We start from the raw sequence: 144,179 nt of genomic DNA, 5'->3' as shown, positions 1-144,179 counted from the left end.
CTCACAATATAACTCAGATGGCGTTATAACACAACTGGAACAAAACAAACGGATCGAGCACTACAAATGCAATCTCATGCATTACAACCTATTCAGGAACCGTTAGAGTCCTGAATATTCACCAAACATATGCAGTCCACAGTTCTTGAAGCGTAACTTGAATGCTTCTCCTCCAGGAAACACTCACGCAAACTCCAGCGCTGATCGTCGTTGTTCTCTTCCGTCGTTGGCCCCAAATGTTTCTCTTTCAGGAAACACGTAACTTTTCACTGCTCATACGGCGTCATCACTCGATTCTTCCAGATCGGCGACTAACTGACTGCACTTCATCGTAAAACACGTCTTCTTTGGCCAACGGAACCACACTCCACATAACTTCACCATCTCCGGACCGACTGACTGCTCCTCACCAACTTCCCATCAGTGCACGCTTATACCTCCTCGCTACCGGGTTCCAGTAGCTTTGGGTGTTTCCTTTATCGTGCACCACAACCAAAACTAGGGAAAGGGCGAGATTCTTCTCGTTGGTTCCACTCGCGGTGGCGTCACTCAGTGTCGCACCATCTCTCCTTTCTAGATGTTTCCAGACTTTGCCGGGCGTTTGATCCGAGACCCTTGTTCAACGGTGGCTGTTTCGAGGGGGGAGGAGGTGGCGACGTGCCGGCGTCTTTTGATACTTGTTTTTTTTTTTTTTTTTTTTTTTTTTTTTTTTTTTTTGCACACGCTTGTTTCGCAAACAGCTGGTTAATTCCCGCTGTCTTCTGAAAGCGGCCATGCGCGCGCCTTATTAACACGCTCGTTTGTGACAGCAGTACTCTAGCGGTTTTGCACAAGAAGGCGGCAACAGACTGATGCGCAGCATGTTTTGTGTTGCCCCCTAATAAAAGCGTGCAGTACGCTTACAACGGTGCTACGCTTGCAGTATTATATGCGCACGTTTGATGAGACAGTCAGTGCAGCGAGGTTTCTTGGCGCCCACGCCTCACTACTGAAGGTGGCCCCACTCGAGGTGGCAGTGAACGGCAGTGCAGCATGCTTTTTTTGTCGCCTGTTAAAAGCATGCAGTACACTTGATGCTACAGCAATCGTCTGGCCGAGCAGATAGCTGAAGGCGCTTATTGTGACTTTTTCCTGACAAAGAATCCCACTGACCTACAGGAAACTCTGGGGAAGCTTGAAAAGCTAAAAATAAGCAGACCCACAAAGCTCCAAAGCAGTAATCTGCTAAGTCATACCACTGATCTTAAGCAAAGGCCTACTGCTATGTAACTACAATTCTTGTTCAATCACAATTTCTTTTTTTCAAATGTTTATGAAGTGAACCTAGTTTGCAGAACCTTTTTTAAGTTATTTCATATATTGTTTGTTACTCGGGCTAGATAGGTCATGTCGTATGGAAAAAGGTAGTTTAGCTCATAGCTGCGATAATCTGTTAAAAAATCTTTCTCTGAATGCTGTTTCAGTGTTATATGTATTCTGAGCCGATCAAAATATGTACTTGTCCCCCCAAGTTGCTACAAATTTGTTTGTTCAAGCTCCTAAAATGACATATTGAATGCTGCTGCTCCAAATCAAGGTTCTTCTGCTCCAAAATTGAAATTTTGCGGCTTGAAAAACTCAGTTCAATTTCAGCTGTCCCACCCGTGCTTATGGTTTCTCTCTGTTATGAGATATCAGTCTTTGTGTGCTGCCTGTGCACTTGACATTGCATCTTCACCATACATGCAGGCTGAAGGATTACTGTGAGCGCCTCCTGTTTACCGCTCCACTTGAATATGGCCGTCAAGCAGAGGAACTTACCTGGCGCAAGGTTTACTACGATGTTGTGCAACACTACAAGGCTACAAAGGTACTGCCTCCCCCTTGGCTGTGATGTATAATCGCCAGTATGAGATGCATTAGCACAAGCATACACATGTTCTCCTGTTGTGAAGCATGCATGCCTCAAGAGGTCAGAAATCATTGCCCTCTAATTTTATTTAGCTGCATTAGCAACTTACTCGATCACTCGAGGTGAAATTTCACTGTCAGTGTCGACTTTGCTGGAATGGTGTGTGTGTGTTGTTCTTACGTTGTACTGTTAAAAGTCAATATAACGAAACCCGGTTTTACAAAGTTCCCATTCTAACGAAGGAACTTCCATTCCCTGGCTATTACCCGTAGGGTTCAATGTTGTCATCACCCCGAATTAGCAAAAACTTGGTACCACCAAAATCAATTTAACGAAGTTTTTTTCCTGTAATAAGTTAGTAAAAAAAGTGGCACAGGCACTTTGGGGAACACGCCGAAAACATTGTGAGTAGTCCAAAGACCATTTGCAGAAGCTAAGCTTTCCTGTCACTGTCATTGCTTTGCCGTGTTGGTATGTTTTGTTTGACAGTGACAGTGAATGGCATTTCTGTGGTGTTGAAGTGCAGAAAGTACGTAGTGAAGTGTGGGGGTGTGAAATGCTCTAGTGGTGATGTCATGCTTATTGCTTATAGGCTACCACAGAGGAGGATTCTGTGGCCGAGTTGCGAGCCCACTTGCATTCTGGCTTGGGCCACTACCACCACCTGTTGCTGAGGCTTCAGGCCGAAGCACAACTCAACCTGGAGACAAATGTGGACGTGCCACTAATTTGGGAGTACGAAGGCCTTAACAGAGGTGAGCTGATAATTCTTTAATAGGATGATGAATTGGGTGAGCTGATAAGGGTTCATTTTAACGTAAAGCGCAAATAGATGGATGGAGCAAGAAAACAGGACAAGCGCTTACTAACAGCTAAAAGGTTTACAGTCATATCTCGCTTTAGCGAACCTCAGATTAATGATTTCGCCAGATTAATGACTATTTTGATAATCCCCCTCCAAATGTCCATGGGTTAATGTAAAAATATTTCACTACTACGAATTTCCGAATACCGAATATTTCAGAATAACGTATCGAATTTTATCACCCTTGTATCTCAGCAACACTTCAAAATAACCAATTGGGAATTTAAAAAGTTACTCACGGCAGTGTAAACAATGCCCAGCTCCATAGTGCCACTATTATCATCATCAGAATACCCGCTTATTTCTATATGCGCCTGCCCTATTCTAAATGTGCGATAGCCGTATCACCATCGCCTGTTCTTCTTTTCCGCATCAGGCTTCACCTCATTGCCTTTGATTCATCAAGCAGCTTTGTCTGCATGCTTGTTGCATGGCTGTTATGCTCGCCTTTAGCTTGGTGGTTGTACGTTCACAATGAGCTCCAGAAGCAGCATGAAAGGAATGCGGCTACAGTGCAAAATGTGATGCGAGTGACGTATGGGATGAAGTCGCTGAAGACTCCCCGTGCGTGCTTCACTAACATTCGAACGTTCGTCGTTTCAGTGCAACAACGAAGTATGCACATCGGCTGAGCTGACGACCGATAAGATCCATACAAGTAATTTGTAGTGGTAAGGAAACGGCGACAAGGACGACGACGACATTGAAACAGTGCGCGTGAACCAACGCGAAGAATTGGTATCTTGCGCTGATGTTTCGAAGTGCATAAAAAGGATGCGCACTTTGAAGAGTTCATCTTGCAGCAGTTCAGCTACACCCATCAGGCAAAGATGACTCTCTTTTTCAAATAAACGTGCACTCGTTTTGTTAGAGAATAATACGATCGTGGATGTATACCCAGCAAAGGTAGGTGACTCATTCAGTTGCACTTACGAGTTTAGCACGAATTTTTTATTTTTCGCTACAACGATTTTTTTTTTTAATAATAAACCATTTTTTTAGCGGTCCCTTGAGATTCATTGTTTCGAGATTTGATCGTATTGAAAAAAAAACAGCTTTTACATGAAACTTTGCAGAAATGCACGTGTCAGTCTACCATCTTGCTGTTAGCTACTCACTTGACATGCGAAATTCTGCGAAATTTCATATATAACACCTTTTTTTTTCCAATAAACCTTTCAATTGTTAGTAAGCGCTCGTCCTGTTTTCTTGCTCCGTACGTGTCTATTTGCACTTTACGTTATAAGTCACAGTTCTCGTTTCTTAGCTAAAATACAGCATACGAGCCTGTAGAGAACTTAGCTGGATTCGCAGATCTGAAATGCACAGATCTTTACAAACTTGCCTCTCGCCTATATCGAGGAGTTTGCCTATATCAACGTGACATTTATGTGTGCATTTCCTACATAGAGAGAAACACGGTAACCTGTAACACCTGCGGCAAAAGAATTCATATACCCACACACATACATATTGTAGATGATAAACGATTCTGCATCACACTCTTACTAGCGTTCAGCAAAGCAACAAAAGAGGTGAGTTTGGTGTTTACATTTATAATTGTGTTTCAGTATGTTTTCCACATAGTCAAAAGTTATCTTTTGTTCTTCAGTTCCATGCACATCAGAAACATAATGGGAACAACTATCTATGTGTGGATTACCGAGGTAGCTAAGCACTTCTCATGCAGAAAGTTTTGACACAACCACATTAATGATTACACAGCTTCCTAATGCTAGTATGCATGCCCTCCTCAAGTGTGCCAATTCTTGTCATTTATGGACTGTTGTTAAAATATAATTTGTACATAACTGCTGTTCACATTGTCATGGTAATTATCACTGAACTTTTTTCTTGTAATGCCTGTGCTGGTCACTGTCTTGTACACTTTTGACTCTGCAGATTTATAATTAATCAATTCATTTGCTTCTAAATAAGTTTTGTACTGCAAGACATTTAAATTCCGTGACATGAGTGGATTTCATTTAACAAGGTGGGTGCTGCACGTATTTACGAGCTCTTTGTGTACAGGTACACGCTGGTCCCAGAAACGTCCAGCCGAAGATGGATCCCCTCCACTACCGGTGGAGAACGTGCTCTGGGCTAGACAGGCTGCCCATCGGTTTCTTATTGCATTGGGTGATATAGGTGAGTGCAATCAGGGTGTGGTAACAGTCTATTCACATGGTATACAGTTGAACCCTCATATATTGAACCCACATAAACAAATTATTGTGTATATCAAGCAGTTGGAAAATCGCCTTGAAAATATTTTCAATATATAAAATATTTTATATATCACATTACCTATATATAGAACTATTTTGTAATCCCCTTCAGATTCGACATATCAGGGTTTGACTGTATAGTAAAGCCAGCCATCTTTGAAATTTGCCATGTATCTAAACAAAGATTAGTAATTCACCAGTTACTTTTACAGCAAGCTGTTCATTCTCATATAAGTGAAACATAGGCCTCCTTGTGGATTTAGCCTTCATTGTATGCTTACTAATTTTATGTGTTACATGCATACTCAGTGTTTGAAAGTGCAAAGGCCCCCTTGCCAGGTTTGGGCCTTGCAAACAAACAAGTGGAATCAGTAGATCACACAGCGGCAGTTAAGTCTGCAAAGCAGAAGGGCTACGTCGTACGAAAACAGTTCAAATTTAAAACAAAGTCATGCAGCCTTTCCTTCGAGGGCACTCCACCTTGAGCAAGAATAGAAGTCGCACACACAAATGCCCTGTGCAATAAGCGCTGCTTGCAATGTTACCGAACATGGCACGTGATTGCGTGGTCATCCAACGCAACATGTGTAATGCCACCGCTGGAAATGCACCATGTATAAAAATAAGAACAGAAGAGAAAAGAAATAGGAGGCGGGGCTCATCACATGAACATCTTGTTACCCCTTGGCCATTTTTACTACATAGCCAACTGTTGTAGGTGGGAGAAGACTGCAAATAAACTCCACTTGCAAAGACACTTGCAGGCAATCTTCACTGCTTCGGCAGTGAAGCTTGCCTACTGACAGCATGTTAATGGGACTATATTCAAATCTTATAACTCATCCATTGACAAACTGATTTGATAAATTCTTTCAATAAAATGCTACCTAGACCATATAACAAAAGTTTGCACTGGACCATTTAAGATAGGGCAGAGCACTTGCAAGATTCAGCACCACCAACCTTGACATTAGGTTCAGAATATTTCCCTGGCTTCAATTCTGACAATAGTGCCAGACTAATGCTAGCGTTGTTACAAGTTGGCTTCTGTGAACATGATCAATCGCAGATAAACTTGATTAGGGTTGTGGCCGATACTGACACCGATGGTTCACTTCACTGCTTGCAGCACGCTACCTGATTGAGCTTGAGGACCGCGAGCATGGTCACTGGGCTGCGTTGTCTGCCCGCTACTACTGGCAGGCCCTGTCACTGGACCCTGGGTCTGGCATGCCTCACAACCAGCTGGGCACCCTGGCCGCCGGCGACACTTGCAAAGCTGCCTACCACTTCCTGCGATGGTCAGTGCTCTCTCTCACACACATACACATTCATATGATCAAAGAGATGACCTAGTGAGTCACTAGATAGATAGATTTAGCCCTGCTGCATCTGCTCTGCAGTGTAAAGTGTGTTGAAAGCCTTCTTAGACCTTTTTCCTGCTGTTGAAGATTGCACTGTCAATCAGTCGCATATTGCAAGTAGACTTCTCAAGACAAGAGGCCATTTTGGCAGTGACCTAGTGCTCAGTGAAGATTCCTGCAATAGAAATTTCTATCATCCCCAATGACGTCGCATGTAGACCATTCTAGCTGCTGACTTTGATCTTAGTATTCCAGATCTCTGCTTCATTCTTTGAATAGGATGCCTGAGCAACAGAAAATCAAGTTCTTACATCATGTTTATACCCGTAGTTGTGCAAAGAAAATTTGATAAACAATACAATCATTGGAGTATTTACATTGCACTTCCCTTGAACCACTTCCCACATCCATCACATGGCTTCCAGGTCACACCTAACTTCTGTTAGGTCACTTCCTGCCTTCAGCTCATCCCCATTTTCCACTTCTGGTTCTAAGCACCTCTTGTTAACAGCTTACGCTTAATAATAATTGTTGGGGTTTCACCTACCAAAACCACAATTTTGCCGCAGTGTCTTGCTTGGAAGACAATACCTTGCATATGGAGTTTCCAGTGACCACCTAACAGGTGGTCGGAAACAACCAGCTTTAGGTGATCTAACCTCACACCCTATCTCAATGGCTGTGGTGTCGGGCTGCTGAGCATGAGGTCACAGGCTCAATTCTGAGCCACAGCAGCCGTATGCAAAAATGCCCATTTAATATGATGGTTAATGGGCGCATTAACCTCTTGTGTGATTAGTCTGATGTCTTCCTTTGCATTGTCTCTTGTAGCACATTGTGCATTTTTGGAGCAACAAACCACGCATGTTAATTACTGTTTTAAGCTTCTACACTTCTGCAGGCGGTTTAAATGTTTTCTCAGACAAAAAAGAAATTATATCAATCTGCACTTTGCGAAAAGATTTTGCCGTAGCGTTCAACGTGGAGTTAGTCAAATCCCGCTACAACGAAATTGACGGGACGCGCGAAAAAGTTCGTTGTCATGGAATTTCGTAGCAACGAAATTGCATGTATAGACCACAAAAAGGAAGATCTGCTGATTGTGACTCGTCCTTTGGTCCCCACAAGCGCATGCATTGTCTTTTGCATTGAACTCTCGCTTACTCAGACATACTTGACCACACACCGAGTGAATGTATTTTCACACGTATAACACACACAAAATACAGTGAAATCTCGGTATAACGAACTTCAGGGGACCGCGGAAAAATGTTCGTGATTCTGAAAGGTCGTTATAGTGAAAGCCCAAAAGTTTACCATAGCAATAGAATTTTAGTAGCGCAAATGTCCTACCTTTGCAATGGTACGTCCTTGGACTCTTTTCTCACAACAATGCACACGTGAACGTCAGACAAGGCACGTTTATTTGAAATAGTCCGTGATCGTTTTTTGACGGGTGCAGCACAAACTCTGCATCACGAACGATTCTAGACCGTCCGCATTTTTATGCGCCGCTTCGGTCGCTGTGCCGCTTTTTTCTATGAATAAGCAGAGTTTCCTCAAGTACCGTATTTATTCGAAAATAGGTCGGGCACGAATATAGGTCGACCCCTACTATAGCACTCTACGAGAAATAAAAAAAAATATTCGAAAATAGGTCGACCCATGTTTTTTTTTTTTTTTAGAAACAGGAAAATTGAAACATAGCACACCTTTATTTACAATTAACTTAGCGCCCTAGTCGCTGCCGGGAGTGTCATGTTCGTCAGATGTGCAAGGAAGGTTGTCGGATTCTTCGCAGGCATCCTCGGCATCCCAAATGACGTCGACTTTGCGGCCATCGATTGCGTTGGAAATGCAGCACTTTTTAAAGCCAGTCACGATCTTCGGGTGCTACCGTGACATCGTCCATGTCATCGCTGCAATCCTTTATCTTTAAGAATCGTGGCGATCGTCGACCGCACCACTCCACGTTTAGCCTCGACGGCTTGTTTCTTCCCGTCTTCTATTTCACGAAGAATGTCTACTTTCTCACTCAAAGAAAACTGCTTCCGCTTCTTCGCCGTAGGAGGAGTTGTTGAGCTCGGGGCAACACGAACGCCGGGACGCACTTCCAATACAGTAAAATACGCAGAAGACTGATACAGGTGACAGCACGAACAACTGATAAAGCAAGCAAGTAAAACGTGATGCAGGAAAAAAGAAAAGCGGTGGCTATTTGTACTTTTTTTTTTCTTCTCCCGCACCGTCTCAGGTTTTCCGAGCCCATGTTCCCCGGCACTCCGCTTACAAAACCTGATGCGTCGTCACCTCCGCAACGGAGGGTAAACAAAAAAAAGAGTTCTCCTCCCGCGCCATCTCAGGTTTTTGCGGGAGGGCGTCCGCTCTTCGCGCTGCGTCGTCTGCTAGCTTACAGCTCCGACTGCCATGACCGATACACTGAAATCTAGGAACCCTCGCATTTCGGGATATAAGTTCATAGTACTGAGGTGTTTAAGATGACACGGGAATTAAATAACGATCATTATTCTGAAATGTTCGTTATTCCGAAGTTCGTAGTAGTGAAATATTTTTACATTGAAACTATAAGCAGTCAGCACGGGATTTCTTAAAAGTTCATTAATCTTAAATGTTCGTTAATGTGGTGTTCGTTGTAATGAGGTTTGACTGTATACAGAAAGTTTAAAGTGAGTGAAACTCGGGGTGCGGGTTATACGAGAGTTTTGGTGCGCAAGTTGGCTTCACGGCACGGCTTCACGGTAATGCAAGGAAGGTGGCTTTGCGTCAATACGCAAGTATCTTTTTTCAATCTCCCATGGTTTGTAGTGGGGGTGGCGGTTATGTGCAGGGGCAGGTTATACATGAGCAAATACGATATTCAGGCTATCCTCGAAGCGGGCCGAGTGCGCAGCACCGCGAACGACCGTGCCAAAGTTCGCTAGAGGCCGACTGGAAGCGAAGTGCCGAAGCTCCACACTACCACAGTCATAAGCGAACGAAAGGAAAACCGAAACGCTTTGCGCCATTATACGGTTTTATTGCCTTTAATCTTTCTTCCGATGTGTTAGCTGTGTACTTCGAAGCTTATTCAATATCGATGATCATGACGATAGCGACCGCGGTTATCTGCGCAGCGGTTGCAGCATACGGTAGTTCCGTTTTCAATCTGTGTGCGTTGGCTGCGCGTGTGCCTTCAGAACTGCGTCATTGCTATCTGTGATCGCGTCTACTGCAGTTTCGACCGCAGCATTGCAACATTGCGACCGCAGCAGTCGGTTCATGTACGTTGGATGCGCACATACTTTCATGGTCGCCCAGATCGCGTCGACACAACCGCATTTGTGTTCGCAGCGTTTACGGCAGATTATAGTTGCACTTGGAGTAGGAGCGCGCTGGCCGTGCGTGTGCCTTCAAAACGCCATAGATTTAATTCACAATCGCATGGCTTGTGACGACGCGCAGTAATTTTGTTTTGAGCGCTACATCAAAAACATGGTGGGAGTTCTTGAAGAACGATTCTTCCGCGGCCCGCATGCGCATCAAACCCGCCGGCAGCATCATAGCAGATGGACGATCTGTCACCGAGCATCTCATTGGCGGAAAATTTACCGGTATATGTGTGTGGTGCATGTCTCCGATGAAGATGCGGGTCTTGTGATGCGGCCGCACGGCTCTGGCAACAAGAAATGGTCGAGTTGCTAGGGGAATTTCGCGGCAATCCTAGGCAAGCTCCTTTTCCTTATGTGGTAGCAGTCGCGAAAACTTCGTTCAAGCAGAAATACCCAGAAAAAATATTCGTATTGACGAGACATTTTTAGTGTTGTTTTCGATGGGCGGCTGATGGAGAATCGAAAATCATTCGTTGTGGCAGAAATTTCGTTGTAGCGATATTCGTTCTAGCGGGATTCTACTGTAGTGCTTTTGCACTAGCATTATAGGAAGCAGCCATGCTCTGTTGTGCAGCTTGCAGAGTAGCCAGCCATTTGAAGGGGCACAAGGGAACCTTTTGCGCCTGCTGGACAAGAACAGCAGCGAGCATTCTCCCGTGGGTCAACTGAGAGACAGGTGAGCTGACCTCGTGCTTCATCCATACCTGCCAACTCTCCCGATTGCACGGGCACAACCATAAGCCTCCCGAAGAACATTCCTAACCCTACAGCGAGAAGAAAATTATAATAACAAAGAACTACTGTTCTAAAATTTTCTGTCCCATGTACTGTGTCCTGTGTACAGAGCACATTATGATACACATGTGCACATGGCTTATAATTACAAGTAGCAGTGTGATCAATGACATCTCAAATATGTCCTTGCAAGCATTCAGAACTCTCTATGAGGTTGCCGTGGCCCTGAGAAATGATACATAAAAACGCATGCCAGTTTTCTTTGGTTGAAGAACATGTACCGGCGCATCGTCTGTGCTCTCCTTGTACTACATTTGCGTCTCCTCGCAAAGCACATGACTCAGCAACACAGGGCTTTGCTTTGCTGTTGCTAAATTGACAATGCAGTACAAAAATTACACAATGCATTTGATGTTGGTCTGGTGTGATCATCGGCTCTGAGCCTTGCAATAAGTGCCTCCCCAATATCATAGCATGATCAGACGCAGTAATCTGATCAGACATTGCTCTTTGCTCTCCGTACACAATTCCAATTATCCTTCTCATTGTCTTTGCTGACCAAGGTCATTTTTCAGCTAGTAGATCGTTTTGTTAAAAGTATAGCTTAGCCTGCCATAATAGGCAAGTTTCTTTTTGTTGTTTTTTAGCAGTTTTTCTGATCCTACGTGTACGTGCCGGGTGTTCTGTAGAGCAATTGGTGCGAAGCGTGGTGAGCAAGCGCACTTATTACAAAAGAAGGCCTTCTTGAACATGATTTTTGGTTATGGTCATGGTAGCTATTGTAAGAATTCTGACCTGCAACTTGTCGGAATTCTCAGTACTTAATTTCTCCTGCAAAGAAATATTACCCACTTAACGCTCGTGTCCCCACGTCTGGGTCAGTTTCTTTAGAAAATAGTATTGCCCGGCTTCACATCTTAATTTTGATGCAGGTGCCAGCCATCAGCACTCTTTACAAGCAGCTACCTGCGATTGTGCGAGCAGTTCTACACATCTAGTGACACCAGGTTGGTATTACAATAAGTACTATAGGTACTGTAATGGTACAGTACTGCTGTTGTCATTACTGTGAAATAGTTTATAGTACAGCATAGACCGCTTATAACTTAAGTCGCCGGAGTCTCGAATATCCGCACTATAAGCAGTACCGCACTATAACCAAAACAACATTTTTGAAAGGTTGCACAAGTGCAAAACATGACCAACGGGTAGGCGCGCGATTCCGACTATCGAGGCATGCAACTGGGACGTAAGTTAGCGTCCACGGACCTGCGGTGCCAACATAATGCGCCGTCATGGGAAGTCACCGCGGTAGCACACTGCGCGTGCGCCATGTCGAAAACGGTGGCGACCACAAACCACCACTCGAGTGTTTCACATGCACGCCCGCGTTTTCGTTAAAGATGTAAGTCACCCTTTCTAAATGCAACAACTGCAAAATGTTTCATTGACTCGACACCAAACCGCAACTTCTGTAGTCCGCGGCCGCCGACATGGCAGCTAGCGCTCATTAGGCCTAGCGTGCGCGTTGCAACTTGGCATGCCGCCGCGAGAAGCTTGCCCTAGGCAACACAGAGATCGGGCATAGAAGAGATCGCACTCGCGAGCTAAACCGAGGGCATCACGCGTGAAACGCAGTTTCGCTTCGCGGTTGGGAGAACAGCCGCGGCAACTATCCTGAAGAAGTCTCTCAAGCTTGTAAGTCCGCCTCTTGGTGGCAAAGGCGAAAGCTCAATCGCGTCTCAAAGCATTGTTACTTGCGGGGTAATCGAGGTTGCACGCGCAATATCTGCGCTCTACGACGAAGCAACTATTTTCCCAACGGAGACAAATAGCGGTAACGCGCTCTTGATGCGGACGCGGGCGCCCGTACGTAGCGAAGCGCGCATGTCAAGGGGGCAAAGGCTTCTCCGTCGGCCACGCAACCGCTCCCCCTCCTACCACGCACCCGAGCCGGGCTGCTGTCCCCCATCGCCATACCTTTTTTTTTTTTCCTCTCCCGCTCCTTGTTCGTTCGTTCCGCGTCCGCTCCTCCTTCTTAACGCTGTCGCCGCTCTCTCCCCCGCCGGCGCATCTCCGCTGAGAAGCACGCTCGCTCCCTCGCATCTCTGAGAACGTTCCGGCAGCCGCATTATAACCGGTCTTTCATCTCGGGGACTGCACAATAAGCGGTATGCGTATACATGGAGTTCTATGGGAGGGTAAACGGGAGTCAGAACAAAAAGCATTATAGCCAGTACTGCACTGTAAGCGGTTACGTTATAAGTGGTCTGAGCTGTACTGTATTAGCTCACTGCCTGGTATGGTGACAGTGGTTGGAGTGCAAACCTTTTTTCTATTCAGTGGCCTGCAGAGCCTGTGCGAGGAGTGCTTGTCACAGCTGACTGCTGTCTTGGAGCAGCCCGAGGAAGAGGCAGAGTTGGTCTTCCAGGCAGCCGCCATGGCCATCATCTGCACCGACAAGCTGCATAAGTCAGGTAAGGGCCGTCCCGATTCTTGCCTTTCACATCTTATGCCATGCTTATAGGAAAAATGTTTGATGGGATACCTCTCCATGCCTGATTGCATTGCTACAGAATAGTTATTGCTTTTGAAAAAGAGAGTTGGCCTACCACGTTTGTTAAGACGATAACGTAACATTGCACAGGCTGTTTACTCAAAGCAAACTACAGTCGATCCCGGATATATCGAACTCGAAGGGGACCGCGAAATAGTTCGATATATAGATAATTTGAAATACAAAATATGCGCATTTAAGGCTTTAATTAAAGCACGGTAGGCCTTCACACAGTTTTTGGAAATCGTAAATTGCGTGGCAGCAGCGTCTTCTGAGCTGTTCTAAGACCGCCTGTGTTTGCATTGTAGGGGTCTGGGCCAGCCGCCGTGCAGAACCCTTCAGAGACGAGGACGAGACACTGAGCAACATGTCTTTATCATTCCAAGACTCGTGCTCAGTGGCTGGTCAACGGCCACTGAGCCCAAGCGTGTCTGTGTCCATCATTCTTTTCTACCGTCGGCGCGCTCACGGCTGCCACTCCCATAACATATAAATGTTACACGCACAGACGCCACAGTTACAAAGATATTGTAACGCTCCTACATAAGGTGCACTTAAAGCACGCCTACTGTCGCGAGCTGCACGCAGGGACAACAGCGCCTTCTGAGCAGCTGAACGATAATCTATTTCCGCAGTTAGCACTTAGTATTTACAATTCGCGCTTTAACGTGGCATACAGTGGTTCTCTATACCTGCTATTTTGTATTTAGTTGCTTTCATACTCACAGACTACTTACTATCTTACTAATTAACCGTTATTATTAAGCATCACACCACCGCGTTAAAGCAAATGCCACAAGCGTGCCCCCATGTCAAGCTTATCTAGTAACGTTGGTCAAGTACAACATCCACAAATTTACCAGTGACATGACTCCCACAAAATAAAAAAGTCACAGTTTCGCCACAAGGGCAAAGCAATGAATGCGATAGCAAGAAAAGCGGCCCGTGATGGACGCGCTGCTACGCTGCATAAACATCTGCCCCCCGGCAGCAACTATACTCGCGGACAAATAGCGAAGGCTACAGAGCCACAATGCACGTATCCTACCGCTAATGAATGTAGTCCCACAATCGCATCCGTATTTTCTGCACGATATATATAAAATACTCCTTCAACTTCGGGCTGTCCAGAGGGCGGAGGGCCACGGTCTATCAGTCCCTACGTGGAAGCGGCCCGCGACTGCTACGGATTCTCCCTAAAAGGGGGCGTTACAACGCAGTTCCTCAGGACTTGAATAAAGTTCCCTGTCTGTCTGTCTGTCTGTCTGTCTTCATTTTCTACATGTAGCTTTTTGAGACGGAATGCAGCTCACACAAGCAAGATATTTGTATTTCTTTTACTTTATACGTTGTCACTTTGCGTTTTTGCATGCGTGAAAAAGTCGCGCCTTTTACCCGTACCTTAGGCGCTCAGCAGCGTTTGCGTCAAAATGCAACGCTAGCCATCACTTTCCACGGCATTACGAGACGCGCGCCAAACCAGACTACTTCACGTAGCAGTACATGTGCAGACGCTCTGCCCTCATAGCTTTCCCTTCATTGCCACGAAAAGTTATCCGCGAATATACCGCACAAGCAGACAGCGGAAGGGCAAGGTTTTCCCTGCACAAATATTAGAAGAAGCGAGCGAGCTGGCCGACGATCTTTAAATGCGCCCGTTGCGCTCCTCGCACCATCTCGCTAGTAATGAAAAACGCTTATAAGCGCCTGCCGTCTCAGAGTCCTGCCAGCGGTAAAGGGTGTGTATATAACGCTTGCCGTTAGCTACCTGAAGGATTTTCGCTTTGTGGCGTAGTGGTTAGCGCCACGCGTTGCGGACCGAGAGGTCGCTGGTTTGATTCCGCGCTTCGGAAGCAATTTTCTGAATTATTTTTCTTTGGGACTTTTATATATATATATATGTACATATACATATACGGTGCATGACGGCGGCGACGGGGATGGCAAAAACCAGCCGAGACTGTCCATATAATTGCTGTCGCAATAAAAAGTTAATGCACTTGCATGTCTCCCTTGTGAACGTCCATGTGTACTTGGCACTCGCCTTGCACAGATGACGCAGTACGAATATTTAAAAAATATGTATTACACTCCTCCTCAATGAAACAGCTGTTCTTAAGAAAATGGTGGTTTGTTTGAATTGCTAGTATACTATATTCACAGCAGTAGACAGGTTGGCTTGTTCACAATTCAGAATTTTACATACATAACACAGAAACACGAGGACTATAGCAAATAGGTGCAAAACTGGAAAAACTGTCATATGTGCGCTCCCTCATCCACCTGCACATTGTTGAAGTTCACTTATACAACATGCACCTTCAGTTATGCTACAATTGATGAAATATCACCCAACCTATGTTAGAACACAGTGATGACTTGTTGCCTAACTGCCTGTCACCTATTTCTCTTCCACAATTTGTTTTAATGTGTAAATCATCTGTTCTACTTGTTTGGTAATAAAACAGAGGCCGTTACATTGAGCGAGCAGTGTTTTACCAATTTGTATTGCATGCAGAAGTTCATTTCTTCCATTTGCATGCACGACAAATAGTCATACCTCAACTGACACAAGAAACAGTGTTTTCACTATTTTTTTGGAATCAAAACAGTAGCAGTTCTCATTTCAGTGTAAGCATATGTATATTTTCATTTTTGTGCACATAACCTGCACCTAATACTGAACACATGGAACAACATATACAGTACAACCCAAGCACTATATATAATTCACAGCAGTAAAGCAACATGAAAGTACTGTGTAAAACCTCCTCATAATGCCTATTGACATGTGCACTTCACAGTGCCAGTATCTAAGCACAATCCAAAGAAATGGGATGCACAAGGAACTTGGTGTCAGCCTACACATGAAGGCAACTAAATTAGTACAATAAGACTAGCTTTACTTTTGAGAAATATGCAACCATGCAGATAGGCATCTTCTAGTTTTTTTTTTATTTCATTAGTTTGCACTATGGCATCAAAACATGTCACACATGATCATACAGTTGAGTTTCCTGCAGAAAAGTCTAAAATTGATTGTAGATCCACTTACCACAATTTATAAAAGCATTCAGCAATGCCCACAAAATGACAACGCTGCCTTCATATATGGCTGCACATATATTTTCTCACAGATATCTGAAAAGTAACGTAAATTTCTCAAATTATGCTTGGGAACTTGTCGGCACTATCACATGACTACAGTGTACCAATACTTCTATTATGCATCATTAGTACATATATGTTTACAATATATCCATGCCAGCTAGTGCCATCTGCAACTTAAAGTTCTTCATCTTTAATTCCTCACTTCATGGCTTATGCATAATTACCACATTGAAAATTAAGCCCAGCATTATGGCTGCAAGGTCAACTTGAAATTAGGCAATCACGTGCCCAAAATTAAAAATTTCCTATTAATAGCCGCTGATGGCTTGGCACATTGGATCCTAGGACTTGATATGTCATGAGGTTGAATAAAATTTGACCACACACTTATAGAGGCTGTAAAGCAGTCAGGACTTAAGTTCATAGTTAAAGAAAGCGGGAAAACAAAACCACAACACACATAGAAATTGAGAGGACAGGACGACGCGGTACTAGCAACTTAAGTTTAACACGTGCTTGGCTTTTTAAATGCGAATGCATTTCTTAGTCGGGGGTTGTCCTGCGTCCTTGGCCGGCGTGCGCACAGGTGTTATCTCTCTGCGCGCGCTCCTCCTCGCCCCTAGCAACAGCTGCGCCGCGCCTAGCCACCGGAGCAGGTGGTGAGCGGCGGAGGGTAAGGGAGAGGAGGAGCGCGCGGGCGTGTGATGGCGCTCGCATCGCGGAGCAGCGGCGGGTAAGGGAGAGGAGGAGTGTATCCGGTGAGGGCGCTTGCATCACGGAGCTCGCTCAGCGGAGAGAGAGCTCGGGCGCTCCTCTTCTCCGCATTCGGACCTATATATATCATGCAGGGAGCGCGCGCTTTGGTGTCTTGATAGCGATGGAAGTCGGTAAAGTCGAATCTCTCGCGGCAACGATACCACTAGGATGAAGTGTAACACAATGCAACTCGAGCATTACGCCTCTACGTGCACACTCTCGTCTCTCTTCATTAATTAATCGCACACTCATCGGGTGCACCCAAATGCATTCGCATTTCCTCACGATCCCCTTCGGGGAGGTGCGGCTTTTTTAGACATGTTTTTACTCTTTCTGCGACTGCGTGATTCTTTAATTTTGTGATTTTTTTATACTGTGTGTGTATATCTTTCTGTGGTTTGCATTAAACTTCAGTTGCTAGTGGCGCATCATCCTGTGCCTTTCATTCTCATTTCTCTATGCTGTGGGGGTTTTTTTCCGCACTTTCTTTAACTATGAATACATGTCAACTCGCCCAACTGCCTATTTTAGGATAAAGTTTGCTGAATAAAGCCGTTTCCACTAAGTGTCACTTTTAACAATGCGAAATTTTCAAATGCACGAAGGTAAAAAAATGCGAAACAACACCAGAAGTGTTACTCTTGTCCTGTGTACCACCATTCGGGTAGATTTCAATGTCAGTCAAGTTAGCATTATAGTGTAAAGGGGTGTGAATATTAGTGAGGTTCACTTTGTATTTAAACACGTTGGACACTAGATTCTTGATAAACCACAGCTGCTCTGTTTAGGACTGAATATCGGGTGACTTGGTATTGATTCATGGCAAAAATTAACAGCGTACTTGTAATAAGGACAAAAGAAGACCTGGACACACTACCAGCATTTTCACCTTGTCAAAAATTGTGTCAACAGTGAGAATACTGTGTACAGATCATAAACACTATGGCAACATAATTCAAAACAAAATAACGAGAGGGAAGAAACAAGGTGATTCAGCAAGGTGGTTCAACTGACTTATATCAATGTGATTAAAATAACCTTGCACAACCTATACATCTCCTAAAGGCTATAAATATGCATATGTAACCCTGGCAAGTTCCAGTGCTGATATGTGACTAATGAAGTGACAATACCATAAAATGCATGTTCTTCACAACACGCACTGTCACTTAGCGGATGTCTATCACATCATATGGCTATAATTATGTTTCATCATATGATCATAATTATGCGACGATTATGCCACATGTCAATACACACAAATTGACATCGAGACGGAGGATGAAAACAAGCAAATCAAGCATGAAAACAGCATAGCATAAACAGAATACAAATTTGGCCTCAATGCACATTTCATCACATGACAGCGTGATAATAGCGGCTGTTTTTTTGCTTTAGTGTATACTCCTTGAAAGCACTCTGCTTCATTTATGCTTTATCACAAGGAGGGAAGTTATGTTGTACAAACATCTTTTTTCAAGGCGCACTCACGCATCCATTGGCTGGCCGTGCGAAACATGTGCTATATTCAGAGGAGTTTCTAAAGACGCATTACACATTGTCACTATGTGAGCTTAGTTACTTTTCTTTGTTTATTTTCGACTTTTCATTGCACTTTTCGCATGCCGCAATGTGCACAACGACACCTACAGCTGCCTGAGCGACGATAAGGACGCGCGAACAGAGGAAACATAAGTATTATGTTTTATTTCATGCCTTGAGGCAGGCCGCCTTGGCCACTTCGTTATCTAAAAGCGTATACTGAGTGTACATGCCGTGCCAATCGGCCACATCGAGGGCTTGCCGGCTTTTCCTTTTAGTTTAATTTTGATTTGACGGAAAAATGACATAAACATACCTGCCAAGTCTCCCGGATTACCCGGGAGGCTCCCGGATTTTGGACGTTTCTCCCGGTTGTACGGGTCATAGGAAAATCTCCCGGAAATCCAGTTTTGCCCCGTGCGTCCAGTGCATTGCGCGCCCCGTGCGTCACGGTGACGCGAGGTGGGACGTTTCGCGTACAGATGCGCTACATACAATTTAAAAATTGATCCTAAATGTGTTATAGGTTATATCAGCCGTTAATATTTCGTAGATGATGCGTTTGTGTACACACAAGTCTATCCCACAAGTTATCTCGCCTTCAAAAGTTTGTGTCACTACTGCTTTAAGTGGAGATCGAGCCCAGCACTTAGAAGGGTAGCCGTTACCGATGTCTGTCGAGATAGCCTGGTCGCTAGCGCTTGCGACCGTCCCCGTCTCAACGGCGCCCCTTATGGTCCCTTGCCCGACGAAATAACTGGTAAGCAAGCGACGACAGGCCTCGCACGCGGAGCGATGTTATCGCATGTGCCCTTCGCGCAACGGTGACGGCCGGGTCGTTTCATCTCTGCTGCAAACGCGTTCGTCCCTAGCGCTAGCGCGCATTTACTCGCATGTGAAACAGACGATGCGTAAGCGATGTTATCGGTTTGGACTCTGTACAGATCAGCGGCGACCGCAAAATCCCGCTGACAGTGTCCACGTGATAGCTATCGCAGTAACCCCCCCCCCCACTCCCAGATTCCGTTTCTCCAAACTTGGTAGGTATGCATAAACAAAGTCACGAAGCGAAGTAACAACAGTATCAATGGGAAGTATCAATATCAATGCGACATAAGCAAAGGAACGACAGTGTCAATGCAAATAGATGCGTCAGTGCTTAGACCCCAGACGTGATACACCTTTGCGCCGCGCAGCAAGAAGCAGCCGACCGGAAGTATTAGTTGCCAGCAGCAGCCATCAACACCGCCAAGTTACGAGGAAAGGAAACCACACAACATTGAAGCGAGGTGACGTAATGCACTGGGCGGGGCACCTCGAGTGGGGCACCTCGAACGGCACTGCCCTCTCCTCCGGAATGAAGCGGGTTGAGAGGGAATGCGCCAGGTAAATGTAGCGATCGCCATATCTCCGGTCCTACTGTAGCTCTTCGAAAAATTCTTTTGGCTGTATATTTCTGGGAAGGGTCCGACTCATTCCAGGGTGTTTTCCACGCCAAGCATGAGGGGTGGTTCATGACCCTTTTAAGCAGAATTTACGGCAGGTACCAAACATATCCACGAGAGCCTGGGTGCACACCAAAGTGCCTGATAAGTGTACTGGGAGGCATTAACCCTTTGAGGGTTTTCGCCTTACATGTACGGCATCATCTAACAAGCACCAAAGGGTTTTCATTGTACATGTGCAGCATAGCCTGTATGTGTAAAACACGCGCCTTTTTCGATAATTGCTCTTGCTTGGCATGTGCTGCCATGCTTCGGGAATACGTGGAATTTTTTTCATGCGCCGATGTCTCTCCGTTGTTGTTATTTTGCTTTGCAAATCAGCGCGCCTGCGGTGCAGCTGGTTCAAAAATGCTCGCCTTTTTCGATCATTTCTCTTGCTTGGAATGTGCTGCCACGCTTCGGGAATACGTGGAACTTTTTTCATGTGCCGATGGCTCTCCGTTGGTTTTTTTTGCTTTTCGAGGCAGCGCAGCAGCTTTCACTTGCACATCAGAATGCGTGCATGCAGTGCGGCTGGTTTCGGTTTCGTCCTTCGGGTGGTTATCGCTTCTTGTGCCAGCAAAGGTGATGGCTGTCTGGTTTCTAATCTCTCAAAGGGTGACCACTTGTGACTGTCTCGTTTGTTGTTCCTTGGCGCGCGAATACATGTGTTTCCAAATGCGCTAAATTGCACAAACGACGCTGCCGTGGTTGCGTCTCCTGTTTTGGGGAGCACAAACATTTTTTACCGGAAAAGTGCACTGGTGCGCTTATTTTTGTATGTCTGTGAGATATGCTTAATACAATGCATAATTCTTATTTATAAAAAATTGTATAAGTGTTTTTTTAGGATTTTGCTTGATGCTACGAATAAACCATGTGCATGTAACAACAAAAATGATTCTTTTTTTGTCACTTTACGGTCATGCAAAAGAAGTTTAGATAACTTTTTTCTTAAATAGAACCGTGTGAAGAATTGATTTCAGCAATAAAAAAGTACACATTTTTGGACTGCATTTAGCGAAGAAATTTGACCCTCAAAGGGTTAAAGCTGTTTTGGACGTGGCTATGGCGATTTGAGCAGTTGAGCGGAATCAAAAAGCAAGAATTCATTCTATCGGACAATTTCGCGGTCTCTATGGAGTCCGAAAAATCGGATGTTGACTGTAGTTATTGTAGCTGTGTTCACACCATCTGTTGTTTATATACTATAAATACAACATATGATGCTAACAACGTTGCAGCCACTCACAGCTCCACTATAAAAGGGTGATACCCCTGTCACACGGGCACCCGTGAATTCGTCTAACTCCCTCGTCTTTTCCTCGAGGGAGATGGGGTTCATGTCACACGGTCACCACTTTGCTCGGGAAGTTAAATGGAGCTTTTGGTGGAAGGAGTTCGGTAATGACCATTTCGGCTCGATGGAGTACTCTCGTTCCCCGCCAGCTACTGCTACGCTGAAAACCGCACTAGCAAAATCGTCCTAATAAGCTCAATTATAATTTTAAAAACTATGCTCTTTTTTTGCGTAGCATTTCACGCCTCATAGTGTAAGTTCTAGTTGTATTCTTTCGGACATCAGCGCATGTACTCTCCACACCAACGCCTCGCCAAGCCGCCGCTGTGAAGCGTCGCGCCATATTTGTTTCTGCACGTGTGAGGCACCTGCACAAGCACTGTGACAGCAATGGTGATTCCGAGCAGTTCATCAACACACAAAAACACGTTTTTGTTGCTTTAAAGGCGACTGCACAGGCAAAAAATCGGACGTTTCGACGAGCGCAGCAGCGCTGTTTCTGCCCCATGCGGCAACCGTCGAAGGCTTGCACCGAGCCGTGTAGCACGGCCCCAACTCCATTCTGGTTAAGCTCCATTAAGGAGTTCAATGTGGAACGAAGGTAAACGGAGTTTGGTGGTGGCCGTGTGACAGGGGTATGAGGCTTGGAAGTTCACTTGATACCTTGAATAAAATTTCCATAGTTATGTAATTTCCATATTTATGTAACTTCCACGTGGCCACCAGCTGAGATTGCACTAAATAATAATAAATGATATGTGCTGTTAAGGCAGAAAGTGAATCCAAGTGCCAGAGCCCCACAATTGCTCTAAAGGGCAGCAGAAACCAAGGAAGTTTTGATATCAGTGCATGAAAAACAAGAACAATAAAGGGATGACATGCATAGCACTATGTAAGTCTTTGTTTTGTGTGTGTGTACATGCATGCACATTATGTGCTCGAAAGCAAGATGTACCAATATTGAAAGACTGGGTGGGCAAACACAGGCACTAGAGAGAAGTCAAGACGTGACTTTTCCCTTGTATCCGTGTTTGCATGCCCAGTCTTTTAACATTAATACCCACCAACTAGCTCAGTTCTCTGTTACTCTGATATGTACCAACTCACCCGAACCACCACACTTGCCAACAAGTTTGTTTTCTGTTTGCAGGGCCCCATCCTTTGAGCAGTGCTGCGGCTGCCTTCACACTGAACATGTTCTCCCATGTGACTGCGACCTGCTGCCACCTTGTGTCTCAGTGCTCCCTCACGGGACCTGAGAGACACATCATCGACCAAGGTGCTGATGAGTGCATGACACACTTGAAAAAATATGGTGGCTATAACGTAAAGCTATCCCATTCTGTTGCTGAACTGCATCTGCCAGTAGCACTTCGTAATTGGTCAAAATCTTCTGGCCAATGCATTTGTTTGTAATGGGATGCAATGAAAGCCCCGAAAATGCACCATCCCTGTGAAATGTCAAACAAGACTGCAGCTTTTTCGGAATAGCTGGACAGTGCTCTGTTCCAAACAGAATGGGAGATGGCCACATGCCAGTTGTTTTAGCACTGAGTATCCGTGGCAGGCGGTGGAAGTGCACATAGTTATATTTTGCTTGGTGTATAATAGCACTCAAGCCTTTTCTTTTATGATGTAATTTGCCATCATTTCCTATTCCCTTTCAGAATGGAGGCACTTGCTGGCTATTCCACACATTTTCAAGTTTATTCTGCATAATTTAGTATAATCTCTGCTTACTCGGCATTTTCACATCGTGGGTTTTGAGTTTTCCAGTAGCCACTTGATTGACAGGCAAAATGGGCATGGCCCAAAAATTTTTGACTAATTCGACAAAACAGGGAGGTCTCATGGTCAATTGGCTGTAAAAACAAAGGGGAATATAAGTTACATTAGCAAGGGGAGCCAATATCCTAGTCAACATTAATCAAGAGAACAAAAATTAACCTGGGTATGTAAAGTAATGAGGACGGATAAGCGATGGTCAGTTAGGGTGATGGAACAGATACTAAGAGATGGGAAGCACGGCCAATGACAGCTGAGGGTTAGGTGGGGTGACAAAATTGAGAGACTTCTATGCATAAAATGGAATTGGGGCTCATGTGGGACAGGGTGAGTTAGAGACCATTGAAAGAGGCCTAAGTCCGGCAGTGAGCGCAAGATAGGCTGACGATGTTAATTATGATGCAGCTCCATATATATTACCTCGGCATACAGTAACATTAATGCAGTGGTAAACCGAAAGTTAATTCAAGTAATTTTCAAAGAAAATATACTGTACAAATAAAAAGCAGTTTAGTTCACCTTATTTTGGACTTTGGTGCCGGTGAACCTGTACATATTAACAGGCAACTTTTTAGACCTCAAGTTAGACCTGAATGAGCCACTCATACAGGTTTAATGAACATAGAAAGTTAAAAACTATCTAATTGGATGTTTTGCAAACTACAACTGTCTAATTGGAATTTCTGGCCCAGCTTCGCTGCTTCAGAGGTCAGTTAATGAATCTTGCCCAATTAAGAAATTAAATAGTTCACAAAGAGTTGCGTGACTTACTCCATGCAATAGTCAGCTACATGCATTTGGTCTTATCGTCATAGAATGCGTCACCATATTTTAAACTTTGGCTAGAGTTAGCTGGGGCACACTGTACATCAGTAAACAGCACAACCACTCTTTTTAAGCAAAAGTGCGAGGCACTGAGAGTGGTTGCATGATTGTCAGGATGAACCCTGTGCTTTCTTGTTCTTTTTGTGTGTGTGCGCGTGTCCTTTCCTCATGACTGTGACATAATGTAAGATGACTACATGAACAAGGCCTTACAGTGGGAACCTTACATGCAGAGGTGCCTGCAGTTCCAAAACTACTGGCTGAATCTACGTTGCCACAAGACAGCTCTTTCGCTGCCATCACCAATGGTCAGGATGCTTGCCAGCAGTTTTCTTTCTCTGTAGATGTGAAGGAACTTCCTGCTCTTTCACAAACTGTTGTCACACTTCTCTGTCTAGCTGCTTTTTCTTTTTGCTATACATTTGAGCCCTATTCCACACTTCTTGATTTCATCATCTTGTTTGATCTGGTTTCATAACTTTTTTCTTACGCCGGTATTGCTTACTCTTATCATGAAAACTACCATTCATTGCCTCCTTGCCTCTTCAGTCTTTTGGCCATCATGTGCCATATAGCCCTCATAAAGATAAAAATGCTTTTAAAAATTGGGGCAGCTACGCACTAGTGGTACGAAGACTGAGGAAGCAGCGGAGCTGGTGGTGTAGCCCTCCTCCTTTCCCTCCTTCTCACACTCACTTCCCTTTCTCACCCCTTGCCATACTATATTATACAAGACTGTGCTATGCTCTACCTTCTCACCTCGTCCTTTCCCTCCTCCTCAGCCTCGCTTCCCTTTCCCACCTCGTATGATATACTATACTATACATGGCCATGCTTGCTCTCTCTTTTTTCTATATCTCTTTTTGTGTCTGTTTCTTTCTATCTCTGCCTATTTCTTTCTCTGTCTTTCTCTTTCTCTCTTTCTTCCCTTTCTTTGTCTCTATTTCTTTCTTTCTATTCCCTTCTATCTCTTTATTTCTCTCTCTCTCCGTACTCGTTCTCTCGCCTTCTATCTTTTCCGTCTTCTTTCTTTCTTTCTCTCTATTTCTTTGTCTTTCTATCTCTTTTTCACTCTCTCTCTGTATCATTCTCTTGTCCATCAGAGTTATTGCATTCCACGCCAGAAAAATTGACGCACGTGTTCTGGGAGCAGAGCAGAAGATGAAAAAGAGGACGAAGAGACCGCATGCCGGTTCATGATGATGATAGTTTTCAGGTCGTGCCACACGGCATACGAAAAGCTTAAAGGAACACTGACATCAAATTTACGCATGTCAAGATTCTTGCATCCACGAGTAGTTATCTACCCTCTAGTAGCGATTCGCGACTGAAAATGCAACTGAGGGACGAATAACTATCTGTTTTATTGATTTATATCACCGGTATCTAGCACGATTCAAAACGGCCAGCAAGCCCACCATTTCTTAGCGCTGGCAGCGCTCCCTCGCAGTCAATTCCAGACCGTGCCCCAGTTTACCACTTGTCCACAGAAAGGAGTGACGTGTTGATCAGCTGCTCAGCTAACATTTCGTCTGCTAGGCGCGCACATTCAGTCATGCCTTGTCACCAGCATAGCCGTCGTCAAAAGTATCGACTAGTGTTGAAGACGGCATTCTGGAACTTAGAATCACCGTGATATGCGACGTCGCGAATCATTTTTCGCTTCAACCCTTTGCAAAATAGCGATTCAAAAATGGACGCTGTTCCAAGCAGCAACGAGGAGGTGCCCGGGGACGCACGCCTGGGCCATACTCGCTGGTGTGTCTCAATTAGCTATATCAGAGAATTTTAGCATGCACAGCATTCCGGTATGCGCAAAGGGGTCTATGGAATATCGGCATAGCGAATGCACACCAGCGGAGAAATAGAATACGATAGGTTTCTACAATAACAATTCAGTGCTTGCCAGGTTCTTTGCGCCGCCAGATAGCCCCACCTATCCGGCCTCTCACGGTTACGGCTGCAGTAACCCGGTATTACGCTAGCGCAAGGAAGTCCACGGACGAACTAACATTCACTAATAACGCTACATACGTGTTACTTGTTAGCGATGATATTTATCTATAGTCTGCTCCACTTTGATAGCTTGTGGTCGTGTTGGCGTGTACCGTACGTGTAATGAAATGCCACGCACTTTCCGCTTTTTCCGCGCCTCGACGAGCAGGTCCGTACTACGCAGCGGTTCCCCGACATGCTGGCACGTAGTCACTCCAATTGATCGCATTCACGCTGAGGATCACACGTCAAATCAGTCGATACGACACGATGAATCGCAGACACGGATCGGGACAGCAAGGAGAGCCACTGGCTGGGAGTGAGAGCCGGTGAGAGTGTCGCCTGGCATTGACGATACAATAAATTGGCACATAAATACACTCAGATCGTCGATGTCATTGTTACTAGCGTATCGTCACTCAAGATGGTATGGTCGGAATCTATCACACCTATTACGTAGCACTAGTGTCGATGTCGCAGCATGATCAATCTTCCATTGAGCTTTCGTACGCTGTTTGCCCTCGAAATAAATTACTTCCACGCGACGGGCGCCATTCAAATTTGGCCAAGGAGACCTATGCATACCGAGCAATCAAATGAAGGGCACATTTCGTCTTTGAAATTTGATGTCAGTGCTCCTTTAACAGCTCCACTATAAAAGCATATCAATAATTATACGAGTACTAGTGACAGACTCACCTGGTCATTTCAGATGCCTGATTACCATTGACTACAGTGAAGCACGACTGTGTTTACGCCTGCTCATTAGTGGAAAACAGGTGTAAGACTGTCTTGCAACTTTACAGTATCTAAGTACCACGGCTTGCAGTGCTCTGGAATAACTATTTGGATAAGGCATTATGCTCCAGCATAAAGTGCTCGCCGCTTTCGTGTGGTCACCACGAAACCATTATGTGTCTGTCGATAGTGGCTACATGCTCCACACACACTCGTTGGCCCACCGGTCAGATTGCATCACTTTGCCCTGGAGTGATGCTCTGCTGTGTTCTTGGTGACAGTTTGATGGATGATGCCAGCATAATCTTCGTGTGGCACACATCTTACACATTGAAGAGAAGTTTTTCTTGTTGCTAGATGAGGAAAAACAAATAAAGGTGTATCAACTGCTGCATGATGAAACTACAGTTAAACCTCAATATACCGAATTTCAATTTATTTATTTATTTATTTATTTATTTATTTATTTATTTATACCTGAATTCCTGAATACCTGAATCATGAATTTACATAAATAGCTTACAAGGTAAGTCAAGAAACAACAGTTACAAAGATTAGTCTAGGCACTCGGTAGCAGATCGAAAGCGCGCTGCATCACGCATGAGTGCAGCTTTTCCCGGAAGGCCATTCCAGTCTCGGGTAGTTCAGACCAAGGACAACTGCAGAAAAGTAGTGCTGCGGGCTCGTGGTGGTATTACTGTGTTCAGATGGCCTATTCAAGGAGTACGATGAGCCAGTTAAATCAGCTGGCTGTCACGAGGTATGGAGTAAAAACACGTGTGATAGACGCATAGGTGAGAGATGTGATGACGAGAGGCAAGAGGTACTAGTTCCAGTTTAGATGCATAGGTGAGAGATGGGATGACGAGAGGCAAGAGGTACTAGTTCCAGTTTAGATTTTAGTGGCGCAACACTAGTGTGATATGAGTAAGCAGAAGGAATAAATCTAGCAGAACGGTTCTGAACAAATTCGAGAGCTGTAGTGAGATCAGATGGGTAGGGGTCAAAGATAGCACAAGTAATTTTACGTGTGACTGAGCCATGAAGACATTACGGCGAAGATAACCAAGCATTTTGTTAGCTGAATTGATAATGTGGGTTACATGATTTGTACAAGACAAATCTTTAGTCAGGTGAAGACCTAAGTACTTAAAGGGACACTAAAGGCAAATAACACTTTATGTCAGAGTGAAAGCTCAGTGTTATGACAACGTCTAAAAAGGCAATGTCGTCAACAGCAGTGCCCTACTTACCGAGAAATTAAGCTAAATGATGAGCGCCGCAAGCGGTACATTTTAGAAATGATCCCGATGACGTGAGAGAGTTTGACTACAATTAATCACTAGTAATCAAACTAGCTGCAATAAAAAAAGAACCTTCCGTGCATCAAGGGACGTAATAAAATGCTGCTTGTTCGTTTCTGTTTGATCTATGGAAAAAAGAACCTCTTTGGCGTTGCCATGGAGAAACGACGCGCGTGGTTCAAAGGTTCCGTTTTCGCCGAACTGCGCTTGGCCCGGCACCCTGCTTCGCTCACGCTGTCACGTCTCAGTGGTAGTTTTGGTATCGCGTACTGCCGCGTGCGTTTTGCGCGCTCGTGAAAGTTCGACAATGCCGCATGGATGTGATGTTGCCGGATGTCCGAATGGTGCACGCCGCCGCGCAGTAAAGGCGGGCAACGTTGGGCACGGCAACAGTGATGTGAGAAAGGCCGCTTTCAAGTGGATGTTTTGAAGTGCGCTAACGCGATGCGGACCACTAAAACGTGATTTTATTTCAAAATAAGCACTTCCTTGGCACAAAAGTAGCACTACGAGGTTTCTGGACCACTATTTCAACAATCAACATCGACTTAATATTTGCCTTTAGTGTCCCTTTAAAGGAATCGATATTAGATATAGTACAGTTATTAATCTTGTGCGTGAAGGGTATGTAATTAGGTTGACGATGGAATGAAATGTGCACGGTATTACTGGTATTCAGCGACATGAGCCATGTAGCACACCAGTCTTGAATACAAAAGAGGTCTTTATGAAGAGAACAGACGTCAGAAAGTTTGTTGATAGGGCGGTACAGGACGCAGTCATCTGCAAAAAGGCAGTATTACAGAGGTTACAGTAGATGGCAGGCATGGGCGTCCTGGGGGGGGTGGGGAAGTTCAACCCCCCCCCCCCCCCGAAAATTTTCAGTTTTGCTTGCGTATATATACACGTGCACATACAAACGCACACATGCACATACATAACGTATGGCTGAAACCCCCCGAAAAAAATTTCTGGCTACGCCCCTGGCCAGACAGAACGGGGGAAACAGATGATGTGTGGTTGTTAGCATGTCCGAACTGATTTCGGTTAGACAGGAAACACTCGATAAAATGTAGTATATTACTTTTTATAAATTCATGTCCATTGAACACCACTCATTTTTAACCTTAATATAACAGGGCGTGTTTATTCATGATTTCAGTGTAACAATGTTTCAGTGCTGCTGCAAATGAAGACCATAGCAATAAATTGAAACTTCTGCTGGTTCCAGTGGTCATATGGCTGAGTTGCACGCGGTTTTCACGAACGCATTTCTCAAATCAAGCGGCATGCACTAGAGAGCAGCTACTGGAGCGAAGCATGCGTGTTTTTCAGCAGCGGCTGCAGGGGAGAGGGTAGACCTTGATGCACTCCTTCCCTTCAGCTTGGTGGAGAGAGAGTGTGCTGCTGATTTGTGGGATATGGCTGTTCTGTTGTATCGTCGCACTACTCTACCATCTCTGCACAGCATAGTTCCATATTCTGCACTGCACCTACCGTGCATCGGCACCCAATTTGGTGTTCTTGTTGTGGCCGCATGTCATGTAACAAGCATGAGCAGCCGTAGCCACAATAGCACTAAGGGTAATGAGCTCTGGCTTATCTTGCAAGCAACCACTGCGTATCTGCAGATATCAGAGAGCTCTCTCCATGATCCCAAACCCGAAAGTAGCAGTTCTGGACTCCATGTACAATAGACTAAATTGCCATTGAAAGCAATCGGAAATGAGTTTTCTCTCGTTTGAGCACTACAGCACAACTACTTGCTGACCTCCCTTCTTCTTCTTCCTGCTTGCAGGAAGAAGAAGAAGCTGCTGGCAGCTACTAGCCACATCACTACCACCTCTATCGAATTGCTTGGTTGTTCTGTGATAAAGCCAGCTTACAAGATTTGTTGAGCAAATGCATCACGATGACCAGAATTCGCGGTGTCATACCGGGTGTTACTTGATTCCTTGTACATATGCATGCACTGTCGCAAATTAGAAAATATAGCCATTATAAACAGGGTGCCGTAATTCAGGTTGTCGCCTTGCTTGCATACGATTTTATGCCGCAGCTTTTGTAGTTCTTTGTAGTGTGCCACGGTTTTCAATGTTTGCACATTCATCGAACTGAGTGGAGAGGAAGTGGTTCGTTTTTGTGAACACAATAACATAGGCGTCGTACCACTCGGGAAGGTACCCGAAGTTTCGATGACAAACTGCTGTGGCAGAATAGGCACAATAGCTTCGCTTTATTCATATTACCACGGTGCGTTGAACCTTCATTTCTTTCGCTTCTTGCATGACTTGTGGGTGTTTTGAAGAGGACTTTGCCACACTGCATCATGGCTTTGTCGCTGTATCTTAGGTTCAGCAAAATTGATTTTTTTTTTACGCTATTGAAATATTTTTTTTGTACCGCCATATTATTCTAACATTCTTCTGTCATTTTTTTTGCACTATAAATGATTCTTTGGCGACTGTGCTTTGCCTAAAAGGTCGAATTTCAATTTAGCGAAGTTTTGATATAATAAAGTAAAGTGCCAATTTTATAAATTTCGCTATATCAAGGTTTAACTCTATAGTAAAGCTGCAGAAATGGACAGTCCCCCATATGAATTGTATATGTTAATCACTGCTGATAGTTGCACTGCTTTTCCATTTAGATGACAGTGTGTGAAGCAGCTGTGAATACGATAGACTCTTGTTCAACACAATCTGAAGGGATCAGGAAAATCTGTTTCGTTTAACAGGAGTTTCATTTGCTAAGAGATGAACAGGAGTGCAGAATCAAAGTACAAAACCAATCATATCAGAAGCAGTTGTACCATTTAAGCAGCAATTCTGTTTAAAAGATTTCCGTTTTGCTGAAAGTCTACTGTATCCCGATATTACGGATATAAAAGTTCCACCATAGGGGCATTTGACATAATTGCTGATGAAACAATTTGACCTCTAGCAAGGCTCAGACATTTTGTTGCACAAGGTCTCTTCCGAGCCTCATTAGTTTCTCTGTGCGTCTGCAGGCTGGTTTCCAGGTACTGATGTGGAGGAAGAGTCTTCAAGTTTCTCTCCTCCGCTTAGCAGGTGAGTGCAAGCTCCTCCAGTCTAGACTCTCAGGCTGGCCTTGCCAGAGGGGGTCAGACCTCTCACACAAGGCTTGCTCTGCGGTCAAAATATTTCTCACTCATGTACTCTTGCTGTCTAAAATGCAGTGGCTTTACAGAAGCTAAATTTTAGGAAAACCTGTGCATATGGCCTAGAATTCTAGCCTGCACTGCAGCATTTGCTGCTGACAAGCATTTTGCGTCAGCCAGCTCCATTATGAACATTGTACAATTGCAAAATGCTTATAGGAAATGAGCAAGCAAGCATTCAGAAAAAACATTAAATTTAAGCTTTTTGAATACTAATGTTCTACTCTGCAAACAGTTTTGCCTCACTTTGTTGCACTTTTGCTCTACAGTGAGGTATTTTCACTCAGCGTGTGCAGTATTTTATGATTTTTCTTTTTTGCATAGTGCCATCAAAGAACTGCTGCATAAGTCTCATGTCCCGGAGTTTGCTGTTTCATGCTTGCTTTATTTTGCTGCAGTGATGACAATCCGCTCTTTACCGACCTGGCACGTGCAACTCTGCTGCCAACTGTGAAAATGTTCTGTGACTGGCTCATGGGACGCACCGATTTGATCGGACCTTGCACACAGGTAAGGTTTCGCGTTGTTTGTACACGCACACACACCAATTATAGTCAGGTAAGATACATTATAGTCAGAAGTTGAAGTGAAACTGCTTCAAAAGCAGCATTCACCTTGTGTGACACACGTTTTCATTGTCAATAGGCCAGAACACCTTTGTGGCAGCACTTGGCCTCCCTCTTCAACTTGGCGCTGCCATTTATCCCACCATCCTATCCTATCGGTGAGCATAGCTGAATGCTCTAGCTGCAGAATACTGCACTGGCATGTTTGCTGAAATGCTTCCATCACTTCTACAACCCTGACAGACATGACGCTACCGGACACGCCAACCATGTGCCCATTACCAGAAGACGTCTGCCTGCAGGGAACTGCAGCATTGTCTGCAGCTCACAGCAAGATCAACTGGGAGTTAAGGGTACAACACGGAGAAGAGTGCCAGGTACGGTGTGTTCAGTAGCACCAATGAATGGGGCAAGAGGCATTTATCCAGGATTCCTGGGGATGTTACCGAATTGCATGTGTGTGCATAGGTGCAGGGTGTCTACCAACCGGGAAAACTGGGAATTCTCAGGGATTTTGGATAGTCTGGAAATAGTCGGGGAAATCACAGGGAACTTGGGCTCCCATCAGGGAAAAATGCACTGTAACTTTATTGAAAGGGAGTGAAAGTCATGGTAACGCTGGCTCAAGATTTCGTGAACGCATTTTTCAAATCGTGCGGCCGCTCCGGCTGTGAGGAAAGGGCGTACCTCGATGCTCTCCCCGCCTTCGAAGCAGCGGAATGGGAGAGAACCAGGCTGATGCGTATTATGCGGGAACTGTGGCGACCATGACACATTGTATCGCGCAATGTTTAAGTGTTCTTTGACTACGCACTGTAGTTCTATATTCTGCGCTGCGAGTATTGCCACGTGTCAAGTAACGAGCATGAGTAGCCGTAGAAGCAGCAGCAGATGTAACAAGCTCTCGGTTATCTTGCAAGTGATTGCGATCGTTCAGAAAGAGCATGTCGCCGACAAGGCTGGTATCTTGCAAGCCATCCCAATCGGTGAGAAAAAAGACACCGCTGCTTGTTCCAGGATATTAGATAGCTCACCCTCTGTCATCCCGAGCTCCAAGGACATTATTTCGGACTCTGTGAGGACTACAAGAAATTTCTGGGTGAGACCAATCGTGACTAACAGGCACATTTACTGAAACTGTAAGTTCTTTTGGCATTTGTGTGGCATTCTTGTGGCACTTTCAGTGTAAAAATGAATGCTTCAGCAAATATACCTTGCTTAAAAGGTCCAATTGCATTTTAATGACGTTTTGATATAACAACATAAATTCCTGATACAGTAAAACCTTGTTAATTCAAAGTCACTAGGACTGGGAAAAATCTTCTAATTAAGCGGGTTTTCGAATTAACCAAACATGCAAAAAACATACATACAATTACTGAAAGTAATCAAAGGTGGTCGTTTGCTGTCCCTGCTAGCTTGCGGCTCCAAGGGTTATGTTTTCCAGCAATCCCCGGTGCCAATTTTGCCGCTAAACCGGCGAAACAGCAAGCCTCTCGGCTGCCAGCGCAAAAAAAAAAAAAAAAAAAAAATCGTGATCAACTGAAATGCGTGCCTGCAGAAAAGAAGACGTGCTTCACTGCAACACAGTGGTGACACGCGGGCAGCATGTCACCTGCTCCTCGCAGCATCAGCAGCGAGGAGCAGGATAGGTGACAGCTGCTAATTGCCGGAGCAACCGCCAATCAGAGGTTCGCATACATCACGAATTCCGTCAGACCGTCCTTTATTTTCCCAGAAAGAATGGGTAAATCAACACGTGCTGACGTTGCGAGAAACATGCAACATGCTGCCCGCGTGTCACTGCTGTGTTGCAGTAAAGCACGTCATTTCCACAGGCGCCCATTTCAATTGACCACGAGACTGGTTTTTTTTTTTTCGGGTTTTTTTTTTCGTTTTTTGTGCTTGCAGCTGCGAGGCTGGGATGCTTCACCTGTTACTCGTTAGCATTGCTACAGTGCATTGCCTTGTGACTCCGAACAGCCGTCGTTTCCGCGGATTAGCGGCGAAATCGGGATTGAGAATTGGCAGATGGCACTCAATGTTTTCAAATTAACCGGGCTGGTACTGACCGCCGCTTCAAATTATCTACTCAAATTTACATTTCAAAATATGGGACCGCAGAAATCCTTCAAATTAAGCGGGATTTCGAAATAACAGAGTTCGAATTAATGAGGTTTTACTGTATTACGAAGGGGTTCGTACTCCCACGCATTAGCTAGTTGATACACCACTGTGTCTCTGTGAGAGGTGTATACATATACACGCACAGACACACAGTATGAGAAGGGGGAGCATAATTTGATGTGTCCATCTCTTTCAAGGGCGCTGTTGGTAGGGCATGTATAAATCGTTGGTGCGTAATTGTTGTGGCAATGCAATAGCCTTCACAAATAGTCAGGTATTCTCCCCCACCAATGCATAAATCCTCACAACAGTAACAACGTAGCTATGCTGGTCAAACAGACTTTCTTGTTGAGACTTTGAATGCAGTGCAGCAAATTTGCATTCAGTTCTGCCACTAGTATTGTGACTATTGCTAATTGTGACATGTGTAAAAAAATGTTTGCCATGTAAGTACTACATAATGCAGACAGAGCTTTTGTTTGTTTCTAGGTACAGTTTATGCTGTACCGCTTGTTGGTGCTGGGGGAAGTAACATTGTTTATGTGAAAGCAAAGTGTGAATTCTTTGTGCAGTGCTGGTTTGCAGCAGGTAATTGTGGATTAAGATAAGCAGCACTCATTTAGTGAGCTACTAAGCTGCCCTTTATGGTGTGTCATATCCCTGTGCGCAGCTACGCCTTGTGTACCTGGTGCGCTTTGGGCAGTGGCTATCCGAGAGACCAGGATCTGGGTTGCAGTACACCCATAGCCAGTTCCAGCCCAAGGTGCCGATAATGACCAATGGGACTTCATCACCAATGTCATTAAGCAATGCAAGTGGCTTTCCTTTTTCATTGATGCACTTCTTCTACGCTTTCGGAAGGGCTGAACAGGACCATTTTGTCGAGCACCTTTTACTTAATAAAAGGAACCCCGAAACGATTTTGTACAAACATATTGAGCCAGTAAAGCAAGTCTCAAGGATAATGTGCTGACCAAATTAAGCACTGCGTCAAGTGTTTAATTTGTTACAAGGCCTTAAACAGATAGCAGCTGCTCAGCCGAACGAGTTTTCAATTTCTCAAGTTCCATTCCACTTAGAAGTGTTCCGTTATACGTAGCACCGGCGACCGATCTGATTGGATATGTCCAGTCTACGTCAACTAAAGCTCCGGTGGACAGCGAGTGTCGTCTGCCTGTGTTACAACGTGCTCCTTGTTTATCTGAGCTGCACGACAGTATTTATCTCGAGGTTTCTCTTTTAGGACACCATAATATGCCATAGCTGCGTTGTATGCTGCCAATCTAGTAATTGGTGACTTGTAAAGCTGTGACATTGTGTAAGGCATGCAAGTCAACTGACAAGCGGAGTCGCTTTAGCTCTTCAGTGCAGTGAGCGCCAGTGCAAGAAGCTATGTTCATACGTCAGTGCACGTCATGACCTTAAGCGCTTCCTTTTCTCTTTTGCTTTGGATGCATGGATCACCTTCGCTGTGATCACAGGCATGTTGTTGTAATTCTATAGTGTGTGAATGATGAAACAACTAAAACGACCCAATGTACAGTACGGTCCACTATTAAAGGGAACACTCCAATGAGCACCTTTCATTTTGCTGGCCCTCTAACAGGAAGTGGACAGGGAAACATTGCTCATGCACTGCACGAGTCTGTCAAAAAGAGGCAGAACTGTCAACCACCAGTAGTCTTATGCAAATCTATGCCACTATGTTTTGCAAGAGAGCAAAATACAAACATGCCCTACACGCAAGTGTTCCCTTTAACAGTGGACCCGTCTGTACAATAATAAATAAATGCAGCTAAACTGGATGCCTGGGCAATTTAGTAGGACATACTTGAAATTCAAGCAGTGCAAAAGGCAAAGGGCCAGTAAAAGAAGCACATGAACCTCAACGCTTACTTACAAGGTTTATTTGACACAACCTAACTTAATTGTAAATTCCCTGCCGCATGCTGCACTATAATGTTTAGCTCACGTGTTCCTCGACTGCCGATTGGCAGTAATTTCTGACCATGTTCAAGAAGTGTTGAAGGGACACTATAGGCAAATAACATTTTATGTCAAGAGTGAAAGGACAATGCTTGAGAACCTGTAAAATGTCAACATTATGCACGGAAATGCTTTAGTTGTCAAGAAGTTAAGGTAAGTGTAGTACATGATTTATGCCACCAGTAGGACGTTCTGGAACTAGAGCCCAATGACGTAGAATGTCCGCTGTACTGTACAATTAATCGCTACCGTCAAATCCCAAGCAAGCACCACTACCTGAGCAAGCACCCCCTTCCCCTTTTTGGGAGATTTGAAATATGCACCAATGATCGAGCAAGCGCCCCCTCCTCCTGGCATTTTTTTTTTTTTCAACCTTTTCTCCGCTACAGAATTCTGCAGCAGCGGTTCCTAGGAACCCAAGTTCTGAGAGCCTTTAGATATCTGCACGATTTCTTAGTACTTTTACTGTGTGGTGCCTCGGGGTTGCATTCCGAGTTGTCACAAAATGTCGGGAACATGTAAAGAACGCTTTTCTTCCCTTGTCATAACACATGAAATTTCACATGGGGATTCCTTCCTGTTCAGTAAAAACAGTAAATGCATGTGTATTCAATAAAGCATTTCATTAGAAGCACAGGTGAGCCTTCTTAGAGGCTCTTCTGTCGCCATTTTGAATTATGGTATGCAATCGAGCGAGGACCTCCCCCCAACCCCCATCCCAATCTAGTCCAACTGGGGGGGGGGGGGGGGGGGGGGGGGGCACTTGCTTGCGATTTTACGGTAGCACTCAAACTACTCATGATAGAAAGGAACATTGCAGTGCATTAGAAGGCGGAGTAAAATGCCATGTACGAGTTTCATTTTGATGTACATGGAAAAAAAAAACTTCAGGACGTTACCCTTGAGAACGACGCAAGTTCCGTTCTTGCCAGGCTTCGCTGCACTGTGCCAGCTGTCAGGCAGTAAAGGATGGGCACTGCAAAGGCTATGTCACACAGGTGTTCTCGGTGGCAGGTGATTTGATTTGGGCTAACAATATGCGAAGCACTGAAATGTGTTTGCCTCTCAAGCTAAGCATTTCCTTGGCATGAAACATGCACTACGAGGTTTTTGGAATGCTATTTCAACAATCCACGTCAACATAGTATTTGCCTTGTTGAAAAGTATTTATTGATCCGATCGGTACATAGTAAATTCTTTAAAATAGTTTTCTTTGGCGTCAATGGACCGATTACAACGCGATTACCACGCTGCAAGTCGGCTGTCATGACCTCTCTCAGATCAGAAACTCTGTGACACCTCGTTGGATGGTGGGAACACCATCGAAATTACCTTTCTGACTTTTCTTGAGGTTTGGGAACATGAAGAAGTCTGCTGGGCTCAAATCAGGGGTGATGCAGTCCTGATAATCTGAATGAGAACTTTCTGCAAGAAAATAAGGAGGGGTGTTCTAGACCCATTTGAAGAGAAGTTGGATATGTTGAACATTCGTATATCGACTCACACACAAATGTTTGACACACCATAACACTTGTTAAAATGGGTTTGGGCCATACATTCTTGTTTTCTTGCATACAGTTCTGATTCCAGATTATTTTGATATGCTGATTTACATTGTAGCTCCCTCAGACATCCAAGAATGGAGCTCGAATGTTTGATCTTTCAAATTGCAAACAAATAGACATCAACTCAACAAGTTTTATCAGTCAAGACAAAACGAACTCTTTTGTAAGTTTTCGTTCGTTTAATGCACAAATGGGAGACCCCAACACTCCTTACAGAAGGTCCACCAGAATGAGATAACCGCGTCCGTAGCACGAAATCTTTACAGAATTCCGGAGAATTGTTGTCCTTATCAATCGCTGCCTCACGCAACTTGACGTCGCTTTCTCACTGTAAGACGTGTGCTTGACCGCGCCATGACCGAACAAGCCTCCGTTCCTGACGTTCTCGCCTGCTGGAGGCATGCTCACGGTTCAGCCTCGCTCACTGTAGCTGCCGGTTGGCTGGTACGGTAGGCGTCCAAGGCGGCTACAAGGCGGAACTGCTCGTTCGCCACGTCCACGACGACCTCGAGCGCGCTTACGAAGTACTTTTGCGAGCGCCGCAGCGACTGAGGAACGAGCACGCCGAACCAGCGCAGCGGGTCGCTGGGGCTTGTGGGGCGCTGAGAAGGCGACTCCACCACCTCGGTCGAGGACTCCTCTGCCTGTCGGCGTTGGCGGACTTCGCCTTCCTTGTTTGTTGTACTTGCCGTGCTGTCTGGATGTAGCAGTTCGAAGCTCGGGTAGCGTTGGTCGGGGTCGTCGAATTTACTTCGCACCGTCCGCAGCGCTTCGACTTCGCCCATGTTGAGCTGCAAAGCGGACACGGATTTGTTGCCGGTCGAATAGCGAACGCGCGCCAGCTCGAGCAGTCCGTTCTCGATTAGCTCGTTGAAGCTCTCGCGCAGCTGTAATATCTTCTCCGTGGAACCGATTGCGTTCTCGAGCAACGTTTCGCGCTTCGAAGGATCGTTCATTTCGTCTGTTTTAGAAGTAGCGGTTTCGCCCGTTCCAGTTGTAGCAGCAGTAGCAGACGTCGATGTTGTTTCCGCCATTTTGGTCGCATAGGCCACGTGACCTCGGGCGTCGTAGCGGTTCGTACGCCGATCGACAGGTGGCGGGACGGTCGCGCCGTTCGCGCGTTTGTAGGCGTGTCGCCGGCGGCCGTCGCTTATCGTGCATTTTGAAGGCAGGTTGCGACTTTTCCTGAGGACGCTCGTCTTCCTGAGCGTTATCCACCCACATTCTGTGACGGGGTGAAGTGAATATTTGAACAAAATTATTTTAAATAAAGGGGTGAGACATTCAAATATATATACTTTTTTTTAAATTGTTAGAAAAAAAAGGCAAAGTCAGGAATACGACCGGCAGCTAATATCCAAAAAAGGATAGTAAAATTCAGCTTTGTCGTCATTCAGTCCCGCGCTACTGATTTTGTTGCCTTCATTTTATTCCCTATACTTTTTATCTTGCCGGTTTGAGCCAGTTGGACAACACAAACATCCTAGGTGGCGCCACCCCCTAGTATAAGCTTACTTGACAAGCAAATTTTGGATTATTCTGGGTTTACTCTGACGTGGATACTACTTGCCTGTGATTGTTTTGCTTTTTTTTTTTCTTCTGCAGCACAGCCTATAGAACAAACATAATATCCCAGCATCATCAGTAGTATGATACAAAGATCTCCATAACGGCTTGTGATAACAGCATAGATAGTATAAAACCTGATACCTTAATGCCTCGGCGAATATTATTACCTTTCTTTTCCTCATTTTCTGATCGCAAGCAGAAGATGAGGGAACATGTTCATTACTTTCATCAAAAGCAACTTGCAGTCTGCATCTGTAATAATAATAAGTGACAGCTTGCAAAATAGTTACTGCTCATGTGCAAGCAAGTTTGTTTTCCACACGGATAGCCTCGACCACAGACAAGCAGGCAAACTATATTTTTCCATTCACCACTAATCCCTCTCTTTCGTTCCTCCTTTCTCTCAGTACATGGGGAAGTCACAGTGAGGCGTGACATTCCTGCAGTGTGTTTTGAAAAGCCTTTGTGGTGCTCCTGCACCTTTCCTGGAATGTTGGTGGGTGAACTTGCTTAGAGCTAGAAAAGCAGTTCCACAACGAGAAGGTCTGTGTGGAAAACTTTCTCTCTGGAAAGCCAACTTGCAGGTGTTTTGAAAGTGTGCGCTATTTGCGAAGTATCAATTGTTGGGGCTTTACATGCCGAAACCGTAATATGATTTTGAGGTACTTTATAGTGGGGGACTCCAAATTATTTTCGACCTCCTGGGGTTATTTAACATGCACTTAAACCCAGTGGCGTAGGCAGAAATTTTTATGCCCTTGATCCGACATGGGGTGTGGGCAGGAAGTGTGGTCGAGTGTCACATTGACCTCTGTATCCCATGGTAGAAAACAACTTCGGGGGGCAGAGGGAGGGGGCACGGGCACGGTGGTCCACCCCCTGGCTACACCACTGCTTAAACCTAAGCACACAGGTGTTCTTTTGCATTTCACCCCCATCGAAATGCGGCCGCTGTGCCCAGCCCTCAAACTCAGCGGCACGACACCTCACATGCTAAGCTACCACTGCGGGTAGTCTGCATCTGCATGGACAGCACCTTCATTGCAGGTATGCTCTGCTAAACATAGTCGTAGAGCTATACTTTACAAGCAAATAATTGTTGCTACTCCAGGCAGTGGCCCCACAGCTGTGTTGAATCTGTCAGTAGTTCTTAAGCTTTGTGGAATAACTAACAGCGTTAGATTACAGACAGTAGAAGACACGGACGCAGCGCTGAACTCGCTACTAAATTTATTTTCGAAAAAGAAAGAACATATATAGATAACACGATGAAAATCCACCAATTAGCCCAACTCACAATCCTGCTTCAGGAAGTTATTAGTCATTCTGAAACTCCAGATTGCACTTAAATTACCGTGACCTATAATGGCAAAAGTGCAAGGAAATCTTCCATTAATGTTGGAACAGTGTGTGTCCTGCAGCGTTTGCATATGAATCATGTGTGCAAAGAAACAAGGAAGGAGAAAGCTATGCTTTTGCCACTTCTGATGGAATGCATTGAACATCCTGTTAAACATGGTGGTACCTCCAGCAAGGTGGCCACTTGTAGCAACACTGAGAGGTAAAGTGCAGTCACAGTGGGAAAGCAGAGAGTCAGCTGACCGCTTCGCATAACTGGCACAAACAAGTTGTGTACTCCACGACTGAAGTTTATGTGCACTCTGTGTGCAGGATGTCCTCGTGGTGGGTGGTGAGGGAGGAGGAGGAGGTGGTGACGAGAAGCGCAAGCGGGTGATGCGCAGCATGGCCCACCTTTGGCTGGAGCAGGAGGTGCGGGACCTGGAGGGGCAGCTGGGCCAGGCGGGCAGGCAGGCTGCACCACCGCCCTTCCTGGTGCCGCACACACAGGTGCTCTGCACACGCCTGGTTCACTTGCGACGCCTCGTGGCCTCCCGACGCTTTGTGCTTGTGGTGCCCTCACACGGTCAGTTTCATTTTTACTTTTCTCTTGTGTGTGTGTGTGTGTGTGTGTGTGTGTGTGTGTGTGTGTGTGTGTGTGTGTGTGTGTGTGTGTGTGTGTGTGTGTGTGTGTGTGTGTGTGTGTGTGTGTGTGTGTGTGTGTGCCCGCGCACTCATGCATGCACGCATGCATCATGGGGTCGGGATGTGCAAATGGCGTAATTGATGGTGATCATGCCACAAGGATGAGTCAAACATGACATCATACCTAAGGTGCACTGTGTTGCTGAGTAACGCAAACTGTGTTGCTCATTTCCTGTCTCATGCAAGTAAGAGAAGAAAAATCTGACTGCAGGTATGGCTCTCCTGCAGGACTGCTAGAAACTGTTACCTGTCCATGGCAAGTGATGTGTGAGGTGTTTCATATTTGTTTATTTCATAAACATGCTTCTATGACATAATCTGCCCATTGGGGCGGACTATTCTGATATGCAATGCTTTATATACAGAGACACTGGGAAGTATTTTTTAACGCGAAAGTGTTTTATGCCTGGGTCCACCAAGATTTTCATCCCGTATTTCCGTCACGGAAATACATGTACGCCAGCAAAATGAATGCCATACAGTGGCAAAGAAAAAAAAAACTATAAGAAAAAGTTCCGTTGACAGGAGTCGAACCCATGACCCTTGGTCTGTGACGATGGCTGACGGCCGTTTAGCCCACTGAGCTACCTCCAAACACAAAACGGAGGCTACGTGTATGTGCCTTTTATCTTTCACACTTTCCTCTTGCGGTGCTCTTGCATGGATGGATGGACGAATGCTATGAGCGTCCCCTTTATAACGGGGTGGTGACATGCGTGCCACCAGGCTCGAAAAAAAAAAAAAAAACGTGCTGTTGCTGCGACCATCCCATTCAGCACGTTTTCAATAAAAGTGTAATTTCGTTTAACACACTGCGAGGTGGTGGCTTTAGCCCTAGCCTCACTCATAGCATCCATCCATATCGAGAAATAGCTCTCTGGCGCTCGCCTGGCTGTCGCACCGCGTTCCCCGCTCACCCTGTGGGAATTAACTGCCAGGCTTCAGGGAAGACACGACGCTAGTAGCGTTTCTCTTTGCTTTTCACGACGCTCTGGAGGAGTGCATATCGAGTATCAGTGTTTATTATGTGCTTGTTAATGCCATATTTGCACGGCATTCACCATATGCAGCGTCCACTTATATGTTAAGAACTTCAGCTACCACAAGCGTTAAATCATGATCATGGGCGTTAGTCGTCGGTACGGAGATGTGCACTAGACGTCAACGTGAGCACATCCACATCAGGCGGTGCTACATCTTCCAAACAACAATAGACATTATACAAGCTCCGATATACCAATGCACTAAAGCAATCAACTACTTCTATGGCGACACGTTACACTTTCGTGTTATACCGATTCCTATGACAGAGGGATCAACCATCTTTTTTTTTTTTTGCATTTTGAACCTCTAAGTCACTTGGATACATCATTTTATATAAGAGCAAAGACTCCATGTCAGAAGCACTTTGCTGCTAGCGAAATCCAATTCTTCGAGCCCTTGTCTGCTTTCAGTGATCGCATGCCTGGACCTGCTGAAACGGGAAAGCGTTGGAGCGCGCGAGTCAATCCGTTGGCTCGAGGGGGAGCTGCGCAGAGGAAGCAGGTATGCAGCATCTGTAGCAGTGTGCTCACTACAGCCTCGCTGGGAAACTGTTAGGAAGCTGTGTTACTAGTATGTTGAAAATCCTAGCAGTGCACTTGAAAGGGAGCATGTGACACTGGCAAACCTTTGTACGTGCCTTCATTTTTTTTAATGAAACAATAATGTATTAATGGCATCAAGATCGCCAAGTGTGACCTAAAAAAGCTGACTCGGGTAGGCCTCTAAGCAAGATTAGTGTGCCAGTATCTTTCCATTGTTCTTCTAGCATATCTTTTTCTTTTATATGATTTCTTTTGCAACTTTTTTAATGCTGATGGTAGGAGCACACACAGCCCTTACACCAGCCAGTCATTAGATCTACTTTTTTGGTCTTGCCGTTACTATTTCCGAAAATTGTGATTTTTCAGTTCTGAAAGATTTCTAAATATAGCTTAGCACGTGTCTGATGTACTAATTACTGAATGAAAAATAATTTTGCAGCGCAAGATTAATTCACAATGGCTCCTTAAAGTTGTTTTGTCTATTTAGTGCCAGATTATGTTTTTCTTTGCCTCATTCTCACCATGCCTTTGTGCAGATATGTGCGTTCTCAAAAGAGCCATGAGCGCCTCTCTCTGTCTCCCATGAAGTACCCAAAACGCAAGGAGAAAGAAGCTTGGTCTGTATCCCTTGTTAGCTTCTGTTTTACTGTGCATTGCAACCACATAGAAAGTGCTTGTGAAGGCTGTAGTAGCAATACCAGTATTGTGTCTGAAAAAAATGTACCGATACTACAGCCAGCATGAGGAGAACATTTGTCATTGTTATTTTCTTCTTTTCTGTGCACTCTCTTGTCACCCAGGCACATTACTAAGTTAGGCTTCGCAGTTGTTCACCATTCAATCCTAATATAAACAATGTTCTTGGCTTTAGCTTTTTCTCAATTTTATATTACAATGATTCCCTTCTGTAACGCCTCTTAAAATTGTTTTCATGCTTTTCATAGTACATAGCGGCTATAAATACTTGGATATTGACAGCCCAGTATATAGTCAAACCCTTCTGAAGTGAAATGTTGCCTACTTCCCTGAATTTTCTGTAACTTTTATAAATTTGGTCTTGTTTTACAATTTTATAGATGTTAACAAGTTTTATAAAAAGAAATATTGTAGTGAGGGTTCTGACGGCGAAAGGGCACAGGTATGAATTTGCTACAAGGAAGTTTACTCAAACTGGTTCTTTAAGACAGCGAAATCCACAACAGTAGAGTCGATGAAAAGGCCTATAACGTAAAAATAGCCTGTGGTGATCTGCATGTGCTTTTCAGAATTTCTCATGTGTAATGATGAGTCATGTTAATAAAGTGTTTATATATCCTGCAAAAGGCATGTTCTCAGGACAAATTTTAAGGCAAAATAAGTGCTATTCCTCCTCTCACCACAACCTGTATCATGTCTGCAGGGTTTGTAATAAATCTAGGGTTCACAGGTTTATGCATGTCGTATCGTCTGAAGGGGCCGGGTGGCTTTAGGATTCTAATGCAAAGTATGAGCTCACAAGTTACATTTTTAAGCTCCTCTCTACTAGTAGTAGCAGTCTTTTTGTATTGCTAAATCTTTGCTGCAGAGCTGAATCAGCAAAAAGTTGAGAGAAGCATACAGCTCTGCATCGTGTAATAACTGCAGTAGTGTGTCTGAGAACTTACCTGTTACCCAACAGTTGTAGCAGTCCAGCACATCTGGCTTTATTCCTGCACACTAGATCAACTAACTGGTGCATGGACTGTAGTCCCATCTGCAGCTTGTGCTAAAGCTTACTTTGTCTGTGACATAAATCTGAACAACAAGCACTAATGGACAATCCTCTTCTATAGTATTCCCTAAAGTAGTCCTCTTAACATATTTGGTGGAATGAAACCCCATCAGACAACATAGTGCACAGCATAAGGAATGTTTTGCAGTGACAACTCTCTGAAGTGTGTGTGTGATTGCTGCAGGGAGCTGTTCCAAATCCTCGAGTGCTGCCACCACCTGGAGAAGCAGTGCCCCCGAGGGGGGCACCCAGCTGACCGGCCTCTCGTGACGCTACTTGTGTGTTCTGGACCACCCGGCATGGTGGGCGGCCTGCCTCCCAATGCAACTGCACTCGCCAGCTCTGCAGGCAAGCTTCGTACCACCTTATGCTGCACTAGGAGCTTATCGCTGTCGCTGTTAAAGCTAGTGGTGTTTTATGTGCTAGCCCAGAAGCCGCATAACTTCCGCCACTGCTTTTGGGTTTCTTCATTCGAAGCACGTGGTATAGTGTCAAAGTAGTTGACCACTTTGATAACAATACGAGACTGATGTATGCACATTTGGAGAACCTTGAGTAGTACATAACTTTTGCGGTTTGCTCATGTTTGCCATTGCTACGCATACCTAGGCAGCTGTGGAAGGCTTGGTGGCATTTGCCTATCGATCTCAAACTTGCATTGATCACACACCGTGTGGCATGTTGAAGGAAAATTGTTGATTTGTGCTGTAGGCACGTAAGACGCCCTCCATATGCCGAGACTCTTGCAACCTCTCAATGCAGGCATAAACATGGAGGATGTGGAAGCATTCACCACCAAGTGGCTGACAGCGAGTGTGCCTAGAACACAACCTGGCTGAGGCCTCAAGGAATGACCCCTGAGCACCTTGTTCATGGATTGACAGTGGATTCTTTGGAGGCGAGAAACGGGCCCATCGACCGATTGTGCAGGCACACCGCTTTCATTTGCAGCAAGTATGGGAATCCTGAGCAACGAGTCTTGCACCCAACAAGATCGCCGCGGTAGCTTCTGGTGAGGCATCAGCTGAGATGCTGATGAAAGGTTCGGCTGGTCACCCCATGCCTTATTCACAGCCAATTGGCTGGTGCAGCAGAAAGAAAAAGAAAAAGCCATCCCTCAGGTCATGGAAGGCTGAATACAATTCTTGTCAAAGAAGCCAGCAGTGCAATTTGGGCTGATGATTGATTTTGAATGTTTGTACTGACTTGTGCTGTAAGCTCGACACCAGTCTTGTTCTTTACAGTGTACTAGTAACCTGATTTGTGCACCTTGTGCACACAACGCACAGCGTTTAGACAAGTCATCTGCTACGGCTTTTGGTTTAGCATTAGACATACTCGAGTAAACTTACTTCATTCAGTTACATAAGCGCTTATGGTTTCACCTTCTTGTTTCTCATTAATATTGTGAAACATTTTCCTGCCTTTTTGCTTTGCATCAACTCGTTAAAGCAAACTGGTTGATAAGGAACATTATGATGCATATATGAGAGTTTAAGCTAAAACTGCGTAATGTTACTCAGAAAAACAAGATATATTGTAGCTTCTCATACATCATAGCAAGATTTTAAAAATCAGAAAGGTTTAAACTTTATGTTATTGCACTGAAACTTTTGGCGGAGCACTAAATGACAGAACAGTTATGGCAACATGTGGGCCCATGTATTTATCTTACTTGTCCCGTCATTTGGCACTCTTAGTTTATGATCATTCGGGTGGCCTGTTTGTGTTGCAGAGTTGTTGCCCATTGGATTAAATCCCAGCAGGCACTTAGCTTTATTGAATGCAAGCTGCATTTGACAGCACATCGTTGCCACATGTATTTCGAGCTGCCTAGTAACCCTGCACACTGTTTAAAAAACGTAACTTGAAAAATATTGCGTAAAAGCTTTTGTGCTAGTTAAATGCCTCATCATGTCATATGCAACATGACCGAACCTAAATGGAGCCCTGTCGTCAGCACAATGGCTGCTTTTTTTTTTTTAATTAGTTTTTCAGTTATGCAGACTGACCAGCAGAATTTCTTGGTGCCGCTGAGCCCTGCATAACTTTTTATATCAGACTATAAGTTGGGTTCTATAAGCCATTTACTGTTATTTAGTTTAATTTAGGTATGCTGTCCAACATCTGCGAAGACTCCAGATAATGTGACAGCCAGTCACTTTTTATTTTCTATGTTTACTTGTCTTGTCTAGTAGACTTTACACTGGTCGTTATTGCAGCATCTTGTTTGTTTGTGTTTTCGGATGCCAAAGTTGCATAATTGTACTTGATACCTGTCAAAAGAGACTACTTGTTGAAATCAGTGCCATTCAAAGCGCGGTATTGTTCATTTGAAATAAAAATATTTTGAGTTGTCAGCATTTGTCTCGTGCTTTATTTGAACTATAGTGGGAATAGTTCAACAGTGCAAAGTTCTTGGCTTCCCTTTGCATGCGGCCAAGAACGCGCAGGCCCTCCATCACGCTGTCAGGACCTGCCACTCGGTAACTCACCTCCTGCGACGCGTTGTCACTCGGCAGTCGGGTCTCCACGAGGCTCATGCGTGCCGTGTTGCCCATGCGCTCGCCCTCAACAAGTTCCTGTACTTTATACCTTACGTTCAATTTACCCAAACCCAACTTAACACCCTCGAAAGAGCTCTGTTAGGCCTCTACAAGGCAGCTCTCAATCTCCCTATCACTACCTCTACCACTAAGCTCTTTGCCACTGGCCTCTTCCATCCACTACGTTCTCTTCTTTCGCTCCACCACGACTCTCAGATTGCGCGTCTTTCTCTTACCCGTCAGGGCCAATGGCTATTGGACCAAGCGGGTATCCCTCACATTCCAGTTCCCGTTGCCACTTTGCCTTCTCCCGCGTGCACCCCTGCTCCCAACCTTCGTATCCTTCCTCTCCCGTCCAACATGTCCCCCGTTCTTCACGCCGGCCGTCGTCACGCGGCAGCGCAGCAACATTCCCCTCCTTTTTCTACACAGGGAATCGCCTATACGGATGCCTCGTTCGTGGCTCCTCGGGGTTCATGCGGCTACGCTATCTACCATCCACACCTTTCGACACCTGAAACCCACACCAGCGGGCCATACCTGCACCCACCCGATGTACTTTCGCTCGAGGTCCTTTCCATTGTCCATGCCTTACAATCATTTTCTTCCCTCCCTTCACTTCCCGAGTACACGATATACTCTGACTCTTACGCCGCCATCCGTAACATACAGAACCGCACATTACCCCCATACCTCCAACAGGAGGTTGAGCAAGCTGTCTATGCACTGCAACCTTCCCCTGTTTTCCTACGCTGGGTTCCTGGGCACTCGGGGATTGACGGCAATGAGCTGGCTCACCGGCTCGCCCGTGATATATTGCACCGGGCACCGTTCATCCCCTGGCCCACACCTTCGGGAGACAGTGGGAGCTCCGTCAAGAACGATGGGAAGATCTCGCTGCGCCATACTATCAAGGAGGTATACCTACAGCTCCGACTCGACAAGCGTCTTTACCCTCCTCCTCATCCATCGCTCACTCTACTAGAGGCTCGAATTCTACGGCACATCCAAATGAACTGCCTGATCACCCCCTCTCGCCTTTTTCTTTATAAATATAGATCGGACCCCTGCTGTCCCAATTGCCCATCTACATATGCAGACCTGCCACACTGCCTTTTCTACTGTCCAACTGCTCAGCAATCCAGCTCTTATCCTCCCCCTTTCCTTTCCATCACCACCTGGCTCGACTGGATCGGCGCCGAAGGGGAAGAAGAACAGCGTCGACTGATCGCGCAGGCGGTCGAAATGCTCGGCCTATGAATTTGGCTGAATAAAAGTCTATTACTACTACTTATTGCCACAAGTTTCATAAAGGGATTCGTGAATTATGTGGCAAATGCACGAATCCTTAAAACATAAGATAGCATTTCTATGCAAATAAGAGAGGGGTACCTTTACTAGTAGAAACGTGAATAATGCCCACCATTTACCAACAAAGGCCCATAAACCCGAAAAAGAGAAATGAAATGCGGTGTATCCTGCGAGATACACCTCTTCCTGGCAAACAAGGAACGAGATCAAACAGATTCATGCAGGAAACAAACACAGAAAGGACACTGCCAAGAACAAGTAAACAGTAAGCAAATGAGTAAAGATTTCTAGTAGCGTTTTTTGAATTGGTTCAGGAAGAATTGTGCTGAACAACCACAGTTCTTTTGGATTACTGCTCCAATGCCACCTACGAGTGAAAAACAGCGCTAGAAAGACGGGACAAGAAAGGACACGGGACCACGGCGCTGATTTTTTTAGCGCTGTTTTTCGCTCGTAATCGTGAACCAACCAGCCCGAATGCGTACCCTACTACAATGCCACTTAATTTCGGGAGGGGGGGGGGGGGGGGCAGGCACGTACCCTTTCTGGGTACGTGCCTGCCTCGTCGTGTTGTACTACCTCTGGGATCAGCCCACCTTCGACTGAGCGTCAACGTCAAGTGATGGCGTCATCGTATGGCGTTACATATTTTGGCGACCGTTGACGCCATAGTGACGTCACAAGCCGTTCACGCTCCACTCGCCGCTCGCTCGAAAGTCACGTGGGTTTTTGGCCATGTCCTGCGGAGGGCATGCGCCAACAGAACCACATAAAGGGACACTTAGGTGAAACAATAAATCGGTTTAAATGGATAAAATGTACTCGTTAATTTCGCCATCATGGGTTTATTTTTGAAGGAGAAAATGTCGAAGTATCAAGTTTAAATTTCGTGCCGAAATCTCCGCGCGTGACGTCATGGATTACAAAGTGTATTTTTCAAATTTGGCGTAATTGCCTCAACGATATTTCCTGAAACTTGGTATGTTAAGTCTATGGCCCCCTCAGAGGACAATGGACTTCTTTTTACTGATTAGGAACTACGTAAGATCTAGTGGACGTCGTCAAAATCTATGACGTCACGGCGTTTGGTCCGGGAATTTCGGGGGAGGGGGTTCTCATGCCCTCCCCCCCCCCCCTCTGAAATTTTTTTATGCTTTAACTTTTAGGGTGATACTGAATACTGAAATGTTTACACGCCTTTACATCGATCCAGTAGCCAAAGTGAGCCGTTCTACACTCCCCCCCCCCTTCGAAAAAAATTCCTGGGTATGGCCCTCCAACCGGGATAATATAGGAATTCAGAATAACGAGTAACAGGACACCTCACGCTACCGAAAAATGTTAGCGTATGTTACCCGTTACAGTTACGAAATGGTAACGAGTACGTTACTGCAGTACCGTAAAAAGTAACGCGTTACCGCCAACACTACGGAATAGGCACCGCAGATCTAAAAAAATACGCTTGCTGTTGCGTAATATAATAATTGTTTGGGTTTTTTGTCCCGAAACCACGGTATGATTATGGGGAACGCCGTAGTGGAGAGCTCCGGAAATCTTGACTACCTGGTGTTCTTTAATGTGCACTGACATCGCACAGTACTTGAACCTCTAGCATCTCGCCTTCTTGCTGTTGCTGTTCGCGCATGGCTTGAACGGAAGGTGGCGGGGTATTGTATTCCGAGATATACGGTACAGCTGCGGTGATGAGCTGAGGAAGGCACACCTTTTGAAAAGCACGGCGTTGATCGATATATCGAATGCTGCGGCTGACGGAGTTCGATATAGCCGCGCGACTCATGCCAGGCATGTACATTGAAATTCAACGAGATGTTTTCGCTGGGTGATATCGACAGTAATGCGCGAGATATCTCTGTTCTGTATAAATAAGCGTGCTCCACATTAATGTAGATTCCTTGCACAAAAGGATCTCGCTGTTGTCATTCCCCTAAGCAGCAGACCACCAGACAGCTTTTATGCAGCAGCAGTGTCGCTCCATCGATTCGCAATCTTATACAAACGTTGGAATTAATACACAAACTTCGACATTTACATGTGTCTAGTTACTGGCCTGCTGAGTTAAACAGTTATATTTTGAGTCAGTCTTGCCACGTGCCCGTTTACTGTAATGATTCCTTTGTTTTAATTAACATCGTGTCAGCGTCTATCTGGCTTTTTCTGTACATCATTCACTACTCTAATCTGTTTCTGTCGCTGAAGAAGGAAAATATGCCCTTATTACGTTATCGATTTTTATACGGCAACAAAATGGTTTAGAATGACGCTACGTGTATGCTATAGGCTGAAACAGGCACTTCATAAACGACCTGTTTTCATATGCGACCTGTTTATGTGCACTGAACGTATACGTTGATGGAGAAACAACGCAACTTTCTAGGTAATTTACAACTCTTACCGGCAGCAATCACAATGTGCAATCTATCGCTTCATCAGGGAGTACTGACACTATGCAAAATTGTTATTGCGCATGCGCGAGCAAGTCGTTTTCCAACGAAGTAACCTCATGATAGAAGGTATAGGCGTGCAAACACGGACACAAGAAATCAAGACAACACAAAAGCCAATTCTGCTAGTCGATCACAAACTAAGAGAACAAGTCTATTTTTCCATTCAACACTCGTCCCTGCCTTTCCTTTCTTTAGTTTTTCCCTTTCTCTTTATGATGCATGATATGCTGCCGCAGTAATTTCTGAAAAGCCTTTGTGGTGGTCGGGGGCCTTGGCTGAAATGCGGAGGGGTGAGCGCGCTTAGAGCGAGAAAAGCCAACTCGGCAAAATATGGCATTTCTTGACAGTCGGAGTGAGATCAGCGTATTTTGCCGAGCTATGAGAGCCGCTGTGCAGCCACAACGCTACAGAACTCGTAACAGCAGTCGGATATGCCAGATCACACCTGCATATCTGTGTGGCCAGCATTGAGGATACTCCTGTTTATTCTTTTTTCACATTCGGATACGTACCTTTCGCCCAGTTTTCCTTCGCTGGACCGTCTGTGCGCATGAGGCAAGGAAGGGGCTACGCCCGCGGGATCACTATTTTGAAAGGGGTCTCAGTAGGATATAACAGTTTAGCAGCCTAGCTTGCATTGACGTCACCGTGGCCGCCATATTTGTGAACAAACTGGTTGAGACGCAGAGTGAACTCTTGCTCGAACGCGCGGAGCAAAAAACGGTGACATCAGATTAGTTCCGGCGCCCCTCCAATCCTGCGTGTTCTCCCTTGGCGCAGCTGGCGAACAGAAGAAAGCGGGGGGAGGGGGGGGGGGGGAAGAGCGCAAAAGAACGCGCGGGGAGGGAACGACTGGGTGTCCTCCGCTGAAATGACACTCTAATGAGATAAAAAAAAGTCACTGTGGCCGCCATGTTTATGAACAAGCGCAGAGAGCCTGTCTGTGGCGTCACGCGTGAAAGCCATGTGTGTACTGTTTCGCGTGCCTTCTGTCTCTTTGCGAAGCATTTCTTAGCAAACCTTTGGTACCTTGAGCGTTTCTATCTATCTATCTATCTATCTATCTATCTATCTATCTATCTATCTATCTATCTATCTATCTATCTATCTATCTATCTATCTATCTATCTATCTATCTATCTATCTATCTATCTGTCTGTCTGTCTGTCTGTCTGTCTGTCTGTCTGTCTGTCTGTCTGTCTGTCTGTCTGTCTGTCTATCTATCTATCTAGTCGCCTACGTCTGGGTGCTCACATGACCGCCTCCTTAACTTCGTGTAGAACAAAATTAGCATGGGAGGGTAAGAGGATTTGACGAATATGACTGTCTGGTCATGACATGAATAACGTGAAAATCCTGTCGCGTACGTCGTCAAACCCTTTCCTTCAGACTAGTGTGACAAATACCCGTTTACCACGGGCCGTGGTGTACGGGTATGCGCCACAGGTGATTGACAGTTTATATCTACCCAAGAACGGCGAGAACAGACATTGGTAACTTAAATGCGAGAGCGTGAAGAAAAACCGACACCGTCAGCGTTGACCCTACGAATCAGTGGCGTAGCCAGGGGAGGGGGGGGGGGCACACCGGGCCCGTGGCCCCCCCCGAATTTTTTTTTTTTTGCTATTGCATACTGAGCCCAAAATGACACTTGACCACATCTGCCTGCCCGGCCCCCACTACAAATCAAGGAGGTGCCACCCCCGAAAAAAATTTCTGCCTACGCCCCTGCTACGAATGCAAAGAATAGAAATTAGGATCCCAGCAGGAATCGAACCCAAGCTTTCTGCTTGGCAATCAGGTATTCTACTACAGAACCACGCCTTGTCAACGAAGGCTCCCTGGGAGCCGCCATAAGCCTCTCTGGGCTGTTGTTAACATGCGTGACCCCCCAAAAATGCACTGCCGAGGCTGTGACGTCAGCTTTTGTACTCCCGTGCAACAGCCCAGAAAGTAAGTGAGCCTTCTCTCCGTTAAAAAGGTGTAAAGTCGGATACAACTTGAGAAGGCAGGAGAGGCCCCACCCAGACGACCGAAGCGCGGCAGCCGATCGCCTCCGCGACTAAAGAAATAGTCCCGCTCATGTACGCGCCGATGTTCTCCGAAGGCGTCCCGCTCAGGCGCCCCGGCCGTCCCGCTCATGACGTCAGACCGAGTGCGTGCCCATTGGTGCAGGCTTGTGTTCATCCGCCTTTGAGGAGGAAATGCCGCAGCCTTCTAAAATTCTACCCGACAATAGACACTGCTTCGGAAAAACAGCTGATATAGACGTAATGTCGGTGCAACGTCAATGGTGATTGTGGTCCTGGCTATCTCATTTTACAAGAAAACAATAAACACTACATATGCACTTCTACGATACAGGCGTCATATCAGGTTAGCGTCTGTGGTTCTAGTGTTGGCTCCGCTTCCTTTTCATTTCTATGATTCAGCAACCTATATTCAAGCGTTGCGCGACTCTGGAGGAATACGCTAATGAAAGTTACGGATGATATTCACATGACTGCACCATAAAGAGTACTTAGTTTCGATAATACTTACGTATGTACTCTAACGTGAGTGCTGACGTTACGTCACACCATAAGGTATACCCTTTAAACGCCAGTGTTGTCGAGGTGCCTGGCAAGCCCACGATGTGCACACAACTACTACACTTACAAAAACACGTCGATCCACCTCGTAACGCTTAGCTCAATAAAGCCATAAAATACAGCATAAAAGTACTTGCTGACTGCTTCACGTGAAGCCGATTCCCACAAAGTGTGGGATCTGCCGAATTTTTTTCTCTTTCTATAAAATGCCTGTAGGAAAGCTTGAGTTGGCAGTGAGCGTTCCGTCTTCATCGTCACTGTGTACCTTGTCCTTTGACAGTCGGTAAGCCTCGCGTTCTAAAACATGCCTGGCAAGCAATTTTTTAGCGACGACGAGAAGGATATATAATTACAAAGCTTGTTCACAAGTACACGATGATCGATTGAAAATCGGATACAGTGTCGCTGACAAGTATACTGCAAAGAAGCACCCCTTCAATGCGAGGGAAACTGGGTAATTAGGAGCGTTCCAGAATACGCGATAAGGCGTCCTCAAACAGTTATCGTGTTGCTTCGAGTCGTCTTAGGCGCATGCATAAGGAACACTGAGTTTTTGGTGTTTTGTGTGTACTACAGCTAGTGGCGTAGCCAGAAATGTTTTTCGGTGGGGCGGGGCGGGGAGGGGGGGGGGTGGTAGTGGTTAAACCTGCCTTTATGCATGTTCGTGAGTGTGCTTGTATGTATGCGTATATATATATATATATATATATATATACGTGCAAAGTTTACAAATTTCGGGGGGGGGGGGGGGGTTTGAGCCTCCCCAACCCTCCTACCCTGGCTACGCTAGTGGTGTACTATAAATAAAGCTAAAGTGTGATGTTTTTACGAGAGGGTCATAATACACGTTATTCTTGTCGGAATCTTCAATGCGAAATGGACAGCTCAAGTGGCGAGGGAGTGAACAATTTCTGGCCATAAGGTACGCATTTGGGCTGGTTGGTTCATGATTAACTGTACAAAACAGCGCTAAAAGACGGGAGGAAGAAAGGACACAAACCTCGGCGCTGTGGTGTGTACTTTCAGTGTGGGTTTAAAACTCGCGCAAATGTAACGGGCGCGACGTGTCTCCACCTGGTGCCGCCTATGTTCGGCGAACCTACACTCTACCAACTCTACCACCAACCTCTCATATGACCGGATGTTCTCTGATATGACTGTATTCGTGCGCAGCGGAGGAAAGTAAGGGTGTAAGGGGCTTGCTGAGTGAGCTTGCCAAGCTTGTTTTTTTTTTTTCTTGGTTTGGTTTCTTGGGGGGGGGGGGGGGCTGTACTGCTTCTTGTGTTCCCCATTATGTGCTTTCATGCCATCTCTCGACGTGTTCCACACGACAGTGAAGTGGAATGCGAGGCTAATACAGGGGTTCGGCCCTAACACCAGGTCCGTAGCCAGGAATTTTTTTCGGGGGGGGGGGCCCACTTGCTGAAAGCCTTGGCAATTTGGGAAAAACGCCTATTTTCATTATTTGTTTTCGATGAAACACCATGTGTCATCAAAATTCCGGGGGGGGGGGGGGGGGGGGGGGGGGGGCTGGCTACGGGCCTGCCTAACACATACCAGCGTTCCTTCGGCGTCGCGACAGCATTTCGGCTACCAGTACTTTCTCTAAGCAGGGTGTCGAGAGCTGTTTGGTGTTCAGAGTTGGTGACCGCGACGTCACGGATTAGTGAGTGGGTGTCCCTGCAGCTTGTCATCAGCAGGTGAGACCGATCCGTTCGCCTCGTCCGTGTGAGTGGGGGACATTTGTGGGGAATTCGCCTCCCGAGCTGACGTCACTGTGATTTACTATAGCCACATACGTATATGTGCATTAGCCACGCATCTTTCGGTACTTAAGAAAGAAGAGGGAATAATCCAGGGACTTTAGATCTTACCAGCGGTCGGCGCGGTCAGTAGTGTCGACGGTTCGTGCAGGCGACGGCAGCGGATTGAGCCGTGTTCCCAACAAGGGCTGCAGAAACAGCGTCTTTTCCTCACCTCAGCGGATTCCCATACTAGTTCGGCATATCTGCCTCATCGAGCTCATCGTCCTCACGACCACCCTTCGCGATCGCTGTTCCATGCAACCACCCTTGGATGTACTATGCACGGGTTCGAGAGTATTTACTTTTTATTTAACGTTTGTTGGTATTATTTGACACATCGTGCTGCACCGTGCAGCACGATGTCCAGGTATTAGGCCCAGTCCGGCTAACTGGCACGTGCCCTGTGCTATGTTCTATTGCACATAAGTCTAAATTGATATTTTTCTATCACATATCCTGATAGTTATTTCGTATTCTCTCGCGTACTGCGTGTTTTAAGCTGTTTGTGTTAGTTCATGTTGATGTTTATTGCCCATATCTCGTTGTTTTTCTGCTCATTTTTTTCTGTCGCCCTCTCGATATCCGGCATATGTATCTGGTTACTCCGCGCCACTGAAGCGGCGCATGCAACGCGACAAGCGGACGTGCGCAGAGATCTCAGGTTGGGGGAGCTGTTTACCGCCGATTCGCGTACGTGTGCTGACATAAAAGAATATAGGCTGTTGCGCGAGTTGGTATTCCATTATCAGGGAATTGCGCGAAAAAACGTGGACAGAAGGAGAAAAGAACAGCACATGCGCATACTAACAACTGAGATTTTTATTGAAAACATGCAAAATACATAAGCCAAAAAACCACGTGTGCGCGATTAAACACCATGCAGAAAGAACTCTTGTGCGCATCAAGATAACAAATCCCTGCTTGTGTAATGCTACGGAGAGCTAGGCGACACAACCGTCTCCGGCTTTGAAAATAAAATAAGCTTCAACAGGATCACGTGTCGTACGTTCTTTATGCCGCGCAAGAACCTTGGTTCCTTGGAACACCTGGCTGCAATTACAGTCACGGCAGTGTAATGACAGGTTTGTTGAAGGCATGCGGTATAGCACGCATTTGTATGTGTGCTATAACGTACGACATGTGAGCTTGTTGTTTATTTTATTTTCAAAGCCGGAGAGAGTTGCGTCGCCAAGCGCTCCGTATATATGTGCTCCGTTGGCTCGGGGATGGCGGACGGAAGACAGGAACTGACGTCACTTGCAAGTTACAGCAGCTGAGAGTGTGTGGAGATGGCGTTAGCGAGTGATTGGCTTGTGCCAGGGGCGTAGCCAGAAATTTTTTTCGGGGGGGGGGGGGGGGTTCAACCATACTTTATGTATGCTCGTGCGTGTGTTTGTATGTGTGCGTGTATATATATGCAAGCAAAATTGACAAATTTCGAAGGGGTTCGAACCTCCCCCCCCCCCCCCCCCCCCCTGTCTACACCCCTGGCGTGTGCTGCTTTCGGAAAATATATAGCAACCGTCGATAGCTACTTCAAGAAGAGCATGGGTGCATGCATGGGTGCGAAGTTGTACAGACGGAATCACACTTGTCTGGAGCGCCTAGCTGTGGACGCTGTTGTTCTCCGCAGCTGCTATACCTCACGTTAGCTACAAGGTTCCGTTCATGCTTGAATTATAGCACAAGGACCTAGCATGCAGTATGTTTATGTTAGGTATCATTACGGCGTCAGTCTTTGCATATTTCTGCAGAAAACAGCAGCTGAAGCGGCCGGCTGGACGCTCTAGACAAGTGTGATTACGTTTGCGCAGTTGGGGAGGAATCGGTCAGCGTAAACGGCCCGTCGGACGTCACCGGCAAGTGCGTCGCCCAGATGAAAAGCGTGGATTACGATGTGCGACTGGAGGTGAGCCGATCCTTTTCTTTATTAACAAAAGAAAATGTGCCTGAATATCGCTAACCGCTGCACTTTCTCTTTTATAGTTGCCAGAGAATGGCAGAAGCATTGTACACGCAATGTGTACGTGTAAAGCTAGTATAGTGGCGGTTGGTGGGGAGAGAAATTTGTCCCTCGAATTTCGAAAAAAAAATATGTTTCACCGAAAGGTCGAAGCTGTGAATGCGATAGCAACATGTAATGTTATACGAACTAAGGCTATAGCAGCTCACTCTTTTTGATTTGGTCTCGCGTAACTGTACAAAACGCTGTGTCACAAACGATCGCGTTATAAAGCGCGCGCGAGGCCGCTTTCAAACTGCTACGAGACAGAACGGCGCGAATCGCGCGCCCAAGAAGCGCGAAAGACGAAAAAACAAGCATCAAAAGACGCCGGCGCGCCGCATCCTCCTCACCCACTCGAGCCAGACGCCGTAAACACGATCGAACGCCTGGCAAGGCCTGGATCTTTCTAGAAGGAGAGGGTGACGCATCCGCGAGCGATGCCGTCGCGATTCGAACATACGAGAAAGCTCTCGCCCTTTCCCCAGGCTTAGCTGTACTGCACGCAGAAGAAACATCCCGACGCTTCTAGAAACCGGGGAAGAAGGAATAAAAGCGTGCAAACGACGAGGGCCAGTCAGTCAGTGCAGGCAGTGCAGTCAGTGAAGGGAGTCGGCAAGTCAGTCGGCCCGGTGATGGTGAAGTTACGCTAAGTGTGGCTCCGTTAGCCAAAGAAGACGTGTTTATGATGGTGTGCGGTCAATCGCTCGTGGATCTGGAAGAATCCGATGACGACGCCGTGTGAGCCGTGACAAGTCACGACGACGGTTGAGCTACGACGATCAACGCTGGAGCTGGCGTGAGTGTTTCCTTGAAGAGAAGCATTCGGTTACCGTCCAAGTATTGTGGACTGGATACGCCACTATCTATTCAGGACTTTAACGGTCATCGAATAGTTTAATGCATGTGATTGCATTGGTTGCGTGTGATCTGTTTGTTTAGCTCCCGTTGTGTAAACACCATCTGAGTTATATTGTGAAGTTGTAACTGGTACCAGCCGAGTGTGCACGTGTTTGTGTTATTTGTATTGCCTTAACTGAGAATATATTTCGTTTTCGTTTGTGTTATCGACTCTCGGCTCTGACTCGGTCTTTGGACCACAACCGGCGTTCGCTGGCGCGCCAAAGGACCAACTCTAAATTGTCCGCGCTTTCGTGGTGCGTTTTCGGAGGGCCTTGACGCCAGCCCTTAGAATCCGCCCGGCGATCGCCATCCCGATTAACGGGATTAGTGACACGCTGGTTTATTGGAATACTGCCGCTTCCCGGAGAGAAGTGGTTTTCGTGCAGTTTGTCGTATCAGTCGTCACAGCACGAAGCGCTGAGATCGCAGCGCGTATATACGAGCCGTTTGCTGATGTCTGCCGAGATAAGGCGCGCGCCAGCGCTCGCGACCGCGCCATTATAGTCAAAGTTCACAGCTATTGCTTGAGCCACGCAGCCCACACTCCCTCGGCGTCCCTTCGTGCTCCTTCAGCCAGCGGAAGACGGGTGGGGCGTTTCCTTTCTGGCTGAGAAGCAATCGACGGCCGCCCTCGCACGCGGGTTGATGTTATCGCGTGCGATGGAGATGGTCAGCTTGTTTCATCTCTAATTCAGCCGTGTTTAGGCCTCTGCAGCGCTCGCCAGCATTTACTCGTGGGCAGAACATACGATACGCGGAGCGAAGTTATCAATTTGGACTTTATACGGAACATGACGGCGACAGGGAAAATCTGTCGAGAGTGTCCATATAATTGCTATCGCAGTAAAAAAACATACAAAAACCGTGGATGCGGGCTCACCTTTTTTCTGGAGAGCTACATTGTCTCCGCTGTAAAGAGCTTGTCCGTTGGAAGAATAAAATAATCCGGCGCGTTTTCCATTGGTTTCGTTCTCGCCTTCACTGCCCTTCTTAGTGGTGATATCTCCTCGCCACTTATTTCTTCATAATGCACGCGCACAATGTCAACACTAAGCGTTGAGCCTATCAGAATTAGGGAGTTTTAGCTTGTAACGTATACTTCTTTACGTTACCGTGTTACCGGATACCGGATGGAATCTGCGCATGCGCGAACCTTTACGGAACGTAAAGGTTTACGGAACGTAAACTACTCGCTGGATAGGCTTTACGTTTACGGCCCTATCTTGCAAATCCACCTTCGTTCGTGGCTACTCGAGATATCCGCTTCGCGGAGACTCCAGCCGCCGACTCAAAATAAGCCGAAGTGCGAGCGCCACTTACGATCACCTTATTTCAGCCGGATTAGGCTAGAGCGACCTAGAATACCGAATCCGCAAACGTAAAAAGCCTAAAGACGCTGACAGGCTGGATAGGTGGCGCCATCTAGCGGGGCCAAGGTGTACCAGGCGAGAACAAAATTGTTACTGCAAGAACAACGGGCATTCTACTCCCAATGTAAATGCCTTGCAGCGGCATTATTACGAATGAGTTGCCTTTTTAACCATTTTTTCCTCTCAAGAACACTAAGCGAAAACAAACGTGTCCACGATTGTGGTTGCACGAAGCGTCACAAGATGTCGACACCATCGCCCGAGTATTGCTACACCCTTTCGCTTATACCGGGATACTGCACACGCTAAAAACCTCTCTTATGATTTTGCCGCAGCGTAATTCAATATTATGTAAATTAAATGCTCTTTAAATGCAGTCTAAATGCAGTTATCATCACCATTTAGTGGTTTGCGCAAACGTAAAGGTTTCCGTACGTACGTAAAGGTTTACGTTTGGGCAGCTAAAAAACTTTACTAAAACTCGAGTTCCGGTAAAACGGTAAACGTAATCCGGTAAAGGTAACGTAAAGAAGTATACGTTACAAGCTAAAACTCCCTATTAACGCTTGTCGGCTACACCATGGTATCTCCGCTTGCGCCGTCAAAAACGCACAAAATGGAGCGAAATCAGTTGATCGCGCACGATGGTCATGCGAGACAAGGAAGAACAGGTGAGCGAGTGCATGGCTAAGCAGGGTGGGAGACAATTCACAGCTGATATTTCTCGTATATGAACCCATCGAGAGGTATCCTGATGACGTCACGTGAATCACCGTTCTGGCGTCACGAGGTGCGCCGAAAAGACGAGAAACGCCATGGAGATAACGCGCTGTTTTTTTTTTTTTTTAATTTTGAGAGGCTGTTTTGAGGCCCTTTAAAAAGGAAAACACGGACCCAAGAGCCACAAACAACTGAAAAACCATACAGTGGCGGAAAAGAAGGTAGACACTGTGGTGTCGTCGTCTCCGGGCGCGCACGGTCCTCACTCTATACTCTTTAGCCGTACGCGCCAAACACCACCGCGGGTTCGAGCACTGGGAGCTTCATGCAGGCTGCCGCGTCCTCTTTCGTCCCGCACCCGTGTACCGTTCGAACTGCTGCGCGCGAGAACTCGGCCCGTCACCGCGAAGGGACGGCGAGCCGTCGCGCGCAGCGAGGTAGACCCTAGCGAAACTCTCCAAATTAGTGATTTATTACTGGGATTACAAAGAGATCAATAATTCGACACAGCCAATCGTACGTAACATAATTGCACAGGACACCAATTAGCTAATACAAGTTACCAAATGTGGCCGCGAATGGCACACCCACAAAACGAACAAACAAAGAAGCAAGTTTGGAGAGCCGACCTACCCTTCGGCCAGCGCTCCCGCGATCTCGCACCCCAGAGCAGAAGAAACAGAACAGACAAAGAACACTTAAAAGGAACATACGGTGCACGATCGCGAGGCGCTGCCTCGCAGGGGCGTAGCCAAGGGGGGGGGGGTGGGGGGGTTCAAATCCCCCCCCCCGAAATTTTTCAATTTTGCATGTGTATATATACACGCACACATACAAACGCACGCACGAACATACATAAAGTATGGTTGAACCCCCCCCCCCCCCCCGAAAAAAATTTCTGGCTACGCCCCTGCTGCCTCGGGACTTCGAGACCACGGAGGGTGGCGCGCGCCCGCTGAGGCCGGAGCCCCGACAAAACGACGTAACTGCCGGCCGGCGGCGAAGAACAAAGGATCGCCGCCGACCGGAGCGGCCAAAACGCGTACGCACCCTTCGAGGTCCCCAAGTGGTCTCCCCCGAACCTGGTCGCGCGGCCGCCGCTTCTAGGCGAGCGCGAGCCAGGTCCAAATCCCGCCAAAACTGGGCCAATGGGACACCGTGTTTAACCTTCGAGGGCAGGGTGGCAGCAAAGTGACGGCGATTTATGACTAGCTGCCACCCGTCCGGTCGAGAGGAGAGGGACACGAGAATTCTCCAAGGGAAAATGGCGTCGAGCAACTGGTTGCGGACGCCTGAATTCCCACAACACAAATACTTATCTGCGCATTCCCAGGCAAGAGGTGATACCTATCATTCAGGTGCGCGTTTTAGTCTACGTGAGAAATAACTGTTCACTCTCTTGACTTCCCTCTTTTGTCCGTGTTTGCACGTCCTGTCATTTTAACATGAATACCTGCCAACTATAGTCGGGTACAACTTTAGAAGACAGGAGAGGCCCCGCCCAGATGACCGAAGCACAGCAGCCAATTGCCTCCGCGATTAAAGAAATATAGTCCCGCTTCATGTTAGGCATGTTCTCCGTCGGCGGGGTTAGCGGGGTTACCGGCCGTCTGGCTCATGACGTCATCTGAAGTGCGCGCCTAATGGTGGAGGCTCGTGTTCATCCGCCTTTGAGGGGAAAATGCCGCTGCCTTCTAAAGTTGTACCCGACTATAGCTCAGTTATCTGTTAATTTAAGTTTTTCGTTGCCATTACTTCCATATTTATTTATCGATTTACTAGAGTATAAATGAACGGGAAAAGTGTACTAACGCATCGATACACATTACTTATCTATCTTATTTATCTATGCACAGATGTACTAGGTCCAAGACTGCACGAATATGGGTGTGTTCGAATACTCACTGTAGACAGCTAAGACAGCTAAGTGGACAGCGGCCACCTTAAGACCCAGTCCAATTCTCGCGTAGCCGGCAAAATAGACAGCTTCGAAAAGACGCCATCTGAGACAAATACGATGCAAGCTACTTTGCTGTCCAAACAAGATGGCGGCTCAGCGAACTGGGATAGCTCCGACACCATAGCTCCGATGTCGCCGGTATGGTCGTCTGCACACCATGCAGCAGACGCTTTTCCAGGCGCTCAATGTGAGCTGCCTTCAATTTTTGATAGATACGAACACGAAAAAAGGTAAAGAAATAACTGTTACGTTTGTTTTTCTTAGCTTTTTCTTGTCGACGCGAGGTGGCGTCACGTCGCGCAGACGCCATCCAGACGCGTTCAATTTCTCGGAGTACCGGGGCTCGATGCTTTCTTCTAAGCTGTCAGCGTAGACTGTCTACGATGCTGTCCGGAATTGGAACACAGCCTATGTCATCCACCGAGTTGGGTCACCGAGTTGGGTCGTCGACCTCATATAAGGCTGAAGGAAGCCGCAGCGTTGAGGTCAGACAATACTCGTGACACTTCTCGAGGAGAGAAAGATACGGCAATTAATGGTGAATTCCATTGGCGGATTCGGAGTGGCCGACGAACTCGGAGAGTAACTAAAGGAAATCTGCCAATGGAACACAAGCGCTCTCGCCAGAGCAAACGGTAGGGGGCGATATTCGCCGCGAGATCGGGCTACAGGTGGCAGCACCGTCGCCGCGCTAGCGTGGATAGGCGGTTGTCGGCGCGTATACAACGTGCACAACAGCGCTTCGTTGTGAGCGATGTGACCCGATTTCCGGCAAACAGAATGCGTTGACTGCAGCTTTGTGGTAATATGTGCGCTCTTCATTCCCGAATTAATGCACGAAGCGCGCCGAACGTTACAATTAGTGGTGAGAGAAGCGCATTCTGCCAACGAACGGGTTGCTCGCCTTCGGCGACAGTCGGCGTTTTCGCAATGGGTGACGTTTTGTTGTTGTTTTATTTGTACATGTTTAGCTTGTGTTCCACCTACTACGCACTGCTGTATAGCGCGACTGAATTAACTATTTACTTCTTGTTCATTTGGATGCCCCTCAACAAAAATAAAGCCCGTATTCCTGCACGATGAGTTGAAATAGCACTTTGTGCACTGCGTGCTCAAATATTCATTCGCATTTCTTATTCAGTTCTCCATGAAATGTAGGACAGTTTATAGGTTTACTGAGGAAAGCTACGTGGCTGACAGCGCTTTAGCGCTACGGAGACGTTTAACACGCACACGCTTGTTTTTATTCCAGTAACAGTACACAAAGGTAACTGTACAGCACGGAAATTTCTTCGATTGATTACTTGCACGACAGTAATGGAACAAAGATCCGCTTATTTCACGGGACCAAAGTACGTTTTTTCGTACGAATAATGTCTGCTGCCTTCCGTCAATCTAAACAACGCAACACAAACGCTCAAGATAATGTAAACAAAAAAAGATGTGGCTTCGCGTGAAATTACTACGACATAAATGTAAACTACGCCGTTTGGATTAATTTTGACCATCAGCGCTCTTTAACGTGCACCTTAATCTCAGTACACCGGTGTTTTTGTATAAACTTTGCCACGAGTTAAAATTGCGCAAGGCAACTCAGTTTTGCGATTTCTGTGTCATTTCAATTTCTGTTCTTTTTAGGGGACAATTTAAGTACCGAAGTATGAGACGTGACTTAACAAATATTTTTCTCTAGCGAGACCAGGACCGTACACAACTAAAGCTCGTCGCGTAACGTATAAACAACACCCAACCACAACGCTCAAGTACATGTGAGCCTTTTTTTACCACCGCGCCGCTAAAAGGCTATTTAATACTTCTCATCTTTAGGGCAACGCCAAGTGCACTTTGCAGTGCGCTTGAACCACTGAGCGGCACATACACTGATATGACTCTCGTGAACGGAGGGTACGACGACCACACACAGCACTCTCGACAAGTGCCCTTTCTGATGTTATTACAGTACATATACAGCCAATCAAGGCCAAATGCTTCTTTACATCGTGTTAGGCATACGTACGAGTGGTTAAAGTTGCACTAACGCAACGGAACAAACCGCCTTTTGAGGATCTGCATGACGTACGCGCACATGCAAACACAACGGGGCTAGCAGACGACGCTCGGAGCAATCCACACTAGGCGCGGTTCAGCCAGAAGCCGCTAGGCGGCGACTCCGCTCGATCTCGCGGCCAATAGCGCATATCTGCTTCGCAAGCGCCCAGCATTCCTCGCAGTTCGCGCAGTTTTCGCCGTCACGGGCGCGAGCGGAGAGAACGGTCGCGATCGGACAGCGCATTTCATAGCGCACGTGGTACGCCAAGCTCTGCGCATGGAGCAGAAAAACTGCTACCGGAAGTGCTCCGAATCTGCCAATGGGATTCACCATAACTTCCGGGAAGCTATTCTTGATATGTCCATAATCCTTTCGGCAGAGCGCATACAGTATAGTCGAAAAACGGCGAGCCGTGACGTCATCGCGCTCTTAACCACGTGGGCGCACCGAACCCGCCAGCACATTCCCAGCGTAAGAAGAAAGTCGACGAAATGTACAGCAACAGGAACTTGTCAAGTCTGAACTTGCACATAACTGTGTCCCAGATGTTTGAAAACGATGCAGGGAGTGCTTACCGACCTTCGCAGGTGCGTTAGACGGGCGACCGCATTGAACCTGATCAGCGTTCCTTCACGGCCTCAGAGATGTGCGCCCAAAAGCTGATCTCTGGAGGCCATAGAGTTTCTTACAATAATACCTAGAGGGGAATCTGGCGCTAGTGTCTATGCGGGCTCCTTGAGCCAGCGCTTCAACCACCATGGGAATGATGGGAAGTACAGGCTTCGGATCTGCTTCGGATGGATTAGGTTCTTGAGATTCGCAACGCTTGTTTGCCGAGTGTAAAACAAAGTGATATGAAGTTAATTCCAATTAAAACTTGCTTCATTCTTTTGTACGTAAAACTTATTGCAAAAAGTTTGCGTGACCGTGAGATGGAACTGAAACCTGGACAAATTCAACCACCAGGGTATGCATTGCTCTGCAATTGTGTTCCAGATTTGGCATCACCAAATAATGAATTATTTTTGTACAACATTTGAAAAGAAGCACGCTTGTTTTTCCCTCGAAAGTACGCATTATCTATTTATGGAAATAACAGTACTGTATTGAGTGAGAAACACTTAACGTATCGTCTGCTGCGATGCCAGGTGCGTCTGTTCAAGTGGTCTGCCTCCAACGCATCTCTCGTTTTGTTGTGAAGTCAAGTCAGAGGAGCGCGACGGTGCGTCTACTTAGCTTCGCCGTCATTTTGCAGCTGATTTGAACGAGTTTTGGTAAGACGCGCTTATCAAGCAAACGTGAACTCGATGCAGTTTGCTGCACTGACATGGGACGCTACATCTGTGCGCAGCGGTGAGTGCACGACGCTTTGCTAAAACTGTCAAATACAACAAAAGCTGCAGCGTCGCAGCAAACCAAGAGATCTAGCGGTCTTCAGCCTCTTTGAACAACAAAGGCGCTGCTTGGGTGCTTTGAAACGCACTCCACTACCCATGCCTCGCGAAGAACGAAACTGAAACTGTAGAAAAAGATCCGTAGACAGTTCGCTAGCTAACGCCATCCAATCCGAAGCCTGTACTTCCCATCATTCCCATGGTGGTTGAACGATCGCAGCGCCAGTTTCCTTTCTAGGGTATTGTATGAAACTCTATGCTGGAGGCCGCGTCCGTTGCGTTGAAGCGCATTCCGTCTCTCTCATTTGTGTCGAGAGTTAACGTCAGTATGACGTTGCGGAAGAAGAACCGGAAACGGGATGCGGTGCTCGCTGAACTCCAGCCACTAGGCTGTGGCCGAAATGGACAGTCCATGGATGGACATGGACACGTCGAGAAGAGCTCCCCCGGTGAAGTGATGTATTTTATGTCCCGATTCCCCGTTCGGGTTGAAAGAAAAAACTAACGGCGGCGCGCCGCAATTATTGCGCGGCGGCGGCGTGGTCACTCTCGGAACTTCGGCAGCGGCGCGAGCGGCGTGGGAAAAAACAGGCGGCGGCGCACAGGTCTAGTCATGATCCTCTTTTTTTTTTTTCTGTCCTCGCCTGTTTGGTGCTGTAGCTTGCCACGAACTAGCCCAAGTTTTCTGGTAGTTCTTATGCATTTATCATCAGTCTTCTACGACCCGCAATACGGCTTTCCTGCTATTTTTTTCTTTTCAACCAAGCACTCTCGTTCACAGCCTGCTTTTCTCGCTCTTTGTGCTTTTACCGTTCCCAGTTCCAGGGAAAGCGCGTCCCCCGAATGGCAGGTACGTTGTTCCCCATACGGGGTCAACAATGAAGCGTGACAATCCCATAGTAACTTGTAAAAAAGGCGTTTGTGTTGTTGGCGTAAGTTCACTTAAATTAGAAGTGGCAAAAGCACGACGAGCAAGAAAAGCAGTGTGTGAACCAGGGGGTAGCCAGAAATTTGTTCCGCGGGGGAGGGGGCTTCTACCATTCTTTATGTAGGTTCGTGCGTGGGTTTGTATATGTTCTATATAATTTCGTTTTGCTACGGCACAGCTCACCTTTGAGCCTGAAGTGAAGAGACAATAAAGAGTTTTAGTGCTGGGGACCCCAAGCCACCTGCGTACGCATGCTCTTGCGTTCCTTTGTACTCCCAGCCGCATCCACGGAGAATACAAAAGAGCGCAAGGGCCCGCGCGCCCCCAAGCCCGCGGGAACCCAGCAATCCAGCAATAAAACTCTCTAATAGCAAAGAATTGCTTATGCTGTTGGCTGTGCATGGTCCATTCGTTTCACCTGCACTTTGTGAACAAGTTCGTGGTGGCGCTACACTTCGGCATTCGAGCATGGTGGCCCACTTGTCACCGTCCCGTTATAAAGGGGACGCTCATAGCATCCATCCATCCATCCATCCATCCATCCATCCGTTTCACGTGCTTGGCGGCGTCGGCACCACGGTATTCGTTTCGAAAAAGTGCAGCCGTCGTGCAAGGCTAGTTCACAAATTCCCTGCGCCACTCGTAAGGTAGTGCCAACGTTTTTAGATTGGGTAGTGCCGAGTCGGTGCAGCACAAGATGGCTGGAATGGCAGCAGACGACAAAGCCGACTGCATTCGTGTCTACTTGAACAGCATCCAACAAGGGCGTCAGTGAACTTGTTGCAAACGCAGACATTCACGAATCACAACAGCCACAACTCGCGAGACAACCGACCGTAGCAGAGTGCTTGCACGACTTGCTGAAGCGTTCCCTGCGCAACGGCATCCAGACGGCACCACCATGAACCAGTTCAGGTAATGCAGGGTGAATCGAAATCCTTCTTTGCTATTGTCTCTTTCCTCCAGGCTCAAAATTGAGCTGCGCTATAGCAAAACGAAGCTATAATGCACCAACGTGCCCAATCTGCAGTAGGCCTATATGTGTGCGTAATTTGTATGTTACACTCACTTTGTGAACTCTGACATCTCCGGCGAACGCTCCCGTGGCTACTCCAATCTAGGGACTACATATACGTAGGCTGGCTCATGACAGTGGACAATATGATATACGGGGTAAAGTTGTGAATGTGCCCACAGACGTTCAGACTAGAGCACTGCACGGGCCCGGGCCGGCCCGAAAGCCCGGGCCCGGCCCGGCCCGCGGGCCGGGCCGGGCCGGGTGAAGGATTGTTGGATCGGGCCCGGGCCGGGCTCGGGCTCGTGATCGTCGGGCTCGGGTCGGGCTCGGGCCTGAGCCAGGCCCGTATTAGGCCCGGGTCTCCTACGCATCTGTATAATCACGCTCCGGACACCCGACACGTCACGTCGACGGGGATCGCTAAAGAGGCCGCCGGCTGGTTCACTTCGGCGCTCTAATAGACAGTTGTTTTGGAAGCCCTTAGTCCGGTCTCGCTTTAAGGCGTAACATTTTCAAAGATCGAAGGTGGTCACACGAAGACGACGAGACAGCCATCTCCGGGGAACAGCGAGGACGATGGCTCGCTCTCTAACGGGTGTGCCTCGCTTTGACAGATCTATGGCACTGCGGTGGCGGTGACTCGGTGAAGAAGGGTGGGACAAAGAACGTTCTTGTTTTGAACACGAAAACGTTGTGTACGTTGGGTGCAGTTGCCTGCCGAGGAGTCAACACGACAGCTTTAATTTATGTAACGCTGCCCAGCCTGGTGTATTCCTACCAGAAGCAGCTAGAGCACGTTTTTTTTTTTCATTGCATTGTGCAATAGATGAAGTTTGCAGACTTGCTACTTTTACTCAACAGCCCTAGCTCGTGTGCAATTGATGTAAAACTTAAACTACAAATGTCTGCCATGTTTTTTTTTTTTTTTCAGTTTATGGAGGTATATTTTGTATACGTTCTTTGAAATGCAAAAATAAGATTGCATGGTTTGCATAGGATTGCATAAGATTGCATGGCTGTTTCATGTACGCACTGCGTGCGTACATGAAACAGCCAGCTATTACTCCAATTATATTTTATATTGCCCTGCAATTATTTTGCAAGAGTGTTACGGGCCAGCGCCTCCTCTATTTTTCTGTGCCTGGGTGAAGGAGCGGAGCGCAATGGGAAACGACTGTCGGCGTTAGTGCGGCTTTTAGCCGCAGGGCGCCGCCACCGTAGTAGACCAGCCGTCGCGTCGTCGCTCGCGGAAACGAATGCCGTAGCTGCATTCGAAGCTGCTATATGGTTCAGTTTTCGGCTGTATTCGCGTTGTTTAAGGTATAATGAAAACTTGTAAACTGGAATCATGAAGCACTTGTCGTTCTGGACAACCAGCCCATTTCGAAGGCATGTGTCTTTCGCGGCTATTTGATCGAGACGCTCGCGCGTCGTCTGCTAGCCCGATTCCAGAGAGCGCATGCCAGTGATGCGCGGAAAATTGTTTTGTCACTGTTACGTTCGCTTGACTGAGAGTCGGTTATTCACTGTCTGAAAGTCGATTTTCGAAAGCAGCATTTGCCAAGAACTAATACTAAAAGCTTGGGCGCTTAAAGTTCCCCGATGCGTGCTACCGTCTACTGGTGTAGCACACTATACGCAAGCCATGAGTTCATGCGCTAAATAGCGTGAAATGTCACTAAGCTGCTTCCAGTGACAATGTACATAATGATTGTCGGTTGTTTCGCCGGTAGCGCATGTAGTGTCCATGGGATCAGTTTCTTCAGCTTCGGGACCTAATGTCAGCGCTGCATGCAAATGACGGCGATCGCGAGGCAGCGTTGCTACTTGTACTACATGCATTCGTTGACTGTTCAGACGCAACACGGTCACGTTTAGGGATACTTGTCATGCTTGATTCAGTTGTTACCTTGGGCTGCAAATGTGAAGGGTAGTCTGCAAAGAGTGATGCTACTGCATCCTTCATAAGCCGCCGCTTCTTATATTCTATGAAATCTTCGCGTCGTAAACGACGGCTGCATAATCTGGTTTGTTTGAAGATGTGTTAGGAGCCCAATTATCCTGCCTAATTACTGCAAGCCACCTCTACCGAACACCAGCGGCAGCTGGAATTTCATGGAACGACATCCGAACAGTGTATCAAGGCGAAAGCCTTAGATGCCTCATCAAACGCGAAAATTGACCGTCGGCGGCGTCAGCACGAGTGATGCAAAAAATAAATACGTGATGACGTCATCATATGACGTCACAGATCATAAAATTTTGTGACACCATCGTGACGTCACATTCACGTGACGTCGTCATATTACATCGTCGCTTGGTCAAAATGGGCTGATCACGGAGGCAGTGCATGCCTCCGCTGATGTGCAGAAAGCTTGAGCTGCCTCCGATCCTTGCGGCTGTGAGAAAACCACGTTAGGCGCAGAAATATCTCGGAGTGAGGCAGGGAATGTTCAATACATTGACTAGAAGAAAAAGAAGGAGATGGCTTTCGCCTTTCAGTCGTCTTAGATGAATGCATAAGGGACCCTGTGAGATTTTTTTTCTTTATCAATAAAGGGAAATAAAAAAAAGACAGTCGTGATTTCTTTCAGGTCCATTTGCAGAGTGGAACACAACAGTATGACATACTAAGTCATTGGGGCGGTTGCAATAGCCTGAAATAGAAAATAAAACGCGAATACTGTCAAACTCGAGTGCAAGTATCGAACCGGCAGCACGGCCTGACAGTCGGCCTACGGAATACTTACAGTGGGGATGGAAAGACGCGCGAACATGCGGCATCTGCATTCTTTGCTGTTTCGCATTTATCTTCAAGTGGTTATAGCCTGGATGATTGATGAGAACACGACGTCATCCATGACACAATAAAAGACCATCTAGCATCTTTTTATTGCCACTACGGTTAGAGCGTGATGAAAACAGCGCGCCGCTATGTTCGCGTTTCTTTCCATCCCCCTGTACCTGTGAAAGCCTGCAAGAAGCACAAATGCAATTAAACTCGGATGCATACACGAATTCGTGAGCTTCGTGATACGCGTGGCCGTTCAGCGTCAGATTCGCGTAGTCTACTTGCACAGCGCCACCACGCGGCAGCGGCGAGCGGACGCGGAGCGCGCGCTTGACGGCTGGAGGAGAGCGTTTGCCCAGGCACTGAAAAATAGAGGAGGCACTGTACGGGCGTAATTAACCGAAAGTATACACAGTACCAGTGAAAGTCGTGACACTGAAAGAAGTTCCCAAAACAATCTCTAGAAAATATCTTGTGTGTGGCCGGTATCTGCACAATAACCGAAGGTTAGACGGTGCCTCCTTTATGCTCAAGGCATAACTAGCTGAAACGGGTCGGGTCGGGCCGGGCCGGGCCGGGCCCAAACCTTTCGGGCCCGGGCCGGGTACGGGCCACATTTAAGAACACCGGGCCGGGCTCGGGCGGGCCGGAGCATGGCGTTTTCGGGCCGGGCCGGGCCCGGGCCGGGAAAATCGGCCCGTGCAGTGCTCTAGTTCAGACTACTATGAACTGTTTTCGAAGAGACATTTCCGACGACGTTGCAAAGAGAAACTGCTCAACCACTTTAGCTTGTACAAATTGATTTTCAAGCTTCGAAATTCTTTAGGATGCTTGTGAAGTTCCGTGAAGCTGTTTCATCAGCCTTCGCGACGTTCAGTGAAGCTGGCTCCTCAACTCCGCTCCACGCATAAGTTTCTTGATAATCCAGTATTCATTCAAAGCCCAACAAATATCAGCAACAGTGGCTTTATCCTCAAGGCTAAGGCGCGCTGCGTAGTTGTCGCCATGAAGAGTCTAGAGAGGTTCATGTTTAATAAAGCGCCATATAAAAAGAAGTGGTTTATTGAGGAGATTGGTAGCTGGCCTCGGAGGGCCGGGCATCGTTGCCCTACGTAAGGCGCCAGTCCTATCCCGTCTTCTTGTTTTTCTTCTTTTTCTTGATTTTCAGTTTGCGCCAAAAATCTAACTTGCCCAACGTAATACCGCAGTCCTTCAAATATTAATTGAAGGACCCTGGCAGACCCGCCAGGATATTATTCTTGGAAGGGGAGGGGGCACTTGCTGAAGGTTCTGACTATTTGAGAAAATCACCTATTTTAATTATTTATTTTCGGTAAAACACCCCCTACATTTCGGGGGGCGGGGGGAGGCGCCTATCCCCCCTCCCCTCCTGGCTACGGGCCTGGACCCTGGCAATATTTTGCTAAAGCATCTCATTTTCTTCGTGCCCCTATCGGCCAATGTCAGCGACACTGGGCCGTCCACTAAGTACGCTGCCTCGATGCGCGCGCGTAAAGGCATTTTGTGTACTGCGTAGAGTGCCTCGATGCGCGCGGAGGCGAACGAGCGCATCGAGGCACTCTAGTACTGCGATCTACGTAGCGCCCTCTGCCTCAGGTCAATGGACGGTGTGTGCGTGACGGTGCGTCTGTGCATGAAAGAAAACACATGTACATATCGGTAATTAAAACCAGCCTGCTGGTTTTCATTACCGTTGTGTCAAACAGAAACGAGCCCTCAAAAATTCTCTTCCTTCATTAATATGCATATGTGTATTTTTCCTGTGGCGCTTGCCCTGTGTTAGAAGGGATTAGCAACTCCTTAGTTGCCTATGGGCTGTAAAAGGACCAAGACTCGAATTCCTGCTTTTATTTTTTTTATTTTTCTGTCTTCAACCTTGTTGACTGGCTACCTCACGACATTTCTCGGAATGTCATTATATAAGCCAGCGTGAATATTAAACAGGAAGACACTCACGTAACGGCATGCAGCTGTCGGTGATCCTTTTATCGGCTTTCGGGCCTATCATCGCATTCGGTGTATGAAACTATTACAAAGCGCGCGTTGCGTACAAAGGCTAAATCACCGCATTGTTATTGCACGCACATATGTGTTGCAATAGCGATCGCCAGAGAGCCAAAAGAAAAAATGAAACGTTTCCGTCTACTTTGGCTAGTTTTATATTTTCCTCTCCTTTTGTGCATGTGTGTGGCAAGCTTAACAGGCGTGCCGCGGGCAGAAGCGGAACAAGCCCCTGTCCGCCGTTTCGCGCGCGGGGCGCGGAGAACGTGGGCGCTGCAACTCCTCCCCGGTGAACCACCGGGCCGCGGCGAAGCGAGGCGGTGGAACGGGATGAGGGGGGGGGGGGGGTGTCTTGCTTCATCTCGCGCTCACAGTTCCGACCCCGCTCCCCCCTCAACATTTCCACTGCGCCCTCCATCCCATCTATGTAGCCCCCCAACACGATCCAAGCCCCACACCACCACACAAGCAACTGCTGTTTCTTTTGTCCGCATCGAGGAAGAAAAAAAAAAATAAGACTCAACACACACTGGAGGGGGAACACGGCAGGCGTTCGCGGCCATTTCGTCGCTGATCCATTACCATCCGCACAGCCGGCAGTCCCCGCAACTACCCCACACCCCGAACCTCGCCCGCTCACATACGATCTTCCCCTGTTCGGAAATAGAGAGAGAGGGGGGGAGGGGTGCAAGCCGCACTGGTGCGCAGCATTCGTACGCCTTCCGCCCTCGCGGGAAGAACCGAAAATCTGCGCCCACTCGATGCGAAAGGAAAGGGGGAGTCAGAACGGGGCCGACAGCCAGCGGCGCAGCTCGCTTGCTTGCACAGAGCGTAGTATTTATACACTGAGCAAGCACCCCAACCTCTCGCCGCCCCGCCTGCTTGCGTACGCGCGGCGAAAATCAATTCTCAGCACGTGACAGCACACCGCCCTCTCTCATATATATATATATATATATATATATATATATATATATATATATATATATATATATATATATATATATATCGCCGAGTGTAACCTTCGATATGACACTATACGAGCGCAGCATGGCCCTTCCGATCTGACGCCGCTTCGTGCTTGGGAATGGAACGGGCACGTCGACAACTGCTGCGTCATTGGTACGGTCGGTCACGGAGCGCTAATTCAACCGATACGCAATGTAGCAGTGCGACCTTTTTTTTTTTTCTTGATGCTACTTGGTTTTATAGCTATATGCGTTATATATGACGATTCAAAGTTTTCGTGGTATGTTTTGTCGTGCTGTTTCCGAAACACGACACAAGTGCACCCATATGAAGTGGTTTGATGGCCGTTCCATTTATTAACCCACATAACAATACGTCCCACTCGATATACTATAGAGGAGCAGAAGATGCCATTGCAAGGTCCCGATCCAGCTGCTATCCGTTGATCACTTCGTGATACTTTTCGGTAGGGCGGTCCGTAATGTTAAAAAAACAAACAATAAAACTGTACAAGAGACAGAAAAAACACAACGCTGCGTTGTTGCACGCGTATCGTTTTCCTCGCTGCTTTTTCTGTTGTGATAATGATATATTTGTTTGGCTCCGCTGAACGAGGTCAACAATATAATTGCAGTGTAAGCCAGCACAACCTGAAAGGCTCCCCTCCGAAATGATGATCAAATCCCGTTATCATGTAGGCAAGATAAATAATGAGAGCGCGCCCATGTCGCTTAATCGATCGATGCCCGCATATATACATGATCGACGCAAACTCGGCGAGATGCCCGGGATTAAGTTTAACTAGTATTCGCAATCCACCACGCATTTGGGTTTAGTATCCTACATACAGCATAGTATAGTATATGTGCGTGTGTAACGGAAACGGGTAAGGGGAACGTACGCTTTAATTGACAGGACAATGAAACGGCGAAAGTGGGGGGACAAAGTATATTTCAAAGCAGACGTCTAAATTTCGCGGCCGTGCGTAGAATACTCGTTCTGCAGCTCCGGAAGTGCGCGTCTTTGTGAGGATATGACGACTCAGTCACCAGCAGAAGAGGTTCTCCACCGGGCCGCAGCACACTAGCAGAATCGCGGCAATGCAGTCACACAGGTTTAAAACGACGAGAGAGGACGAAAAGAATGAAGCGAACGGCTGTTTGCTCACGCTGAGAACGGCGATAGAGCGCCGGTGCTACGGCAAGTGCATCGAGGAGACCCTCGTGGCGGATCTCCACGGACGCCTAAAGGCAGCGACACGCGGCAAGAAAACAAAAATGCCGGGTCGCCCGCCGATGTGGCGGCGGGAAGAGGGGGCGCGTTTAATTGATCTCGTCCAGGCGCGGGAGAGGAACGCTCTCGAGTTAAACAGGCGCGGGAACAATTTCACTCCTCAGAAGCAGCAGCGGCAGCCGCAGAACAAAACGCCGCGAAGGAGAGCGAAATAATCAAGAGAGAGGCGGCACGCAGGGGCCGCCCTCTTTCCGCTTTACGAGGGATAAATAAATGCCGTCTGCGTCGCCTCCATAACACGCGACGCGGCGCTGGAAGAAGATAAAAATAAGAGGGGGGTCTCTCTCACTGTGGGGAGGCGCTCCTCCGCGGCGGCGGCGGGAGGGTTCTCGGGGCCAGGTTCTGAACATTTGTTCAACATCAACACTACACGCTCAAGTGCTCATCAAAGGCAACATCAAGCTCTGTATAATTATCTTGCTTGGGGCGCTGATCGGCGGCCTCTCTCTCCTCCGTTCGGCCGTCTCGCGCCGCCGCTCTCCGGCGGCAGCGCTGAAATGGAAATCGTATTAGCGCCGCGAGGCGGGCGCTTGCGGAGGCGGGGCGCGTCGGTGACTGCGTGACTTTGACGGCTGGCTGTCGGGCGCCGCACGGCCGCACTGCCAGGCTGCGGGAGGCGGAGCGCGTCGGTGACCGGAGACCCACGTGGGCGCTCCGCCTGCGCGCTCTGTTCCGCGACCGGAGACTCGGGGATGAGAGGGCTGCGCTTCTCCCAACGTTTTCTCGTGGAAAGCGGCTCTAAAGCGGTGCCAGCGCGGTCGAGCTGACGCCTGGGAACAGTCATGTTTGTTGATTAAGCCAATCTCTGGGCTCCGCAATCGCTCTTCGCCGTTCGGCAGACCGCGCGTTTACGAAAGCCGGCGCGCTCCCAACAACTGCGCCGACTAGGACGACCCGGGAAGTGGTGCCTCGCGGGTGAATCTCCTCAGCTTGTCCGCTGGTGCTTGTGCTGCGGGATGTGTCTTCTTCGTTGGTGTACCAGGTAGCGCAGGATACTAGCCAGTTGGATACGGCTATGGCGACGTGCCAACGGCGGGCATCGTAGCGGCGGGGGGACGCCTCTTCGGATGCGAGGCTGACCCGTCATGTACCCGGCTAGACATCCCGTGAGTTCAGCCATGCCTGTCACGGTGAGTAAGGTACACTGGCAGAATGCGCTTGCGTGCACGTGACTGGGCACAAGTTGGTTAACATTCACTAGAGAGCAGACGAGGTAGCAACACAAACAGGAATAGCCGTGATCGCGTCATCGCCTCATGTTATGTGCTTTTGTTTCGTTTCGGGAGCCACTACGTGACATGGTCATGCTGCGGCTTCCATTGAAACCCGTTTGTCTGCGAGCTGTCAATCAGTTTGCTCGCTTTGTTCTCTTAAGTGTTGTTTGCATCGGTATCTTTGAATGCACAATCCTGTCGTCGCCGATAATAACAACGGTTCCTATATGTTTTATCGTTGTGGCCGTGCAGACGGCGGGCACGAAAGAAGCCGGGGCAACACCACTGTTGTGTGACCGAAGTAGTTCACTGCTTTCAACGACCGTTGTTATTTAGGCTTAGCGAACTCGCCCAAAGTTGTTACTTGCGGTTACCGCCGATAGGTGCCGCCACATGCCAAGCCTGCGCGAGGATTGAGCGAAACCTTTCGGCGCTCCGGTTTGATCTGAATGTGCATGTCATGCTCTTGTTTACGTGCCAGCTCTTTTGCCACATCGCGAGTCTCTGTGCGCTTCGTGCACGCTTGACAGACCAGCTGTTGCCGTCATCACAAGATCCCCGCTCAAGCACTCTGTATGTACAGGTGGTTAACCAGCGAAGCTTAGCGAAGCTGAAATGTGCGGCCCCGTCAAATATGTGTTTGTCACGAGCTGGGATTTATCAGCCTTCTGTTGCAGCTTTTGATTTCTGTTTTTAAGAGAAATCAAAGAGAGGCATTTAAGATATTCGTGCTTCACACTTTGTGTTTGATGACGTTAGTTTAAACCAGGCGTCTCGAACTCACCTCAGCCAACGGGCCGCAGTCACGCAATTTAGTCCCGCAAGGGCCGTGGCAGTGAAGAAGGTAGAAGCGGTGGGGAAGACGGCGTTTTTACAGACTGCCAGCAAGCGTTGGTGCGAGGATTCCAACAACATGTCGATACCGATCTCCAAAATGACTAAAGTCTGGGCGCCGATTCTGTTTTTTGTTTCACGGTTATGTTTCAACACATGGTGACCACATGGGGTGCCTCACGAAAACAATTCCATAGACCAGTTATGCCTGTGTAGCTCACGAACATACTAAGAAAATAAATTTAAAAAATGCGCGGCGAAGACAGTCATGTGCGGCTCGCGGGCCGCGTGTTTGAGACCCCTGGCTTAAACGGTATTAACCCATATATGCCCAAACTCAGAAAAAATGACAAAACAAATATTTTTTTTCACGAAAAGTGTACTTCTGCCCTCAAAAGAAAGCACAAGTTCTTTATTTACTGCCAGGTAAACGCAACACTGTTCTTCAAGCCGTCCTGCACAGACGGGTCCACTGTTAAAGGGAACAGTTGCGTGCATGGCATTTTTGGATTTCACTCTCTTGCGAAAGCAAAGTGGCTTAGATTTACATAAGACTACTGGTGACTGACAGTTCTGACTCCTTTTGACAGACTAGTGCAGTACATGAACATTGTTTCCTTATCCACTTGCTGCCAGAGGGCCGCAAAATATGAATGGTGCTCATTCTAGTGTTCCCTTTAACAGTGGACCGTACTGTACATATAGGACACTGGGCATTAGGGGTGATATGTGCGGGTGTGGTAAGCTTTGAAACATTTCACGTGCACACCGACATTGCACTTCTTCCTCTCCATTACGTATTTCACACAAAGCACGCGTTTGCCCGGAGAAAGCGGTGGTGGTGGTGGAAAACATTTATTACACTATATACAGCGAGAGGTGTGGACGGGGTGAGCCGGATGGGCCCGCCCTTCACAATCACTTGGAGGGATCCCTAGTCCGGTATCCCTGTAGCTGCCGCGGCGGCCCGGGCTCTAGCCACCAATGCCTGTTGGGCTTGGAGGTCGGAGCAGCCGAGCAGGACAGCTTCCCAGTCCTCTCGGGTGGGGTGGGAGTGGGGTGGGTAGGCAGGATTGGAGGGGCATGCCCAAACCATGTGATAGGTTTCAGAAGACTCCTCCGCACAGCGCGGGCACGCGCCCGAGAAGGCCGAATTGAAATGTGTTAATACTGCCAGGCACAGCACAGTATTGATGAAAAGGCGGAGAAGCCAGCGCTCCTCCGCGTCGGCACGTGGCAGCATGAAAAGCAAGCAATGTCTAGGCCAATGTCTAGGCTTGCACACGTTGAGAATGAGGCATGCTTGATGTGCTGTAGGTGGCGCTAGTCATCAGCTAAAGATAGAGTCACTGGAAAATTTCAGAGTACCGCAAAGGTAGGCTGCACGCGGGCAACATTGAGCGGCGGCGGCCATTTCCCTTCCGGACAGTCCGGCGAGTTGGTAGCGTGTGTTGAGAAGTGACCGATATTTTCGCCTCGATGCCGTGTTACGCTCGGCGTAACTGCAATATGTGTGTGTGTGTTTCTTCAAAAGGATATCAGAAGTGATTTCGAGTCATCGACAGTCATGAATCGACTGTGCGGCAAGCGGTGTAGCTAATGAAACGTGCGGCGAATGTTGTCATGTGCTCGCGAACTCTCTTCGTGGCTTCATCGGTCTCTTTTCATTTCACGGCCGGGTGTGTTCGCAAGGTCCGGAGCTGTAGACATGGTTGCATTAGCGTAATGACCGTGCGAGATGCCATTTACTTCGACACTTGGTGAATACTGACTGTTTGCGCTAGCTTTGCAGTCGGTGTTCAGGTTCACTTCATAGCGCATTCGAGAACATTATCGAACGAGAACATTCAGCATTGCGTCCTTCGACTGATCGCTAACGCATACCTTACTTGCGCACCATGCTTGCTGTTCAGCTGGGTGTTATTTGTAATAACAGTGGTGTGTGTACGGTAAGTGGAAGGTGTGCGTGAAGTATTTCTCTCGGTTCGGAACGCCAGCAGCCGAACGCATAGGTGAATCGGCGTGCGGTAGGTAAGGTGCATCTCATTTTGCGAATACGTTGTCATTTCCTAACAGATACGCAGAAAATAGGCCATCAAAAATAATTGACGTCACTACTCAGTTGTTTCATTTCCTATTTTTTGTCTCCTTAATATTCCCAACGTTGCAGTGCATTTCCAAATATTTTGCTGTGTTCCGACAAAGTTTTTTTTTTTTTTGGCGTTGCCAGCGCGTAAACGGCTGGGGTTCGCTTTCTGCACTGCTTTTAATTTCAGCTTTTGTTTTCGTAATGCACTCTTGTTAAAACTTCCTCGGCGCAGTGTTTTATGTTATTTTGATCAGAAATAGCACATCCCGAAAATCTTTAACGCGCATGCTACTGCAACACAGTATGTATATAGATCTAGGGCTCGCATGAAATCGATTCCCTCAATGAGTGAGAGGATTAGCCTTTTTCTCTCTCTTTTTTTTTTTTTTTGCTGCGACCATTTCTCACCTACTAAACAGTTTTGTAAGAGTGCGCTCGGCGCAATGCAGTATTAGCAACATTCTTTTTTGAAAAAAAAAATAAGATACGCTTAATAACATTGCCTTATACCAAATTATCAATAGAGTTCCACGCTTCAGTTTTGCGCAGTGGCAAATGATCATGCGACAATCTTCGATTTCGCTCTCGTGCTTGACACGCTTATAACTAGAAATGCATGCACAATCTGTTCAACAGATCGAGATATAAACAGCCGAGCAAATAGAAAGATGTGTAGTATGTAGTTTTCAATATCGCTGAACATAGCGAACCGAAAAGGTGAAGTATCCTGTTGCATGAGAGCTTTTCCAGCAAAGTTTGTGTAGTTCACTGCAGAAAGGAGTGTTCTTCGAGGGGCGCGAATTCATTCCGCGGCCAACTATGCAGCCACGTACAACGACGCTCTTTGACGTTAATGTTTCCCACATGGAATGCAAAAATTACGAAATTCCCGGAGTAGATCACCAGCAACGTTCGGTTAATGGTGAGCTACGCCCTGGCATCTGCATGACGCGTTTAAAAAAGCGACGAAGTACTTCTAGGGACCGTGGTACTGCTAAATATCCGGCCGCGCTCTGCATTCAACGCGCCTGCACCCAAAGCGCTTGGAAGGGATATGGCGGCGAGAGGTCACGTGATGCGAGTAAGCCAATCGCGGCGGCGCGCGGAAAACAGATGCGATACTCTGAAATTTTTCTAGTGACTCTAGCTAAAGAAATAGCGATGCTAGAGTGCACCAAAGCGTCCATATGTAGGACACTGGGCATATATGGGTTAAGAGCACCTTAAAGATTTTATAGGTAGCGATTCATGATTCGGCTGGTATGATCCTTAGCTATATAAGCTGACAAAGCCGAAAGATGAACAAGTGCAAAAGCGGAGACCTTTCAACGTAGCGCTCGCTGGCGCACTCACGGACCGCCACATTTTCCCGCCTCCTAGTCAAACACGGCTTCGCAGTAGCATGACGTATACTTCCTCGCACTGTGCAGCATTGTGGCCTATTTTTCTCACTGTGTGCTCGCATTGTGCTTTACTTGATCGACCATGTCGGCAGCGGCACTTAGTTGCCTTGGTCAGGGTGGATTTTGTGTTCTCTGTGCCTGTTTACCCCGCAATGAGCTGGTATAATTGGGCGTCTCATGTGTGCACGTCAGTTAGATCGCTGAAAATCGTCTCAAGCGAGTGTGTCCCAAGTCGGTGTGGCAGACGCACTCGAAAGTGAAAGGTTTTTACAGCTCTTAGTGATATTCATTGCTCAGCTGCGTTAAGGGTCAGCAAGCTCAGACTTCATTGCGTTTTTTTACAGTGAAGTCGTATATGGCCAGGGTTCCCTGTACTTCCGCTTTTTTTAACAATGGAGGAGGTGGGCGTGGACTACTTGCGGCTTCATGCACTCCGCCTCTAATAATACTTATTCGAAGGTCGCAGGTTCGGTCCCTGCCGGCGGCAAGTAATCTTTTCGTCCACTTTACTTTCTTCACATTTATATTCTGCATACTACAGATAACACCCCCTATACTTTCCTTGGCGTTATTGTCTGTTAGTTCTCATTACCTTCACGGAGTGCACTAGCCGCTCAGCAAGGAACCAGTTGCACTGTGAGGGCGAACATACGTAAAGGAAATAAGAAAATATACTTTAAAAACGCGCATATACTTAAAAAGATTCAGTATGAAATTCTGTATATTCCGCGCAGGCCCGTAGCCGGGGGGCTGAGGGCCCGCTCCCCCCCCCCCTCCCCTCTCGAAATTTTAGTGAAGTAGGTGGTTTTTACAAAAATAAATAATAAAAATAGGTGTTTTTCTCAAATAGTGAAGGTTTTCAGCAAGTGCCCCCCCCCGAAAAAAATTCCTGGCTACGGGTCTGATTACGGGGCTTGAGAACGGCACTGCATTTTTTCGGCCCGCAGACACCCACGCCCTGCATGTCCGAACCGCAAATGTTAGTCGCGAGACCACGCCCCACGATTTTCTTTGGAAGTAATCTTTTTACGCCGCCTGTTTTCCGGGCTGTGGTATTCGCACGGTGGCGTATCGTGCATTTGCATCCCTCTGCATGTCTCAGATTCTCGAATGTGGTGACTTTCAAGAAGTATCTCGTGGTCAGTAGATTCAATTGGGGCTTGTATGTGTGTGCATCCACATACAAGCTTCGCGTGTTCTTGGAAAATGTTATCCCGCTTCAATGACACATTATGTGTTCGCTGTGTTGCATGTCTGTTCTAATTGACCAAGCAATAGTTATTCTGCGAAGTAGAAGCTGCCAAACTAGCGATAAACAAGTGGGATGTTGGTCTCACTCATGCAGTAATGCGAGATGACTTCTCCATTTTCGTGTCTACGTCACAGACGAAGTTAACTCAACAATGAACTCTCTCAAAGAGAAGGTCAAGCGGACACTATATAGCAGTTGAGAGGCATTGTTCAGTTCACCTCAGATAACGGATAGCATCGTCGACCAAAGCACCGTGCTTGGTATCGGGTCTGTTCGCTCGCAATTTCTTTGACATTAACACTGTGCACATCCATTACCAGTATAAGTGGATTCTGAAAGTAGACATTGCAGGTGCTCGCTTCTTCTTCTTTTTTTTTTTTTTTTAGTCACATATCTGTCACAAATCGACTTGGCTACGGCAGGTGTTTCACAGGAGCGCATGTGAATGAGTGGCGATTGTTTGCGTCTGTGTGATCTCGGGGCGAAAAACGACGTATTCATTTGTTTTTCTTTCGTGCCATTTGAGCATTGTCTCTCACGGTAACTACCTTCTGCTCCCACACAGAATGGGAGATATGACGACTAGCAGTAGCATCGCGAGAAATGGCAACTTCAAATTTTTATGAGCACGAAGGGAATATGATAACGCGTGCAAATGACGCCGCAAATTAACACGCAGAAATCTGTAAGTTTGCTTTCCTGCAAGATTAAATTCCGAACGAAAACTTTAGTTCACGGAATACCTTTCTCGCTCAGGGCGCGTTCACCCCATATTTCAGCGAAAGTGTGCCAGCTCTACAGATGCTCTCTAAAAATTACTGCCGGAATCTCGTACCGCATTTAAGCTCCATGGTGTACAGATAGGAAGGGGGGGACGAACGTTCAGTGGAAAAAATAATATGTTCTGCGAAGCTGAGCTGCTGTTTGTTCTCTTGCAAAATGTATACTTGCTCGTGCACGCGCAGTAACTGTTTTGGAAAGTGCCAAATAACTCACAGTGTTAGGTGCAAGATACGCGAGCCTGCGAGATCCGCGGTAAACGGTGAAAGCTCCCATTTCTTAGTTGTGTTCATCGATCTACTCGCCTCCCATGAGAGCTGCTTGGGCGAGACGTACAGAACGCGCTGCAGTGTTCTTTAAGACGATGGAATCTCCCGATAATTCCAGGTTAGCCGCTGTGAAATTTGGCAGACCGCCACTTGTTCCGATTCTCATATCGTTTCGACAGTGCTGCATCATCTCCGGCTCTTTCGTAACGCCCTGTCCATTACTAATGACAATCGGTTTTCCTCTATTGTACGCAATCGTCGGGAGTGGTCGGGAAATTGGGACATGCAAATAATCTGGGGCGCATATCCTCGTTTCAATTTACATTTTGCTTCCCGAAACTATACGTATTGGGTTCACGAGACATCAGCTGATTTTCTGTAAATATGGGGATATAACATATATACTTCATATTTGTGTTGTTTACGCTGTATTCTGAACCAAACAATTCGGCAATTGACTTTGCAAGTCTGTGGAAGCTTTGGCCGGCCTTTTTATCGCAGCCAGAGTCGTTTCGTCTACAAACAGACCCGCTTATCTTCCGAGCTTGTAAACTTTTCTATCACCGGCGCGCCACCCCACATAAACACCGAGGTTCGTAGGGCGGGCTGACGGCATTATCAACGAACTTCGCTTCCCGCCGAGTTCGTGTTTGCCGTTTAATAAACGCGAATGTACAGCGCATGCGCGCAGATAGGGGCCGCGCTCTCGACTGTCACGTCCGTCCACCCGGGACATGCTTCGAACACCTGCCGCACGGAGTGTGCGATCCGGCAGGAAGGCGTGGCTCAAAAACGTGCCATTGAGTAAAAAGAGATGAAAAAAAAAAAAAACTGGGACGAGTTTCGGAGGGCGGGAAGCTCCACGCTTTTATCGCGCTCCGCGGAGTGACACTCCTTTGTCGCTGAATCCAATCTCGAAGCATGTGACAAGAGGCCGCTCGCTTAAAAAAAAAAAAATGCAAAGACCGAAAAGAATTGTGTCGCCTACCGTGTGGCTGGAACCTGCGTGTGATCGCCCAGTATGCCTCCCATCGGCGGTTGTCGACGTCAAAACGTGGAGATATTACGTGTCTATGCTTCATGGTGTTAGCAGTGAGATCAGATCGCTTTCCTCGCAAAGACAGCACGTTGCAACCCGTCCACGGCAATATGCCTTCTTTTGTCGTTTTTTAAACCAGGAAACTGACACATTTCTCGACGGTCGCTTCTGGAATTTATCTTCTATTGCGACACAAAGAGCTCTACTTAAACGTTTGTGGCGTCTGTGTGGATCTTTCGGAATATGACGCTTCCCATCAGCGTTATTTTGTAGCACAGATACGAAGCTTTCAATGTGCTTTGTTGGTAAATGACACGTAGCCGACCTATAAAAGCGGAAATTTTTAGCTCGAAGTGGAAAAAGAAAAGCTAGGTTACTGTGGTCATCTTCCTCGACGGTGGTTCGACCGTCGGCTCAGTGATGAAGAAGCAACGTACTGTGTCAGAGAAAGACACATGGTGGATTGCGACATACTGCCGCGATGAGCAAGCAACGCGTGCTCGGCAAAACAATAGGAGATCGTTTATTTCAAGGCAACTTCGGACAGGCGTACGAAGGCCCGTAGCCAGGGGGGGGGGGGGGGGGGGAGGGGGGGTTATGATACATGGTGTTTTACCGAAAATAAATAATGAAAATATGCATTTTTCTATAATAATGAAAATATGCATCTTTTAACGGGAGAGAGTATTCGCGCCTCAACAGCGCAGGGTCACGTGACCTTAGCAGAAACGTCACGTATGACGTCATTGGCAGAGCGGCACGTCGCTGTCGACTCTGGCAATGGTGATGTCGACAAAATAGAACCGCGGAGGGGCACCGCGTATGTTACTAGCCCCCTATGACACGGGCCAACCACCGACACTCGCAAAATAGCGATGATTATGCAACTCCAAGTAGAACCTCGTCTTGTATTTATATTGTACGGCCATGACGTCATACATGGCGTTTCTGCTCAGGTCACGTGACCCCGGGAAGTTGACATTTTCCCACTTCTATTAAGCGCTGCACATGTGTGTGCTTATTAGTTGCGACCCACATTATTATAGTATTCCTAGATGTCATGGCAGCGAAGTTGCATACAGCAATGCAGAGGATGCCACGACGTGCAATGGCGATGCATGCATGCATTGCGCGGTCCGTGCTGGCGCCAACTGAGACATCATGCTGGCGTACGTGATGTCCTGTCTATCCGGCGGTTGCGTAGCTGAGACGCTGCAGGTGGTTGAAAGTGACGCAAAAGGGACGCACACGAGTGTAGCTGCAGTCGCGCATATATGGTTTTTGTCGGAGCAACTGTTTCGAACCCGTTTGCTCTGTGCATATATGCTGTAGTCGCTGCAAAAGAAGGGGTACGGATCGAAAGGCCGCGTCGACGAAGACGATGATTGGCGCAGGTGATCCGGGTGTTATTCTAGACATTGTCAGTCATCATATCTTGAGTTGTAATTGGCTCATAAAGGCAGCCTCGGTCAGTGCATGGAATGGCAAACTGGCTAAGCGCTTTTGGCCGCAGCGCACAGCGCAACACGGCACACGAGGTGTGATCAGTTAGGACATGGAATCACGCTGTGTCTTTAGATTATCGTCCCCGATGATGTTGTCAAACTGTAGGGAACTCGAACTGCTCTGTGGCCACTGCGACTCTGCAGCCACTCTTCTCGCATGTTGCCTGTCTGGTGTTATAAACCGCTGTCCGCAGGCCTCGAATTGCACTTGGCCAATGCTCCAAGTGAAATATTTATCGTTTTGGCTTGAACTGTGCGCGAGACGTATAATAGCAAACGAATCCACTACTGAGTCAGCGCACCTTTGAACTTCAGAAAACTTTGCTGCCGTACCAGTGCGTAATGGGTTTGTTTTCTTTTCATCTCTCTCTTGTCCAGTTGTTTGTTTGCTGCCGTACCAGTGCGTAATGCGTTTGTTTTCTTTTCATCTCTCTCTTGTCCAGTTGTTTGTTTGTCGTTTTTATCCGAGAGAAGTTACCTTATTCCGCAGGTACATAAGTTATCGCATATATCGCGCATTTATTTATACAAGTCGATGATGCATGGCAGACAATAAAATAAAAAAGAGTCGTATCTAAGGTCGCAAGTGTCATTGTATGCACAAATACACTGCGGTGGCCGACTGTGCACGTGTCCGCTTGCGCGACAAGGCAAAAGAGGCGGACTCAATTTCTGATAGCAATCAAATCTGCTCTACACGACACGTGCGGGCCCGAGCAACGAACTGACAGCAACACTTTCGTGCTCGCTATCGCTTCGCCCTGTGAACATCGTGCGCAGCAAACGTGTCTCGAGTTTGATACTGTGGCTCCCACCGGCACGCACTTCGATGCTGTTCGGTGGAAGCGCGCTGCTCCCGAAGCGGGGCGGCGCTCTCACACGCCGCGTTCTTTTTTTTTTTTTTTTTTTTTTGTGCGCCGTCTTGTTCGCGTACACGCACACACACTGCTGAAGTGCGGGTCGTCGCCTGCTGGGCCGCTTTTTCTCCTCGCCTCCTCGTTTGCGCGCTCTCGCCGCCGCTCCGCTCGGCTGACGTGTGCCGCCACCGCTGCTGTTGCGATGATGTAGCGCGCCTTTCGAGGTCGACACGCTGATGGGTCGTCGGCGCTGGCTGCGCGTAGAGCGGCGCCGGCCGACGCCTCAATCGGCCGGGTGCGCACGACCGTCGAAGAACGTGGCCTCCCGTGGTGTGTCAACTCTGTCGCAGTTGTGTCCTCCGCGCGTTATTCCTTTTCGGTGCAGGGAGTGAACGTGCTCCGAAGAAAGGAGGACTGCGCCACGGTAGCTCCGCTAGCTTCTCAGGCGTCGTGATAGCTGCTTCAGTCGCTCTTTTGTCCAGACGGTGGTGTTCACTAATGTCAACCCCATATCGAGACATTCGTATGTTCTTGTAAACGTTCGCGATTCGGCTGGCTTCGCCAGTCTCTCTGCGCAGGTTGGTCGGTTCTGCCCGCTGGTGCCAATGACGTGTCAGCACGGTCTGATTGCAGTTCGTCATATAATAAATGTTTAATCATTTGGCCAATCGCGGATGGTAATCAGTCGGGCTGGCGAGAAAGCTTTTTTTTTTTTCTGCGCATAAGAACACCGGTGCTAGCTTGCTGAAAGGACCCTGCTGGCACTCAGTGCTAGTGTTAAAATTCAAGCAGATCTACGCTCTTTTTCCACGATGGCTGCTTGGGTGCCGCCATAATCCCTTCTGGGCTGTTGTAAATGTGCGTGATCCTCCCAACCAGGGGCGTAGCCAGAAATTTTTTTCGGGGTGGGCACCTCCTTGATCTGAAGTGGGGGCCGGGCAGGAAGATGTGGCCGAGTGTAATTTCGTGCTCTATATGCTATGGCAAAAAAAAAAAAAAAAAATTCGGGGGTGGCACGGGCTTGTCGAAAACAAATCTATAATAGCCATTGTGTACGCGGTTACTGCAATGCTGTGTGTTCCTTTGGCTCAGCTGTGATGACACCAACGATCTGGTCACTCACATTTGCACCTACAACAACGAAAGAAAACTACAAATGTGACTCGTATCACGTGACACCTGCCTGCCAATGTGAGCGTGGAGCGTGTCTCAGTGTTCGCTCATTGCACTGAACAGGGCCAAGTATTCCGCTTGTCGCCACTATACGTGTGAAACCTTCACACGTTTTCCGCCGCTGAATATTCACAAATGTAACGTAGGTAATGGTCAATTGGTGCGGTTTATTGCACCTTCAAAACATGAACACGAACTATTTTTTTCCGTATCTGCTGAATATTGAGAACTGTAAGTAACGATTGCTACACAAATATCGATCAGGCGCAAAGGTCGTTATCGCGATTGCTCAAACCTACACTGCTTCCTGAGCGTGGTGTATATCTTCTCATCGTCTGAGGCTCGTACAAAACTGCAGCGAATAGGAGCACGTTCCCTTCCGGTTGTAGCAAAACTCGAATTACGCTCGTGCAGTGGTTTGAGGACAAGAACGACGAATATTTCTGCAACCCATAAATTGTAGCACGGCTCAGCGCAGTGTGGCGGAGGGTAAAAGTGAGTGAAAGAAGGTAGGGGCTGCCTTCTCGAAAAATGAGTAGCCACACACCGAGCGTCAGGCTGGGGTACCTTCTCTCCCTGTTAAAAAAAAAAAAAATCGGTTAGTGCGCGGCGGCACTGGAAATCGAACCCAGTACCTGCCGCATTAGAGGCGAACGCTGGAACCACTCGACCACAGCTGCGGTTTACGGTCGTACCCCGGCCCGGACACGAGGGTTACGTTCGCTCCTAGCAACAACTCCCAGCGGCCTCCTCGAGCGCGATTCGCGGGCGTGCATTGCAGCTGTGCATGCGTACGGATTCGTGCCGTGCTCGCGGACGATATTATCGGGACACTGCTCAGTTTTCGTTTCTACGCTGTCTTTCGATTTGTCGGCCGAATTGCTTGGTCCCATTGTTTGTTGTGCATAATAGGGACTAAAAGTTTTAGCTCCCCATACGTAAACGTTTACGTACGTACGTATACGTATACCTTTACGTTTGCGCAAACCACTAAATGGTGATGCTAACTGCCTTTAAATTATATCTAATTTTGGTAACATTGTATCACCGCTGCGGCAAAATCACGAGAGAAGTTTTTAGCGCGTACAGTATCCCGGTGGTGTCGACATCGTGTGACGCTTCGTGCAGCCATAGTCATGAACACGTTTGTTTTCGCCTAGTGTTCTTGAGGAAAAACTGATTTAAAAAAAAAAAGAAGGCAACGCCCACCACGGTGGTCTAGTGGTTATGGCGCTCGATTGCTGACCATAAGGTCGCGGGATCGAATCCCGGCCCGTAGCGGCTGCATTTTCGATGGAGGCGAAAATGTTTGAGGCCCGTGTACTTAGATTTAGGTGCACGTTAAAGAACCCCAGGTGGTCGAAATTTCCGCACCCCTCCACTACGGCATCCTTCATAATCATATCGTGGTTTTTGGACGTTAAACCCCAGATATAAATATATCTTCTGGTAGTGATGCAATGCTGGCAAAAAAAATAGTGAGAACCGCGAATCAGCACAACATACGCGTAGGTCCCCCCCCCCCCCCCCGCCCTGTTAGAGGCCTAGCACTGACAACGATACTCATGCAACGCCAGACAGAACGTTGCCCTCTTGCCCTCTCATTCAAGTTTTTGCGGTATATGACGTCATGCGCGACATTTCTGTGCAGGTCACGTGACTCTCCCGCATGTGACGGTGGCCGGAAGTTCCGCTATTGCCCTTTTAAATGCGAAGCGAAATTTCTTAGCGAACTTCTGCGACTTTGAGCGTATCTATCTATCTATCTATCTATCTATCTATCTATCTATCTATCTGTCTATGTCTCCTTCTGGCAGACTTGGTGCATTCAGGTAGTATGCGACGGATTATTGGTCAGCTGCCAGCTTGTAAGGAGATCACGTCTTACGTGACGCCTCAGGCAGAAAAAGCGTTCCACACTCGCCGCCATGGCTGCCATCGGCGCTGACTTACACTCGATCCTATGTTTATATGAACATATATACCCCATAAAGTCGACGGGAGGATGACCGCCGCAGTAGCTCAGTGGTAGAGCATCGGGCGCGTTATTCGAAGGTCGCAGGTTCGGTCCCTGCCGGCGGCAAGTTATCTTATCGTCCACTTTACTTTATTCACATTTATATCCTAATTACTAAAAATTACATCCCCTATACCCTTCTCATTAATAATGTGTCTAACAACGAAAAACGAGACTTACAAGTAATCTTCTTGCCTTCATAAATGGTAGGTCATAACATGAAAATCATGAGATGCATGTTATGAATGGCATGATTTACGTGCCACGGCCTTGGTGCTCTTGTGGCCGCTTCGTTAACTTGATATATACCAAAATTGCTACGGCGTGATAAGATTGTGTGAAAAACATAAGTGACAGGTCCTATCGTGCAAATCATGACACGCATGTCATGTACAGCATGATTTGCATGACATGGTCTTGGGGTGCTCGCGACCGTTTAATTATATGGATAATACCAAAATTGGTACAACGTAGCATTTCTGTATGGCGAACATAAATGACAGGTGGTAACATGAAATCATGACATGCGTTTCGTGTACGCTATGACATTCATGCCCCCCGCTCATGGTGCGCTTGCGGCCGTTTCGTTAGCTTGGTATACCCCAAAACTGGTATTTGGTGACGTGACCGTATGACGAATATAAATGACAGGCGGTAACATGAAAATCACGACATGCATGTCTGTGGGGCATGATTTACATGTCATGCTCGTGGTGCGCTCGCGGCCGTTTCGCAGGCTTGATATACACCATAAATCGGTATTGCATGACGTGACTGTACGATGGACATATGTGACAGGTGATAACATGACAATCATGACATGCATGTCGTGTACAGCATGATTTACATGCCACGCTCATGGTGCGCTTACGGCCGTTTCCCTAGCTTTGATATACACCAAAACTGGGACTGCGTGACGTGACTGGACGACGAACATAAATGACAGGTCCTAACACGCAAATCATAACATGCATGTCACGTGCGGCATGGTTTACACGACACTGTCTTGGTGCGCTTCCGGCCGTTTCGTTAACTGGATATACACCAAAATTGGTATTCATTTTATTTATTATGTTTTTTTTTTTTGACAATACTGCTAACTTCTATTGGAGTCGTTGCAGAGTGGGGTTACAATGATGAATAACACGTGGAACTTTTTCAAGGCAAACAGTAGCATAAAATGAAGACAATATAAAGTAAAGAACAAACAACTCGCTATGCAAAACAGTAGTACAAAGTGTATAATAACAAGATGAAGCAAAGACAAAGACAACTCGCTCAAGCAAAAATATAAGGCAAAAGGCATGACATACAAATGAAGGAACTTTGCATAATCATGAGTGCGCGACGAACATAAACGACAGGTCATGCATTGCATATACCAGAATATACGTTTCATTATATTAAAGATTGTACATGCATGAATGCATGACATAGGAACTAGATGTCATGACATGAATGACTTCATTTGCCTCAAAGGCAAACAACTGCTTCGCATTACATCGATTCCCACAGTGCGCGTGGTATCTGCCGGATTTTTTTTTTTTTAGGCTGGAAACACGCGACGAGGGGCGTAGCCGGAATATTACTTCGAGGGACGGGTTCCACACACCCAGGCCCGTAACCAGGGTTGAGGGGGGGGTTAGGGCCCTGCCCCCCCCCCCCCCCGGCATTTTTTATGGAGGGGGGTGTCTTGCCGAAGATAATAAAAATATATGTTCTTGTCAACTAGCAAGGCCTTCAGTGCGTTCTCCCCCCCCCCCCCCCCCCCCCCCGCCGAAAGAAATTCCTGGCGACGGGCCTACAACACACCCATGTGTGTGTGTGTGTGTGCGTGTGTGTGTTTGTATGTGGGTATACTTTGTTGTGCTTCCGAAGACTCGCAAGAACATTCCTGAATATGGTTTCCGAGGAAACGAAAACTAAAATTTCATTCAAAAGTAAGCTGTCAGGTGCGGCGGACGTCCATGACTGCTGAGATCAGCCTGAACAATAGGTCATTAAAGGCTACAAAGGGCGTACAAAAATTCCTGTTTATGAGCTGTGAAATCCCCTCCCCGGGCTTCGCAATCATGCCTGCGGCGCTCTTTAGTTGCAACGAATCCCTCTCCCGTTCTGCAGGGTCCACCGCCGCAGGCGGGCCAGCAGTTCAAGTTCACTGTGACTGAGTCATGCGATCGCATCAAGGAGGAATTCGGCTTCCTCCAAGCGCAGTACCACAGCTTAAAGCTCGAGTGCGAGAAGTTGGCCGGCGAGAAGACCGAGATGCAGAGGCACTACGTCATGGTGAGCAATATACGCTGTCGAGGTGCCGCTGCGACGATGGTAGTGCTTCGTCGCTGATGCCCATTCTTTTTGCCTTGCAGTACTACGAAATGTCTTACGGTCTTAATGTGGAAATGCACAAGCAGGTGAGTGCACTGAGAGCCCGCGATGTTGTGCATCTTGAACGAGTATTTAATGGCACATGCATTCTTGTGCCCAGGCTTGACCTGTGTACCTAGGTCAGTGTAGCAGACATCTAGGTTCTCATTTACTTTTATTTTTTCAGACCGAAATTGCCAAGAGGTTGAACGCAATCATCGCTCAGATCCTGCCTTTCCTGTCGCAAGAGGTTCGTTGCCAAATCAATCATATGTAAACTGTGCGTTCGTAACGAATGCACGCCTCGATATGTAGTATTGCTGTTGCGTAGATTTAGCCATTGTTTCTGCACCCGTAAGCAGACAGTCGGTTCCTAATGAATCCAGTGTTTGTTACCGACATGCGTTTTGCTTTCGGGCGATCGTTGCCTATGCTACTATTTGCTTTCCTCTGCAACGCAGCACCAACAACAAGTCGCGGCAGCTGTGGAACGTGCCAAACAAGTTACGATGACCGAACTCAATGCCATTATCGGGGTATGTTCAGCCATATTGATCCGTGATGTTCACTGCCATCGGGGTCCGCTTAAGCTTTCATTTTATACATTGAGATTTTTTTTTAACCACATCACTATCACGAATTTAGGGAGCTCTGTCGTCCCGCTTACACAATACTAAATCATGTATTTTGTCTGCTGTAAGACAAAAAAATTCAGCTCTAACGAATGTTTTTTTTTATGGGACTGTGTCACCGTATGCAATTATGCATTCATATGAATATCATTTACGGACCAACAGCTAGCTCACAGGCTCTACGGTCGAGAAAAAGAAAACGTATTTCCTCCTTATAATTAACATATTTGCATATTCATGAACCGTTAGCCCTCTGACCTTCAATAACAAGCAGGAATGTACTTCAGCAGTTGGTAAAACACAATGCAGCACGAACAGATTTTAAACAGATTCTGTGCTTCCTCGCGCGGTGTTTCCGCCGTGTTGGCCTGTTTGTTGATCAACGGACGTTAATGCTTGCTCATACTCTCAGTGATGGTGAAGGGAAATGTGATAGGGTACACTGCGAAAATTAACTGCATAAGTGACGGATCAGTCATTTTGCGAGCGTTGGGTGTTCTGTGCAAATAATACATCCAGTTGAAGTAGCCTGAGGAGAGTTGGAAGGCGACTACATACTGTGGGGGTTAGGTTACGATGGCGACGATGTAGCGTGGCTTCTTTCTTCTATTACTAGCGCCCTTAGCCTCTTGGGACGTCGATTCTTCTGCCTTGTGCTGAGCTTTGCTTTTGCCTTGGCTTCTGTTCGTGTAGCACCAAATGCAGGCGCAGCAGATGCCCGCGCCTCCGCTGCCTATGTTGTCCCACGCGGCCATGGCCGGCCTGCAGCCCCCGGGAGCGGGGCTGCCTCCTAGCACGGCGGCGGGTTTACTGGCGCTGTCATCGCTGGCCGCGCCGCCACCGCCCACACACCTAGCCGCCGCGGCTGCAGCCCTTAAGGACCACAGGGCCGCTGCGGCAGCGGCAGCGGCAGCCGCCGCCGCAGCTGCTGCTTCGGACGACAAGCGGTCCGCGTCCGGTGCGTACTCTTCGTCACTCGAATTACTCGCTCTCCTATGGATAGCTTGCACGTAACGGCATGGACGCAGCTGGTACTCGGACTGGTACTGATACTCCAGCATGGCGGCTGTGATGGGACTTTGGACAAAATGTCAGCTAACGTTGCCATTTCACAGAAGGCCTTTCCCATATCTCATATATGGGCCACTTGTGAAGGGGATTTGACGTCAGGTGTCGAGAAACATATCGATACTGACCTCGTGAATGACTGAGATCTGGAAATCTGAATGCCGATTCTGAAATGTAGCTTTTGCTCCACCATTATGTTCTAATTCTAACACACTGTGACCAGGTGTGGTGCCTCACGAAAGAAATGCTTGAGACCAGTCTCGTCTGCGTAGGTCATGAACATACTTATTAAGAAAACAAATAAGGGATCATGTGCGGGCCGGGCCGCTAGCGAAAGGTCTGCAGGCCGCAATGTTTGAGACACCTCTTATGCAGCGTCGCAGGTCTTCTTGGAAAAAAAAAAGCCATAATTACTTGGGAATGACTTCTTTCAGTGCGGTACAGGGCTTAAAGTCTCCCTTCATTATATATATATATATATATATATATATATATATATATATATATATATATATATATATATATATATATATATATATATATATTCACACGCTGGTCACGTGTTCTTTTTTTGTATTTCCAGGGCTTTCTGTGCCGTTTGGAAAAGGGTGTCGTTCACGTTCGTTAAGAAATGAAAGACCGATGCGTCCGTTCGGTAACAAAATAACTGTTTAATTATAACAAGAAAAAACGCGACGCGAATACACAATGGGTTGAATGCTTCTTCTCGGCACGGAGGGCGATTTGCGACTGGCCCGTCACCGCGTCGTCTTCGTCCTCCCTTCTCTCCCGGTGGTCACAGCGCTGTCCGGTGCCCTCGTTCTCTTCACCCGCAGCTGCCCGGCGGTGTCAGGTTACAGCCAGGGGGGCGCGTTCCGAGCTCGCCCGAGAGGCCGTAAAAGGGACCTTTTTCTCCGGGCTGGGGACCGTATACAAACTTTCTGCCCTCTTCTGCCTCTTCTCGGAATTTCGTTTTCAACACATTCCCCCCCGAAATGACGCCGTCATTTGCCTTTAGCTATACAGCTCAACCGGGTGCAGTAGTTGAACGGGTCGTCGAAGCACTGTTCCTCCGGGCATTCGTACATGGCACGACCTAATCCTGCCGTCGCGGCCAGGAAATGTTGATTCAACGGCTCCCATCTTCCACATCTGCCTTGGTAGCATCGATTCACTCAGCAGTACCAAGTCGCCAGCTCTCAGCTCCCTTGGCGTTTTTCCTTTTAGCTGATAGCTCCGTAGTTCTTTGAAGTATTCATTTGTCCATCTTTTCCAGAACTGGTTCAGAAGTTTACCTCGATTGGACAAAATCTCTTGAAGGTGGGAAGAGGAAAGGGTTGCGATCTCCTGGCGTTGTAGATTAGGCAGCGACGTCAGCCGTCTTCCCGTCAAAAATAGGGCTGGACAAAGCGGTTCTGGCTCGTTGGGTTCGGTATAGACATGTGTCAGGGGGCGCGAATTTAACATGGCCTCCACTTCACTTAGCGTTGTGCTGAGCTCTTCAAATCCGAGACTGCTCGTTGCCAGCGTTTTCCTCAGAGCCTGTTTAGTGAGTCCAACCAAGCGCTCATAAAATCCGCCCCACCACGGCGCGCGCTCCACAATGAACTTCCATTGTATGCGAGAGTTGGCGACGAAGTTCTTAACCTCTTCGTTTCTGATAACTGTCCAGAGCGTGGCCAGATCCCTACTCGTCTTCTTGAACGTGAGCGCGTTGTCACTATAAATAGTGCTATAGGTAGACCTCGTCGAGATATGAATCGGCGGAGGGCAAGCAAAAATGAAGCAGCCGACATGTCATTCACCAACTCGAGGTGTATTGCCCAGGTGACACCACATGTGAAGAGAGCAATGTACGACTTCGTCTTCGTTACCCCCTTGACGAGAAGAGGGCCAGCAAAGTCGACACCGGTCACTTCGAAAGGATAGGCCTGGGTGATGCAATCGCTTGGAAGAGGAGCGGTCACTTGGCTCGCTGGCCTTGAATGGAAACGCTGGCACGTTACGCACGCCTTTACGGCTCTCTTTACCAGCTGCCTCGCCCCGATCACCCAAAAGCGCTCCCTCAGTTGCGTCAGTGTGTCCCGCATTCCTCCGTGCAACACCTGTCGGTGACACTGCAAGACGAGAAGCTCGGCCAGGTTGCTCTTCTTAGGTAACACAGCGGGATGCTTCTCGTTGTAGTCGAGTTGGCTACGCTGCAGCCTTCCGTCAACTCTTAAAATTCCATCACTGTCAATCATCAGTGAAATATTTCTCAAAGGTGAGTCAGGTGGAATTCGCGTTCCGTTGGTGACACACGCAACTTCTCTTGGAAATCCCTCTCTCTGTTCACGAAGTATCCAATATTGTTCCGCTTTATTCAGCTCGTCCGATGTGAGGGATCCCAATTCTCGGCTTTGGCGTTTCGTTCTTTCGATGAACCGAAAAATCCACGCTGTCACTCTGATCAGCCTTGAGAGTTTACCGTATTGTTTCAGGTCGATTATGGCCGAACCAGCAGGTGGCGATGTCGTAGCCGGCAGTGCACTTGTATCCTTTCGTTGCTCTAGCTCAGCTTCGTTAAATGTCGCCTCTGGAATCAATCGGGGCCAATCCATCTCTTCCTGGCAAATCCATGGCGCTCCGTTCCACCAGAGCTCGTTTGTCGCCAGCTGCGCAGCTGGTATTCCGCGTGTCAGAAGATCCGCTGGGTTTTCTTTTCCGGGGCAATGTCTCCATGCGAACCCGTCCGTGAGATGCTGAATTTCAGTGACGCGGTTGCGCACGAACTGCTGCCAGCGGTCGGCATTTCCCAGGATCCAATAGAGCGCGATTGTTGAATCCGTCCACAGGCAGATGTTCGGGGGCTGCTCTTCGAGGGTATCCAAAATATAGCGACATAATCGAACCGCAAGCAGGCATGCCATTAGTTCCAATCTCGCCAGAGTAATTTCCTTGACTGGCGCAACCCTTGATTTGCTCATCAGTATGGTCGAACTTGTCCCGTTGTCACCCTTCAGAGTGAGGTAGGCGACCGCTCCGTATGCCACTGGACTTGCATCGGCAAAAATGTGAAGGCAGGTCGTCATCCCTCCGTTCGTTTGTGACCCGTAATACCGGGGTACTTGAACATCGTGCAGATGAAGGATTCCGTCCAGCCACTCTCTCCAGGCTGACGCAATGTCGTCAGGTAGAGTGTCGTCCCAGTCGATATTTCTGCGCCACAGCTGTTGAAAGAGGACTTTGGCGCGTACGATAAAGGGAGACAGCCACCCCAGTGGGTCATATATCCGCGCCGTTGTTTGCAGCATGGACCTTTTTGTGGGGTGTTCGACAGCCTGAATGCGATCCGTGCACGGAGAGAACGTTAAGCGGTCAGCACATGGATCCCACGTCAGTCCCAAAACCTTCAGCACTCCCGACAAATAACCGAGATGTATGGCGCCAGGGGAGTCTCTCTGGAATTGCTTGCGTAGCGTTTCGCTGTTAGATGACCATTTGTGCAGTTTCATTTGGGCGGCTTCAAATATTTCGGTTGCCTCGTTGTACAGCCTCAGTGCTGCTTCTTCGCTTTCAGCTCCCGTTAGCAAGTCGTCCACGTAAAGACTGTTCTTGAGCCGACTTGCGGTTTGAGGGTATTGCTCTTCGCATTTCCTCAAGTGGTGTTGGAGCGTTGCGGAGAGCAGAAATGGGCTAGCCGTCGTTCCGAAAGGAACCCGAGTCATGCGCCAAGTTGCAATCGGTGGGAGTGGTTCGCCAGGTTTAGGTGTTGCCTGAAACCACAAAAAACGCAACGCATCTCGGTCCGCAGGTCTCACACCAACCTGCAAAAACGCTTGTTCGATGTCAGCAACCAGCGCCACTCGGTGTCGGCGAAAGTTCAGGAGTAAACCGACTAAATCTGCTGTCAAGTTCGGTCCACTCTCCAAGTTGTCGTTGAGTGACTTCGCTGAGTTCCCGTGTGAAGAGGCATCGAAAACCACTCGAAGCTTGTGGGAGTCGCGTATCACCGCCTGGTGTGGCATATAATAGAGAGTGTCGGCTTCACTGATGCTGTCATCGACGAGTTCCGCTATCCCCAGTTGATCGTAGTGTCTGATCACTGAGTCGTAATCTTGACACAAGTCTGGATAGTTTTGAAGGCGCCTTGTCAAGTGGTGTAGACGCTTCATGGCGATCTCCTTATTGTGGTGCAGCGATGTTACGGGCTTCCAAGGAAGGGCCACCTCGTAACGACCATCCACTCGCTTGACGGTTTCTTCGAAAAATTCCATGGTAGGATTTGGTTCTTTCGTTTTCTCGATGTCATTTACTCCAATAGATTCCAGTGTCCAGAATTTGGTAAGTACGTCAGCCGCATTTCTTTCTATGACAGACGTTCGAAGCGCCACTGTTTGTGTGCACTGGGACGATTCGTTACTCCCCTCCACAGGCCCTTGAATAGTCCAACCGACCACCGTTTCAACAGCTCTCAGCTTTCCTTCAAGCCTAGTGGTGCGGCCAGTTGTGAGCTGCCAAAAGTGATCCGACCCGATGAGCAGCTCGATAGAGTGAGGGTCACCGTCGTTGTTGAAGTCGGCAACTTCGTAACCGAGTGCAGCAAGGCGGTCGGTCCATATTTTCGGTGGTGAAGGGATAATTTGGTCACAAATAATGTCAGTCTCCAGAACATCTAGCTCGAATTCCCGTTGATCTCTCGTTTTTAGTTTGACAGACACTCTGTTGAACAGCCTTTCTTTTTGATGACCTCCGAAGAATCCGACTGTCAGCCTTTCGCTGCCGATGAGTTTACATCCCAATCTCTTTGACGTAGCCGATGTGATATACGAGCGTTGGCTGCCGCCGTCGAACAATATTCGCACCCGAGCTTTGGAAGTCTCTCCGCAACACCAAGCTCTCGCCGTTTGCAGTAAAACTGTCTTCTTTGTGGTGGTTCCGCTGCCTGTGACGGTAGCTTCCAGAGTAATGTGCGCGTTTGCGACGGGGTCGTTCGGCTGTCGTGCGTTCGTTTTTGCATACGTCGGGTCACACATCGTGCTGGCGTGCCTTTTATCGCACTTCGCGCATCGTATGTTAGATCGGCATTCTCGAGCCGGATGGCCTCTCTTCGTGCACCTGAAGCACCTCCCATTAGATTGTAAAAGTGTCTTCTTTTCTGCTATCGTTCTCTTTTCGCCACAGTTCTGTGTTGTGTGGCTGCTAGCGTCACAAAAGAAGCAATTTTCCTGAGTGGCATTTTGGTGCAGCATTGCAGCAGATGGAGCATGCTTTTCTTTTCTTGCGTGCAATGAGGGGCCTTCTTTGGGACTGTATTTCGGCGATTGCTTTACGTCCATGCTTTGTAGGGCAGCCAGGTTTTCACGGCTTTCAACTTCCACTCGGAGAAAGGACAAGAGTCTCGTGAAGGTGTTTACAGTACCTCTGTCTCCTTCCTCCGTGGTTAGCGATGAACCGTCTGTGGTAGCCTGATGATCGTCAGTTTGGCCGCCTGTCTCCACTACGCACTTACGGCTGAAGTCCAACAGGACCTCTTTCGGCATCGCTCGTTGCACGATGGGCAGCAGCATGGAGCTGAAGCTGTCGATCTTCCGGCCGAGAGTCTCGAGTCCCCTGATATGCGCTGACACAGTGTCGTAGAGACGCCGAAGTCCGCGCACATCGTCTGAAGCGCGCACAGGTGTAACGTCGATGAGCTTCTTCATGTGCTCCTGGATTAGAAGCTCTTCGTTTCCGAAGCGTTTTTTGAGAAGCTGCTTCGCGTCGTTGTAGCACCGGGACGTTGGGGGTAGGCCGGTAAGCACCGCAGCTGCATCGCCTGTGAGAGATGCCCTCAGGTAGTGGAACTTATCCAGTGTGGAAAGTTGATCGTTGTTGTCCACCACCTGTTCGAACAACTCCCAGAAGGGCTGCCACTCATGCCGTCGCCCACTAAACTTGATCAGCTCAAGCCTTGGCAATTTCACGTTCAGTTTTTGTGACGTCGTTGTTTCGATTACGTCACCGCTAACCTGTTGAGCTGATCGAGTCTGGGCAGCTAGAGCTGGAGAGATTTCTTTTGAGCCGCCGTTCCTTTGCTGCTCCAGCCGTGCCAAGCATTCCACGATGCGGTCATTATATTCTGTCACTTGCGTGAACTCTTCCTCCAGGTCGTCTTCAGAAACCAAGGCCTCAATCTCGTTGTTGACAGCGTTGAGCTCTGTCCGTATGGATGTCAACCGGGCATGCAGCACTCCTGCTTCGTTCGGTGTGAGGCTAACTTGCCTGCCCTGCTCACATTCGTTGATGAGACGTGTGGCTTGTGCCCGGAGGACCATGCGTTTTTTGCGCCCGCGTTCCATGTTCACAGAATAAACAGTTCGTTGGTACGCTCACCGGAAGGACGGCATCAGGCGATCATCACAGGGACGTTCCGGCGTGGAATCGTTGGAGAACACTGTAATGTCCACGGCAGGATGAGTCCCGGGTTTCGGCACCAGAAAGTTTGTCGTTCACGTTCGTTAAGAAATGAAAGACCGATGCGTCCGTTCGGTAACAAAATAACTGTTTAATTATAACAAGAAAAAACGCGACGCGAATACACAATGGGTTGAATGCTTCTTCTCGGCACGGAGGGCGATTTGCGACTGGCCCGTCACCGCGTCGTCTTCGTCCTCCCTTCTCTCCCGGTGGTCACAGCGCTGTCCGGTGCCCTCGTTCTCTTCACCCGCAGCTGCCCGGCGGTGTCAGGTTACAGCCAGGGGGGCGCGTTCCGAGCTCGCCCGAGAGGCCGTAAAAGGGACCTTTTTCTCCGGGCTGGGGACCGTATACAAACTTTCTGCCCTCTTCTGCCTCTTCTCGGAATTTCGTTTTCAACAAAGGGTACACGTGAGACTTTATTGCAAATTATGCAATGGGGGTTTGTAAAGACGCTCTAGAACTTTGCAAATGCCATTTTTTGCCTAAAGTCCATATTCAACAATTTAGTTAAGTAATCCTAATTAAAAAATTAATTAATTACAAAACAATAATATTTCTGTAGTGCGCAAGGTGGTTGTCAGCAATATGCAACTGATTTCACTCGCCTGTGTGTGCGTTTGTGTGTGCGCGCGCCACAGATGTTCTGTTTGGGACGATCACAGTGTAGTGAAGGAGCCAACTGTCTCTAGAACTGAACAAATGCTTGAATGAAGGTTATACAAATAAATGTATTATTCCTAGCGTATTTCCTGTATTTATTCAATGTGCCGATGCAAGCATGCACTAAAAAAATTGGATTTCGGATACGATTTTTTAAAAATAACTCGGGATGTAAAGGATTAAGGTGTAAAAAGCAAATTTTTTTCAAAACGTCATTTTTTTTTGGTTTTTGGTAATGTTAGATGGTTATGTTGGATGTTTATGTTAGATGTACAATTTATCGCCCATCATTCTGCTGCATTAGTTTCTATTTACGACGGGGGCGTAGCCAGAAATTTTTTTCGGGGGGGGGGGGGTTCAACCATACTTTATGTATGTTCGTGAGTGCGTTTGTATGTGCGCGGGTATATACCCGCAAGCAAAACTGAAAAATTTCGGGGGGGGGGGGTTGAAACCCCCCGGTACCCCCCCTGGCTACGCCCCTGATTTACGAAGTTTTAGATGCGAAGCAGCTTTTGCTCGGGGCTCTGTCCGTCCTTGCATTGGCGACCGTCCCCTCGGGAACCGTGTGTGTTGGCGCGCGCTAGCGCGTTCGGGCCTGTGTAAGGGGCTGGGTAAGACGCTGTGGCCTCTCCCCCTTACACTCTCTCAGCAGTCACGTGATGGCGTCGGGGAACGATATTCTGCAGATGCGCGATGAACCCACGTGCTCCCACGTGGCGTGGCGATGAACCCGCGTGCCGTGCTCCAACAAGAGTTCGGGACGAGTAACAACAACTACAGTGAATTCATGGTGTGCTCCACCTGCAAGGACGCGTTAACGTCAGGCAAGGTGCCCGTGGTGAACGAAACTTTTAAGTCGACCCATGCGCTGCTTCGCATCCCCACATGGTTCCCTTTAGTGGGAGATGGTGTTTTGTGTCCACCATAAGATTAGCTTAATACGTAATATGTTGTTGGTTATTTAACGATCATATATCAAGTGCAAACTTCTCACCAGGTGGACGCCCAATGTCGTACATGTGTTCTTTAAGCTCAAGGAAACGTATGTGCCTGTCAGTCATCAAATTTGCTTTGTATGGCACTGTGTGTTATTTCAATAATGGCAACACAAGCACATTTGATATTTTGAGGCAAGTTTGCATATCGAGCCTGGCCTCTACACTGCAAAAGCTTGCCTCACAAATGATTGGCACCGCATCGCAAAAGCATTCCGTCACAGCGCTGATGCTGCAGAGCGAGCTAGAAAAAAAAAAAAAAAATGGCGAGGTGCCGCTCGAGCAAAGGCAGACGAGAGCAAGGTCCAGGATAGAACTAGCTATAAATATGGAGGATTTTAGCATTCCTGATCACTTTGTGTAAGCGCTGCACCTGTTTGAAATCTTTTTTTGTTGATTATCTCAGAACTCATATTTTTTGGTATTTTTCCGTACGCGAACAGTCATAACTTTATTTTTTTCATTGGAACATAGGACACTTCCTTATCACATTAGTAGGTGTGCAATGAACTTTAATAAGTAAATTCGTGGCACAAGATTTAATATGGCTGCCTGTTATACGAAGGTGCCCCTAGTGCCGGTGCATAATTTTTGGTTATTTAATCACTCTGTATTTAATATTCATCTGATCTCGTTTGTTTTGGTTCATTACACTGAACAAAGCTTCTTTTATGTCCCCACAAAAATTAGGTTTTTTATTGATAGGAATTTGAGTTAGGAGTGTTCGCGTTTTATGACATTTTCAATTGTGAAAAATTAACAAGAAATAGGACTTGCATTATAATGCTCACATGTGCTAAAAAGGTGTGCTTTATAATGTAGACTAATAGTCTCTATAGTCGGATACAACTTTAGAAGGCGCCGGCATTGCCTCCTCAAAGGCGGATGAACACAAGCCTGCACCAGTGGGCGCGCACTCGGGACTGACGTCATGAACGGGACGGCCGGTGGCTCCGCCTTCGGAGAACATCGGCGCGTGCATGAGCGGGACTATTTCTTTAGTCGCGGAGGCGATCGGCTGCCGCGCTTCGGTCGTCTGGGCGGGGCCTCTCCTGCCTTCTAAAGTTGTATCCAACTATAGTGCTTATCGCTTTTTTTTTTTCCGACGCTTGGCTTCATACCTTAAAGATATGAGCTGAAAGATAACTCTAGCTGCAACGCTGAACGTACATTAGTTGACTCACTGCATTGAGAACCCCAGGCACTATATTTCTTGCACACCTGCTTGCATAAAAAGTAGGCAAAATGCATGTATCCTTGGCATTATACCAGGATCGTAATGCACAACTAAAAGAATGAAAATTGACTGGTAACCTACAGAGACCAAGGTCAACCTTCACTGATTCACGATGAGGTAGCTCCACGCTCAGGTGCCTCGTGAAACAGTATGCTGTGCCAAGGAGCTTGCTTATTCGAACAGGGTGGTAACCTGTGGTGTGCAGTGTCTCGGGGAACTGCATTCAGCTCTGCGACAACACGTGTTTTTTTTTCTTTTTTTTTTCCTGACGCCACGTCAACCGAATAATCGCGATTAAAACATTATTCGGAAAATTGGGGAGTTAGTAATTTGTGCGGGGAAATTATATTTGCATGGTAAAAAAAAATAATAAGCTCCAGCGCTTATATCAGTTGGGTGCTGCAGAGCTAGAGCTGACCTGCCGAGGGGGGGGGGGGGGGGGGCTGGGCCCCTCCTTAAAAAATGGAGAAGGGGCGCCGGGCCCCCCTGACTTTAAGCCCTGCTGCGATATCATCTTTTGGTCGATAAATTATTAGATCCCACTGCACGCATTCAATGCGACTCGACTGTACTCCGTCATTTCCATTATGAAGGGTTACTCACGATGCACTCTTTCAACGCGCGAAATCACATTGACCTTCCTTTTTTCTTTCCCTGCGCGGCGCTAAATACGCTTGGCCCTGGCTACCCTGGTGCAGTTCACAGCAGCGAAGAGCGACATGTAAGTTTCGCCGCTTTTGCATTATGTATCGTGGCTTCACCACACATTAATGCGGGAGCATGCTCACCACGCTTTTGTATCAGAAGTGAATGCCTGTTAGGGGGATGGCATCGCAGGGTTCGCAGTATTGTTTTCTTTTTCTTTTCCCCCTTTCTACTGCACGTAAAAACTGCAATACTCGAAAAGGTGGACTTCAACGAGAAGTCAAAATGCGCAGCTGACCAATTAAAAAGCTTTAAATAATTATCTCTTAAAGTTGCATCGCAACACATACTGCAATTTGCGAACTATAGCCGCTGAGTTTGTGCAATTCTGGAATGATTTGTGCGGTTCTGGAAGCAGACTGGTGTTTGTGGCGGCCAAGGAGGATTAGTGGCGGCGCGTACTCACGTTGTCATCTTCATGTGAACGCGCCTTTGTGTAGCGTTTGGCCGCTGTGCTGAAGGCCTTGACTATGAAAAAAACTATTTTCATTTTTCTCGGTAAAACACCCGCCTTCATCAACATTTCGAGGGGGGGGGGGGCACCTAGCCCCCCCCCCCCCTTTGGCTACAGGCTTGGGCTGAGGTCATAATTAGGCTACGCTGTTAACAATGCAAACGAGCAACCACCATCGATCATACGTTCCCGGGTACGTTCTTGAGTGCCCCAGATAAAGAAGTCCGAACACCTTGTATTTATCGCATGCATTGTGTCCTGTCCGTTTCGCGTAAGAGCGTTTCGCGCCGCTGTGCGGGTCGCTATCGCAGCAAGAGAGAGCGATACATAGAGATTGCGTCAGATTATCGGACCGCTCTGCCCTTCTCGTCAGTGCACTGTCCCTATTCGTTACAGCTCGGCGGATAAGTTGTTCTTAGCCACATATTCTCAGAGGCGCGGGCAGCGTGATGTCGAAGGCGTCACATTGTGTAGGCCTCCGCGACGCTTGACTTCCCCCTGATCGACTGTCGCTGCTACGGAGTCTCTGCTCGGGCTTCCGGCCCAGCCGTGGTTGCAGTTCCCGCGGCCCGCGCTACCAGCGCGGAGAGGGACGGATGCGTGTTTGCGACGCGTGCACGCTGCGCCGCTACAAGTGCGCGCACGGAGCGTATTTTGCCCCCTTCCTCCCCTCGTCTCGAAAGCCCCCCGTCCGCCAGTCCCCTCAGGAAGGGAGAAACGCTGGTCGATTGTAAGGCGCCTTTGTTGCTGACGGATTGCTGCTGCGCCTGCCGGAGCGATTCGCCGCTACGGAGTTCCCCCTCGCACCCCCAGAGCAGGCCCATTGTGCGCTTTCTGCGAAAAAATACCTAAAGATGGCGGAGAGGGGAAGTTGCATGCCACCGCGCGGCAATTTGCGGTGCAGTACGAGTGTCGGTCGGCGTTCGCCGAGCTAGGGGGGAGGGGCGGGGGGAATGGGTCGAGGGCGCCAGGGCGCCCACTTTATTGCTTTGCGTCTCAGGACTTGCTCGAGGGCGTTTTGAAAGCGGCGGTGGGGAGGGTACGCGCGCTTCTGTGTTCTCTTCTTTCCTCCACTTGTTGTCTCCCCGCAACAAAGGGGCGGCGTTGGTGTGGGGGCCCCCCGCCGTCGCTGCTGCGGGAACGACGTCTGTTTTTCTCCTCCCGTGGCGGGCTCGGGGAAGAGAGCCACACGTAACGAGTCGCGGTTTTGGTTGGCTTGTTTTGTGTTCGAGAGGGACTTGAATGAAGGCAAGGCTGAAAGCACTTTGCCCCACTGCCGGGGACCCGCTGGTCGGGCTCACGTTTCTCTTCTGAAAGCCACCCACCCCGCGTCTTTGCTCGGTAGTTGGCAATAACAGCATAATAGGTCGAGAGGTGGTGGAATAGTAGTGAGAATCCGGTTTTCTTTTCTATTTTTTTTTTCTAGAAGAGAAATACCTGCTTTTTTGTTCACATTTCCTTCATGCAGATAAGAATATAGAGGCTACACTACTTTCACGGGGAGGTGAGTGGAGGTAGTGGAGGTGGGGCGAGGGGAAAGAAGTTAGGGAATTTCAAATAGGGGTAACTGAATAGAGGGGTTGAGAGGCATCTTGAGATGCCTATTGTCAGAAGCATTCCTTGGTCTCTCATGGGAGCTGCTCCTTTGGGGATCTACAGAAGCAAGTGTAAAAGGTAAAGAAAAAAAAAAAGGCACCCCATGACCCTAATCTCCCAGGTTGTAGATGTGCACAAGTGTGTTGAAAACCAACCTCCAACCACAGCAGGGTTTTCGGCATACAAATTTTGTAGCATTTCTCACATAGTGGAACTGTTGATGATGGTGTGAAAATGTTTTAAGTCAATTCCGTTGCTTTGCCAAGACATTGACAATAGCTGTCCCCTATAATTCTTGCTCCAAGTAAGCTTGTCCTATCAAGCAGCTTGTCATGAGACTGATGTGCTTCCTTCATGTATGGCCCTGTGGCAGTTACACGTCTTATACCAGAGGCACCAGGTACGGGGAGGCTTTCTTACTTCCCGAAATTATTGTGCATGATCACTGAGCTGCTCATGCTGCAGCTGTTAGTCAAGTTCTGAAAGAAAAACAAATTCATGGAGTTATGGAAGGCATAGAATGCTGGATTATCAAATAACTTTGGAATAATGAAGAGCCGCTTTTACAACTAATACAAGACTATGTTCACATCTTAGTATTATAATTTCAGCCTGTCTTTGTCACTGCATTGCCTGTTACGAAGCGCTGCTTACTAAAAGCGCAAATGGAGCATTAAGAAGAAATGAAGTTTATTTGCATGCATAGGACTTTTCAGAGGACTTTGATGTTCACTACATGTATTATCAGTAAAGTATGGCCCCCCAAAAGACACAGCCTGATCCACTGCGTGAATTTTCATGTTTATGGCTTATGCTATAGGCACATGCATGAAATTTAGCATAATTTTACTCGGGCCTTGTGTCGGTCGAGACACAAATGATCTTCTGAAATGTTCAAACAAACTGTTCAAAAATATTTGTCTTTATGAACAGTAATTGCTTCATTTGAAGTCAGAGTTTGCTACGGCACTGTTCGATTTATTATTCGAATGTTTCAAATATTCGTTCACATGTCCCTACTATAAATGTTATCCCATAGGCAGTGGCGTAGCCAGGGGGGGCACACCGGGCCTGTGCCCCTCCCCCCCCCCCTCCCCCCGAAATTTATTTCTGCTATGGCATATAGAGCCGAAAATGACACTTGGCTACATCTGCCTGCCCGGCCCCCACTTCAAATCAAGGAGGTTCCCTCCCCCCGAAAAAAAATTTCTGCCTACGCCCCTGCCCATAGGTTTCTGACTCTCACTTTTGAAAAAGGTACAAGAAATAAAAGAAAAGTTCTATCATTACGTACATTTCTGTCACATGCTGAAATTCTTCAAAGTGTGCCTAATTATACAGATTCCTCTTCATTTTTTCATATTAGAGAAACTCTATTTCACCTGGTGAGAGAGAGAAATTCCGTGGCCGTTCTCCAGACATCGACCATGACCTCAAGAAGCGCAAGAAAGAGGATAAAGTAAGCATGCTTTCACTGGCATGTTGTGCATGGGGCAGAGCCACTAGTGTGAAATCAAACTGAATTGGTTTCTTTTCTTTTTCTTTTTTTCTTTTTTTTTTTTTTGGAGAGCGATGTTTCTGGAGCCAGTTTAACAACAAGCAGACATACTTTCGATAGAGCAGCAACTTGCTTTGACCGAGACAAGTCCCTTGGTTGAAACATGTTCAGCAACACCCATTGTTGATCTAGTGTTTATAAAGTCGGGACAATATGGTTGTGATATCTCCGAAAGATGAATTGAAGACAGCATAACGCAGTGTGAAACATTGGACCCCGGCTGCTCCAGTGGCAGTGTTCATGCTGTAGAAGTCGGCCAAATTGGCTCACTTCAGAACATTGTTGACATTTTGGGAGCACTTGTACTGCTTGCCTCTATCCTCCAGGTAAGCATAATCGTTTATCGGGGCTAAGAGTGGCACTTCCAAAAGTACTTTTTCCTGCAATGTTTCCAGGACTACACATAAAAGCACAGGTGCTCTCAAAATGTCAGCAGTGGTCTTGAGTGAGCCATTTTTGCTAACTTCTACAGCACAAACACTGTCACTGCTTGAGCCACAGTCCAACATTTCACACTGGCCTATGCTGTCTTCATTTCATCATTCAAAGGTATCACAACTATATCTTCCATCTACAAAGCACACATTTTGAACTTCTTCCATTTCACTGAACATCACCGTATCCACAAAACTGGTAATATGAGGTACTGATTTCTTATCTTGTGAAGCTACTAGATGATATAGCAGTGACTTACTAGAGTTGAACATCAGTATAAGAGGCACTGATGCAACAGACATTTGGGAATGACGGACATACATGGTTGGCCACCCTACCTCTCTCATTAATTGTTTCTAGTTTGTAACAGACACCAGATGTAGAAGACAATCGGTTTTAAAGGACATGTTATTCTTCAGTTAGGATCAAGTCTTTCTTGTAACACACATTTTAACTTTAATTGCACAGTTATTGGCTGCTAACTGCAGTTGCGTCTATTGTGGAAACAAAGGAAAACGACAGGCACATGCGCTCACTGTTTCCTGTTACAGCAAGTGCAGAGTGGGTCAGTCAGCTGTAAAACAGAGAAGTTCCTGCAATGGGAATGCATTGTAGAGGAGCACTTCAACCTTTTCAAGGGTACAAGTGCAGCCACAGACGTAGGCATCTGTCAAGTCTAGAATAACCAGGAGCGTACATTGTGCTCTCCCATTAGTGCAACTCCAAATCAAGAAGCATTGCATATGTTATGTCTGCAAAACTTAAGTGCAGCCAGAGTGTACTATGGACACTATCTCTTGCGCTGTGTTCCGTTAACGACATATCAACGTGGAAAATGCAAGCTAAGCAATCGGCTTCAACTTGGCTGGTGTGAACAAGTTATCATGCGAACTTCCAAGAAAACAAGGCAGTAGCCATGTTGTGCGAGAGATTGGGGAAAACATGAATTGTGTTCTTTGTGTATCAATCCTCCAAGCGAATTGCATAGTGTTAAAACAAATGGTGTATAATAAACATATTGCAAAAGCCTGTAGCCATCTTTCATGCTTATATTAGTCGCAGTATACCTGAAATAGGCGCTGATCAGAAAATGAAAATGTGGTACCCTGCTTATAAGAGACCTCTTGTATCGGGGACAAGAACTGCTTCCCAGTGTGTGTATCTTTATAGAAGAATTCAACTCTACAGCCATCTAGTTTTAATAACCACTAGAAGCTTGATTCCTGGCGGAGCTCTGTGCCAAAAGAAAGCATTAATTAGTCTCTGCTAGTGTCTCCAGGACGTCTGCTTCTATTGAGAAATTAAATGCCAAGCTGGTCTCCTTACAGGACAGTGACGGGGAGAAGAGTGACCAAGAGCTGGTGGTTGACGTCGCCAATGAGGTAAGCATCCAGTTTGCTTTATTCGGCTTGGTAGATAAGCACTACTAGTCTCTGTTCAACATGATTGCATCCAGAAATGACCTTGAGCTCACATTGCTTGCCCAGCTGTAAAAAAATTTCATATATATTGTATTTTGCTATGGTTTCTGTTTATTACCGTGTTTCGGTTAATGGCTAAGTCAGAAGTCTAGTAATGGCTAGTCGGAATAAGTCAGAAGTGCACAGTCCCCTTCACAATTCCAGATAAAAGAATATGATGAAATGGAATGATAGCATCATCTCTCACTGTAAATCTGCCACTTTCCTCTGGGGCAAAATTAACTTTGTTGAGTCTCCATGCTGCAAATGAATGCAGGGGTCATGTTCCGAGACAGTCACTTTAGGTGACAGTGTCACTTTGCGTGGCTCATAATCTTGCTGGTCCAGTGATTGAAATAACTACTTGCCCGCCTTTCCTCAACCAGCCAAGCAGTGTGCACTCAAAGTGGTTGTCTGAGAACACGGCTCCTGGGCTTGTTGGTCAACACTGTCTACATGGACACAAGAAGGAAGGACGCCCATAGCTTCGAGTGTCAGCCGCTCTCATTACTTCTTTTGTCTATGTGATGGCTTGACACCGTACTTGATCCTAATTTAGTTGCTACTGTAAATGTACATGGCGCCCGCCGTGGCAGCTTAGCACTTATAAGGTGTTGTGCTAAGCTCGAGGACACGGGTTCAATTTCTGGCCTTTGTGGTCACATTTCAGTGAGGCATAATGCAAAGAAACAACCGTGTACGTAGATTTAGGTGCATGCTGAAGATCGCCAGGTGGTCAAAGTTGTCACGCAATCTCCCACTACGGTGTACCTCATTATCATTCTAAAAAGACAGGGCGTGCAAACACGGACACAAGAAAGAAGTCAGGACACCACAAACGCCGTATCATTATCATATCATGGTTTTGACACACAACATTACAGAACTTAATAAATATACGTGGTGAAGCATGCAATGTTCATTCAGCACAAAAACTTTTTGTTACAGAAGATTTGTGAAAAGTCTGAATCTCCTCAATGCCTGGGCACATAGTAATACAGAGTCATAGTCTGCAGTAGTATTCATGATTTGTGTGGGGATTTATTTATTTAAATGTAGCATGGTTTAACAGAACAAAAAAAATTATAACCTTTGGCACCAACCTTGCACAACTGTTTCAGCCAAGCGCAGTACACACACGCATAGCAAGCTGGTCAAAAGTAGTAAATCTGTCTGCTTGCTTATATTAAAATGCTCAGTGACCGGGCTTCTTTTGTGCTGATTACGTGATGTACCACTACCTGTTGCCAGGCTACTTAGTTACCATTGTTATAGTGTGACACGACTTGAAATGATGGGCAGAAACCACAAGGCATGAAAAAGTGATTCTGCATATCTGCCATCATCCAGGATTAATCTGAATGCTGGCTAATCCTTCCGATTGTACGGCCATGGCCATAAATCTCCCCCCAAAACAGCTCCAACCCTACCGCAATAAATAACATAATAAAAACAAAGGAGAGTGGTTCTAAACTCTTCTGGTGTTCAGCAATCCCAACAGCTTTCCAGAGGGTCTCTGGGACCCTACCCCTGCCTCACTGATATAAAGAGGGGGGCCTCTAGTTCTGCCTTTAATCAAATGAGCATTGCAGCCGCGTTTTCATGTGGCCTTTGTTATTTACATTTCTTCGTGTTATCTTTAAAGTTTAAAGAACTAACAATAACACATACATAGAGAAGCGATTTTTTTTCTTTTTCGTGCATTGTCATGCAGCGCGCACCTTCCGTTTGACTGCTGTTTTAGGCACCACAGGACATAAACAGTGTCTTAATGCGAACGAACGGTTGTACATACAAAAGTTTTAGTTTTCGCAATATCAGACAGACCTGAATAAAGTTTTTTCCATTCCGTTCGCCATAGTACATCAATGTTGTGCAGTGAAGAGTACTAAAAGTGAGAAGGGGCCATTATAGATGTCACAGGACGCAGCACTTTTTGTCCCTTGATTACACATGTGTGTGTGCACCTTATAATTACGAGCACCAGTATGATCGCCAGCATTTAAGACTTTTACCGGCAATCATTCAGAGGTTCTATGACGTTGCTGCGACCCCTAGAAACAATAATATCCGCAAGTTTTCTTTCTTGATGCATCATAGCAGTAAATTGGGCCAGAGAATACGGGACAAGAAAAGGGAGACATAGGCGATCACAACTAAAAAGAACCAACTAGCCCAGCAATAGGTTTTGAACCCTTTGGCACACATGAAAGACATTTGTCTCTCGAGCTGTGTCTTGGGAAGTAGGCCAGAGTGCTGAGACGTATTTTCACAAGTGTTGTATGGAATGATGTGGCAGGACTCTGTGGGTGCACCTAACGGGGCCCTGTCGCCACGAGAGAATGGCACAGACAAGGGCCTCAAGAAGGAGCCCCACGGGTCTCCCCATTCGAGCGTCTCCTCCAACTCGAGCACGCCATCCTCCTCCAAGCACAAGGAAGGGGCTGGAGACAAGGGAGGGGGCACACCAACACCCAAGGCAGCCACGCCCACTGGAGCTGCACCATCTTCTTCCCACAAAGGTGCCAAGGCTGCTGCCCTCGGTACGGATCACCCCTGTACCAGTGGTTCTCAAATGGAAGTCCACCGGGACACATCTGGGGACCATGATGTTATTGTACTGCATTATTTTCGACAAAGTTGCATATTTTTGTGCACACCATTCAATGAAGCACTTTTCTTAGTTGTACAACTGTTTCCTTCTTTCTCTAAAAAGCAGGCAAGAAAAGATTCCAGTTGCTCTGTTGAATGATGTTCAGCAAGAATGCAATCTTGATGAGAAATTGTAGTGCTAACATAGAGCCGTGAGTGTAAGCTCGTATATATAAAGTTTTTAGAATAAAACCTTGGTGCCATTCCACTCTGTGAAGGTGAATGAGAGCAGAGGAGCTGAGGGGCGCAAGGTCTCCTTCGGGAATTGTCTAAGGGATGCGTAAGCACAGGGTTTCATTGTTGGTTGCAGATGCGTAAGCGCGGGGTTTCATTGTTGGTTGCAGCCTTTCCCAGAGCGCTGTTTTCACATGGCATTGTCATCTTCTTTGCAATGTTCATCAGCATTTTGAGCAGCGCCTTAAAAGACTCATTTGTACAATGCATGTATGGGATGACATTTTTGCAAAGGATCAATTTTCTTGATTTGCACAATTGTCCATGTTGGCTTTATATGTTGTCCAGTAGAGGGCTTTTATTCCACCCCCACAAAAGTCAACGACGCGTCGCATTTAGACTCCATCGAAATGTGGGAACATCTGTGTACCTAGGTGCACGTGCAAGAGTCCCGAGTGGACAAAGATTCATCCGGAGTCCCCCACTACGACATGCCTAATAATCATGTCATGGTTTTGGCACATAAAATCCCAGAAATTATTATTATAGTTTGATGTTCAGTATTGATTGGGATGTCTTAAATTATGTCACTTTCTTGCATTGTTGCGGTCCATGAATGCGTTCACTTACATCACATTGTTCATTAGAGTCGTGTATTTTTCTTTGATCGTCTGCATGCCATGAAAATTGGCTCTATTATCTGCACAAGTCTATGGTACGTTCCTCTCTTCGCCTTTTATAAGCTTTATTGCCCATGCAATGCAAGGCCTTCAGAATGAGCTAGTGCCCTTGTTGACCTGCATAACAAGCATATCATGCCATAGTCTTGTCTTGTTTACATTCGCTTTGGTACATGATAATGCAGATGAGACACGAGACAAAGGAGGCTAATGACAAGCACTACTGATTCATGTCTCTTTTTAACAGTGGAGTTCTTTAAGGTCGAGGTTAGTGGAAAATTCCTACAGAGCGTTTGCATCTCCCAACGAGTATGTGCCCCAGAAATTGGGCAAGCTCCACTACTCACCTCCGGTCCACTAAAAATGAGGAAGCTGTCTATAACTAGAATGTTCGGCGATGGCTACAGTTGTGCACTCTCCAGAAGATGGACGGGCAGGGCAGGTCAGGGAGAGAAAGCCAAGGGCAGACAGAGGAGAGAAGTGCAAACACTTCGGCATTCCATTCCCAGGATTCCACTTCGCAGTATGTGCAAACGGCAACACTGTCGGCGAAAGTTTGTGGACAAGCAAGCCTCTTCATGAATTGTGTGCACCTCACTCACAATATAGAACAGCTGTACGTTACATGTGTTGCAAGAATTGTTTTGCGACTTTGGATAGGAAGACTGGGCCTTTGTAGTTTTGCCACCATCTGCCTACACAAAGTCGAGCTATGAAATAGCAATATGACGCCACCAGCTCCACTGTTCAACCATTTTTTGAGACATTAAGTCAGTGAAACTACTTGAATTTTTTCTCATCTCTTGTCACGCACTGGTCATCTTGATGAAAGTATTTTCAAATTTCCCTTCTTGGTGAGCTTGCGTCTGTGTTATATTGGGCCTTCATTCTAAGTGAAGCCTTTTGCTGAGAAAAGCATAAGCTGACCGATAGTGAAGGCAGCCGTTCCCTTACAGGACCACCATACCCGTACCCTCTGCATGGCGGCGGACCCGGTGCCCATGGCATGCCAGCTGATCTCAGTGCCGCAGCCTATCCACAAGGTGTTCTGCACAACAGTATTGCACCAGGGCTCAACTCGTACTCGAGAGGACTGGTGAGGGCGTTTCCCTACACAACATTTTCATTGAAAACCTGTGCATAAAGTTGATAAAAGCACCACATTATTTCAAGGAATACTGTTACTTGAGCTGGTTGGTGTGGAAGTTCCTGGTGAAAATCCAGGGCAGCCTATAGGCAAGGATGACGAAAGGGCACACCGTTTTTAAGGCAAAATACTTTTCTTTGGCTTTTTCGGCTATATTGATTTTAAAGGGCCACTGAAGAGGAACGGGAAGCTGAGCTGGAATGAAAAATAGACCTTCAGGAAAATGTGCAGTCTTTGTTGGTGAAAAAAGATGACTCATTAGTGGCAAAATTCGTAACCAAAGGCAAGATATCTCCTTCAGTTTCCCTCGCCCCAGATTCAGCATTGAAGCAGTGTCATCACGGATTTCATTGCTCTCATCGAATCGGAGGGCGACACGATATGTCAATGCGTGCGTGAATGGCCGCTGCATGGGCACTGCTTCGGTGTTTGCCATAATGGATGTCGTCGCCAACGCTTGCCCTTGCTATGAAGATCTCACCAGGGAAGCAAAATTGAATTTCAGCCACTTCAGTGAAATGGAATGCAAAATGATTCTCCATGTTCGCGCGACAGATGTTCTTGATGGTGAGCCTGCAGCTGTGCCGACAGGAAGTGAAGCCTTGTTTTCATTGCTAAAAAGCAAGGCGTCCAGTTGCCGAATGCTGTTTATGTGCAGGCATATTTTGTTTTGCATTTTTAATAGCAGCGATGAATAGCTCTCTACCACTTGCGGCCAGACCCTGTTTGTGATCTCCAATGTCACAAACGGCTATATTAGTCAGGTGCAACTTTAGAAGACAGTGGCATTTCCACCTTAGTGCAGATGCGCAGAAGCTTGTGCCAGTGAGTGCGCGCTCTAGACTGATGTCATGAGCCACACAGTCAGTGTCTGAGAACATTGCCAAGTTCATGAGTAGGAGAATTTCTTTAGTCGTGGAGGCAATCGGCTGCTGCGTTTCAGTCATCTGGGCCCTTCAGTGATCTGGGCTCTTTTGCCTTCTCAAATTGTATCCAACTATAGTGTGAGAAATTTCGAGGGGTGTCAGCACCCATCCTTCAGCTTTCCGCTATTTCCTCACTTATTGAAAATCTGTACGCAGTAAGAATGGCGTGACTGTGATCACAATAGATAACATACTATTAAAGCTCAACTTTCTGTTTCTCTTTAGTTTTCCTTTAAAGTGAATGGTTGGAGGAGTATCTGAGCCACATGAAGTAAACAAGCAAAAATTTTTAAACCCAAGCTTGCAGCCATAAACGCCACTGTTGCCATGCAAGGATCATCATCGTGCTTGTCATCTTAATCACCACTGCGCTCTCATGCCATCTCCCAAAACTTGATATGTATGGTAGTTTGTGCCAATTGCCAAACACTGTTACTGATGTCAGGCGTAGACTTCGAAAGTGTATTGATAGTGTCTATATTTAATTTTTGCAGTTTGGATGAGCTGTTTTCTTATGTTGACAATCTTCTTTGATTTGTTTGTGCAAAAACTTGTTACTGTTTTAAATTTTGTTTAGCTTTGCAGTCGTGTGTGCGCATACTCATTAATTTTTTTATGTACAATAGACTTGATAATTCATATTTGATGGGACCCCAGGATTTCGTTTCAATTATCAGGTTTGTAATTGATTTTTAAGGCGCAAAGGAGGACATACACAAGATAGGACACGGGACGGAGGCGCTCCGTCCCGTGACTTATCTTGTGTATGTCCTCCTTTGCGCCTTAAAAATCAATTATGAACGTTCACCAACTCGCCCAACAAAAAGTTCTCCTAAAAAGAATTATCAGGTGCAGGCATAAGTATGACTCGGGGTCACATTTCGGGAAAAGCAGAGATGGAAGATTATCATGTACATTACTGCCATTTAACTTCCTGTTTTTTTCTGCTCATGGTTATGAACAAGTTAGGGCCACCATCTTAATATTGTCTTCCAAAGTGTAACACTTGGGAAGACCGTGCCTTGTCTGTTGCAGTGTTGTCATTATTTTTCTGATACTTTAATAACCTGACCTTAGTTTATGGCTGCAATGCAGGTTGGCTATGAGTCACATCCATCGATGCGAGGACCTGGATTCGGCTCCATACCGGGAGGAAAACCGTGAGTCTCAGAAGTTTTTTTTTTTAGCAATCACTCCAGTAAAAAAAGGGAAGATGTAACTCCTTGTCACAAATGCAGTTTTGCATGTACTAATTACAGTCTATTAGTAAAATACTTTGTAATTGAGGCCTAATAGAAAGGGGAGTTTCCTTGGCTAGACCTGTGTGCAGCTGGCTCTTTACATTGTAAATTACAAACCTTGCACTTTTGGTTTTCAAAACATTTCCTCTTTATGACATTACCATATTTTCTGGCATATAACCCTTACCAAAAAATGGGAAAATGTGATTAAAAAGTGGGGGTGTGGGTTACGTTCAGGGGTTATATGCATAGTCTTGTTTTTTCTTTTTGTAAAGTTAAAGTTAGGGGTGCTGGTTATATGCGAGGAAATATGGTATACTTTTGTAGGAAATTCAAGATGTATGCTCTTTTGTTAGGGATGGGAAAGTAGCCAATATTCTCTAACTGGAAAAGGATGAATAGCAATGGTGAACTATCCACCAAGGCTTTCCTGCGTTATGACAGGAATGAATATCAAGTTGACTGCTACACTTATTGTACAGTCTAGCCTGCATATATATAACCCTCATATAACGAATTATTTTGTATGTCGAACAGTTGGAATATCCCCTTGAATATATTTTCCATATGTAAAATACAGTAAGACTTCATTAATTCAAAGTAAGCGGGTTTCCGAATTAACGAAACGTACAAAAATTCGGTATGCAAGGAACTTTGAATTACTGAAAGTAATCAGAGGTGGTCGTTTGCTTTGCCTGCTAGTTTGCGGCCCCAAGGGTTATGTTTTTCAGCAGTACCCGGTCCCAATTTTGCCGCAAACCCTGGGAAACGGTGGGCCTCGCTGCTGCCTTCGAAAAAAAAGAAAAGAAAATTGGTCTCGTGGTCAGCTGAAATGCACGCCTGCGGAAAAGAAGACTTGCTTCACTGCAGCACAGTGGTGACACTTGGGCAGCATGTTACGTGCTCCTCATATTGTCAGCGCGTCATGACACAACCATTCGCCCATTCTTTATGGTGAAATAAAGAATTGAATAATGGCCAGTGCGACTGAATTTGCAATGTGTTCTGGCTGGAAAACATGATCATTGAAGTTTTCGAAATAGGCGTTGCAGACAAGAACTCCGCCAGCAGTGCAAGTGCGCAAATTGCTGGAGCAACCGCCAATCGGAGGTTTGCATACACCACGAATTCCGTCACGCCGTCCTTTATTATTTTCTTTATTTTGACAGGAAGAATGGGTAAATCATGACGCACTGACATTGCGAGAAGCATGCGACATGCTGCCCGCCTGTCACCACTGTGTTGCAGTGAAGCGTGTCTTCTTTTCTGCAGGTGCACATTTCAGGGTGCTTCAGCTGTCACTCATTAGTATCACTACAATGCATTGCCTTGTGGCTTCTAAGGGCAGTCGTTTCCACGTACTGGCGGCGAAATCGGGATCAGGAATTGGCACATTGCACCCAAGGTTTCAGAATTAACCGGACTGGTACTGACTGCCGCTTCAAATTATCCACTCAAATTTACATTGCAAAACATGGGACCGCGGAAATCCTTTGAAATAACAGTTTGCATTAATGAGGTTTTACTGTATTGCATTTGTCAAACTACCTGTATATAGAACTCTTTGGGGATCCCCTTCACATTCGATAAATCTGGTTTTGACTATTATTTGTATAGTGGTGATTTTACTTCGTTCTGCTGAAACTATTTAGTGCTGCTAAACACTTCGTGATTAACAATTGAAAATGCTGTATACATGCACTGAAATATTAGTTCATTAGCAATTCTTTGTTAAACAAACAAAACTGTACATTTTCGAAGTGTCTTCATATGTAAGAGCACATACACAAGAGAGTGAGACAGACAGTCAGGACAGCACTTTCCTTGCTCCCTTGATTCTTTTTGTGAATGTGCTCTTGCTCTTTAAGATCTTTTAAAAATGATTATCATTAACTAGTCCTACTCACCATGTTGATGATAACAGTGCATGTGTTGGCATTAACCAGCAGTTTTGGTGGGGTGGCTTTCTCTCACCTTTCCGCACAGTATGGTAGGAAAGTTCTGATATTTGAGTGGACAAACGATGTGTTTTGTGCAGGGCATATTCATTTCACGTGAGTGCTGAAGGTCAGATGCAGCCAGTGCCATTTCCACCAGATGCACTGATAGGGGCAGGCATTCCACGACACGCACGGCAGATCAACACACTGGCCCACGGAGAAGTAGTGTGTGCTGTCACCATAAGCAACCCAACCAAATATGTCTACACAGGAGGCAAGGTATGTGGTTACCATTCAGTTTCTTGTGCGCACTGTTTCTGAAAAAACAGAAAATGTCATCAAACTCTGCTAACTAGATGGCACACTTACACACGTGCAGATGTTTGCTGCTGTAGCTTTTGCTTAATTGCCACTGAACGTTATTTAGACATTACCTTCACTTGGCACTTCACCTTGACTTGAGAAATTCAATGGCAGTGCTGCGCGTCATTGGAAGCAATTACTGCACTTCATCGACGCACCTCGAGAAGTGTAGTCTTTTTCAGTCAAGGAGCAGTGCTGTGCTCCTCTCAGTGACGTGAAAGACTACCTTCGAGTCAAGGATAGTTTGTGCGTGCTGAGGTAGGTGTATGGAGTAAGAACTTGTTGAGGGCTTCCATAAGAATGACCTTATTTTCACCTATGTGAGATACACATAGCTAGATGCACTATTTTGCAGAAACAGTGATGATGGAGTGGTATAAGTGCCAGTGGTTTCTCTTTGCAATGTCTGAGGCTGGCAGCTCTTCGAGGCATAGCTGTAGATTTATAAAACTTCAACTGCCTAATGCCTAACTGTGGTAAACTGCATCTTCATTGCTTCACAAGCGCTACTGTTAAACAAATGAAGTTGGCTTGATGCAGATATTGCTCTGGTAGCTTTTCTGGGGGATTTTTTTAGACCTGTTAATATGTAGTATTAACTGCAGGTATAGCAGAACTTGATAGCAGTGCTAATACTTTGCAAATATTACTTACCGGGACGTCTACTGTAAGCAAGCAATCTTGTGTAGAAAAAACAAACCCCCTGTGTAGCCAGTGTTGCTTTATCACATTTGTGTGTGGTAAGGGTTTCCTTGCTTGGCATGTAAGAAAGCCAGGCATACAAACTCTTAATTAGAAAGAATTTTGAGGTGTAGAGGTGCTGCATCTATAAAGTGGTGATATTTTTCTCATTTCAATCAAATCTTTCTCTCTCTCTCTCTCAGAAATGTTCAGTGTTTACTGTGTCCTTAAAAGGATCATGAAACACCCTTCATTCTTAATGAAGAAACACATCCTGCAGAAAGCAGACACTGCTATGAATGGCTCAGCGAAATCTTGCAGTCGTGTGCGGCAAGGAGAGTTTAGAAGCGGAGCTCGAAGTTACCGTTTTATCAGGCCCTCTTTTTGTATGAAGGCCTGTACTCACCCTCTTTGGAGCTGCTGGTGCCTGCTGTTTGATGGCGAACAGCACATGTCATGCTATTGGCTAATAGCCAACCTCAATCAAGAAGTTGTTTGGATCATATGCGCTTCTTGCCACAGGGTGCCACATGTGCTGGCGCTGCGCTCCATAATTTGCTAAAATTGCATAGTCACCACACCAGCACCAGCAGGAATCAGAACAGGAGAAAGCGATCGTGTTTCATCACATGTGCTCAAGGTCACGACGCGCACTGACGTAATTTCTTTCCCCTGTGCCTGTGTAGCTTCCAGCATTGTTGTCGGGATGAGAGAAGAGAGAAAGCGCTTAATTAAATCGTGCAAGAAATCTCTGTTTTTCCACTCGTTCTTGACAGAGAGAGAATTAAACTTTATTGTCTGACCAGGCGCGCGTTGTCTTCGCCCAGAGGTGGGTGACTTCCCTATTCCAGGTAGCCATGGCTTGCAATTCGAAAAATTTTTGCACCAATTGATTTGTGAGGCAACAAACTCCAACGCTGAGGTCATTCGATGATTACTTGGAAAAGCCTTTCACGACCCATTTAACGCAGCACATGATGTACTACTGAACGTTCAGGTGTCTTGGAGTGCAACTGTCTTTTCTTTGCTTGCTGGAAACGAGTTTGTGCAGTCTTGGCTAAGTGCCACTTACATATCCACTATGATGCTCTCTTCAGGGCTGTGTCAAGGTCTGGGACATCAGCCAGCCAGGCTCCAAAAGCCCCGTCTCTCAGCTGGACTGCCTGGTAAGGATTTTTATGACCAATGTTTTGTGTAAGGGCGTAGGAACGGAACTGTGCATGTGCACAACCCCCTCCTTCTGAGAGTTTGCACACATAGCTGGAGTACATTGCCAGGAATGATATATGTGGTGTTTGTGTGTTTTCTTTTACCTTGTACCTTTCTTTGTCAAGCTGAGGTCACAGTGTAGTCATTCTACCTAGTAAAGTGAACTAATTAATCAGTAGATGGTTTGCACACATTACTACTTTGCCACCGCTTTTGAATAGCACAGAGAGCGCCTCTGTACACAGTAACTTTTGTGTTTGTGTTGCAGCAAAGGGACAACTACATCCGGTCTTGCAAGCTCCTTCCTGATGGACGAACACTCATAGTTGGCGGCGAAGCCAGCACTATCTCCATTTGGGATTTGGCAGCTGTGAGTAACCAGGACACTGTTTCTTGCATCACACATTATAGCAAGCCTTTTTCAGATACAATATAATGGGTACCAAATGTAGAAAACTGTCATGCTCGACAGTGAAAGGCAGCATGGTGTCTCAAGAACATGGCTGAAAGCACATTTTTCTTTCTTTAGTTTGTTTTCATCATTGGCTGCTCTTTTGTCTTTCTATTTTCACCATATAGCGCTCTGAAAACAGTGTTCCTGAAGTTCTTTAAGGGTCCCTGCAACACTTTTTCAGCATGGTCAGAAAACGCTCCCGATCGGTAGTCAAGGCTTTCAAGAACACGCGAGCCAAAAATTATAGCGCAGCATGCAGCCTGGGATTTACAATGAATTCTCAGTCAGCTGGAAAGCAATTCCTCTTCTCTCGACAGAATTTATGCTTACGGCATCACTGCCACTGGCCACTCCATCGGCCGATTTGAACATGGTGCGCTCGGTAGTTACTGCGGCCGCCGCGGGAGGCCGTCACTTGCCCGCGCACGCGATCGCACTGAGAGTAGGCCGCGCGTTCAAAGGGGGAAAAAAAAAGAATAAAAAGTGCTCAAGGTCATGAGGCGCGCGTGACATACCTTCTTCCCCCGTGCCACCCCTCCCTGCTTAGCTTCCAGCGCTTTCATCAGGACGAGAGAGGAGAGAAAGCAATTACAGCGTGCAACAAATCTTTGTAACTCAGCTCGTACTGGACTGTTTCTAAAAATTTTGCAGTGGTCGATTCGTGAGGTAATAAACTCCTTTAATGAAGCCATTCCATGGCTATTTGGAATAGTGTTGCAGGGCCCCTTTAATGCTCATACAATTATTCTGAATATGGGTTTGTCAAGAGTACCTGTATTACAGTATATGTTTGCAGTTATTTGTCAGTCCACTCAGTACTGTCTGGCCTTGCCATGTCAAAAGTTTTTCTGTACATTCTCATTTCCCATACAGATCTGTACCTCAGTATATCACTGGGGATGTAGCTATGTATAGATTTTGAAAATCTATTTCTAGATTTCATTTTGTCCTCTTTTATTACTATTGCATTGCTTTATGTCTCAACGTCATCGGTGCCTAATCGTACGAACCTGACCTGTTGCAGCCAACCCCACGCATCAAGGCTGAGCTCACCTCAAATGCTCCGGCATGCTATGCCCTGGCCATCAGCCCTGACTCAAAGGTTTGCTTCAGCTGCTGCTCAGATGGAAACATTGCTGTCTGGGACCTGCACAATCAGACACTTGTAAGGTGCGCATTTCATTCTGCTTTTCATATAGCATGGCTGTTGACTATCGTGTTGAGAGGTACATGGGCGTCAGTTACGGGAAGGCAGGGGGTCATAAGATTATGCAAACAGACAATCTTACTTGTTTCACACCAAATTTGCATATGTAGGTAGGCCAATGCTATGAGAAAAGATCTTATGTGCCGAGTATTTTCAACACACTGAGCTTGGTACACTTTTAAAAGCTGTGTCAAACTAGAGTGCATAGGCTTGGTTTCACATTTGTGAAGGTCTTGCCGTTAAGCTGTGCCGAAACTTAGTCCAAGGACATTGCCCTAAAGCTGCTAACTTTCAGCGCAGGTACATGGTACAAGGTGCAAATTGCGAGTACACATGTTCTTTCGTTTGTTCGCAATATTTTTACTCTTTGAAGCACCTCGGTTGGCAGGTCACTGCTGCAGACATGTTCAACATGCCTTTTAATAGTTTGTTGACTACTACTTGTTCAGTGATTCTTCTGCAAGGGAGCTGGGAGCTGCTGCTGATGAGGAGAAAATGAACAAATTCAGTGAAAGAGAGGTTGCTTGGGTTTAGTAGAACAGGCAGTTGGGCAAGTTGATTAGGCTTCGTTTTAAGAACAGCGCAAAATGCAGATGGACAAAAAAGGACATTGGGCACATAAACAGGACAGGAAAGTCCTGTTTTCTTTCCTGTCCATGTGTGTGTGCTACTCTTAGGATGATGCTTGGGTTGCACATAGTGCATTGCTCAAGATTCACAGTCGCACTGTAAATATTCTGCCAATAAAACCAAGCCACAAGCTTCACAAGGCCTCTTCCATGTGACTGTCCCAGCAGGACCATTTCAATTGTCTGGGACTGGTGTAGCCTTTTAGGATGGTAGCTCTACTCCTTCAGGCACAAGCCTAAAAAACACCTCATTCTGTGAATCCGACCTTCAAGCTCAGCCAAGGTGATGCCAGTGTCTCTGAGCTGTGTCGGCGCTGCAGAAAATTTTTGACACATTGCCCACAAGGTGGTGCAAAGTTCTCACCAATGATTCTCCAGCGTGTGAGCACGTTGATCACGGTCTTCATTCCACGCAGCTTGCGTGCAGTCGCACTGCCGGCAAAAGAGCTTCGGTGAAATGCCAGTGCTCTGCGTTCAGGAAAATGAACAGTGGCTCAAGGTCAGTCATTCGTACTGCCATCGGCAGAGGTGCTGGCTCCAGGCACGTTCACTGTGCATTCGCGTCAATAGCGCCAGCAGCGTCAAGTAGCATCTGTACATTGTCTTGTCGTGCAACTGTAGATGTGGTAGTTGGTGCTGCAAAAGTGGCTTTCTTGAAGCCGCTTCACCAGAACCAGGCTTGGAGGAAGGTGGAGGAGGAGGGGGCCCATCAAGCCGTGAGGCTCACAATGAGTATAATGTTAGAACTCTGCAAACTAATGGTCTCGTCCTTTCCCAAAGCAAGCAAAACTGAGCTGTCACTTGACAAACTTAGTTTAACAATGTTCAACAACAGCAGTTTTTTGTACACCTCAAACATGGGACACATATAACATCCATGTAGTATTCACTGAAGCTCATCATTACGGTATTCCTCTATTGCATGGTGCATAAAGGCCATTAATTGAGCTCGCAACCTGTCTTTCTGTTTACACACACAGGCAGTTTCAGGGCCACACAGACGGGGCCAGCTGCATTGACATCTCAAGTGATGGCACCAAGCTCTGGACGGGTGGTCTGGACAACACTGTGCGCTCTTGGGACCTTCGAGAGGTAGGCATTAGCTTGCTAAGATTTTGTAAACACATACTGCCGAGGAACGGTTGACCAGTTGTGAAGGATGCCTCTGCACATTCATAGTGCCTACTGCAAACATTTTGTTCTTTTTGTCTGTTATTCTTCCTTTCTGGCTATGCATTCACACTGCGGCAGGAAGCTGTGTTGTTGCTTTACACGTAAAGTAGGGGTGTGCGAATATTCGAAATTTCGAATATTTTTCGAATAGTGTTTGCTATTCGATTCGATTCGCACTGAAATTTTACTATTCGAACTATTCGAACTTCCCAAAGACAAATGCAGTCAACGTCCGGTTAAAAGTGGCCCCTTCAGATTTTCAATATGCTTCACCTCATTACACTCTCGTATTGCGGCAAAGCTGCCTTTCAAGCTCCGTTACGGTCGAACTTAGCCAAGAGACAAAGTCCGGTTGGAAGTGGTCCCTAGATTTTTCAATATGCTTCACCTCATCACACCCCCGTATTGCGGCAAAGCTGCCTTTCAAGCTCCGTTACGTCGAACTTAGGCAAGAGACAGTCAACGTCCGATTGGAAGTGGTCCCTAGATTTTCAATATTCTTCACCTCCTCACACCCTCGTATTGCGGCAAAGCTGCCTTTCAAGGTCCGTTACGGTCGAACTTAGCCAAGAGACAGTCAACGTCCGTTTAGAAGTGGTCCCTAGAGTTTCAGTATGCTTCACCTCGTCACACCCCCGTATTGCGGCAAAGCTGCCTTTGAAGCTCCGCTACGGTCGCAAATGTATTAACTCAAGTAAATGCTGATTCCAACATGAAGGTGAAAGATGTGGCAGAGTTGGGGGCTCAATTAATGCAGTTTTGGACTTGAAATTTGGGCAAGTTCGAAAAATAGGACGCCGAAGCTTTTTAGCATCCAAAAATTCAGATGCTCTTAGATATCAAAGTCTACGAGGCAGATTTGGAACTCCGGACTTGAAGGGAGCACACTCTTGTCTGCCACATCAGTTGGGCTTCCACAGAGGTTGAAAGAGGAGGAGAGGCTGAGGAAATGGCATCTCTGCCTATCACGTGTAAAGTGTTGTCGGCAACACTTTGGTTGCACCAAATCATGTACATAAATACAATTCGGCGTCTACATTGCCTCATTCTTGATAAGAAAGACAACTATGAAATATGACCCCACCAGCGCTTCATCAACCTAGCGAAAAGAAACACCTTCATGTTGCTATCTCACAAGAACATACTTAGGGATTCTCTGCAACTTTTTCTGTAATTTCACTTCGAATTATTCGAAAAATGTTTGAGAAATATTCGAAATTATTCGATTCGATTCGCACCCAATCTTTATTATTCGAATTCGCTTCGCACCCAAAATTTTGCTATTCGCACAGCTCTAACGTAAAGCTTTCGTGTACTACCATAGACATTGGAATCGGTACTTGAAGTTCACATCAATGACTTGGCAAGTTCTTTAATACCGGTGTCACCCGTTCTCTTTTGATCATGATCAGACCTGATCCGGATCAAATCAACGACGATTACAATACAGCCTAGTGCGAATCTGAGCGCAGCGTCGTGTTGGGGCAAGGCCAACTGCGTTTGAAGTTTTGCTTTCCGCAAGGTATCGACTACGCCATAAATCATAATTTTAACACGAAAGTGTTTTATGCCGGGGGTCCACCAAGTACTTCCATTACGGATATGACGTTGATAAAATGGACGCCAACGGGTGTGAAAGAAAAAAACCCAAGAAAAAGATCCACCACTGGGAATCGAACCCACGACATTTCGGCCACGACGGTAAGCGCCCGATGCTCAACAGACTAAGCTAATTTGGCTGATGCTGGACACTTCACGAATGCGCCTTATATCTTTCACACATTCTCTCTCACACGGTGCTCTCTGTTGGTGTAGGTAGGCGGGGTGGTGCGCCGTCTGTAAGAGGTAAAAAGAAGTAATGCGTCACGATTGACACTCACTAGTGCTTACTCCGAGATTGCGCGCGATATCGGAGGTCATGGTTAAAGCGTCTCGATATCAGTGAGGGACACTGGCCGCGCTGGCGTCGCTGAGGCACCCTAGACGCAGTTACGTCAATACGTTCTTTGCCTTTCGCTTCGTGTTAGCGTACGCCAGCTCATCGGAGTAGTGCAGCTTCCACATGCACCAACAGGATTTCTCCGCTACAGACTGCTTCGATTGCGAGAGCACCGATTAACAAAACTGCTGCAAGACGCTTTGCAGAAAGGACACGATTTTATGGGCGAATGTGGTGCCTTGATGGAGCGAGACAGAGGCCAGCGGGACGCACGTGTTTGTGGCTCAAGCTACGAACCCCTGAAGCGCAGTGTTGTAGTGTATGCATGAGCTCAGGCGTCGGTTACCCATTACTAGAAAGCGTACACCGTGCCGTTTCTCTCCTTAATTGATGATGTTTTAAAAAAGTGCATATCGGGTACCTGTGTTGATTATGAGCTTGTTGATGTCATCTTTATGCGGGATTCATGATTCACTGTCCAAATATATGTTCACAACTGAGTTAGCACAACGGTTTAATCATGATCATGGGCATTAGTCGTCGCGATGGAGACATGCCACTAGGCGTCAACATGGGTGCATCCACGTCAAACGGTGCTGTAGCTGCCAAACCCAAATAGACATTGTACAAACTCTCATGTATCACTACACAATAAACACTACTTCTGTGAAGACGTGTTTCACTTTCGTGTTATATCGATTCCTATGACGGAGGGATCAGCCTTGTTTTTTTTTTTTTTTTTTTTTTCCCAGTCGGGTTTAATTGCGATTAGCAAAGCACCGTGTGACACAGGTGTAAGGTTCCTGTCAAAATTTACTGAAGCATTTAAAGGCTAACTTTGGCGATTGCTTTCAGTCAAAGTAATGGTGCTTCTATGTTCCTGAGGCGCTCCTGTCACGGGCTCGATAGTAGAAATACTCAGCAAATTTGAAAATAATTTCAGATAAGCGAAAGAAAGCGCGACACTGAAACTGAAATCCAGCTGAGCAATACAGTTTTCGCGTGACGTATAGTGTGGCAAAAAGTTGAAATTGTTCAATGCATGTCGGTCCTGCCAATGCAAAGTATGAAAGCTTCGTAAGTCGCGTAGAGCAGACGTTCAGTGGAAAGGTGACCATGCTGAGCCAGCCGTACCATGCCTGCGACTGTCCATGCCACTTGTACAAGCTCCTTGAAGCTCCTTGAAACTCCTCGAAGCTCAACTATGAAACAACAATGAACTGCACTCGTGCATAGCTAATTAAATCATGTAAAATATCGCCACAGCACACTTGTGTGGATGCCACCATTTTGTACACATCGGGGGCCACCATCTTGCTTGTCGATTAATGGTCAAATGGCACAGTCGCGTCGCTATCAGTTGGTGCTGCCGATTTGCGCATGGCACTTTGGCCAAGAAAGAAGGAAAAATTAATTTTTTTCTTTACATTTGTGCACTTGCACTTTGCATACAATGAGAGTCGTCATGCTACGTGGCTCAGTGTTTATTGAAGTGTGGCTTTCAGAATTGAATGCGGTAATGGCTCACTGGCAGACGATCGCAGAGGCCATGGTTGAAGTTCAGTTTCCAAAACTGTGACACAGAATGTGGCACTCGAGCAGATGACCCATTCAGCTTTCACCAGTGCCTGTGTGCATATACAGTGGTCTGCTACTGATTGAAAACTGCCGCCACTTCGTTGAAACATGGCACTGCTGCATGGAGCTGGTTGTACTAAGTGGTTTGTGTGCGGAGCATTGCCTGCCAAGCTAACGCCATCACAACGTGTTCACCACCACGGGAGTGTCAGTGCAGCAAGGTTTTCTCTTGCTTGCACCACTCATGACCTTGTATGAGTGCACAAGCAACACGGGAACTGCATGCTGCTCGAGTCTTTGTAACCGGCGGATACTTGGAGTGGTCTCGCACAGTGGCAGCAAATGGCAGTGCAGCGCATTTGTCTTCTCTCTAATTAAGAGCGCAGGATGCCCTTACAATGGCACTCCAGCCACACGCGGCTTGTCAGCATCTAGTCATACTGGCATGTTCATCAGTTGCCGCTATCACCTTTCTGCACAGTTCCAATTATAAAGGCGTTTATTGACGGCACTAGTCGACGAAGCACAACGGCGACAGTCAAGACAGAGCGCGGACTCTGAGCACGAGGAGAGACTTCCAATGCTTCGCTACAGTTACCCCGGGTACCAAAAGGGAGCCGCCTGGCGACCTAACTGCTTGTTACTATGAGCAGGTCATGGTAGGGCTTCAGGCGGTCCAGGTTGACAATGTTGCGCCTTCGACGGCACATGTCCGAAGATGGTTCAATGGGCTCGATCTGGTAGTTGACTGGGGATGTGCGTTTGACGACATGGTAGGGACCGTTGTATTTGGGCAGTAGTTTGGAAGAGAGGCCAGTTGCAGTGGTAGGGACCGAGAGCCATACGAGCGCTCCAGGGAGGAACGTGGGCGCAGAAGTGGTGGTGTCACCGCGAATGCTCTTCTGCCGCTCTTGGTCATGCGTAGTAAATGTCTTGGCAAGCTCCTGACACTCCTCAGCAAGTCTGGCTGTGGCAGAAATAGGCGCACACTCAGACGGATCCGGCTTGTATGGAAGGATTGTGTCGATTGTGTGCGACGGGTGCCTGCCGTACAATAAGAAAAAGGGTGAGAAACCAGTAATGCTCTGAGGGGCGGTATTATAGGCGTAGGTGACAAAAGGCAGAATGGCATCCCAATTTGTGTGATCAGTGGCGACGTCCATCGAGGGCATGTCACCGAGCGTGCGGTTAAAGCGTTCGGTGAGGCCATTCGTCTGCGGGTGGTAAGCAGTAGTTTTCCGGTGAACAACGTTGCAGATCTTGTCAGACTCAGACATGGTTACGTTGGCCTTCTTGCACAAGTCGAGGACGTCTTCGATGTAACTCGTAAAAGACTCACCGGTCTGCTGAGCTCGTTCACGTAAGCGCTGTTCGGCTTGCAGTTTACGAATGGCAGGGCGGCCAAACACGTTGATGATGGCGGTCTTGAAATCAGACCACGTGAGGAAATCGGTTGCGTGGTTGTTGTACCACAGGCTTGCCACACCCGCGAGGTAGAAAACCAGGTTACTCAGTTTTCCTGCCTCGTCCCATTTTGTTGGGTGCGAGCTCGTCCTCCACGTCGTATCGCGAGCCAGTCCTCCACGTCAGTGCCATCCGCGCCTGTGAAGATAGGAGGGTCACGGATGCGGGGAACACCGGGGCATGGTGTTGGTACAGGGGGAAGCGTTTGCTGGGCAGCGTCTTGAGGCATGGTAGAGGGCACGGTACGGGATCGAAGCACCAGGGGCATCGAACGGGACCGAAGCTGGTTGGACGGCGCAGCACTCTCCACCAAATTATAAAGGCGTTTATTGACGGCACTAGTCGACGAAGCACAACGGCGACAGTCAATACAGAGCGCGGACTCTGAGCGCGAGGAGAGTTCTGTCAGAGAAGAGCTGAAGAGGACGACCCACTATAAAGCGCTCGAGAGGGCAATCCATTACAGACTTCCAACGCTTCGCTACACAATGCTTATCCAGCATCATCACACTCTTGTCTAAATCGCAATCTTTGGTTGATCAGTCTCTGCGGTTACCGTAAAGGTGAAAGATCTCCTGCAGCATATTGTGGCATTAGCCACACCACAAATGGAGGGGCGCAGTTAACCTTCGTAAAATAAAAACCTAAAAAGTGGACATGTTGTGCACTAAGCAGTAGGCATACAAAGTGGAAAGCAATATAGTACTGTTAGGCTCTATGGAGACCTGTGTCGTGGATTCATCGCAACTTCATTTCATCCACTAGCAGGTTTAAAGCCGGCACAATAGCAATGTTTTACGTGCTGTGCTTTTGATTGCAGACAATGATGTGCACAGTGCCAAGTCGTGTAAATGTGACCTAAACCCTGAAAATGACCCATGAGCACTGCTCCATGCCAGTGCCACGATTACTGACCAACACGTGGGGCAGACTTTGTGCTGTTGCTTGTGTGGCCGTGCATAGCCTCATGCAAGACTCGCCAAAGCAGGCTCACCGAACATTTACGTAAACTTTTGTTTTTCAGGACATTTTCTGTCCGCACTGTCATTTTATGACAACGAAATATTCGTGAAAACTAATTCGTTCACATTTTGTTATTGATTTCATTATTGCTCTGTTCAGCTGTTCTGAACATCCCTATTAATATATGTAGAATTGGTTGTTGCTCAAAGCCACTGCTTTTTCAGGTTGTTCCATCTAATCCCTGTCATAGCATTGCTGTAGAATAAGCGATTTAGATGTCACTTGCAGCGTCTATTAAAAGCTGCACACTGGGGGATTCTTATTAACCAGTGACTGATCTCTGTCGTATGTTTTGAATGCAGGGACGGCAGCTGCAGCAGCACGATTTCACATCGCAGATCTTCTCCCTGGGCTATTGCCCAACAGGAGAGTGGCTAGCTGTAGGGTAAGCACCAGTCCACAATGTTCAGCACTGAATTTGATGGCACACCTCTGCCTTCTTCTGAAAGCTAATCATAATGCCGAGCTCACTTGCCACTTCTAGTTATGCAATAAACAGACACCAGAAAACATTCCAATTTATGCAGTGCAAGGCTTTGTCAGAAATGAGACCGGGCTCTTACAGTAGCCATTGCCATAGGCGTTGCATTTAGGGTTGCAGCTTAACGAAAAGCTACCTGGAGCCTTTAGGTGTCACCATTAGGTATTTGCAGCAACATGAAACTTTAGGTAACACTAGTAGCAGAACATCGAGAGTGCTGTATCATTGTCTAAAGATTGTTCTCAATAGTTTTCGGACAAAGAAAATAATTACAGAATAGCGAGTTTTCAAATAGGGGCCTCAGAAGTTTGGGGCCCCAACGCCCTTTGCATGTGCTCGCTTTGGGTCAAGCAGGAGCTAAGGGTTTTCTAATAAGGTCTGCGGCGCTCTGGACACTCCCCCTATTCTAGGTCACTCTAGCCTGGGCTAAGAGCCGCCGCATTGGTGGGTGCCGTCATGTTTGCTTGACGGAAAGCTTTTGGGGCAGGCTTTGGGGCTCCCGCTGAATTCGAGAAATAGCGTCCCTAACGCAAAACCCAAATGCTGTTTGGGTCACGCGCATGCGCTGTGGCCTCAACGCTACTTCTTTGGGGCCCCAAAACGATTGGGGCCCCTATTCGAAAACTCCCTAATAAGTAATATGTGGTGATGTGTATGAAATGGGCATCTGGATTTAGTTTGCCAGAAGACAGGATATTGGTGCACAAGTGCAAAATTTGTGGGGACAGATGAGGCAGGGAATAAAGAATACAGTAGAATTGATGTCTCGTCATCTCACAGGGATATAGGCATGACTGGTTGGTTCAAGAATACAGTGTAGCCTGGACAGTTTTTTAGTGATGCAGCCTTCACAGTGCCAGTTGCCACACTAGCACAATATTTATAAAAAAATGATTGCCTTCCTCATGTTTTATGGTACATATATACTCTCTCGTACATTTTTTTGTTTTGCTTGGCAAAGGTAACATTATTCGAGAAAAGGGAGGAGACCATAGACTCGCAAGAAGATGGCATGTTATTAAGGAGCATGGAATGTTCTTAAATTGCAAGAAATGTGTATATAAAACCTAGTAGGCATTCTGAAGAAACATATCGTGAATCTTCATGCTGTTTTTAATTTGTATCTTCTGGTCGGCTAACACAGGAAATTGGAGACTGACTGGCATGGTGCATTTCTCAGTTCGTGTGTAGAATCAGAGTCCTTCAAGACTTTACTGGTCACGAAACTTCGCCTTCACGCTATGGGGGAACTTCATACACTGCCCAAAGCTGCCGCAACGCAGCACCACTTGTTACGGAGGGCATCGTTTGCATGCCGAAACTGCCGAAGCGCTTGCGCAGTGTGACACGAGCTGATAGTTGTAGTGCTTTTTGTGGATCTGCTGCACTATTTTTCGAAACAGCTGAAGTGTTCATGCGGCACGATGATGTTTAACATGTGCTGTGTGCCGGCAGGTGGTTCCGTTTACACGAGAAAAACCAAAAGGCGCCGTGTGGTTTACTGAGTAAGATGGAGTAGTGCGAGAAATGGAAGTGAGCCCTAATGCTGCTAGACAGCTATGATTCCAACTTTGAATCGAAGTGCATACATGTTTGTGCACGAAACACTTTAATGCTTTGGTCATCGTCGCTGCCTGCGATTCCAACTTCAACGCGACGTTGCGTCTCTGCAACGTGAGAATCCGACGACGAAGCCTGTTCATTACTTATGTTTCTTGTATCAGTGTCTTTAACAAAGTTATTAGTTACCTGAGCCCTTCTGCAGTCTCTCTGCTTCTTATTTTACAGAATAAGCAAAATGTCGTGCTTGTAGCATGTTGCTTTTGCCTCAACATGCTATATTCTTTTTCTGGTTGAACTATAAGATAATTGTGTTTTTATTCTGATTTCGGCCACGATAAGAACATAAGGATATACTAATATTTACACCTTTGTCACTCATAGGAATATGTATATTTTAACCTATTGGGCATTAAAAACCAAAATATTGCCACGCCCGCTTCTTGTCTTGTTTTGATGTATTCGGTGACAATATCTAGACTCGTATTTTCTGTGTCGGAACCACGAACGACGCGATTGAAGGGACACTAAAGGCAAGTGTTAAGTCGGTGTTGACTGCTGAAATAACGTTCCAGAAACCTCGTAGTGCTTGTTTCGTGCAAAGGAAATGCTTATTTTTAAAGAAAATCATGTTTTAGTGGTCTGCACAGCATTAGCGCATTTCAAATTGCCTGCCTGAAAAGGCCTCCTGACGTAGTGTTTGCTTCTCAACGGTGCCCACCTTTACTGCCCAGCAGTCGACGCTGCGGTTTCTGCTTTGAAGGGCACATTACAAGCCTTTGCCCAAGTTGCAGTTGATGTCGTAATCCTCTGCTCGAAAGCGCAACGAGCACACACAGATTTCTTGGTTGTTTAGCACACTTTCGCCGGGGCACGGCACTCGGCCATTAGGCGTAGGGGTTTATTTGCAGCACCCAATGGAAAGTCACGTCGGTTTCTTTGCCGCAGCTGCTGTTGCTCAAGCAGCGCACACTATTCAGGCATCCGGCAACATAACAGGGACACGGCACTTTGTCGAACTTCCCGTTAGAGCGACTTTCATGAGCGCGCAAAACACACGCAACAGTACGTGATAACAAAACTACCACTGAGACGTGACCATGCGCGTGGAGAGGAGCACGGCAAAAACTGAACTTTTAAACCACCCGCACCGTTCTCCTTGGTAATGCCAAGTTCTTTTATCCATGACTGAAACAGAAAAGCACAATCAGCATTTTATTACGTCTAGTAATGTACGGAATGTTATTTTTTTATTATAAGTAGCTTGAGTACTAGGTGATTAATTGTACTCTGGACTCTTGATGTCATCGGGCTCATTCCAAAATGTCCCACTGGTGGCGCATATGGTGTCCTACATTTACCTCACTTTCTTGATTGGTAGAGCACTGCTGTTGATGATACTGACATTTTAGCCGTTCTCAAATGTTTTTGTTTCACTTTGACATAAATTGTTATTTGCCTTTAGTGTCCCTTTATATGCTGGGCTTACTGACGTTTCCATAAAAGACCGCTTGCTGATAATAATTTCTGGGGTTTTATGGCCAAAACTAAGACATGATTACAATGCACACCATAGTGGAGGGCCCCAGAGAATTTTGGCCACTTGGGGTTGTGTAACGTGTACTGATATCACACAGCACATGGGCTTCCAGCGTTTCCCCTCCGTCAAAATGCAACCGCCGGCACTGCATTTTTTGGTTCACTAGCTGAGCATCGTAGGCACCACGCAGCTACAGCCTTCTTGCTCAGATAGTTGCTTAAAAGCGGAGATGCTACTCGAAAAACTCTGAGGTTTTTCTATATTTCTAGCATTGTGAAGCACCTCACTTTCATTTTCTTGGTCATTAGACAAAGTCATTCTACGGAAGCAGCCCTTGGAGTAATGAGTTCATTGTTTTGATTTCCTGTTAAAATACTTTGCACAGTTTAACAGAAAATTGAACAGCTGTGCTGGACGAACAACCTGGCACCCAGCGCAACCAATAATTTCTGCTTTGTTACGGATGAATGTGGGTGCAGAAGCCCAGATGTTTGCCTCTTTTATAAGAGGCACCGTTGGGGCACTGTAGGGAGTGTGCGGCACTTAATTTCAGGCAAATATTAAAAAGTATAACCTATTGAAGCATTGAGACTAATGGCACTTGCCAGGCCATGGCAGTCATGTTTCGCTCAGGGTGCAAAAGCGAAAAAGACCGTGCGCTTACATTTTGTTCAAGGACCTTAGATCATGAAAAACGAATCCGATGTCTCCCACTTCAATGTATCTCATAATCGTATGATGGTTATGGCGTGTGAAACCCAAAATTTTGGTTTCTTTTATACTGAAACCGTCGCAAGTTGCATGTTTTGAGCGGCTGTTCATTTCTCCCGGGTGCTCATTTCAAGACTTACCATGCGCACAGGCACTCATTTACGCATGTTGAGTATTAAAAGTAGTAGCTACATGCAAGTAAAGCGACTGTTTAGAAAGCTAGAATATCGAGCCTGGCCCACACACAGCCACAGCAGCAGCAACACTCGCATGCCCTCTCATGCAGCTACACCTCCGGCGAAACTGAGGCGGGAGTTTTGTCACCGGAAAAGTATTGAAGGACTCTGGTATAATGCTTATTGTAAACTCCCATTTCCTCTGAATGCAGTATGGAAAGCAGCAACGTGGAAGTTCTGCACTGCAGCAAGCCCGACAAGTACCAGCTACACCTGCATGAAAGCTGTGTCCTGTCGCTCAAGTTTGCATCGTGTGGCAAGTGGTTTGTCTCCACGGGCAAGGATAACCTGCTGAATGCTTGGAGAACACCCTATGGTGCATCCATCTTCCAGGTAATTTTTGGATATTACTCGGGAGCATTGCTGAGGACAAACAATGTGCATTCTCTCATAGTAATAGAGTACAGGGTGCGTACAGGTCCTTGAAACCCATTTGTTGTGAATTACTGAAATTTTAATAAGACTCGTCAGAATTTTGCAATGTTGCTATAGTTTGCTATAGAAATCCTCCCGTGGAAGCCATTTTTTGGTCCTTGAAAAACCTGTGACTGGGCCTTGAAAGTCCTCGTATATCCTTGAATTTTCTCCTTTAAAACCTGTACAAAGCCTGTAGTAGGTATCCAGAGCTAGGGCAATTTGGAGGCAATGCAGATAGAATACATTACTGGCAGATGCTTATGTGCTGCATTCTGCAATGTTCCTTAGCTTGGCACTCCATCTAAACTTGTGGAAATTAAGTGGCAATATAGCACACTTGCCTGAAGTTGCCACTGTGAGATCAGAGTGAAAGTATTGTAACTTTTAGTGTTTGACTGAATGCACTAGAATGGAAAGCCATGTTTCCCAAGCAACTCCTCACTGTACAAATTGTGGAGTATAGTATTTATTTATTTAATTATATGCTAAAGGCCCTCTGTTAGAGGATATTGCATAGGGGGGACATATAACATATTCAACTAACATATACAAGGCAATAAAAATGAAGAATGAGCAGAAGAAATTGTACTGTCCATACACAGCAATGAAACATTTCAAGAAATGCGACATACAGCAAAATGTCCCATAATCTGAAAAGGTGTTATAATTATTTTTTTTTTAAACAATGAAAGAACACCGCTGTTATACAATGCAAAACAACAGTTTGAAAAAGGGTATTCTTGAAACACAGTTTTGTCTTTATTTGAGGAGCACTTTTATGCTGTGGTCATTGGAGCAGAGAAATAGTGCTTCCAGTTGAGGTTTCCAGTCGGTGCCTAGATAGTCAAGGTGCCGTCTCTTGTCGCATTGGTGTGCTCCCTTTCCTCATTTCCTGTTTATGTGTCTCCTATGCCTGGCCTATCCCATTTTCATCCTTGCTCGTAAATGTCAGGATTGAGTTAAGCAATTCATCTAAGCAGCATAATTGTGAGGTTCGCAAGCACAGTGTTGATGCAAATGCTACAGGATGAGGGGAGGATGTTTGAAAAAAATCAAGCAATCTTTTGTGCCATGAAATTTCTGATAGTGCCGAAACGGTTCAAAAAAAAAAAAGGAGTGCCTTTGAATTTTGTGGTGTTCCCTGTTCCCCGTCATCTTAGTCTTAAAAAACTGTCTTGTCATTTGCTGTGCTTCCAGTCCAAGGAGTCCTCATCAGTGCTAAGCTGTGACATTTCTTCTGATGACAAGTACATCGTCACTGGCTCTGGAGACAAGAAGGCTACTGTGTATGAAGTTATCTATTGAACTGGTCAGAAACCTGTCGTTACCAAGAAACTAGGAGCTGTCGCCAGCGTGCAAGTGGTTGTGTGTGTGTGGCAGGTGTTCGTGGGGATGACTTTTCTATGTGACTTCTTCGGAATAGCCATGCCCCCCTGGAAAACAAGACCGGTGGCTCATCGAGGATGAAACTGCATTACAGGACTTGCAGTTTGTCATCTTGTGGTCTTGTCTTGTAGTGTGAAAGCTTAGGTGACCAGCACTTGCCTGCCTAGCAAGAATGGCGACATGCTTTGGCCCACGTCTTGCCACCTTGGTACCAAGGAGACCTGCGTGCATTGTGCACCAACTATGCTTTGCCAGCAGAATGCCTCACCACGCGAGTACATGTGCATCTGTGAAATTTGAACATTCACTATCTTGAGAGCAATGCACACGCTTAGTGCCATTAGGAACTTATTGTGAGTTTGCACTGGCTGTGGCCTGCAGGCAAATGTTCTGTCAACATACTGATCAGCAGGCAAGAGGTTGTAATGTGGGATTGTTCCGGTGACTGTAGTATAAGCCTGCAGAAAAGAAATGTACCTCAAAGATACAATTACTTTATCTCACGGTGAAGTGGCTGGTGGAAATGTGTGCACACAACCATGCTTTCTTGCCTTGTCAATTTCTCCTTCCTTTTTCCATCTGAACATGGACTTGGTGAATCTCCCTGTTGTGCTTGTTCTCCATTGCTTCGTCTTCATAATTGCCATTGTGAAAAGCAGCCAAGCCTATGATCAGGGGCAGTGCCAATGGGGGGTGCGGGCAGCTGCCCCTCTAAAATTACTGCCTGCCCCTCCTTGCCCCCCCCCCCCCCCCAATTCAAGAACAAACGTATTCAAAATGCAACACAGAAGTTCCCAGCCTTGCTGCCCCCCTGAAAGGACTCGATTGTCGTGGGTGCCCCCCCCCCCAGTAAAGAGATTGTGGTGCCGCCCCTGCCTATGATCGGGGTACGCTGAACATCGACATTTAAAGCCACTTCTTCGCTTTTCTGCAGGGCAGTGTTTCTGTGAGAATGACGTATGCCTCTGGCCTCATAGCTATGCACAAAAGTTGCCCTTTGACATACCTGAGCTCAGGAAACATTCCATTTTGCTTCCATCACGATGTTCTGTGCAAGTAAGCTGCAAATGCCATTCACTGCAGTGCCGTATCCAGTGGCCTAACCTTCCCAAGGCTCTGCAGACTGATGGTCTCAGTGGTTGGGCCATCCTTGTGTACAAAGATATGCTGGCAGGAGCCAGTGTTGTCATCCTAGTACAATAAAACTGTTCGTTAAAAACCCCTAGCTGGGAGCCGTGTTGCCTCCATTGTCGAGAAGGCTTTCATCCACTACGGTGGCCACACCATTCTCTTGCCGAGCGCACATGCTTTTGGTTTCATTCCTAGTGCCAATAGCCACATTGCCATGGGCAAGAGATCTGAATGACTTGTTTGCCTGGAAGATGTCCTATTAAAAAACGCCATGTTGTCAGTATTAATTCATAGTCTTCCACTTCATCATTGCTCATAACTTTTGTGTTGTTTTAGGACACCGAACACCACAAATTATTAAATAAAGTGGCTTTAGTAGGGGCGTGCTGTTCAGGGGACCGAACTTCCCTCTTTGATGCCACAAACGTTCCAAATTAGTAGCTCTGCTGTTCACTGGCCTCATATATGAGGTTTCGCATTGAAAATGAACAAGCACGATGCATAGATTAGCTGCAAAATATGACAGCTGCGTGGCTTAGAGAGAGTGTGTATGTGCATAATAGGCACATGTCTGTGAAACGGAACAAATAGGAATGTCGCCGAGATCTTCATACAATGCGGGGCCTACAGTTGTGCATGCAATATGTGCGTCACGAGCCAAAAGGGGTTGGGCGGGAATGTGAGACACCCCCTTGTCTATGGCAGCTGGGGAGCACACTATGCTTGCAGATGCTAACCGAGGCGATTGGAAAGATTCTGCTTTGGTAGTGAAGCTTGCCTCCTGGAGGCATAGTAGTATCACACTTTAACTTGTCAAATAATGTACCAAATTAAGAAGCAGCTTGATAAAATCTTCCATAAACGGTGCCCTACAACTTCCAGTGCATAACCAAAGCTTGTAATGGCGCCTAATGAGGGGCCCTTTAATGTCTGTATTCCTGTATTGTATGGTAAACCTGCAAACTCTTCCCATTTGCCCTGGAGACTCCCGAATTTTGAGCAATCGTCCCTTTTGTACGGGCATGGCCATAAATCTCCCGAAAAACAGCCCCAACCCCAGCGTGAGAATTTTAGAACCGTGGACAACGGTTCTAAAATTTTCTGGCATTGGTATATCGCGGGTGGAACGGTTCTTGCGTCACTTTCGCTGCGGTACATTATTGTCATGTGGGAAGGCGTGCTATGGGCTACTAGCGGTCGTGGGACACTGTACATTTTGTCTCTTAATTACACGCGTGCACGCGCTGTATAATTACGAGTATCTGTATGCTGACGCCTAAACACTTGCCTGGCAGTCATTCAGAGCTGTCTGTGACGTTGCTGCGGCTCCCTGAGACACAATAGACAGCTTTAGAATAGGGTTCGTAGCGTTAGCGTTGATTGGATACGATAGGCTGTTAGGCAGTTTTACAATAGGGCACGCAAAGATATCGCAACTTCCAGGTACCGTGGCGCCGCCGAGCGGTGGCCGCCGGAAGCTCTGTTGAGATTATTGAAATGTTGGACCCGCTTGAGTCAGCGAATGTTGTCACTTGTTTTGTCTCGTTTGGGGTCGTTTTGCGACGGTGTGCACGGTCTCGATACGTGACACTTTCGGTTCCTCAATGTGAACGGAAAATAAAAGAAAAAGGCAACTGATTTTACTGCGGGCCTCGGTGCTCACAGCGTACAGCGGGAGGCAAAGCAAAAGCCTCCCCTCCAGATTAGCGCCTCGAAAAGCCGTGAGTGGTTAAGCGGGTTAAACTTCGCAAACAAATAACCAATACCCACGAATGTATATATGCAGAATCCCATTTTGTGTTTGAGTATATGTCTACTACCTCATATCGCCTTTCTCGCGCTTCGTTCCTCCGCTCGACACAGTCGCTGTGCAGACAGACCAGAACTGATAAGGAATGCGTTCCGCCTCTAGAATATAATGAAAAGTCCGCTTCCAAAGCGTCCATTGCACCATTCCACGTCTGAAGTGGCTGTGAAGTGCCTCCGTGACCTTCACATCTCCAGCTCTTTTTGTTCTGTATTACTTGCTGATGGCGCTGTTTTTTCGTCCCTGTCCCGTACGATGTTACTTATTGCACTTCTCATAAAGACCGAAAGCGTAGTATGATAACAGAAACGTCCCTTCTTAAACGTGAAAATTGCGTCTTGCGCTGGTTTCATTCGCTGCTTGTCGACCCATTGTGGCATTCCGCTGGTTTCTTTTTCTCTTTTTTACCAAGAAAGCGCAATAAAATCGTATTTCCGATAATCGCACATGCCTCAAGTGGTTCTTGTGCTTCGGTCTCGAAGGGCAACACATTTTTTTTTTTTTTCGTTTACTTACATTACTTCGTGCTTTGAAGGGAGCTGAGCTAGCTACGCGGCAGAATGCAATGCAAGCAAAAATGAGATAAAGCATGTCTCCGAGAATGTCTCTGATATTACTGAGACATCTTTACTGAGTCTCCTACTACCATACCGTGCTAACAACACAGCGGGGGTTGCAACGCGCGATTAAGCGCCGCAAGCAACGCGACCAGTGTGTTTGCTTTATTTACAATTGTGCGCATATTTATCTTCCTAATGAGGTTCCAATCACGTACCCGACATTCGTTTACTTATTATAATATGTCACCGCAACCCTGCTTTCACTAAAACATAAATCGGAGTGCAGCCGAAGCGCAAAGAACTGAACTCTTCGCCAAACATGTACGTTCCTAAATCGTCTGCAGCGGGCCGATAATCTCAACGACCGCCATGTTGGATGTACAGTCGCGCCACCTATAGGCCGTGAAAGTTGCGAGACGTTAAGTTATGAAAACAGCGTATCGTACCCAAGTGACGCTAATGCTACGAACCCTATTCTAAAACTGCCTATTTTCATAACTCAACGTGCGTACCCAAGGCGTGCGTACTGCGCGTATGACGTACGCGTAGCGGCGATTGTGTACGCTGTCCTATTAAGTAAAAACGTATGCCAGTTTTCAACGCAAACATCAGTCGAGAGAGTTTGGGAGCACTTAGCTTTGGTGAGGTTGATGCCATAGAATCTCTTAAAGGAATCTCTATTGTTGGTGCGACACGTTGCAGAGTTAACCAGCACAAAAAGGTGAACATTGAAGGAAACACGCAGTGCTGAAATACCAACTTATAGTGGAGCATTGGTAATGTGTGTGTTTCCTTCAGAGTTCAGGAATTTATCAGTAGCGTAAGAGATAAGTGTGCTGTCTGTAGGAAGCAGTTTCCACCTTTTTGCTCATCAAAAATTTTGCCATGACAACTTTTGAGGTATCTACTGACAGTAACCTCCAGAGGCGTAGCCAGAAACATTTGTCGGGGGGAGGGGGGGGGGGGCGGCCTCACCCCCTACTCACCTAAGAAGAGGGGGGCACCTCTTCTTAGGTACCCCATACATTGGCCTGTCCCATACATTGATTTAATAGGGGGGGGGAAGCCCCCCTCCATATTAACCCCCCCCCCCCCTTAAGGGGAACCTGCGCAGCCTGTGGGGGGAGGGGGGGTTCAACCATACTTTATGTATGTTCGTGCGTGTATATATACGCAAGCAAAACTGAAAATTTTCGCCTATGGGGGTTGGGTAGGGGGGTTTGAACCCCCCACCCTTCCTTGGCTATACGCCCCTGGTAACATTAGATTAAGTAAACGGAACTTTCGAAATTCAAGGGGAGTAAAGTGTGTGCTGGGGATAGTGAATATTTTATCAAAGAACAAGAATTGCATGAGGACTTATATGAACTGCAGACATAGCCAAGGATGCATGGAGTACAATTCCAGCGCTAAAGCTGCCTCAAAACTTGACATCACAGTAGTGTGCTGGAGCTGCAGTGTGGGTGCGGTATTCAATTAAGGAGACTGTTCTGTCTTTCTTTTAACAAACTTTCTTTCTACCAAATTAATGCGAACTAAATACTTTACCAGCCTAAACTTAGTTGTCCTTTAATGCAAAATATATTCCACTAGTGATGACACCGCTCGTCGTATTGTGTCCTGTATTTTATTCAAAGCTAAGTCGGTCGGGATTCCTCAAGCTATTGACCTCGTACTTTCTTCTAATCAGTTGTCATGGATGCTCTCTCTCAATGAATATGTGCTCACGCTGAGGTGTCTGTACTGCGTACTTGTAAGGCCACGTCAGGCCCGTAGCCAGGAATTTTTTTCGGGGGGGGCACTTGCTGAGTCTTGACAGTTTGAGAAAAACTCCTACTTTCATTTTTTTTTTTCGGTAAAACACCATGCATCATAAAAATTTCGGGGGCGGGGGGGGGGGGGGGGGGGAGGCCGGCCCCCTCCCCCCTGGCTACGGGCCTGGGACACGTGTTTCACTTGGGCTTTCCATGCACAATTCCATGCACAACGAAGTGGTCTCTTCGAGTTGATAGCGATTTATGCTGGCATTAAGTTTTCAAAACTATATGTTATTGGTATGGTTCAGCCTGATGCATACAAAATGAAGTTCAATATTGCAATTAATTAGGCTAATTGGCCACTATAAAGTGCAAGAAAGTGCAAATGCATGCAATTCACATGTCTCTTCTTTGGGTCACTTGCTGTTCCATACCATATTGTTTTACCATGGTGTGCTCTATTGAGGTTGCTTTATCTGACTGTTTTGCAGTTAAGGTCGCCTATCTTTGATCAGTGATTAATGAAGGACGGGGCACTGATTAATCCATACTGCTTCGTTTTTGAATTGTTCTCCTCGTTACTTCGCGATTGTCTTTATTTACTCCCGCAAAAGTGCTCCCGTCAAATATTGGAATGAGCTGCGCTCTAAGGCAATGTTAAGGCCTTCGTTAAGTAGCATGGTGCGTGCCGAGTCAATTTTTTCCCTATCCCTCGAACAATCTTGCGTCTCCGGCAGCCCACACTTGGGTTCTGGAGGGATCTCGTTTCGCGCTTTCCAGCGGAGAACTGCAAGTATCAACAAAAGCTGAAACTGAAAGTGTAGAGGCGGGAACGGGCGAGTGGCAGGAAAACGTGATAACGTTATGGTGCCTCGTTCTGAGCTTCGGATCCCGCTGGCGTATTCCTCACTGCGCGCTGCGCCCGTCCAATTCCGCCGCTTAATTTTCGTCGCTAGCTGCTGCTGCCTGCGGAGTAGAGAAATTCCGCTTCCCCCCAATCCTCACTCGCTCCCATCGCGGCGCCGTCTCTAATCGCATTGGTGCTCTCCCTTCCTTCCTCATTCCCAATTTATGTGCCTCCCGCGCCCGGCCTATCCCATTTTCATCCGCCTTTCTTCTTTTCGCCGTTCCCATCTAGCGGGCTCCCTGCCTCGACTACGTTATTCCGCGCTCTCCTCCCCTGCCGCGCGCGCCTTCCCGTTTTCTTTTCGGCTAGTAGAAGCTGGGTGCGATCCCCTCCGCTCCCTTCATCCACCCGGCAGTAAAAGCGCGGGAGTAGGGGAGACTCCGGCGGGGCAGCACTAAAAGGCGACAAAGGAGACGGGCAAATAGCACGGGACCGGCGAGAGAAGATTCGCGGGGGGGGGGGGGGGGGTGAAGCCGCGGAGACGTCAACAAGAACCGGCGGGAAGAGAAATCGATGACTGCTTTGCGGACCGGGCGGGCGTAACGTGACGCGCCACTCGCCTCCCTTCCTGCCCCCTACCCCTCGTCGACTCGCCGCTGTTCTCCGGAGGAGCGCCCGCCCTTTTCGCCGCCGCTGCGGCATGTACTCTGCCTCGTTCGCCCAAGGCGCCGCCGCTACTTCGGGGAGCTCTCCCTCTCTTGCCCAAGTGCTGCGTGCGGATGTTGGGAGCAGTTGAAGGAGGGGGGCTAGGGGGACGAAACTTGCGGTGCCTGGGCGACCCCAGGGCTCTGGCCTTGTTGCCTAGAGGCGGAGAAAGACGCAGAGTGTCGTCGTGTGCTCTCCCCCCCCCATCCCCCCATTTCCCCCGCCACCCCATTCACAGAGCTAGCAACCTCTCTGCTGATGCTGCTTCTCGGTTGTGTTCTGCCCACTTCTATTTTTTAAACTCTCTTCCGCGTAAGCTCAAGAGGAAGCGACGGGGAGCAAGTTTCTCGGGACAGCGTGGAGCGCCTGTTTAGCTTTTGACGACATTGCGGTCCGCATTGGGGCTTTACAAGAGGACGACAGAATGACGGTTGGTTGGGGAAACCAAGCGTCGAACACTGGATGCGGTGCCAGCAAAGAAAAACGCCATACGGCTAGCCCTTCATTTACAGCTGTAAGTTTAGGTGTTTGCCAGGAGTTGGCGCACATAGTGTCCAGGTTGAATTGTGACGTTGAATGTTACGTTTTTCGTCTTTTTTTTTCCTTTTTCTGCTTTCGACAAGCTGGGTGGCCCGGCTTTTGCTCCATGAATAGGTTCGGCTGCTACAAGGCTCACTCACTGTTGTCACACTGCCGTGAACGCAAATCGCCATTTGCAGACCTCGTAACGAAGCCTTTGAAGGGCGTTTCATTGTCTATAATGGTACCTCCCATACCCGTATTCCTTGTTTCGCTTAAATTGCTCGACTGCATATTTATCGACGGTTGCCGCTTCGTTCGGGTCTTAGATCTGCCGAATTGATTTCCTCCACAAGCATGCGGGAGGGTACACAGAATGTGACTTTATTTATGCCGTAAACACCAGGGTCCTCGGCTGACAAAATGAGTTGCGCGCAGTTTGCATGGCGGTATGTTCACTCTTCCGCGGCAGCATGGATGATATTTTCTTTCTTTTTTTCTTCGTTCCAGTCTTTATTAAGCTTCAGGTTCTCATAACATGTATAACCTTAAGCTGTTACGAATGTTAAGATGTAAAGAATGTTACAATGACTACATCCAATGATGAATTCATACGAGCTGTACTAGTGCACAGCTGTACTAGCTGTACTAGTGCAGCACCAGATTTTTGCAGTATGGTGCAGTTCGTGTCAGAGAAAAGAAAGGGGATGTTAGAGGCTTACAACAGGGAGCGATGCTGCAGATGGGCTTGCCCTGCAGCAACATATGTCGATGGGACTTCGGGAGAATGCTGTATAAAAAACAGATTCAGTAGCATATATAATTTATAGCAATGCGGAGCAGATAAGCGCACAGAAGTTCTCAGTAACGAAGTCACGTTAGAGTCTTCCGTTAGTTCGCAAAAACGTGTAAACTGCGAAAGAAATATGTTCGACAAAGGCGGCGTCCTCACGAATCATTTCGCTTGTTTGACCTCCTTACCACGAAGTGTCACACAAGGACCTTTCAACACATTCCGACTAGAAACAAGCTCTGTTATGCTCAAGCTTATGGACGAACACTATTCGAATCGATATATAAAACAGCTGCTGGCTGGAAAGTGCGCGCTCGTAGGATCATGCACTGGATCACAGTTCATCTGGCATCACCTTCTCTTAACCACTGTGTCATTAGAAAAGTTTCTTGAATGCACCGTTTCGCGGTGCGTGAGTCTTGGTGACGTAATGGGAAGTAACATGGGTGGATGCCCACGAGGTTCCGCGTCGCCCGGTACGAGCGTTGAAAATTCATGCCTCCTCATTCGCTGCTGGCGAAGTTATGGGTTTGACCCCCCTCCCTCCTGCAGCGAAAGATGTTTCAGGTAAGCGCGCCGGGTAATTGATGCGTGCCTGGGGTTCTCGAGTTGCCGGCAGAGTAGTATCTCGCAACAGCGCGGGGGAGGAAACGCGCGGGAGTGGGAGAGAGGACCTCTTTATTCACTCCTCGGTGGCGCGCTGTGCGGGGGAGAGCCATGAATAATGGCCTGATTTCCTCTTGCCTTGACGAAGAGTCCGCGTTCAGTTTCTGCTTTTCTCTTTGCAAAGAGCAAGGCTCACATCATCATTTCCTTTCTTCCCGGGGTCTCC

The 144,179-nt window shown here is 46.9% G+C and overlaps 3 protein-coding genes across 5 annotated transcripts in view; 2 read left to right on the top strand and 1 right to left on the bottom strand.

Moving 5' to 3' along the window:
* LOC119389454 (nonsense-mediated mRNA decay factor SMG5) overlaps positions 1–46,602 on the top strand; it is a 57,885-nt gene extending 11,283 nt beyond the window's left edge. The window contains exons 3-21 of one of the 2 annotated variants that reach the window (XM_049414431.1): positions 1,729–1,849; positions 2,484–2,646; positions 4,788–4,904; positions 6,114–6,285; positions 10,312–10,413; positions 11,405–11,479; positions 12,816–12,949; positions 22,373–22,508; positions 24,067–24,140; positions 30,880–30,940; positions 31,449–31,560; positions 31,696–31,774; positions 31,860–31,993; positions 34,414–34,554; positions 40,535–40,787; positions 42,361–42,451; positions 43,029–43,109; positions 44,427–44,590; positions 45,005–46,602. In XM_049414431.1, coding sequence (XP_049270388.1) covers positions 1,729–1,849; positions 2,484–2,646; positions 4,788–4,904; positions 6,114–6,285; positions 10,312–10,413; positions 11,405–11,479; positions 12,816–12,949; positions 22,373–22,508; positions 24,067–24,140; positions 30,880–30,940; positions 31,449–31,560; positions 31,696–31,774; positions 31,860–31,993; positions 34,414–34,554; positions 40,535–40,787; positions 42,361–42,451; positions 43,029–43,109; positions 44,427–44,590; positions 45,005–45,081 — 2,287 coding nt within the window. In that variant the 3' untranslated portion in view covers positions 45,082–46,602. Of the gene's footprint in view, positions 1–1,728; positions 1,850–2,483; positions 2,647–4,787; positions 4,905–6,113; positions 6,286–10,311; positions 10,414–11,404; positions 11,480–12,815; positions 12,950–22,372; positions 22,509–24,065; positions 24,141–30,879; positions 30,941–31,448; positions 31,561–31,695; positions 31,775–31,859; positions 31,994–34,413; positions 34,555–40,534; positions 40,788–42,360; positions 42,452–43,028; positions 43,110–44,426; positions 44,591–45,004 lie in introns of both variants that reach the window. The other variant, XM_049414432.1, reaches the window with a different exon arrangement.
* On the bottom strand, positions 37,219–38,348 carry LOC119389455 (coiled-coil domain-containing protein 115). The gene has a single exon (XM_037656727.2). The coding sequence runs from the start codon at positions 38,326–38,328 to the stop codon at positions 37,699–37,701; it is 630 nt and encodes a 209-aa protein (XP_037512655.1). The 5' UTR covers positions 38,329–38,348; the 3' UTR covers positions 37,219–37,698.
* Positions 46,603–56,821: 10,219 nt separating the features above from the next.
* On the top strand, positions 56,822–136,453 carry LOC119389451 (transducin-like enhancer protein 4). Of its 2 annotated transcripts, none has more exons than XM_037656717.2 (20): positions 56,822–56,869; positions 90,934–91,098; positions 91,179–91,223; positions 91,364–91,426; positions 91,638–91,712; positions 92,502–92,766; positions 102,908–102,930; positions 106,331–106,423; positions 108,286–108,339; positions 110,717–110,960; positions 112,880–113,019; positions 115,092–115,156; positions 117,276–117,456; positions 119,319–119,387; positions 119,699–119,800; positions 120,909–121,054; positions 122,701–122,812; positions 129,200–129,282; positions 133,578–133,758; positions 135,040–136,453. In XM_037656717.2, exons 1-20 carry the CDS (start codon positions 56,837–56,839, stop codon positions 135,145–135,147), a joined length of 2,247 nt encoding a protein of 748 aa, XP_037512645.1. In that variant the 5' UTR covers positions 56,822–56,836; the 3' UTR covers positions 135,148–136,453. The 2 variants fall into 2 exon arrangements, with proteins under 2 accessions (XP_037512645.1, XP_037512644.1); XM_037656716.2 differs by lacking the exon at positions 56,822–56,869 and adding an exon at positions 75,058–75,510.
* Positions 136,454–144,179: the final 7,726 nt, after the last annotated feature.

This window comes from Rhipicephalus sanguineus, chromosome 4 (assembly GCF_013339695.2).
Source record: "Rhipicephalus sanguineus isolate Rsan-2018 chromosome 4, BIME_Rsan_1.4, whole genome shotgun sequence".
NCBI lineage: Eukaryota > Metazoa > Arthropoda > Arachnida > Ixodida > Ixodidae > Rhipicephalus > Rhipicephalus sanguineus.
This window is presented reverse-complemented; position numbering and strand designations above follow the sequence as displayed.

Bases quoted from the DNA above. Each gene is read 5' to 3' on its own strand.
- LOC119389455 (XM_037656727.2), bottom strand. From the start codon at position 38,328: ATGGCGGAAACAACATCGACGTCTGCTACTGCTGCTACAACTGGAACG.
- LOC119389451 (XM_037656716.2), top strand. From the start codon at position 75,466: ATGTACCCGGCTAGACATCCCGTGAGTTCAGCCATGCCTGTCACG. The intron at 92,767-102,907 runs GTGCGTACTCTT...ACCCTGGTGCAG, and splicing joins CGACAAGCGGTCCGCGTCCG to TTCACAGCAGCGAAGAGCGA. The intron at 129,283-133,577 runs GTAAGCACCAGT...CTCTGAATGCAG, and splicing joins GGAGAGTGGCTAGCTGTAGG to TATGGAAAGCAGCAACGTGG.